Source organism: Ursus americanus, chromosome 36 (assembly GCF_024610735.1).
Source record: "Ursus americanus isolate L20-20 chromosome 36, mUrsAme1.1.p, whole genome shotgun sequence".
Lineage (NCBI taxonomy): Eukaryota > Metazoa > Chordata > Mammalia > Carnivora > Ursidae > Ursus > Ursus americanus.
This window is the reverse complement of record NC_142162.1, coordinates 12,725,424-12,869,602: the sequence shown is the minus strand read 5'-3', so window position 1 is coordinate 12,869,602 and position 144,179 is coordinate 12,725,424. Positions and strand designations below refer to the sequence as shown.

The 144,179-nt window shown below is 42.8% G+C and overlaps 1 protein-coding gene across 1 annotated transcript; it reads left to right on the top strand.

The window, feature by feature from the left end:
* The first annotated feature begins 30,884 nt into the window (after window positions 1-30,884).
* ALDH1A2 (aldehyde dehydrogenase 1 family member A2) lies at window positions 30,885-127,028 on the top strand. The gene is made up of 13 exons (XM_045787543.2): window positions 30,885-31,700; window positions 70,928-71,032; window positions 71,211-71,351; window positions 74,178-74,307; window positions 86,389-86,450; window positions 88,463-88,591; window positions 88,718-88,831; window positions 113,341-113,443; window positions 115,134-115,318; window positions 116,702-116,866; window positions 117,557-117,714; window positions 118,036-118,110; window positions 125,208-127,028. Exons 1-13 carry the CDS (start codon window positions 31,584-31,586, stop codon window positions 125,278-125,280), a joined length of 1,557 nt encoding a protein of 518 aa, XP_045643499.1. The 5' UTR covers window positions 30,885-31,583; the 3' UTR covers window positions 125,281-127,028.
* The last annotated feature ends 17,151 nt before the right edge of the window (window positions 127,029-144,179 follow it).

The window sequence follows — 144,179 nt, the reverse complement described above, 5'->3', positions numbered from 1 at the left end:
TAATATACTTTCTGAGCCCAGCATTCAAGGCTATTAGCCAATGGGCCCCAATTGATCTTTCTAATCTCATTCCCAAAGTTCTGCAATGTGAGACACTCGAAATCATTCCCCTAAGAAGGCATTATTATTCCCAGCTCTGCCCCTGTTCACACTGTTCGCCTGCCACACATAACCTCCTGACTCAGTCCTCTCCATCACTGTAATTTCTTTCCTTTTTATCAAAGACTTTCCTTCGTGTCATTTAGCATCTATAATGTTTTCCTTTATGAAGCCTTAGAGTCATTGCTGACCAAAACTATAATGATGTATTATCTCTAGCTGAGGATGACCAAATATTCTAAGGGCAGAAGTTTCTTTTACATTCCTCAAAACACTAAGAGGAGCTTATGAATGAAGAGCTCCTTCTAGCTCTTCTAGCTCTCCCCAGAAAACAAGTCTATACTCCACAAACACACTGTGTCCTTCTTTCTGGTCCTTCCTCCACTATCCAACAATAACGATTTTGAAATATGGTCCATGATGTGACTTACACAAAGAAAAAAGTTTGATGGACAAGAATTTTAAAAGAATTTTATTCAACTAATGAAGCTATTTTTATTTCGACCTCTGATATTTAAAAGCCCAAGAGAAGTTTTGCAGGCTTTCCCCCCTATAAGGGATGGAGAAAGGGCACAGTTTGGATAAGTTTGAAGAGGGGGATTATTTTAATTTTAGTACAAAATAATGTGTTGTTTATTTATAGTGAGTCGAAAACACGCTGAGTCTATCTTTTCCTCTTTCCATCAATTGGGGATAGGGATGGTTAAAGTGCCTGGACAAATTCTTGTAAAATTCTCTTTAGAACTCTGGGCAAATCCCCTGGTTGATAACAGGACCCTTCCACCTTCACTTTCTCCATTTGCTTCTCTTCTTGGCTCTAACTGCAAATTGTCTTTCCTCTAAGAACCCAGTTTCCTTTGTGACTCTAATCCAATGACTCATTCCTCTACATCCCCTCACCTGCCTGCATCTCCAAGACAAGGGAAAGAGACCAGCTCTTCTGAATCCTCATTATTTCCTCTACCCTCTTTCCTTTGAGTTCCAAATTCATTGGCCACATTATGCCTCAAGAGCATGCAAATTCTCCATGCCCCAAACTGAGTTGACTCTCTTCCCTGTAAAGCTTCTTCTCTCTTCTGTGTCCCCATCTCCACAAATGGTATCACCATCCGCCTAGTCGCTTCATCCAGAAACATCCTTAAACTCACTCTCCTGTAAACGCTGTTTGCAATCCATCATCATGCTGTCTCAACCCTATCTCCTTTATGCTTCTAGAATTTGTTCTTTTTTTCTCCCATCGCCACAGATTTAATCCAAGCTGATATACTTTGTGTGGATGACAAGAGTTTTCTAATGGAACTAGCTTTCCCTCTGGTCTTGTTCTGCTCCAGTTCACCCTCCACACTGCCGTAAGAGTGACTCTCTAAAATGCAGACTAGAACATATAATTCTCCTACTGTCAACCCTCCACTGGTTCAGTCAGGCTGTGTCTCAGTTGAAGGATCAGGCCAAGTGGGATGGGGTGGATTGCATGGGTGACTTTTCTAGGAAATGTTTCCTGGCTCTTTCCAGGTAGAATGCACCACTTCCTCCTTTGTACCTTCTCTCACACATACCCTGTATATTCTTCTACCACAACACCCATAACACTACAACACACAGTTGTTCGTACGTTTGTCTTTTCCTATGCAAAGAAACCCTCTTGAAAGCAAAGACTATGCAGCTGGTGCCTTGCCCTATGACCCTTTTGCTGACTCTGAGCTTCCCTGCAGCTACAGCTGACAGCTACCGTGCGCACTGACAGCTTCCTGGCTCAAGTGTTACGTTGATCTGCTTGGCTGCCTGAGGGCTTTCTCCTGTGCCATAGGAATTTGCTCTACTCTGCAGAGCAGAAATGCCAAGGATGTATTGTTTCCAGGAGAGAAAGCTCAACCAGTGAGTGACAGAAATCTATGGATAAATGCCCCAGCTTTCTGGCCCTTGATAGAACAATTCTGCGGCATGTTCTACATAGTTTCAAAGAGGATTCGCAGAGAGATTCAGCCTCAGTTGTCCACACTGATTACCCACTCAGTAATGTACCATTTACTGGCTTTTATCCTTTCCCTGTCATGCTTTCCCTGATCTTCCCCTTATATTCCCTGGGATCGTCCCCCAAGTAAACCAACTGCACCCTAATTCTCATCTCAGTATCTGCATTTGGAGGGATTTCAAACTAAGACCGAGAATTTCTTATTCATCTCATTGGCACATTTCAAGAGCTTGATAAGTTTAATAGATGAGCAAAAGAATAAATTAATGAGGGCTATAATGACTCCAGGAGCCAGGAAGTTGTCCTAGAGTCAGAGCTGATGAGTGGGGATGGGATGCTAGGGAGTGAACAGAGTTGTCCCCAATGGGAACCAGTGATCATAAAGAGGCTGCAGCCAGAGAATGTGTAGAAGCTGGGGCAAAATCTGAAAAGTGAGCCCCCAAACAAACTAGCTGAATGGCCCAAGTTAGTAGGGACCACAGGGGCTTGTTTTTTTAGACCTAGAGGGGTCAGGTAGGGGTCAGAGGTGGAGGTCAGAGTTGGAGTGATTTCTCTGAGCAACAGGCAGAGCAGGGCATCCTGTGAGACAGCTACACACAGCTCTCTTCTATCTGCAAGCAATGCCTGCCCAGTTTATTCCTTTCCCGCAGCTTACAACCTCAGTCTTCCTGAACTAGCTCATGAACTCACTTACTGTTCTAGGCTCATATAGCATCCCTTCCCTTAGGAATCCTGCTCAGGCCTCCTACACAGCCGTAGTTTAAATATGTGGTACCCAGCTATGCCATGTCACCTCCAACTTCCACGCCTTTGCAGTTTCCTTGGTGCAGGAAAGCTTCCCAAAGTCCATCATTCTATTTAACTTCCAATCATCCGTCAACACTAGGCTCTAATGTTACCTCTTCCAGAAGATTGTCCCTGATCGCCTCCCTACTGTTTTATAAAGTCAGGTGACTCTCTTTTTGCACACATAATACATGTACCCAGAGCTATCAGCACCACCCATCCTAACTGGCTTCTCTGTCTCCTTTATTAAGCTGTGAGCTCTTTGACAGTAGAAGCTACAACTTATTTCTCCTGATAGCCAACTTTTTCTTAGAGCCCTGGCACAAAATTTACCACTTTTAAAGTAGCTGCAGCAACATAATTTTATCTTCCCAATTCACCACATAAAAAGAGAGAGAATGACTGTAGAGCAAAATCAAAAGTCCATAATCAATAATTATAGCAAAAAAAACATGAGCTCTAGTGACTTCTTCTGCAGAGCGGGGAAATCACATGAGACTTTCAGACAACAAAAAAAAGTGTCTAAACTTATTATTGGGCTCAACCTTTCAGGCTTATGAGTTTTGAAATTTTCAACTAGCATTCTAATGAGCTTCTTAAAAAGAAGGCTTTAAAAAAACACTTTATTTCCATACAAATCAAATGAGATACCACATCACACCAGTCAGAATAGCTAAAATTAACAAGACAGGAAAAAGCAAATGTTGGCAAGGATGCTGAGAAAGGGGAATCCTCTTACAACATATTACTGTCATTTACAACTTTGAAAAATGCCCACTGTTACATAAAGAACTTGTCAGCACATGTTTTGAGTCTCTCATATCATACTTTTAAATTATCTTAAAGAATGTAAACTGTTCACATTTCTAGCCCTCACTTTTATTCTGGTTCCTTCTTTAATTCCTGAAACTGAATGAGTGAGTATGCCAGGGCACAGAGAGTTAAGAGGATTAGAAGAAACACAATGGTCCTGATAAAGAACAAAACAACAACAAAACCCATTTCAAATTCCAAATCAAGAAGAGAAAGCCCTTGCCAATTTAATGTATGCACATCCAAATTCTTATTTTTGGCCAAGACCCAGGTTCATACACCTGGCAGGAAATTCCACCTCTGACCCAAGAAACTTCAGTTCCAGAAACTGTTTATATTGGTCTCCCTTAGGTTACTAACTACCCAAATATCATCAACAGAGAGTGAGACAACTAATTGAATTGAGTAGAACCGAGGTCAAGGTCCCGAAACACTTAGATTTATAGCACAAACAAATAATGAAACAAATAGGCAAACCCTTAAATTGGAGCCATGTTTGGAGACTAAACCAAAGGCTGGCAACTTCTCTCCAGCATGAACTGGAAGAAGAGGAACTGAACTAGGAACTGACAAAATTAAAATGTCTGCAGAGGAAGGTGACCTGAAAATTGTGGACAGAGTCCAAGGAACTGCCCAGGTGTTTTCTGGGAAAAGAAGAATAGAGTGGGGCATGATAGTTGTCTTTGAATGTATAAAGGGCTTCGATGTGGAAGACAAAGCAGATGGCTCCAGGGGCAGGACTAGGATCAAGGGGTGAAATTAATCAGGAGGCATATTTGAGTTCCCTGGTAGGGATGGAATATCGATTTGTTCATACCATGCCTGTCTTGGGCTTAATGGCAAAGAAATGTGACTCGACCCGCTTAGGAGTCACAGAAGGGTTTGTGGCCCTTCCTCCTGGTGGGTTTGGAGGCAGCTTGCTCTTGTTACCCTCATCACCACTTCCCCCAGTAGCACTACGAGTGCCCCAAAGCCCTGTCTCCTTCTGCTGTCACTGATGTCAATAGAAGCACTTCTTTGCCATCACTTCCTTGGGGCCTCTGCTTCTCACAACCTCGGGTAAAATTCTCCCCCCAAGTGATTACAACTCTTTTGACCAATTTTAGACTGTTAAGCCTTTGAATGCCCTGAGGGCTGACTGCTGGTTTCTACACAAGAAGAGCCAAAGGTTGGCCCTTGCTTAATCTAGTCCTGTATAAACTATAATTAGCAAAAATTCTTCTATAATGTCTAATATTTGAATCCCTTTTTAAGTTTCTGGTGCTGACTTATTTTATAATATTTATATCCCGTTGACCATCAAGGATCCAATCACTATCTTACCAGAAGTTCATGTTACTTATCTTTGAGTTCTCTTTGCTCAACATATAACCAGGCTCTTAGGCCTATAAATACTGAGTGAATGAATAAAGTCTACAGGCAAATCTGACGTGCTAATGGGAAAAGAAGAAAGGAAAAGTAATGAAAGGTCATGTGAGTACTCACTTTCCACTGTTTCTCATTGTTTCGTGGTCCTGTTTTTATAAAAATTCCACTCACCCTTAGAGATGCAAGGTTTTTGTGGTTTTTTGTTTTGTTTTGTTTTTGTTTTTTTAATGACAGGGAACTTCTAAATTTTTTTTGGAACAGATAAGTGACTAGACTGAAAAGGACATTTTATGGGAAATCCATAAAATACTCACTCAGTGGTGAGGACCGGAGGTGAATGTATATGCCATGGGTCAGCTCAGGGAACGCAAAGATAGTCTAGCTTCTGCTTAGAGGAGCACCCGGAGGGAGTAGGTGGCAGCACTTCTATGAACTTACCTTCCAAACAGAGGCCCTGGCCTGCTTAATTCTTGGCTGCCATAGCAAAGCTTTCTTCTGAAATGCAATGGGCACCAGCTCTCTTCCTACCTTCCCTAGGCTGCTGTATATTTAGAATAATAAAGAAAAAAGAAGAAAATTTAAAATTCTTTCTTCTTCCTTTATCTCTGTCCAACATAGCTCATCTTCAAAGTTTGGACAAATATAGCCATCTTTAAGGATACGTTAATAGAAAACAAAATACAATCACCAGGCACATGAAAAGATTCTGCTCTTAAAAAAAATAAAAATCACTTCATGTAATAGGAGCAAATGTCTTCTTTTAAAAATATTAGCTTCTTGGAAAAACATAGCTTTGGATAATTTCTAATTCATGATTTCAAGATGACATAAGAGCAAAAGAAGGAATTTCTGAGATCAAGAAATAAATGCATGGAGATGAAAACTTAAAACCATAGTGGAAGACTTCCAGGTGAACGTGGTAAACTGGAGTAAGATCACTGATTTATCCTCCCCCAGTTCCTTAGGAAATTAACTAAAAATAAAGGGTCAAAGATTCATGAGCAGCAACCAGTCAGGAAAGGAGGACAACACTCAACAAATCGTACTGAAGAAAACATGGAGAATATGGGTCTGAGGCAGTGTGGCCGTAACCTGGCCCCAACCTCTCGGAGGCCTAATGAAGGGAGAAGGTGAGTGAACTCAACCCCGAGGATCCTCACGAATATTCTTCAGTTTGTAAGGAGGATGCGATAGCAACAAGTCAGTAGCCTTTGTAAAAGCGAAGCAAAAGCCCTACTATGTCACTGTGGAGCCCTAGCCAAGGTTGGAGGGACTGCAGGACTTGCCTTCATCCGGGGCGTGCTGCTGGGTTTGGGGGAATCAGCTGGCACCCACAGAAGTGGTACTCCCCCCTGCCCAGGAGGATGGGCCCTGGTGGATGATGTGTGCGTTCATTTCCCATAGTTGCTGCAGCAAATTATCACAGACTTCATGGCTTGAAACAACGTGAATTTATTATATTACAATTCTGGAGATCGGATGTCTTGAGCTATTCAGAGTGAACCAAAAAGAAACCAACAAGCCAAAAAGAAAAAAAAAATGAGGGAAAGAGATTAAAGCAGTTAGAGAGAAGGAAGCAAAGGAGACAATCCAACACAAGGGTAATTGCTACCTCTATTATAGAAAGCCCCAAAAATGAGACAGAGAAAAAAAGAGTTACAGGGAACATTTTAAATATCTCTAAAGTAAATGAGAAACTGAATCTTCAAATTGAAAAGACAAACCATACGTACCAGTAAATATAATACAGAATGATAAATAAGGGCATTTTTAGTTGATGAGGAGAGAATTCTTCAAGCAAACAGGCAGCAAATAAGACCTGTATTTATATACACAACACACATATCCAATTAATTGTTTATATAAAGTATAAGGACTGATACTATGAAATCTAAAATATCACATAGTGGTTGAGGCTTCTGAGGGCAATTATATAAGGAAATAGAAGACTTTCGGCGTTGGAGTCACATGGTGTTTACCTTTGACAGTTTGAAGGAATTTGTAGGTTGGCAAGTTTTTATAACTATGTAGTTATTTATACCTGGAGAGGGACAGCACGGCCTTAAGAAGTGCACGTAGTATGTGAAACTTCATATGACCTAGATAGGCATGACTTTGGCCTACACAGATTCAGTTTAGTTTCAGCCTGGTTGGAACAAGGATTTGGTTATGGGGAACCTCATCATAAAACTCCAGGAAAATTTCACCTCAGAATAGACAAAGCTTCAAGGTACAGGTGTTTTACGCATTGATTTATGGAACAATTTTCATTGCTTTTATTTAGTTTATCAGCAAAGTTAGCGACCATGACTTTAGGCTGTAAAGATAGGCCCATTCCACCTGGGCTACAAAGCACTAACATGTGAGTTTCTTGCCAGGCCCAGTTAGGAAGAACCAGATAAGCCCCTTTGTGTTTGAGCGGTTGCTAGGGCCAAGAGAAGTAGTGGTGAATGAATTAGCCTTCTAGAATTACATAGTTTCTTCAGAGGCTCAGGTGCTCTCAAGATGGCCCTGGTTTTGTTTGTTTTATCAGCTATGACCATGATTTGAGATCTGGTTTCTTCCACAAAATTGTCCATCTTTTAATTGTATTCATGAACCAATCAAAAAGAACAGAAGCTTTTATTATAAAGAGACTATGGTATCCTTCTGGGGTTCCAGAAGAGACATTTCTTAATGGAATTATTACAAACATGAAAGTGAAGGAGAAAATAGAAAAGGCCTGTATCTAGAATATTGTCTTTGGGAATAAAGTATGCTTGGGAAATGAAGAAGATATTGCTGGAAAGGACTAGATGTGGATGCAGGTTTTGTGGGGAGTGAAGATACATAATTTGGGTGCCTTCTTTAAGAAAAAGAATACAACATTTTAAATGTAAAATTAATGACTCAATGTTCTTAATTTTAAATGGAATCCAACTTATCAGTTTTTTCTTGTGTGGTTTTTTTATAGCTTGTTTAAAAAATTTTTTTCCCAAATCCTAAGGTCATGAAGATGCTCTTCTATATAATCTTCTTAAAGAACTCTAATTTTGCCTTTTACATTAGATTTTTGAACGTCTAGTACTGATTTTTCTGTATGGTGTCAGGTAGAAATCTAGCTTCATTTTTCCTCATTTGGATAGGTAACTGTTTCAGCCCCATTTGTTTAAAAAGTCTTTCTTTTTCCCCACTGCCCTGTAGTGCCCCTCTGTCAGTACTCATATAGATCTTTTTCTGGGCTCCATATTCATTCCAGGGGTCTATTTCTTTATCCCTGGACAAATGTCACACTAACTTAATTACTATAGCTTTATTACAAATCTTGATACATGGTAGAGCAAGTTCTCCTATCTTGTTCATTTTTAAGAGTATCTTTGATCTCCTGGGTATTTTGTATTTCCACATACCTTTTAGACCCAGTCTGTTAAGCTCCATAAAAATTTCTATTGGGATTTTTATTGGAATTGCATTGAAAGTGTAATTACGTGGGCCAAATTGGCATATTTACAATATTAAGTCTTCTAACCTGTGAACATTAAATATCTCTCGTTTATATAAGTGTGGTGCTAATATTAGATAAAGACCAGTTTCTCTTTGGTATTTGCCAGATGATTTTTGGTAATTTTTTTTTGACAACTGCTGATTGTTTTTCAACTATTCTGGGAAAATTCTCAACCTCATAGCTCTTCAGATATTTACTCTTCCCAATTCTATTATTTCTCTCTGAAATTCCAATCACATATTCATTAGTCCTTCACAATCTAGCCTCTGTGGCTCTTTTCTTCATATTTTCCATCCTTTTATCTCCTTGAACTATACTCTGGAAGTTTTCTTTGACACTATCTTTAAGTTCACTAGCTCTCTCTTGAACTATGTCTAATCTTTTCTTTAATATCAAATTTAAAATTTTTACTTTAAAATAAATTTTCTTTTCCAGAATTTCTATTTGGATCTTTTTTTTTATCAAGTCTTCTTGGTTGTTTTTATAGTCTCCTGCATATATTCAAATCTTCTTTTACCTCTTAAAGCATGTTAAACATATTTTTAATACATATTTAAAAAGTTATATTTTTTGCTAATTCCAAAATCTGAAGTCTTTATGGCTCAAATTATGCTATGCATTATTTCTGCTGGCTTTTCCTCATAACTTATTTTCTTGCATTCTACGATTTTAACTATGACTTCATAAGTGAGAGTTCTTTGAGACCCAGGCTAAACTTCCTTCAGGAAGGATTTGGGCTTACTTATGCAGGTTGCTGGGAGGATTATCTTTCCAGGCTCACTTTATTTTTACTTCACGATGATACTTGAATTTATATTTTTGAAATAATCACAAATTTACAGAGAGTTGCAAGAATTATACAAAGAACTGCATCCGTGAACTATTTGAAATTAAGTTGCCAAGTGATGTTCCATCGCTTCCATTTACCTTAGTGTTGCCTACACACAAGGACATTCTCCCATGTAGACGTGATACAACCATCAAAATGAGGAGGTTAACATTGATATATTACTATTACCTAATCCTCAGACCCCATTCGTGTCTCAGCAATTGTCCCAGTAATGTTTTTTATAACCGAAGAAGCCAGTCTAGAATCATGTGTTACACCTTGTTATCACATTAATTCTTCAGTCTCCTGAATTAGGATTGCTCCTAATTGTTTTTCTGGACTGTGTTGATCTTGACATTTTTAATCACGACAGACCAATTTCCTTTGTAGAATGCCCCACGACTTGCATTTTTATGATGCTTCTTTATGATTAAATTGAGTTAGAACACGATAAGCCAGGCAAGATTTGGGAACTGGGAGTAGAAAATAAGTTCAAGAACTAAGGTAAAAGGTAAGCCTCAGCCCAAAAGAATGGTGTTTTCTTTAGAAATAACCACTATTAATGAGATGATGAGGCTGAGTAGGGGGAAGTTGAAGCAGTCATGTCCTATGGCTTCACCCCGTATGGCCAAATATCTTAAAAGGCAAGTCTGCTTCCACTTCCTCTTCACCCACTCACTTCAACTCCCACCATTTCAGGGAAGAAATTCCCCTTTAAAGGTCACCAATGAACTTCTAATCATCAAATTCTAGGGTCACCAATGAACTTTTAATCATCAAATTATATAGCCTTACTCAGGATTCATTCTCCTTGACCTTCTTGCAAAAAGTGATACAATGGACCACTCTCTTCATTATTTTTCTTCTTAAACAGCTAGACTGAGATATAATTCACATACCATAAAATTCATTCAAACAAAGTATACAACCCAATGGCTCTTAATATGTTCACAGAATTGTGCATTGATCAACACAATCCATTTAGAACACTTCATTACCCCCAAAGAAACACCACTCTCTGTAGTTGTCACCCTCCAATCCTTCCACCTGCCCCCCAGGCCTAGGCAACCACTAATGTGTTTTCTGCCTCTATGCATTTGTCTATTTTAGACAGTTTATATAAATAAAATTTCATATGTAGTCCTTTCTGACTGGCTTCTTCACTGGCTAAGTGAAAACACTTAGCATGTTTTCAAGGTTCATTCACATCGTAATGTGTAACAGTCCTTCATTCCTTTTTATGGTTAAAACAATATGCCATTGCACGGATATACCACATGTGTTTATCCAGTCATTAGATGATGAACATTTGAGTTGTTTCCATTTTTGGCTATGGTGAATAATGATGCTTCTTTTCATCTTAAAACTCTTCCTTCTTTTGGCTTTGACACCACTGTATGTCATCGTACTTTAATGGTTTTTCTGTTACCTTCTGAAGAAGGAAGGAAGGGAGAGGGAGAGGAGGGGAGAGAGAGAGAGAGAGAGCGAGAGAAAGAAAGAGAGAAAGAAAGAGATAAAGAAAGAAAGAGAAACGAAGGAAGGTATGGATTTATTTTTTTGTCTCAATCTCTGCTCGTCTCTCTTTTTTTAAAGATTTATGTGTTTATTGTTAGAGAGAGAGAGAGCACAAGTAGGGGGCAGGGCAGAGGGAGAGGGAGGAGGAGAGAAGCAGACTCCCCACTGAGCACAGAGCCTGACGAGGGGCTCAATCTCAGGACCCATGAGATCATGACCTGAGCCAAAATCAAGAGTTGAGCACTTAACGGACTGAGCCACCCAGGCATCCCTCTGCTTATCTTTTTAACTGGAGGCAAACCATATCCAGTGATTTCAAGCCTGGATTTTTATTTTATTTTCATTTTTAAAAATATTTAATTTATTTATTTGTCAGAAAGAGAGAGCACAAGCAGGGGGAGTGGGAGGCAGAGAGAGAAGCAGGCTCCCTGCCGAGCAAGGAGACTGATACCGGACTTGATCCCAGGACCCTGGGATCATGACCTGAGCTGAAGGCAGACAGCCAAACAACTGAGCCAACCAGGTGTCCCTAAGCCTGGATTTTTAGATGCTTTTTCATATATTCCATTCCTGCCAAAGTCACAATTTTCCATCTTTCAAGGACCAAACAAAACCTTCCAGATCTTCACTGTTCATCTCAAATGCCACCAAAAACTTTCCCATAACCTTTCTAAACTAAATTTATGCATGCCTTGTTTTTGCCTCTCTTACAACACATACTTTACATTATAAATATGTGTGTACTCACTACCTTCCCTACCAGACTTAGTCCTTGAGGGCAGAAACTAAGTCTTATCTTGTAGCACCTTGCAAACTTGACTTACTCAAAGTAGGGCTGGATAAATTTTAATTTGTGAAACTACTTGAGGGAAATCATGTGAATTGACTCAATATTTCAAAAGAATATCTAGACAATGGGGGAAGAGCTATTTTGGGATTCTAAATTATCCAGAATCCAGAACTCCAGTTATTTTTAATTTGATGCATGACCATAGAGAAGATAATTATTGTCTTCTGACCAATTCTTATCATATATTTTTTAGAGGTTTTACTTATTTATGTATTTGAGAGAGAGACAGAAAGCATGAGTGGGGGGAGGAGAAGAGGGAGAGGGACAAGCAGACTCCACGCTGAGTGTGGGACCCATCATGGGACTCGATCCCAGGATCCTGAAATCATGACCTCAGCTGAAATCAAGAGTTGGATGCTCAAAAGACAGCCATGCAGGTGCCCCTTCCTATCATATTCAATTTGAGACAATTACTTTTTTAAAATATACTCTAACTCAACACTACCTCGAACTAAATATCTACATATGTGAAGTGAATGGTGAGTGACTTACAAAAGCAGTTGATTAACTAGAGTTAGGGACATCATAGTTTCCAAAACAGTACTAGATCACACCCTTTAATAAAAAAAAAACACAACAACAACAAACAACAACAAAACAATACAGCCACATTCGATGGCAAAGTAAGCTGACGGAGATCTGTGGTCAAATGAATGGAACTGCCATCATGGTCACTATATCCCTGGGTTTGTGGCAGAGGAAGGCTTTTGAGGTTGATGGTGAAATAGTGAAAAAAACATCATTAATCATTCTCAAAAGACTGCTAACTCTGCATCCTTTATGAAGCATTCTGGTCCATAAAATTTGGACATGAACATAATCAAGCCTCTAGATCCAACCATCAGTTTACAGGAAAAGCAGGAGATAGGGGAACAAGTTAAATAACACCACGAATCCAGAACAACAATTGAATCCAGAATGCAGATATTCTATAACACAAATTAACATGTTTGTTTTTAGAAGTCAGTGGCATAAAGTAAAAAAAAATACAAGAAATTGGGGACTATTTTTTTAAAAAGAAACTTCAGAGATATAATAAATGCAGTATGGGGTCTTGTCCTTATTCCAATAAGTTGACTAAAAATAGTCACTTTAAGATAATCGAGAACATTTACATATCAACCAGGTTATAGATGGTATTAGGGAATCACTCTTAATTCTAGGTATAATAGTGATATGGGGGTAAGTTAGAGATGTGTACTAAAGTATTTACATGTAACAGAACAGAAAGTATTGATAGATAGGTAAAACAAATTTGACAAACTGTTGGTATGTGTTGAACAGTGGGTAATGGGTACATTGGGTTTGTTTTCCTTCTTGTGTATGCTTGAAAATTTCCATAATGTAAAGATTTTTTAAAAATTCTTAATACAACAGATTTGGATTTAATGAAGATATGCCAGGTACTTTCTATAGGTAAGGCCCCGTGCTAGGTGTAGCACTTCGATAAGCTATGCCCTATGTAATCCTCAGTATAATCCTGAGAGAGGTCTTCCTCTCCCCATTTTATATATGAGGAAGGAAGCAATGATTCGGCTTCACAGGGTTGGTAAATAGCAGAATCAGGATGCAAAACAAGATCCTATGACTCCAAATCCAAAACTCTCACAGCTGCATCACCATTATTTCATAATCTTTTCGATAATTTCAACATGATTTTTAGGCGCATACATTAAACCGATCATTCTTTTATTTATTTATTCTTAAGATTTTATTTATTTGAGAGAGAACAGGAGAGGAGGGGAGGGGCAGAGGCAGAGGGAGAAGGAGACTCCCCACTAAGCAGGGAGCCGGGGCTCGATCCCGGGACCCTGATATCGTGACCTGAGCTGAAGGCAGACGCTTAATTGACTCAGCCACCCAGGTGCCCCTCTTTTATGTTATTTATGATGGGAAGACAGAGCACAAGAGAAGGCTATGAAAAAATTCAGAAGCTCGTTTCTTTTTTATAAGGGGATAAAGTTCTTTTTAGAAATTTTATTTTATTTTTTAAGATTTTATCTATTTGAGAGAGAGAGAGCGCGCACACACGAGCAGGAGGAAGGGCAGAGGCAGAGGGAGAAGCATACTCTCCACTGAGCAGTGAGCCCTACCCGGCTCAGGGCTCTATCCAGGACCCTGGGATCATGACCTGAGCCCAGGGCAGACATTTAATGTACTGAGCCACCCAGGTGCCCCTAAGGGGATAAAATTTTAGAAAGAAGGTGAAGAAGATTTGAGTATTACTGATCAAAGGGGAAATCTACTTTAGGAGAAGGAAAACAAGAACGAGTGACGGCAATGCATTCTGGGAAAACGGGAACTCAGACAAGATAGTTTTGAAGATCGCTGATGCTGAACTGCACCGACTCCACTCCCCATGGCCCTGGTTGCACCTCCCTCTCCTTATGTTAATGATATTTTATTGAGAAAAACCATTTGCAAATGAACACCAGGAGGATTAGAGCTATTTGATTACGCCTATCCGTGCACAAGCACGTCCCACGACGTCAACCACCCGATGCCTCCAGGGCTGACTGATCTAAGAGATGTGAACCTCAAGTTTTCTTGCCCTGAGGGCACATGATTAATTGCTCCCTCCAACCTCCCGCTTTTCTTTCTGCTCCAGTCTTCTACCGACTGCCTCCTTGAAAAAGCCAAGTTACAGCTATTTTCAAGTTCAATGGTCAAAAACTTTCAAAGTAAACCCAGGGAAAATACTCTGATCAATCTTGGCATTTTCCAGCAGATCCACTTTCTGGGTCCCACCTGGCTCTATGTCACTTAAGCATAGCAGCACCTGGCAGGTCAATGACAAGTCGCAGAGGGGACTCTCAGGGGTGGCTTTACTTCTCACTTACCTTCCTTCCCAGCAATCCAGCTGAATGCCCAAGAGTATTTTACAAGCTATCATACTTCAACCAGCAGTCTATGCAGGTCTCCAACTGCCAGGGACAATATCCTTGGGAAATTCTGGGGATTTACATAATACTAGTAAGAGACCACAGCTCCCACCCAGTAGACACGTTAACATAAAATAATCCAAATAGTCACGCGATGCCTCCCCCCATCCCTGCCCCATTCCTATGTTGAAGTCCTAGCCACCCACCTCAGAATGTAACCACATTTGGAGATAAGGCCTTTTAAGAGGTGATAAAGCTAAAAATGAGAAACTAATCCAATCCGACTGGTGTCCTTATATGAAGAGGAAATTTGGACGCACAAAGACATACCGGGGATGTGCTCACACAGAGAGAAAACCATATGAAGAGGCAGCCAAAGGGCAGCAACCCTCAAGCCAGGGAGAGAGACCTCAGAAAAAATCAAACCTCCTGGCACCTCGATCTTGGACTTCCAGGCTCCAGCACTGTGAGGAAAATACATTTCTATGTGTAAGCCAACCAGTTGATGGCATTTTGTTATGATAGCCCTAGCAAACCGATACAAGTCATCGCTTTGTCTAGATACCATGATGACTGGAGAGAGAGAGATTTTTCAAGTTCCAGACAACAGGATTCCTAAATTTTGGTTGGAAAATTAGACTGTGAAGGAAAAAAAAACCCAGGTATATACATATCCACACATAACCACACATAATGTGTGCTACTAAATTGCTATACTGATTTCTGCAGGTTCCTGGAATTGTAATAATAATAATAATAATAATAATAATAATAATGCTTAAATAGCATTTACTATGTTCCAGGCAATGTTCTAAGAACTTTATCTACATTAACTTATTTAACCCTAAACACAAACTCACAGGATACACATTGTTGTTATCTACATTTCAAAGGTGAAGTAACTAAGGCACAGGGAGGTTAAATAATTCCTTAAGGTCACAGAACTAACAAGAGGCAGAGTTAGGATCTGAAGCTAAACAGCTGGCTCAGGAGAATGAGTTTTTTAGTGCCGGAAATGTGCACAAATTCTCCTAATGGAATGGAAAGCGATCGAGGGCTGGGACAGATGCTCACACAGGGCTTGTAAAACTGACCACATATTGAAAGGCTTAGCAGCACAGATCTGAACATCTAACCAACGATTTGGGTACTACCTGTCAGTTTGTCACTGTGTGGATAAAAACAAATTAAGTGATCATAACCAATAAAAGCAGTTTGCCTTCGATGACAGCCGGTGTAAAGTTATGGCCTCAGTTCATCATATACTTTCTGGTACAGTGAAAAGAATTCTGAATCTGAAAGCTCAAATACTTAGCATCAGGGCCCTGCTTTATTGCTGAGAGCCATTTAACCTTGAGCATGTCTCTTAACTTAAAATCAGGAAAGTTTTCTTAACTGTAAAATAGAAATAAAATACTACTTTGTATGAACTTAATGCGAGGATTGGGTAAGGTTGTGAATATGAAAGATCCCGGCAGAAAGAAATTGCTCAATAGGGGAATTCTGAAAAAGTTGAAACAGAAATGTTAACAAAATGAATAAAATTGCATGACAGCTCATGTAAGATATTATTGCCAACTACTTCTAGATAAATTTAGAGATGAGTCTAATATTTAACAGGAAGAATGAAGCATAAATGAAGTGCAGGAAAAATTTTAATTCATTTTATTGTTGGCTTGTATTGCTTTTCTAAATATCTCTTAGATTTCACATTCTACAATATATACTTGACAATTGGCAATGGTTAAAGAGTCTTTCTTTAAGTGGTGAATGATATCATACAGTGAACACTATATGACCAAATATATATTAAGAAACACATCGTTACTTCTTCGGTATTTACAGTCATCTTTGGTGTCAAAATAGCACTCAATAGTATAAATCATGTAAGTCTCAGGATTACCAATATTTCACTTATCTATATTGAAAAAGCCAGGCTCTCCCTCTGCTACAGTTGAGATCCTCTTTCCCCTAAACACGTCCTTCCATGCCCCCTACAGACCTCCAGGACTAGGTTTCCTCTGAACCCAGATGCCCATGAGCTAGAGGCAACAGAAACTCTAGATTATAAGACCGGCATCATGACCTTCAGTAGGCAAGGAGAAGACACCAGCTAGGAGAAGTGTGCTCTTGGCCATGAGACATCATTAGGAAGAAGTGAGGGCACCATGAAAATAGACTCTAAAATTCTAGGATTTGGATATAAGAAAGGAGATAAAAAGGCAGGGCTCAGGGAGAGTGAAAAAGAATCAGGTCAAACATTTTGCTGTCTTTACTGACTGTCGCCATTTGGGTACATAAAAGTAACAGAGTTCCTAAACCAAACTAAAATTTAGAAAGAAAATTTGCTTAAAAAATAAAAAATGCTTTCCTGCCCTACCATTCCCTCTGGTCTGGATAACTGTAATAGTCTCCTGTTTTCTCAGCCTCTAAACCACCCCTCCCCCACCAACCTATTTCCATATGGCACCAGGGCTATCTTTCTAATTTGCAATTCTTACACCACCTCCTTGATGAAAACACCTTCACTGGCTTAAAACCCAAGTGGCTTAAAATGATAATAATCATTTATTGTCCCTCAGGGTCACTGTGGGTAGAAATTCAGGCAGAATATAGCAGGGGTGGTTTGTTACTGCTTTGCAATGTCTCGGTCCCTGCCAGAAGACTCACTGGCCGGAGTCATCTGAAGGCCTGTCCATCTCACGTCTGGGGCCTAGCTGGGGTCATGGCCAGAACACCCACACTTGGCTTCTGCATTTCACCCAGCCATCCTCACAACGTGCTGACTTCCAAAGACAAGGGTCCAGAAAGAGAGAGAGGGAGGCAGGAAGAGAGAGAAAGAAGGAGGGAGAGAAGGTGGGCAGGGCGGAAGCCATATTGTCTTCCATGAATTAGCCTTAGAAGAAGCCTTGGAAGTCATGCAGCATCACTCCTGCCACATCCTATTGGTCAAGGAGGTTATAAAGATAGCCCAGGTTCAAGGAGAGGGAACCAAGACCTCATCTCTGGATGGAGGATTGTAGGTCCTGTGGGATGGGATATATACTAGTGAAGTCACTTTGAAAAATGGTATCACTTGAAAACCACAGTCTGTGACATGGTAGACCTTTCACCTCCCACCTACCATTTCAGCACTATTTCCTTCTATTCCTTGCCACTCTCTCTACACTTCTCAAACTGACTGTTTTGTTTAGTTTTTTTTTCTTTGAACATGTCAAATTTTCCATGCGTCCGCACCCTTGTATATGCCATTCCTTATACTTGGAATGTCCTTCCTTCTCCATGTTAACTCTCTAGTAAAAATCTTCCCACACTTCAAGTCCAAATTCAAGTGTAGCATCTCCGTAAAGCCTTCTTGTCTCAGCCCAAGGAAGGTGAACTCTTCTGTTCCCTAGGATCCTATGTATGTTACACATATCTCTGTCTTAACAGTGTTATCTGGTTGACTTTTCACCCTCACCAGACTGTGAGCAAGCCAAAGAAAAAGACCAAGCCCTATTATTTATTATTATTATTATTTCCATATTTCCGTGTTCTCTTCTGGTTGCCAAATATTCAACACAGTGCTTACTTAACACAAGGTCTCAACCCATTAAATGTGAGTTGAATGGCTGAAGAAAACTTTAAGGCAACCTTTGGAAAATTATCATTTCAAGGGCAAGGTGGCTTCCTTGACCTTCCAGTGCAATTATTTTTTTCTATTTCTACTGCAGTCTGAAATAATTTACTTTTTTAAGCCTTAGAGAGATGAAGAGAGAGAAAGCTGGGTAGTACAAATGCCCGGTGAGAGCTAATCACTGCCTCCGTCAGAGTATGGCTGATGACAACAAAGCCATTTCTATGTATCTAGAGAAGAAAGGGTTGAGAACAAGGACTCACCGAGGGGATGAGGAGGCGAGGACACTAATAAGCCGGGAAAGAAAGCAAAAAGGGAAGGCTATAAACGCCAGCAACAAAGTCTGAGGCACTCACAGTTTTGCCTTCAGCCAAATCTTGCTCACTTTCTGAGCAACTAGAAGCTGGGGGCAAAAGTATCATGTGTTCCACCTGATCTCGGTAAGTCAGTGGGAATGCAGCCTAGGAATTTCCTCCTTCTCCTGCTCTTCTACTACCTTCTACAGCCACTGCTGCTCAAGAGTGGCTGCTGTTGTAGCCCCACAGGGCTGATGGGAGTGGGAGAACGGCCCCTACCTATCAGGATCACACACTCCCAGAAGCCCCAAGGTGGACCTTAGATTAGGCTCTGGCATGGACACTTCGGTGACATAATCATGAGGTCTGAGTCTCATTCACAGCTCTCCTGCTTTTGGGTCCCTCCATTCTGGAATATGGCTTATCCTCATCTGTTGTAAAAGGTGGTGGGCTCTCTCACTGTTTCCCCAAACCACCTGAAGAAAAGAATACTCTGGGAGATCTCCAGTTGTTAAACACAGACTCCTGGGCCCTTCCTTGGGTAACCGATCCAGTGGGCCTGGAAGGACCCTGGGATTCTGTTATATTCATGAGTGATGAGGGGAGTTTAGGAAAGCCCAGACTAGATGACCTCAAGTTCTCTTGCTGGGTTTGAATGAATGGTCTACTTCTCTCACATTTGGTTATATAATTAACCCTCCAAAGTCACAGCTCTGATCAGCTAAGGCCACATCAAGGAGTTTGGGCTTCATCCTGTAGGCACTGAAGCCACATGGAGAAGAGTAGCATGATGATAAAGGAGATGTGGAAAGGCCACTCTGTTAGCCGTGTGAAGGGCGGTACAAGGCCAGAAGCAGTAAGAACAAAATTATTATAATAGTCCAAACATCTTCTTCTCCTATCAGTGGCTCAGAGCATTCCCACTTCCCACACCCCACAGGAACTGACCTGGTATCACTTAACTTTAACTGAAATTCATTCTTGTCGGTGTAGGACTTTGCAGAGCTACCTATGCTATTCAAGAGATGGGGAAGAGCAGGACCAAAGCAGTAGCATAGAGGTGAGAGAAAGGGCGGGACAGGGAGAATGGTAGTGAGCTAGAAGATACAGAACTGGGGGAGGAGAGGGTTAACGCAGAGACCAGCCTGTACCTTGCAAGGAATTACAGCCATGAGGTGGAAGTGACTTTTACCCCCTTCTTAGCAATACCTCCAGGCATCTCACAGCCATTTCTTTTTCATCACCTTGCTTCCCCCTCCTATGACCCTAGGAATTTCCCTCATATCTGGGAATCTTTTGACTTGTGCATTGATCTTTTGAACCTTTTTCTGCTTTTGCCTGGCTATTTACAATGTTGAAGGGCAATAACTTACACATCACACTTCTCTAGGATTTGCTACCATCTATGTAACCCAGGTAATATCCTCATGTAAAGAGGTGTGTGTGTGTGAAAGAGAGAGAGACAAAGACAGAGACAAAGAAAGAGGTACTTTATTCTAGCTCACTGTTCTATTAAATAGATTTCTGAGCTTATCATCTAGGCTATGTCCTTACCATTTATCTACAAGTATGTTACACTTTTCCAAAATTTGCTCCAGTCTTCCTGCCACCATACTAGTCTTGCCTGTGTGCCCTACCATGTACGTACAGCTCAAATGCCATCTTCTGGTTCCCATGGAGACATAACAACTTTCTCTTCTGATCTCTGTAGCGCTGCACACCTGTCAGAGCACCACTACGCTCCCTGCTGGCTTGAACACAGAGTTTTCATCTGAGGCAACGGTTTATGCATCTTTATAGCCCTGAGTTCCTAACTGTGCTGTAGTTATTTTTGTTGGATTATGAAGGTGTAATGTAATAATCATATTTCACTTATACCATAACTTGTTTAGCTCAACCATATCCTAATTCTCTATTCCACAGTTTTGAGAATGGCTTTGTAACATAGAAAATTGACATTGTTTTCCTTGTGGTTTAAAAAAAATGCAGATTTCCTAATACAAACTTTGGCATTTTCTCATGAGGATATACTCACATTATGAGCATGAACATTTTTCTATTGGGGGAAGTGGGGTACAGTTCAATGGTTAAAGCATAGTGAGTAAGGGAATATTCAGGATAGAATTTAGGCTTCCTGAATCCTGATCCAGTGCCCTTTCTATATTGAAATAAACAACCAAAAAATTATCATGAAAATAAATACCAAAATCAAAAGCTTGTGCACAGCGAAAGAAACCACCAATGAAACAACAATGCAACCTAAGGAGTGGGAGAAGATATTTGCAAATGATATACCCAAAAGGGTTACTATCCAGAATACACAAAGAATTTATAAAACTCAACATCAAAAAAACCCCAAATAATCTGATTTTAGAATGGGCAGAGAACTTGAACAGACATTTTTCCAAAGAGGACATACAGATGGCCAACAGACACATCAAAAGATGCTCAACATCACTCATCATCAGGTAAATGCAAATCAAAACCACAATGACATATCACCGCACACCTGTCAGAATGGTTACTATTAAAAAGACAAGAAATAATAAATGCTGACAAGGAAATGAAAATAGGGAACTCTGTGCACTGTTGGTGGGAATGTAAATTGATGCAACCACCATGGAAAACAGGATGGAGGCTCCTCAAAAATTAAAAATAGAAATATCATATGATCCAGTAATTCCACTACTGGGTATTTACCCAGAAAAAACAAACAAACAAAATAATTCAAAAAGATATGTGCACCCCTATGTTTATTGCGGTATCAATGATAATAGCCAAGATATGGAAACAACCCAAGTGCCTATCAATAGATGAATGGATAAAGAGTAGGTAGTATATAAACAACGGAATATTACTCAGCCATAAAAAAGAATGAGATCTTGCCATTTGTGACAATATGGATGGAACCACGGATGGATCTAGAGAGCTACTGATGGCCAACAGACACACGAAAAGATGCTCAACATCACTCATCATCAGGGAAATGCAAATCAAAACTACACGGAGCTATCACCTCACACCTATCAGAATGCCGAAGATCAAAAACACAGAGAAAAAGGGACTCTCTTGCACTGTTGGTGGGCTTGCAAACTGGTACAGTCACTGTGGAAAACAGAATGGAGATTCCTCAAAAAGTTAAAAATAGAACTACCCTATGATTCAGTAATCACGCTACTGGATATTTACCCCAAAAATACAAAAACACTAATTTAAAGGGATACATACACCTCTATGTCTATAACAGCATTACTTACAATAGCCAAATCATGGAAGCAGCCCAAGTGTCTACTGATAGATGAATGGATAAAGAAGATGTTGTATGTACATACAATTGAATAGTATTCAGCCATAAAAAAGAATGAAATCTTGCCATTTGCAATGACATAGATGGAGTTAGAGAGTATAACACTAAGTGAAATAAGTCAGTCGGAGAAAGACAAATACCATATGATTGCACTCCAATGTGGAATTTAAGAAACGAAACAAATGAACAAAGGGGGGAAAAAGAGAAAGAGAGACAAACCAAGAAACGGACTCTTAACTACAGAGAACAAACTGATGGTTACCAGAGGGGAGAGAAGGGGGGGATGGGTGAAACAGATGATGGGGATGAAGGAGGGCACGTGTTGTATGGAAGTGCTGAATCACTATATTGTGCACCTGAAACTAGTATGACACTCTGTGTTAACTATACTGGAATTACAAATTAAAAAACATAAAACTATTAGAAATTCTAGAGTTTAATATCCATCTAGTTGCCAAGATAAAGAATCAATATCACACTTACTGGGGCGCCTGGGTGGCACAGCGGTTAAGCGTCTGCCTTCGGCTCAGGGCGTGATCCCGGCGTTCTGGGATCGAGCCCCACATCAGGCTCCTCTGCTATGAGCCTGCTTCTTCCTCTCCCACTCCCCCTGCTTGTGTTCCCTCTCTCGCTGGCTGTCTCTATCTCTGTCGAATAAATAAATAAAATCTTTAAAAAAAAAATCACACTTACTGCAGGCTATGTCTAGACGTACATACATACATGTTTTAAAGTATTATAAATTGTTTAATATTGCAAAATATTCCTCAGTGAATGCATACAACTGATAAGAGCACCATGTTAATTTGTGACTACCACGAAAGCCATCTACTGGAATATGAAGAGAAGCAAGAAAATGGACGCTTGGCACTCTCGGGCAGCAACGCTTCCACGTTGGAAGCCTGTTGCACTCACGCTGTCGGAGACAAAGGACTTGGTAAGTTAGCTCATTTGTCCTTTTCGTCACCTCCACGCTTGCGCTGCTCAGACCCTCCCTGTGCGCTCACGAAGACCATGCTTCACGTGCCAGTCTTCCAGCGCGCACGCTGCCTTTTGTTTTCAGGACACAGGACAAGAGATGAGGAGGAGCAGTTCCTCGGGGCCTGAACTGTGTTAGTGGTGACAGTGGATATTTAGGGCTTAGTAGCACTGAAAGGCAGATCTTTTTTTTTTTTTTTAAAGATTTTATTTATTTATTCGACAGAGATAGAGACAGCCAGCGAGAGAGGGAACACAAGCAGGGGGAGTGGGAGAGGAAGAAGCAGGCTCATAGCGGAGGAGCCTGATGTGGGGCTCGATCCCAGAACGCCGGGATCACGCCCTGAGCCGAAGGCAGACGCTTAACCACTGTGCCACCCAGGTGCCCTTGAAAGGCAGATCTTGAATGACCAAGGTGCCTGGGTATTTTTATTAAATTGGTTCTTTTTGTATTTGTAACTTCAGGGCCCTGTATAGCAGGGGTACCCCTCTGACATCCCTCTGACTCAGGTATTGCTTATGTGTTCTCCTTCCAGGCCCCCTGAGCAGACCAGGGGCCTTTTTTTTTGGTTTTTCTTTTTCTTTTTTCCTCTGCTGCTTCTACTGGGAGAAGCATGGGGAACATTTACTCACCCAGGCACTTTTTTTTTTTTTTCAGATACCGAAGAGGATAAATCACCTTTGAAATGCAGTAAATCTTATTCGCCTGGGTATATGTGTTGTCACTTATAGAGATTTTTCTTATGAGGATCTAATTATTAATTCCTTGAGGTATGACCAGACCTTATAATTTTCTTTGTCATATCCCCAGGGAGCCTGGCCAGTGCTAGGCATGTAGGAGGCCATCAGTAGTACTCATAAGGAATAGCACAGTAATTCATTTTAAAAATATTTGACAAATGTGCAGTTGATACGATAGCAAGGATTATTGGGACTGTGCACTTCTATCATTGAAAGTAAGAAATATGGTCTTCTCATATTCCAGGTGTCGGCTTGAATGTAAGGAGTCTAAAATGAAAAAAGAAAAAAAGATTTATAATGCCCCGGTATGGTAGCATGCACATGTCCTGAAATACCCTTACTGTCACATCGCAGACACGAGTCCAAAGTCACTCGTTTAATTCTTGCTCTGACGTGGGACCTAACACGTGCTTGGGAAGGGATTCCTGATTATTTTCCCCACAATCTTGCCATCTCTAAAAAGAGTCTTTCACATGAATTCTAGCTCTCAGCCACCTTTCCTGAAACTCATGGCTTTTTCATGATTACTAAAAATGTCTAGTTTCCTCATAGCCAGAGAAATAAAAAACCAGAATTTCAATAATTGAAAATATTGTGGAAATTCATTTTAGGTCTCTGAATTATCTAGATTCCAAATATAACTGATAACCGAAATGTCCAGTTCCCAAGGTATGTCTGGCCATATCTTCAAATCTATGAAGTCACACGAGTTTGGAACGATCCTAAAGTATATTACAGGAGGTTAAAGATTTTGTTTCATTTGTGATGTTTGTTTTTCCGTTGAGTTTATTTTCTTTCTTTTTTTTTTAAAAGATTTTATTTTATTTATTCGACAGAGATAGAGACAGCCAGTGAGAGAGGGAACGCAAGCAGGGGGAGTGGGAGAGGAAGAAGCAGGCTCATAGCGGAAGAGCCTGATGTGGGGCTCGATCCCATAACGCCGGGATCACGCCCTGAGCAGAAGGCAGACGCTTAACCACTGTGCCACCCAGGCGCCCCTCATTGAGTTTATTTTCTTAAGCATTTTTCATGAAAAATACAGGTTAGAAAAACCTCAATAATTTGAGGTGAAAATCTAGACCTGTATGGGTTTTATATCGAAAAGGGTCTGCGGAGGTGTATTTCTTTTGCAATTCTGATTCTCATATTTCTCTGGAACGGCAGTTATCTCTGGACAATATATTGTCTTTCCTGTGTTAGCAGGCCCCTAAAACTCCTTATGGGCATTCCAGTATGCAGAAAGGTGAAAACCGAAAGTTCAAGCTGTTTTAGTTATAGGACAGATTATTCTTTTTTCATGGCAGAAAGTTTGAGTCCTTTCAACTGGCAAGCAGATGTTGCCCTCGTGCTGCCTCCATATTCATTAGCCCATAATGAATCTATTAATTGAATATGTAAGTTTGGCTAATTAGATGTAAGACATTTCTTCAGATTTAAAGGGTAATAATAAAAAATTTAAACTGCAACACCAGATCGAGCATTTAAGAGCTGATAAATGTGAACTGGAAAGTGCACAATTGCAATATAAATTAGTTAATTGCCTCTGCTAATTTAGGTGAAATACATTAGCAGAAAGGTCAATCCATTTGAGGCTTGATGTGTTTTTCAAATAGTAAATTTAAAAATAGCAAATCAAAGAGCACTACAGAGTAGGAAGCATGGAATCCACTTTCCCAACCCAGAGGTTGCCAAGTGGATTCAAGTAACTCCACAGATTTAACCTTCTGTGGGTTAACCAGTGGTTCTCAAAATTGGCTGTGTCTTACCGACACCGGGAAGTTTTGTTAAAAATAGCAGTGCCTTGGGCCCTACCTTAGACTAACTGAAATCTTCGGAGGTGGAACCAGGCCTCCATTAAGGCTCCCGACATGATTATAATTGGAAGCTGGGTTGAAAACCACTGGACCATTCCATGAAATGTCTGATCATCCCAACTAAGCAGGAGTGAGGTGGCAATATCAATCCATAGCAGAGATGTAACCATTAGAATCATGACCTAATGTCATACGTAATGCCTTCTTTTCTTCCTAAGTGAGGAAAAAATTCAGCTGCCCTTGGTCCCTCTACCTTCTCTTCTGGATAGGTCTGTACCAAAAGGTCTTATACTTGAGAACATTTGACTTGGATTTGGGAAGTAGAAGGAATCTCGGCTCTGAGTATTTGCTTTTGGGAATTGCAATTTTACAAATAGCCAACCTCTCTAATCACATTAGCTGGCTTCACACTAAAAGATTTCGAAGGAGTTCTTTTTTGGCCCATGTTTTGGGAGATGTTATCTTTACCACTTGTGTCGTATGCCTCCTCCCCCCCCCCTCCCCCGTAGCTCCTAGAGGCCCATGGAAAGGTCGACAAAGGGATTTGCCAACAGGTTGTGCCATGTCTGCCACAGCCTTTCACTCATTCACCGCAGCTTCCGCTTCTTTCTTGTCTCATCCGGCCCTTGGAGAGCTTCATGTCCACAGCCACTGTCATCCCATACGCTTCTTTTTTGTTCTTCGGAGACTCCATGTCAGTGCTTGGCTCTTAATGTACTGTCAGGGAATAGTTGTTCAGTAGGACCTCTGTGACCGGTAGAGAGAGGACAGAGTCTACGTTTAGCACCAGTAGTCAGGGAGTCACAGACGCCCTAGAAGGGGGAATATGTATGCCTGAAGCAGGACACCCGTTCTCTGCAGTTTGGGGTGGGACGTCCCACCTTGGGTGTCAGTGTCCCGGCTCTGAATGCCTCCCAGTTTTGCCCTGTGTCCTTCACAGCTTGAATTGTGTGGTTGAGAAGAAAGAAGCGGCACTTCCCCTCTGTTTTCAAGACATCTAAAGTGAAAAGAGTTTCAGTGGCTCATTCTAGCATGTAAAAGAGGGAGATGATGACTGTTCAACGAGCCTCGTCTTCTTGTGAACATGGATATCAAATATCACCAAAGTTCACGCGACCATTCCACATGAAGAAAGACCCTCTGGATGACTGACCGCCTAAGGGCAGAAGGACTTGGGGAAGGAGCTTATGTTTAAGAATGCGAGAGCCCTCAGTTTGTTTCTTCAGAGGGGAGGAGGGTGGGGGAATGGGATAGGCCGGTGATGGGTAGGAAGGAGGGCACGTATTGCATGGTGCACTGGGTGTTATACGCAACTAATGAATCATCGAACTTTACATCAAAAACCAGGGTTGTACTGTATGGTGACTAACATAATATAATAAAAAAATATTATTAAAAAAAAAAAGAATGGGCGAGCCCTAAAGTAAGCAGCAGCAGTTAAGAGTTACATGTAGATGTGAAGAATTTTAAAAGTGAAAGGAAAACTGCAAATTAAGGAACATGGAAGGAAAACAAAGAAGCAAACTTAACTTAGTTACATGCCAAAGGGGTTCTTTTTTTTAGTAACCCTTCCTCACCAACCATGATTAAAAATAGTTGCTCCCCATCTGAGACACGCCCGTGTGACTGGCTCGGGGACACCGCAAGCTCTAGACTACTGTACGAGCAGGACTGTCGGCTAATGAACGCAATCATTCTGTTCCTAAAACTCAAAAGCTTTTCTAATGAAAGTCCCTCTCCTAAATTAACTGTAGTTTGAAATTTGTCTGCATTCTGAGATTTCTTTTCCCCCTCCAGCCTAATTCAAATGAAAACTGTAACAACTCCAAACATTTCTCACCAGAAGCAGATAAAATACACTAAATCCAAACTTTTGCCATTCGACATTTCGCGTTCGTTTGCACATACATGCCATCAACTGCAGGGGGAGCTAATGCCTTTTTCCTCAGGCCCCGCAGAGAAGGCGGCAGAGCTGGGATTTTAATTTCTCCCTGTGCCCGTTAAGTGTGACTATCGATAAAGTGCTGAGCTCATCCCTCCCCTAGATTGAAGCTTCTAAAACATATATGAGGTGGAACTGGGCTTTACAACAAAGCCAAATCTAGTTTCCACTTTTAAAATAGTCTCTCGAGGCTCCCAAAAGGGAGAGGATATATTTTAAAAGGAAAGAACTGTGTTTTGTAACAAAACATTATTTTTGGAGTCATAACCAATTAGGAATCTAATCCCTGCCATAAATACCCCCTTTTCATAGAATACAGTGACCAGAGGCCACACTGGGGTATGCGGGACTTAATATGTAGAGAATTTTTATGGTTAATAAATGCCACAATCTCAGCCTCTTTCCTTCTAGATGTTGGAAGGAACAGGATAATTAAATGAGTGTTTAGATCCCAAATAAAAAGTTAATATTCACGTTAAATAAAAATATAAGTGAATTTGTTTTATAGAAGCTTTCAGAAGGGGTCCAAAATACTTCATTAAGCATTCCGGATAAAAACATGTAATGCTCTGTATAAGCTTTGGTTAATAAATTAAATACCATCTCTCTATAAATATACTTTGTATTAAGCTTTCCTGTTAGAGTTTTCAGGAAACATTTTAAATGAAGTAGCTGAGCATATCCCGTTTGAGATGAATGAGATCATTAGGAAACACTTATATCTGAAATAAGCTCTGAGATCATTCCGCATACAACCCAAGGGCCCTAATTTTTTAAATATTTCAAACAATGTGCTCCTTTTAAATCATTAGACTTAGAGACATTTAAGGAACTGATTCAATTAACCCGGAAGAGAGAAATGCTATAATGTGTGATTTATTTGTGCAGATAAATTAAAATGCAAGTGTATCTGTTAGAAAAGGTAGGCTGTCAGCATGGTTAGTAATGGCAACAGGAAGGCAATTAAGCGGGGCCACCTGAGGCTGAAATAGCCCCTGAACATGGAAGCTTGAAGTTCAAGCTGGACATTGTTGTTGTCAAAACCAAAAGTGTTCCTTGGCTGGGAGGAGGAATCTTTGTGCTCCATTCGGTTTCCTTCATTGATTTTCTAAAGCATGTTTCTCAATTTGTTCCTCCATAACTACAAGCTAAAAATAAGCCCCTGCTATGGTTTCATACCTTAAAAAAAAAAAAACAAAAACCAAAAACTAACTTCACATAAAGTGGGTGCCTTAAAATTACAACTTTGCATTCTATTATTTAGGTGAGGAAATATGAGGCAAGAATTTATTTTTCGCCGCTACAACTCCAGGATATTGGTTCCACCAGGCCTAATAAATTGTTTTCACAAGGAAACAGAGCACGCTGCAGCTTGTGTTCCCTTGTGCAAGGGGTTTTATAAACAAGATGTATCCTAAACAATAAATAATTACAGATGGGAGAGGGTGGAAGAAGGAAACATTATAAGGGTGGGAAAAAAATGTTTCTTCACCAAATCATGGAAAAGAGTGAATTTCGAAATGCTAGAAATCTGAAGGTAGTTGTGGGGAAGATGGCAGCTTTAACTATGGTGAACTCTCTAGAGGAAATGAGAAAATAATAGGACAAGAGAGTAAAAGAAAGAGAATCGAAGGAAAGACTAAGAATGTGAGAAAAGAGGTTCTGGCAGTAAGTAGCTGCAGAATAAGTCCTACAAACAGAAATGAAGAAAACGTACACTGAAGACGTCATTATCATTCACTGTTCTTTTCTGCTCAATCTTGTACCCCATCTTGAATTGGACAAAAAAAGAATGCACTAGACCTTTTGGAGCTATTTATGAGGAAAAGCTAAGAGATCCTCCTTTTCCTGCCTGGAGAAGATGGAATCTCTTTATTTGCTCTACGTCACTGTGTAACAAATGCTAATGATTCCATCATACTGCTTCTTCCCTGGGAGACATTTTTCCAGCCATGGTGCTAGAACTAGAGTTAGCAAGCAAGAGGTGGGTCAAAGGGGAACACCCCTGTCCTATGCGTGGAGAAGAATAGAGCTCAATGGTTTCTAGTTTGTGAGAGACTTTCCTGACAATATTCATTTATCAGTGTAATTTATACAGATCTCCCTTTTTTTCATGCTCAGAATCTTTCGATGGCTTCTCAGTGTCTCAAGAATTAAGGTCCTTACAACCTGTGTCAACTGCCTTGCCAGGCTCATCCGCCGCTCCACCAGCCACATCGATGCCCCCTCCCTCGCATTTCTATGCCTTTGCTCTTATGGACTCTACTACCTACTCTGTCCTCTCCTGGCCTGTGGACGCCTCACCTCTCCTTTTATGGCCCAGCTCAAAGGCCAGCGTTCCCAGAGAGCCGACCTCTTCCTTAGCGGACCCCCGGATCATCTGGCTGGTGCTCTGTTGTAACTTTTCCCCACCCCCCCTCAGTGACCTACCTCCCTGCGGGGAGGGGATTCCAGCTCACTGAGGGTATCGGCTACTCACTTCGTTTGTAATCTAGCCTCCAGTATGGTGCCTTGCAAAACATGTTGGCAGAATTGTTCCCCGAGCACCATTGATTCCCCCTTGCTACTATCTTCTCCCTCTTTTACCAGCTAATTCTGGGACTTTATTTTTTTGATTCCTCAGTTGTATCTCCAACTCTCCAAGGCTTACAAAAAAAAAAAAAAAACCAAAAAACCTGTATCTAATGAACCTTGACTGTTACTAGAACACAATTTTTGGCCATTCTGAGATCCCATTGTGAATTGATCTTTCTATTGCCTAAACTGAGGTAATTCACTCTGGTAATCTTGGGTAGTTACTTTGGGTGCTGAGAGGCTGGAATTTATTTCTAGAGACCTAATACTGAAATGCAATATTTTTGTCTATTTCTACTATTGGTTAGTAGCCAGGCACTGAGTGTTAGGCATTTTTAGTTAGGGAAAGTATCTAAGGCAAGATCTCTTCGGGCTGACCCTTAACATAAGAAGAAATAAGGTTGTAGCGGCTCTGAATATGGCGTTTAAAAGAAGAATCAGGCGCCTGTCAATCTTACACTGGGAGTGAGGAGGAGATGTGACCTATAGAGGTCTTTTTTATCTGAAGCCCAGATTTGGCCCACCCAGCCCAAAACCCGTTCTGGGATGGGATCTCTGGGTTCTGGACGTACACCTATATGCTAACCTCTAGGCTCCCACAAACTACAAGAAGGCCTGTTGGAACAACATAAACACCTAAATTGGCGGGGGAGGGGGGAATGTAGATATGGAAGCTCAACCCCAAATGGGTAGTTAAGTGAGGAAACCCATGTCTGGCGGGATGATTGCTGTTGGCGTGAAAAACAACAGAAAAGCAAAGCAAATATATCATTGTGTTATTTGGGGGCGAGGAGTTAAGGGCTAAAAGGGGGGATCCAAGAAAAAGAGAGGCCAATGAAACATGCAACTCCCAAGAGCCTATAAGGACCAGCGCCCGGCATCCTGGGGAGCAGCCCGGACCGCCCGGGGCGGTCCCAGCCGGCAGAGGGCAGCACCTGGGCGGCAGAAGCCCGGCGAGGGCCGCCTTGCGGGGATCCTTAATTTTGAGTGTGGGGCGAAGGACTCGCACTCATTACTACCCGTCCCGGACCCTGCGGCCGCGGCGCACCTCGGGCTCCATTGTGGGGAGTGGGTGTGTGCCGGGCCGCCTGCCCGAGGAAGGAGAGCGGAGGGCGCCCCCCGGGTCTCCGGGAGAGAAGGCGAACGCGTGTTCGGCGTGCCCCGGGACGTGGGTGGGAGGCGCCCCTGACGCTCCCCATCAGCAGCCGGGCTCGCTTGGCGCCCCAAGAGCCGCCTTCCGCGCCCTGGGAGCTTCCTCCGCTGAGACCGCGTCAGCCCCCGCCCGCTCTGCTTCTGGGGCCACGACCCGTGCCCGACATCCGCCAAGGTGCGCCCCCCGCCGCCGCCGCCCGAGCCCGAACGAGGCCGGTCCGGGTCTCCGAGCCCCGCGCGGCCGCGGCGCGGGTTCCCGCTCTGGCCGTCGAGGCCGGCGGCGGCAGCGGGGTGGGCGTGGGCCTGTGTCGCCGGCCGCACTTGACCGTGGGCGCCGAGGGAACGGACCGCGCGGCGCGGGCGGCGGGCTTTATGTAAATCGGGGCTGCGCCCGGGCGTCCTAGGTAGGATGGACCAGCCCCCCGCGCTTCGGCCCTCACGTCCAATAAGAAGAGCCCCAGCTTGACACCTGCCTATATACAGGCGAGCGCGCCCCCGGCCCGCGGACCGCGCGCACAGCCCGCACAGCCCACGCCGCGGGCGAGCGAGACCTCGGCCCGCCACCATGACTTCCAGTAAGATCGAGATGCCCGGCGAGGTGAAGGCCGACCCCGCCGCCCTCATGGCGTCCCTGCACCTCTTGCCATCGCCCACGCCCAACCTCGAAATCAAGTACACCAAGGTAAGCGGCCGGCGAGGACCTGCCGTCCGCCAAGGCTTTCTAGAACCTTCCTTACTGCCCATGATCTGTTAGGGGGCGAGGGCGGCGTGACGGGGTCAGGGGCCGGGGTGGCCGGACCAGCCTGTCATCCCCGCGCGGCGGAGAGAAGCCCCGTCCTCGGGGTTGGGGCATCCGAAGGCCTGCCGGGGTCTCGGGACACCTCAGGGCTCGCCCCAACCTGAAGCGCGGCGCCGGGGGTCGCGGTCAACGGCTCCTTACCCATGCCGCGTCTGCCGCTGCCTTCCAGTCCGATTCTCGGGGTCCGGGCTGCCGCGGGCAAGGCGTCGGCACCGCTTCGACTCCTCAAGTGGGGAGGAAGGGTTCCCGCCAGGTGGGTCATGCGGCCCGGCCGTTCTTCCCGGCGGCCCTGCGCCTTCAGGGGCCGCGGGGCTGCGCGTCCCGCTCGGTCCTCAGAAGCCCGCGCGTGCGGAGCGGCTTTCCGGGAGGAATGACCAGGCGCGCGGCGCTCCGGCCGCCCTTGCAGATTGCGCGGAAACCTGGCTGCTGGCGACCGGCAGCTCCGGGATCGGCATTTCGTTCGAATTTTAGGCAGTGGCAGTTCTCCTGGAAAACTCGAAAACTCTCTAAATGGACGCAAATTAACGGGCTCGCTTTCGGACCGAAAAGAAATCTTTTATAACGAACTCTGACATCTTGGGTTTGCCAAGCAGGATTTTTTGTTGCTGTTGCACCACGTAAAAAAGAATATGCATTCGCTACTTTAATGTAAATTGAATTTACTTACTACGAATTCCACATAGAAAAAATATATTAATTAGACACACGGGGGTGATTATAACGTTATAGCATGGGAAGAGGGGAGATAGATGGGATTTAAAGTCATGTTCCTTGGAGTTCATTTTACAGTTCTCTTGTTTGATTTTCTATCCTTTCAGTTGATTTCCACCCTAAATTTCTCCCGGTTAACTTAAACACACAAGGCGCGCACACAATAGGGTTAAAGTTGTTTCCCATCATGCTTATTACAAGATAAACTAAATTTGTTGAGAAGTAAATTGTTTGGTTCAGGCTTAATGGTTGAAAGATAAATTTTTTAAAAATCCGAATATTACATTTTTACTTGCGTTAGTTTTAGGATACAAATCAAGGTGATTCGTGTTCTGAATGCCCGATTTATGATGGCTCTGATGTACCTGTTAGCTTTTTTAGATGGTGTGACAAATTTTTGAAAGCCATTTTAATGGGAGGTCGTTAATGGTTACAGCCATTTAGACACTGTTTGCATAACAATAGTGCCAATGCGGGGCACATATCTGGGTTTGGGAACAACCAGGAAAAGTATACAGCATAAACGTATTGTTTTATGAGGGTCCCCAACCTCTTCAGCCTCTCTTTAAAGGTCTTAAGATCCAAGATCTCCCTGTGAGACAGGAGTGAACTCTCCTATTCGGGAGGGTTCGATTTTAGTCTTAACTTTTGTTTGGATTTTCCTCCCAGCCCCGGAAAGGAGTTTTAGGTATGCAGTAGGTATCCCGGAATTTAATTTGGAAGCTCTTCCAGTTTTCTTTTTCTCCGACTACCCCTGCTCTCTTTTTCTCTTGTTCTCCCCCGGTAGGAAAGACAACTGATTTATAGCTAATTGAAGCCTTTAATGTAGAGTCTTTTAGCTCGGGAGAGACTTTTATCCAGTATCCACTTTCCCACTTATTACAAAGAAAAACAATCAGAAATGAAATAATGGATTGTAACTTGACTCTTTAATTTGTGGGGAGGAGGCACCTTATTTTTGGCTTGACAAACAACCCTCGTAAACACTGAGTAATGCTAATCTAAAGGCAAGCTCTTTTCACAGAACCTTGTTAAATCAGATATCTGTGAACATTCCCAGCAGCTTTCTTCCTCAGCTTTTTAGCGAGGCTTCTAAATTTTCTGAGACAAGCGTCATGGGCGAGCAGCTTTTTTAACGTGAAGAGCAGAAGCTGCTCTGTTGGTAGCTGAGGGTAATGGGTAATGATTTTTTACTTAAAAGGAAAATAAGATTAGTGGAAAGGTTTATAAAAATTCACTTGTGATCAGAAGTGAGGGGTATTGGTAATTTGAAACAGAAGAATGAAAAAGGTAGAATGGACAGTTCGTCCTTTGGAACAGTAGTACCACATTCATCAGGAATTTTTAAAAGAGTAATGGCTTAGAAATTTCTGTGCTGGAGGGCTTGTTGAATAAACACATAAGAAACAAATATGGTATTTGTGTCACAAAGTGGTACAAGATAAACAAGACGGATCCTTCATCATATTTGTCTTCTTAAACGAATACATCTTTAGAGAAGGATATTACAACAGGATTTTTAAATGTGTTTTGGGGACCAACATGAAGTCACTACCTACTTGTAAATGGTCAGATTATGAGAATTTCAAGCAGCATGCGTTCAGAAAACTTTGCATTTGTGATCTTGTATTTTCCTGTATTTTTCACCGTTCTTCCTGTTCTAAAAGTATTTTGCATTTTTTATCAATGGGGGAATGGGAGAGATCATCAGAAATAAAAGTTACACCTTTGTCAAAGTTCCAGTGAAAATACTCCAGAATTACAGTTTGATCTCCATGAATGCTGAAAGGGCTAAAGCTGTCTTCCTATATTGACTTTCATGCAGTTATATTGAGTTTTAAAAATAAGCCTACCTCTCCGAAGTTCTAATACCCATTTTAGACTAAGGATCAATGGCAGTACCATCATTGGTATATGTCTGATTTTATTTCCTTAATGCAGTGAGCTAAATCCCAAGTTTTAAAAAAGATTCCTTACTAAGGAACATGGTGTTGTTGTTGTTTTCCAAAGACTGCCTTAGTCAAGAAAGAGTGCTAAGTCCGCCAACAAGAAGTAGCAAGGGGACCACTCTGAGGCCAAGAGAATGTGTACTCTTGCTTGTATCCTGAGAAGACTGCTTATCAGCTATCGCAGGAATCTGATTGCTTTTAGCTGTGTTTTTATGAATTAAAGCTTTTCGGAATTGTTTCTCTTTCATCAGTCTGGTTTTTAAAACTTCGTACGGCTGAATATATTATAGGAGTTCACACATTGTAAAATCAAGGCTAGCACTTTACTGACTGCCCCTAACTGCAGGGCAGATTTCTTCCAGATTCCCAGAAGGTCTTTAGAATCTCTCAGTCTTTATCCCACCCCTACCTTCTCTTTTGTCTCTGTCATCTCTTCTGGCTCCAGTAGTTCCTCCGTACAGCCACATCACTGTTACACACACACACACACACACACACATCACTGTTACACACACACACGCGCGCGCGCGCATTGTGCTGTCTCTGTGTTGAGCGTTTTTTTTCAGTGACAGTTTATGCCTATAACTAACAGTAACATAAGGGGTTGTGTTTTCTTCCAGCATCTGATGCTGTGGGGAGCAAGAACTCAGGGAGGAAGGGAACATTTATGGAGTACTGACTAGTCTACTAAACTAGAAAAAATAAAAGACAATCAACTGAAAATCAGAGCTACTGTGCACTGGGTAACTGCTATTTATTTATTTGTTTGTTTGTTCATTTAAAAACTTTTTATTGAACATCTGCTGTTTTCTGGGGTCAATTTCAATTCGGTCCAAAGGCTGTTTGAGTGACCATTGAGTGTTGTTAGTATCCCTAACGACAGTGCTCTCCATTATGCTAGTCGGGCATTTGCCTTCCAGGAGCTTAGTTAGGGTCTTATTAGAAAGACTGAGTGCCAAAAATTAATTGTCAGCATGGCAATAGTTCAGTCGATCAATGTAATAACAATAATGATAATAAAATGTGTAGTGCCACTTACATTGTTTATGGGGCCTAATGGTTTACTTAGCACTTCCACGTGTATCTTATTTGATCCTTGTAAAACCTTTTGAAGGAGAGGGAAAGGGAAGAAGTAGAAATAATTGATAAGGAAGACCTTGGCCTTGACTTTTTAAAAAACTGCTAGAACTTGCTTCACCATACACTTTGTTTTTTTTAACAGTCACATAGTTGTTTTTGTTTTTGGATTTTTGTTTTGTTTTGACTTGGTTTTCTGAGAGAAAGAGTTTAAATCTTTATTCTTTGTGTTGCTTCTCTTGCAAACATGGGGCGAACGTGTACTGGTCCACTCCTCTTAAGAAGCAGCTGTGTCTTTAAATTACTATTTAGGGGCGCCTGGGTGGCACAGCGGTTAAGCGTCTGCCTTCGGCTCAGGGCGTGATCCCTGCGTTATGGGATCGAGCCCCACATCAGGCTCCTCCGCTGTGAGCCTGCTTCTTCCTCTCCCACTCCCCCTGCTTGTGTTCCCTCTCTCGCTGGCTGTCTCTATCTCTGTCGAATAAATAAAAATCTTAAAAAAAAATAAAAAAATAAATTACTATTTAAATTACTGACTTTAAATTACTATTTTTGATGTGCCTTTTGAGTTGTTGTTGTTGTTGTTGTTGTTGTTAGGTCTAGGACAAGATTCTTGCCTATCCCAGGGATTATTTCTTAAAAGATGGTGTGGGTCTAGTTGTTTCCAAACCTCTAATCGAGATTGTCTTGATCATAAATCGTGAAGCACACTTCCTTGTTTATAGAAATCTCAGATTTTCAAAAGACTGCTTTTTCACAATTGTACAGCTTTTGATGTTTGTGACATCTTCATTTAAACTAGAGAAGCTAACATCTTCATTGTAGGGCTCGAGTTAGATAACTCTCCTAGGGTCCTGATGCCTTCTGCTCTGCGGGCTTACGCTACCATATGGAATCATCATTTGCTGAGACAATTCTGTCTTCCACTTCTATAAAATGAGGAATGACAGTTTTTCTATTTGAGGGTAGAAGATTCTCTGAGGTGCCTCTTCTGTGAGATCTGATTTCCTTGTAGCCAGGCTGAAGAGAGGCGAGGTCTGCGTAATACGTTCTCTGTTGCATTACCCAAGCCCGGTGATGAAACCGTGACCAGACCAAAAACATCTCAAGTACCAATGTACGCAGTTCTGTCTCAAGTCTTTCTCAGCTGGATGATGAACTAGAAATACTGATGTATATTTTCGTCTTTTTTAGTTATCTTAGTGACAGCTTGCAGTGGTCAGCAAACTACAGATGATCTGCCTGATTTTGTACATAAAGTTTTATTGGCACACAGCCACACCCATTCGGCTGCATATTAGCTGGAGCTACTTTTGGACTACGGTGGTAGAGTCAATTAGTTGCAACAGAGATCACATGGCCTACATTTGAGAAAAAGTTTATAAGCCCTTGATTTAGAAAAAGAAAGGCTCGGAGTTAAACTAGGACTTTGTTCAAACCTTGGTCAGACGTGTACTTATTAGCTGTGTGGGCAGTCAACGTGTAGTCAGCACACAGCGCCCGCTGTGCCTCCAGGCTCCGGAGATGCACCGGTAAACAAGGTATGGATGTTGTCTCCTGTTGAGGGGTTTCTTCACTGAAGTGTCAATTTCTACATCAGCCAAATGTGAGATCATAGTAGCTACCACAGGGTTGCTGTCAGGACTAAATGAACAACTGGGTGAAAGTACATAGAATGGTCATCAGCCAAGGGCTAATTTCATTTCATTTTTATGTTTGGAGCTATGGATGAACCGAGGCCCATTTTAAGAAAGATCAGAATTGTATGGTCAATAGAATTTTATAAAGCAGGACATTGTGTACTATTTTAATTAGTCATAGAGTTTAGCATTCTGGGTAGCTATGGGTCCCTTCTGTGTTTACACTGGATTTTCATCAAACGAGATCCCTTGGAGGTTTCCCTACTCAGGTCTTCTCTTTACTAAGAAGTCACTAAATCCAACAATTTCCCAGCCAGTCTTTTAATAATCAAATTAGACATCTGACACTTGTGCCAAAATTTGGCATTAATATGCCTCAGTACACCCAAGTGGCTGGCCCTAAGTGTGTCAGATGGCAAACGGCCATTTCTGGCATTTTAAGCAGTTTGGGCAAAGATGTTGCCAAGTCTTTGGCACATAAATCTCGGAGGTATACCAGCACGTGAGGACATTCTCAGAAGGTATATATACCTTTTAGAAGGTTTTTTAGTTTTTTAGGGAAGGTTTTGTAGTTCATATAATTTAAAACTAAAGAGACTTTCACTGGTCCTGACTGCCCAGTTTGGGGCACTTCACCTTCCAGAAAGTAAAACCCCCATGCAGTGACTATTTTGAATGCCCTTCTAGCATTTCACTGATTTCTTTATTCGCTGTGACAGATCATTTCAAAGCCACCCATTTCCCCTCAAACACCAAATCTGATGCATGTAAAAGTGATTGCCATAATGTCACTTTGGATAATTTATTTTAAAGATTTTATTTATTTATTTTGAGAGCGAGAAAGAGAACAGGGGGCGAGAGGCAGAGGGAAAGAGAGAATCTCAAGCACATTTCAGTCTGAGCGCGGAGCCGGATGACCCAGGGCTCAATCGCAGGACCCTGAGATCAGGACCTGAGCTAAAATCAAGACTGAGCCACCCAGGCGCCCCACTTCGGATAATTATTAATTGCCTTTTCAGATATGTCTTTGAGCTCCGTTCCATTTTACCTTTCAGATATATGAGACTATCCAAATTGAGAATTTCTTACCCCTGGCATTTCTCCATTGCTTGTTTTTTGGCCTTTAAGATGAAATAATGTTTAAAATGTTTCCCTTCAGAATCTTAACTCTTAAAGGGTTTATTTACAGCATGTCTCTGTTGTGTCACATGATTTGGAAATACTTCCAACCTTTGAAAATTCCAGTTGGAATAATAATTGGGTGCTTTCACCACCTAGACTTTTGCCGGGCTCTCAACAAAATTTCCCTGGGGCTAAACACGGGGATTTATTGACCTCTGTAGAATGTGGTTAAAAATTAGAATGTCTGTGAGTGAACATTCTAATTTTTATTATAGAAGGAAGCTTTCCTCTTACTTCAGTTCAGCTCTGTTACCTCCAGAAGTAGTTAGCTGCTCTGTTTCCTTTCCTCCTCACAAGCTGACCTTTGCAGGGCCAGAGTAGCAGTTGCTTTTAGCCCTAGATCTTTGAAAAGATTAAGTCTATTGTCCAGCTAAAACTAGACACACCTGTCTCTTATTTACAAAGAATTTAGGATACCAGGGGTACCCACACACTTTCCGGTCTTGATTATAAAATATATGGGGAAAATTTCAAAATAATTAAAGATTATATTTTTATACATTTTCTCATACATTCTTTTCATTCCTCTAGCCTCCGTCTTCTGATTTTAAGTGCAATGACTCTTCAGGTTTTTGGTCCCAGGTCATTTCTGGGGATTTCTTAAAGATGAAACTTAGTCAAAAAATGGCATAAATTGGGTGGCTCTTCCCACAGAGATGATGGAACCTACCTCCAGGTAAGTGGATCTTACAAAATATTGTGGATTTAAGTAAACCAAGGAACAGGCAAAAATAACCTCATTCTTTACCCAGTCCGCACAACCGATACATACCCCCAGTCTATGGGCTGATATGTGTGTAATGATGGAGTGTTTATGGTGGGAAGGGAAAGGGAACATAAGAAGACCTTGCCTGATAAGACAAAATTATGAAGTGTCAATAGAAATCTATAGAGGATAACTTAAAGTCGTATTTCCCTAGGTGTGAATATTGGACTTTTGCCTAGAATCCTTTTCTGGGAGAAGATCAGAAATCAGAATGACTGGTTAAATTCCCGAGCAAACCCGAAACCAGTGAATTCTGGTTTCTCATCTATGTTTTAGAGTCTGATACCCAACATACCAATATAACTTGATTTTCACAGGGCAGGCCATCTCACTGTTGTATCTTGAGGTCATTTTTATTTTTAACTCCAGCCAGAGCTACCCTTTTGTTTCCCTGAATTTATTAATTTGTTTATTCATTTGACATTTATTTGGGCCACTTATGTACAAAACATTGTTAGTCACTGTCTGGCATGAAAAGACCCACAGATGTGGGCCCTGCCCCGAAGGGGCTGGGGAGGATTCCCACTTGGATGTGGGGTGAGGACATGCGCACAAATAACGATGGTGCATAATAGAAGATGCAGATGCTTGAGACGAATGCACTTAAAGCAGAACGAGCATTCAGAAGGGGAAGAGATGCTTCAGGCTCCGCAAACCAACAGCACACTGTATTGTTAGACCTACTTGACGAGAAACGAAATGTTTCAATCGTACAGAAGATTATAGAGAATAATACTACAAACGTTGTGTAGCTGTACCCAGATTTGTTAGTTCTTATCATTTGGCAATATTTGCTGCTATTTTTTTTTAAAGAAATACATTGAAACTCCACCTGTGATCTTCTTCCATTCCTCTCTTTTCTTCCCCCTTCCTTCCTCAGAGACAGTTATCTTTCCTATAGGTTTATGTGTCTGTATATCTATATGTATCCATAAACAATATACACTCTTCTTTTGCATGCTAATATTTTATACGAATGGTACTGTGCTGCAATTTGCCTTGTTTGATAGCATAATATTTTCAAGATTCCTCCATGTTATTGGATGCATTTGCAATTCATTCATCGTCATTCATTCATTTATTCATTCGTTGTCAGAGCCCATTCTTTGAATATATTACAGTTTTTCATTCATTCTGCTAGCGACATGTAAGGTTCCTCCAGCATTTTGCTATTACAGTAATGCCATATTCAATATTCCTAAGCATATCTCCTTACGTGCCTGGGTGAGAGGCTCTTCTAGGATGTATACTGAGAAGTGATATTGCTGGCTTTTGGGGCATGTGGATTCACGTCTTCATTAGGGCTTGCAAATTTGTGTCCAGCACTGTTAATGTTAATTTCCACTGCCACAGGCAGTCTATCAAAGTCCCAGCTACTCTCTGTCCTTACCTATACTCGGAGTTCTCATACTTCTTAAATGTGGTTGATCTGTGTGAAATGGTATCTCATTGCATTGTTTTATTATCTTTCCATGTGTTTATCATCTTTCCGTATGTTTATGGGCCATTTGGCTATCCTCCTATGTGAGTTGGCTAGTATATCATTTGCTCATTTCTGTGTGCATGTGTGTATTTTTACTGACTTGTAGCAATTTTTATGTACTTGGGATTATAATTTTTTGACAGTTGTATACCATGTGAAAATTTTCTGCCCCCTTGTGTTGTTTCTTCCTCCTCCTCCCAGTGTAGTGTCATACGGTTTTACATAGAGAGGAATATTTCTATCTTTTCTTTTTTAAAGAAGATTTTATTTATTTATTTATTTGACAGAGATAGAGCCAGAGAGCACAAGCGGGGGGAATGGCAGAGGGAGAAGGAGAAACAGGCTCCCCCTCCACCCGAGCAGGGAGCCTGATGTGGGGCTCAGTCCCAGGACCCTGGGATCATGACCTGAGCCAAAGGCAGAAGCTTAAGCAATTGAGCCCTCAGGAGCCCCTATCTTTTCTTTTATGTTTAGTGCTTCTGGTGTCTTTTTAAAGAAATCCATCCGTATGCCGAGTTTTTCAAGATATTCTTTTATATAGTCTTCTGAAAGTTTATTTTTATTATTAAAAAACTTATCTTTCTCTTTGTGTCTTAATCCACCTGTAATTGGTATTCGTATGTGTGTAAGAACACAGGTATACCTTAAGGACAAATGATGTAACAACATATAGGAAAAATCAGATGATATTAATGTGTAAAGAATTCTTCAAAATTGTATTCCATGCAATTTGGGAACGAGATTAGGAGATTCAGAATGTGTGGTTTTCTCTAAGCCTGGTCTTCTCCGTAATGGGAAAATATCAGAAACTAGTCCCACTTCAGTGGATGATTTTAAGTACATGTTGGTTTCCCTAAACTAAGAACAGTAGTGCATCTATAAACCTACCTTTAAGAAGTCATTGTATAAAACTTTAGGGTAATATGATCATGATCATTTTTTCATTCAGGACTTATTTCCCTACCTTTCTTGTATTACTTAGAACAGAATAAGTGCACAAACGTTAGCCACTGTTGTTCTCTCTCTTCTCTCTCTCTCTCTCTCTCTCTCTCTCTCTCACACACACACACACACACACACACACCGCTCATTTTTTGAAGGAGCTTTACCAGGTAAATAAGTGAAATCTTCACTGTGTGTTATTTGTTTATAGGACTGGAGAAAAACTAGATGGATGACAACTGACACAATGTGAAAAAGAATTTCTGATATACCTTTCTCTTGAATAACTGATTCAATACGGTGCTTCATCCCCTTCGTTTAGAGAATTTAAATTATTCGTTAGCGCCAGGCTTGAAAGTAACATTACTTTGTATTTCGCTATATCTTAACTCATTGTGTTTTGCACTCAGAGCGGGTGTTACAATTCACTTTTGTGTTTGGATTTTGTAAGTTATCGATCTGTGGATGTGTACCTCTAGCTCTAAAAAAGCTACTGAGGAAGAGTGAAGTTCTCCAACCTTCAAACTGAATCTGGCCCTTTTGTGCATATTGCTTATGTAATACCTAACGGAGTTGGCCCCACACTTGTTTTTTTTAGGATGAATCTATGTTCTCTGAATGCCTATATTACTTGTTTGCACTAGTCCTAAGTGGTACAATTTTTGCCTTGTATGATTACATTAGTCTGTGTAACTCCCTACTCCTAAACTGTGCTAGATTATACACTCACTCATCTTAGTATTTCTGAAGCATCTAGTTCAGTGCCTTACAGTGACATGAATACTTGTTATATTTTATTGCCATTACTGGCTACTAATAGTTCTTTTTTATATCATTACGAAAATTTTCAAAGTGATTTCACAAATGATTGCATTTAATAATTGCAGCAGTCATATGATGTGGATGTTATATTAACCTTCTCACTTTATAAGTGAGAAAATCAAGCATATTGAAGTTAAATACATTCTCCAGGCTTGGTAGCTAGTAGGTGGCGATTTCAGGACTCGGTCTTCCTCCTTTCCTGCTCATAACAACAGGAACAAGCACACGAACCAAACAAAGACAGTAAAATTCGAACTGTGAGCCTAAAGCTCTGCTGAGTATCAACTAGGACAATCCCAAGCCCAGTTCTTTGACTACAAATCCCAAACTTAATTATAGTACGTATTGTAGCAACAATTTCAACTTCACACAAAGATGAAGGTGTTCATTAAAACACACACACACACACACATACACAGTGAAGGATTGATACGATCAACACACGGGTAGGTGTGACTCTTTAGGCTATGGTAAAGAACTGTGTTTTTGGATTCCCACTGGTTGGTTAGCCGCGTACTGCCCTTAATAAATCCTGCTTGTTTGTATTTTTATTTTCATTCAACAAGTGCTTTTCTTTGCTATGGTTCTTCAGATTTACTTGGGAGTATGTCTGGGACCATTGAAAGTGAATATATTTCGCCTTCTTTCTTGTGCTTCCTGTCTCTCCATAGGCCATCATGTTGTGTAACTTGACTATAACCTACGTGGGAGAGACACTTGCCGGAAAGAGCCGGGTGGGTATGTTCCACCTCGCCTCTTATGAGCCATCATGCCTCACAAGGCTTAGCCACGTTAGCTCCGTCTGTTGCATGCAGCCTCAGTGGGGATGCAGAACAGAGAAAAAGAGAGGGGGCCCCAGACATTCGTGCAATATCTATACTTTAACAGCGCTTCCGTGCCAGGAGGGGGGTAGTTGGGATGCGTGATGAATGTTTTATTGTGAATGGCTCAAAAATCCTACCTAAGGAGTCTGCTGACAGGCTGTCTCCTTGAAGCTAGATCTGATAGTCCTCAGATTTCTCTGTCTTCACTTTCAGAGAGAACACATTTCTTTTTCTCCTCTCCTTTGCAGTCAGAGGTCCTCCTTCTTCTCACGTTTTCCATCTTTTTCTCTTCTCTTCCCTGAGTATTTCTTCTGCTTCTGCCTCCTTCAGTATTTCTGTCAGGCAGGCCTTTGATGACGCTCATTCCTTGGTCAGATTCATTTACCTGTTTTCTTAAAATGTCTAGTTCTGCCTGGGAGCCTTCGTAGTCAGCTCTCCCAGCTGTTGGCCTGCACGGTCCTTTGGGAGACCAGAAGCAATGAAGCTGGAATAACCACATTTGACTTCTGTGAGCCCTCCTGAGAATTTAGTAATTACTTAATGGATTGAATTGGTGACACACACTATTCCAGATAACAGCCTGGGTTGCATTAAATTAACCTTCACAAATGGGTATTTATTGGTGTACTCTTAAAAGACTACATGTGTTGGCTGTAATTGTTCTTCCATGTTTCTCCATGCTGATAGGTATTTGTACTGAGTGAAAAATTTCTCAGATTAGAGCCTGGGTGGTAGTTCTAGCCATTTAGTGATGTGTGTCATTGTGTTCAGCACATTGAGCATAAATCCTGTCTTGTAAACAGCAGGGAGACTAATGAGGTTTGCCCACATTCTGGTATCATTACCAGGAATTCCAACAGAGAAAAAGAGAAGGCTTGGAAAAGAAGTACACAAATCAGTGATTTCTGGAACTCTCGATCTGAATTAAAGAGAGAGATTATTGCTCGACATATGGTGTAGACGTGTATGTACAAACACGGGAGCATAAACTACATTTACCTAAAAGAAAAGGAAAGAAAGAAAGAAAGAAAGAAAGAAAGAAAGAAAAAAAAAAAAAAAAAGAAACCGAACGTTTTGCTTTTAATGAACATTTGCAAAGTGACTAACTTAGTGGTATAGAGAGCTAATGAGGGGCTTATTTACGAGTGTCTCTAATTGTGAGTGGTATCAAGGGGGCGGCTATTGAAATCATGCAGCTGTTAAAATGATAGCCCACTCTTTGCTTTCTCAGGACTCGTCATCATTTCAGCCAACACAATTTCTTACTACTTTGAGTTTCACAATTCTTGGAATGACTTGGTTGTTATCTTTATAATAAATAGCTTCTGAACTGGTTGCAAGAAGCCTTTCAAATGTGGGGTTTTTTTAGGTTGGTTTCAGATCTTTATTTTTATTATCACTGTTGAATAACTTGTGTGTTTGATAACACCAAGTCAAGGGATCCAGTTACTGTTTAATGCCTAGACTAGTTTTCTTTCTTGAATCTTCAGAAAAGCTGGTTATCATGATGGTCTTGACACAAAGTGTGGTCCACACATCTTTGCGCTTGAATGAATGAGTAAAAGAATGAGGCCTAGAAAACAAAATTGTCTGATTTCACTTGCATAGTTACTGATAGACAAAAATGCCAGGACCAGAAAGTGAATTCCAGGTAAAGTGTTTTGAAATGAATACCTCTCTCCTGAGAGCGAGAGCGACACACACACACACACACACACACACACACTCTCTCTTTAGGATGAAAAACTCCCTTCCTTCAGCCCCCTTCCCTACCCCTTTCTTTGAAATAGAAAATCTGGAGGGTGTATTATAGAGTAGTGAACGAGGCAGCAGACTGGCCCCAGCTCTGCCACTGATGTATGCTTTTTAACATCCATGTACCTTGTACGTGTATGCACACAATGCGAATTCATGGAACTGATGAATGAACAGGTTATTTGATAACTTATTGAGTACTTTCTTCTGTATTGGCTCTGGGGATATAACAATGTTTTGTGATACTGAGTGAGTTACTTAAATTCCCTGGACATCAGTTTTATTACTTATAAAATGATAGGGCAGAATGAGATGCTTATTTATTAACCCATCTACTTATAAAAAGAACTGGATTGGAAGAGCTGTAACGTTTCTTTACCTCCCCCGCCCACCCTGACTCTTCAGAGCTCTTTCACTTCCTGGGCCCAAACCTGGGATTATGAGGATCAGAAGGAAAATACTGAACTTGTTCGTACATCTTCCTTGCAGTCTTTCCGGGACCCCAAATTTTTGGTCAAACAGTGTTTCAAATATTTTCCCTAGGATGTCCTTATAAACCCCAGAGAGCAGTCCGCAGAAATCTGTTAATGACTCTCCTTACGTGAATGAGTGATTTAGCAATGTCGTAAAGACCCACCAGAAATAAAAAATGTTGTGTTTGTTAAAGACTTACAGTACTAGAAATTGGAGCGGTGACTCCCAAGAAAATTCATTCTTTAAATCTTAGGGGAAATGGATGTTAGTACCCGGTCGTGGTGGTAGAAAGAAAAGATTTGTTGGCATTTTTCTTCCAACCCATCTCAGGAGCTTTTCTGTCAGCCTGAGCTCATGAAAACCACGGTGGGTCGGGTAAACTCCGTGGCGAGGACGCTTGTCAGGAGCCTTCGGCTTTTCGCTTGAGTCTAAGAGAGACTTAGCACTTTGCAGGTCAGTGCCACTGCTATTTGTCTCTGACCTAAGAGATCTGGAGTTCTTCACATCAAAACCACATCTTGCTGAGCAGAGATCAAACGTAGGAAGGTAAGGATTCTGCCAGTGATTTATCATGCCAGGGAGAGCGATCAGGCCATATGGGGCCACTGCAGATGAAGTTGACATTCCAGCAGTTTCTCATATAAGGTCTCACATGCAGTTATGGCTAGTTTTTCTTGTAGAGGAATTCCGGGTCAAGTGGCAGCTTTCGGTGGCATTTCTTAGCCAGACTTACCTCGAGCATGAGGTTATTTCAAAATCAAGTCCTCGCAAGATTTTTCTAATATTTTGTTTAAATGGCCAATAGGGATTTCTTGCTCAGGTATTTGAAGATTAATTTGAGCTTTTCATCTGATGTCTCCTTTCCTCTTCCCTTTGTGGAGAAGGTGCCTATTTTAAAAAGAAAGAAAGAAAAAAGAAACGAAAAATTAAGATGATTTGAGGTCTGCAAAAAAACCTTTCTTCCTAAGTATTAGATGTGACTTTAGGGTAATGAAATTGGCTGTGTAGGGTATGCACAATTAGATTTATTAGTTCACCATCACATTTTATTAACTCAGAGGTTTTAGGAATGAATTGTTGCAAATATTACAATCTAATTCCTGGGGTAGAAGAAAGCATCACCCAGGCCTTTTTGCCTATTTGTAATGGCGGCGAGAAAGGAAGAAGACTTTATCATTCACAACACAGATAGAATTATATTTGAAAGCATTTGCTAAGATTTGAGTCAAGGGCAATAATTTAAATTTTAATTGAAAGGAAAACTTCCAATAATCCCTCCTTTTATTTAACTATATCAACAGATACATGAAAATGATTGTGCTATATAAAATCCAGCTTGGTTTTTGTTTACTGTCACAAGCAAATGTTTAGTCTCCTGTGGCGAAATCACTCATTTATTTTTCCAAAGGCCTCTTCAGCCTTCGGATATGCACTGGGGTGTTTCAGCCTCTCCGCACAGGATGTTTGCTTTGTAACATAAATGAAAGATGATATTGGCCTTTAAACGTAGTAGTTCATGCCATGAAGTTCTAATTCAACCGAAGATACCAGTTGTCCCCTTTGTGTTGTATTTTTTCATAATGAGAAAAATTACCATAAATGAATGGGCTTTCGTGGTTAGAAGTAGGTCTCATCCTGTAGTCTAAATTCACTTGATTGCCTGAGGTATCTGTTTATCTGTTCATAAACTGGGGAGTATTATTCCAATTGGTGGAGTGCTTCAACTCTGCAAGGAGCAAGTTTAAGTATAATAATGAAATAACGAAATGGAATTTCTCCCAGTTTCCACTTGGCACTCTTGGAGCGTGTACAACATCCATGAAAACCTGGTAGGGCTGCCAGACAAAATATACAGCGTCTAGTTAAATTTGAATTTTAGGTAAATAACAAATACTTTTTATGTATGAGAACGCCCCATGATTTGCCAGTGATTTGGGACATACTTATACTGAAATTTAGTTAATTGTTTTTCTGAGATTCATATTTTACTGGGCATCTTGTATTTTCATTTGCTAAAGCTGGCAAACCTAAACTGTTCTGCACATGGTTTGTGATTTTTGTCTGTGAGCAGCAAATAAACATCACTTGAAAGTAAAATTAATTGGCAATAAGAATCAAAGACTCAAGGAATCTTTAAAAATTCTTGCACTAGAATAATGAAGAGCGTAGTAGAAAGACTTTTTTTTTTTTTAAACCCTAGGAATACTAGTGAATAAATAGGGCAACTAGGCTCATTGTAAAGACAGCTTAATCTCCTAAATGAATTGCTCCAACCTTTTAATTCAAAATCATACAAACAAAAACATTGAGATAAGCTGGGTGCTTTTTCAAATGGGGACCCCTGTGGCTTTGAAAATAAACACTTCAGCCTCCTTCCCCCCCAACACCTACACCCAGTCACTAGCCTTTCTGATGTCTGCCATTTGCAAATGAACGGGCTGAATTCTGAGAAAGACAGAAGACTAATTAAACCTAGGGAAGATAGGCAAAGGAACATTTGTTTCCAAGCAGAAGACAAAAGAAATCATGTTACATTCCGCTTTCTCAAGACTGACAGGAGGGCATTAAAGCCCTTTGCTGAATTTCCTCTTCTCAGAGCAAGTTTCCCACACCACTGCTCAGACCCTCTCAGGGCCCCGCAACCCTGGTGTGTGAACCAGTCTGCATTGGCCTATCTTCGTGGGAGAGTCCGAAGAGGGGAGCAATCGGAAAGTCCCAGAGACCAGTTCCTATGTTGGATGGCCTTCACCATCTTTACCTTCTTCCCCCATCCTTTTGCCCTGTTCGTCTCTGATGGTTTGTCAAAGGGGTCTCAGTTACTAGCAATGGGGAGAAGAATAAATGAATGAGTAAAAAAACACAGAGCAAGCAGTGACTAGCTTTTTAAGAGCGCTAATAAATTGCCTTCAATTGGTTGTTTACATTCAGAATCTGAATCAGTTAAAAGTTTGAGTGGGTACTATTCCAGACTCTTCGGTAGTCCAATCAATTCTTACGTCCACTGGATGAGGCGGTTTTATTATCTTATTTTACAGATGAGAAAATTGAGCCACAGAAGGTTTAAATGGCATACTCAAGTCACACCATCTAGTAATCTTTCTATATATGGTATGAGAACAGTGCGAGGCAGAACTTGATTTTAGGACACCTTTGTCCATTTTTGTGGTTAAAGAAGACCAAAAGGACATCCATGAGATTCAACCTAGGTGCTAGTCAAACCAGTCATACGATAAAGGACTGGGAAAATTAGACCATTTTGGTCTGTGGTAGAAATATCCTCCATGCTCCCTGGAATCCTGAGTCAAATGGAACACTAGGTCTTCCCTCATCTGGATCACAGGTCCCTGGAATTACCCAGAGCCCTTTAATCTGAACAATCCAGGCAGCCTCCTTAGGGGAAAGAGGCCAGCTTCCCCCACCCCTTACCTCACCTCCCAGTTCATTCAGATCTAGTCTTGTCCCCTGAAGGCTGCCCAAACTGAACAGTCCTCTGGGAACATGACGAATGAATGACCTTTTGTCTCTGGACTCTCATCAGTGTCCTTTCACTTTCAGAAACAGACCTTGAGGTTAGATGGATACGGGAAAAGCCGGGTGGATCTTTGCTACCCAGAAGTGCTAAGGTCATAACTTATTTCTGTTTACAACACTAACACAAGTCATGTAATCGTTGCACATTAGTGTAATGTGTTGGGCATGCAACCTTTATTTTTAAATGACTCAATCACTTTGGATTAATATTTTAAAGCTGTTTTAAAATGTTGCCCCTCATTTCTCCGTTCTTTTGACCTTGTGCTATCTGCATACTTTGAAAGTCTAGTGTGCAATCTTTTCTAGTGAAGGCTTTTCCCTTTTCCTGCCGTTCAGCCTAAGACTCAAGATAAGTGGTGTTCAGAGCATACAATATGGGGTCCATTATTTACAACAGTTAATTGATTTAAAATTTGAATTGGTAAGTTAGCCCTTGTCAAAGCAAGCTTTGTAAAACCATGCTTTCGTCCATAAGGGATTACACCTATTGAACCAAGGCCATGTCTCTATGATATCAAAACACTGACTTTAAAGTGAAAAATGCAATCAGTCATCTAGGTGTTTTCCTATACAATGCCATTTGGGTGTTTTTTTCACTTTTTAGCCAGATGTCTTGGCGTGAAGCAAAGCAAAGAATAAAAGTCAACAGAATCACTTTTGCTCTAACTACCTAGTTAGTTCAACAAGAGGCTTCTCTCCCATAAATGATCTGAGCATTTGCTTCATTCTTTTCCTTTATATAGGTAGCCTCTTAAATAGAAGTAAAATGAGACGGGGATATTTTTCATCAAACTTAAAAATAGTCTTTTTACCTTTGATCACAGTATTCAAAGGCTATCAGCTTTGCAGAGTAGCACACTGAGGTGATCATCAGTACAGTTCTTTACTACGGTAGAAATTTAATTTGGGGCAGTTAAGTGATAGCGCTGTGTCCTCTGTCATCCGCAGAGCTCTTTAAGGTACAGGACATCAGTAGAAACAAGAGAGCAGTCTTGTCAAAGGAGATAAGGAACACATGACAAGTCCTTAAACTACTTCTTTGTATTGCTTAATTAAAAGTAATTGAACTTTTTTCTGTAGATAGATCCGTCTGGTTATTGATTTGCTATCTGGTCCTCTCCTCTGATGAGCCAAAAGCAGTGTAAGTGGCAAGCTGAGTAAAATTCAACTCTCCGAGGCACGATCTACTGCAGGGTTTAATACAAATCATTTGAAGCATTTACTATTAAAAAAACAAAACATTTTATTACGGAAATAAAACATGGCAGCTTTATGTCAAAGATGCATTGAGGATAGGAAATTATTTACACCTAACTCCTATTAATGCCTGCTGCTTTGGAATTCCATGGGGGTTTCGATTCCCCAGTTCGAAAATTCATGGCAGCCTCTCTCTATTGTCACAGCCACTTTGCTGTGGGCTGAAAAGTGTGGCAAGCCTGATTTGTCCTCGATTATCTTCCTGCTGCAAAAGTGGCCAAGCAATGTGGCTTGGCCTGCGTGGCTAAATTCACTGTTCTGAATCTCTATCCAAGTCCCTGCTGAGATTTATAAAACTACGTAAAGCCACTTTTCGGTGAATCAGATCCCTGTGGACAGCCAGCCTGATTCCCTAGCCCATCTTCATTTCTTTCCCCCGTAGTAGGCTTTATTACACCTTTTGAACACTGACTGCTTGTTAAGTGCTATGTTAGAGTATGGGGGAACCAAATGAAGCCAAGAGAGCTTTTTTCAAGGAACTCAGAAAAGGAAGACACTTCCATCTTAGCCAGCTAGGCCTTTGGCACATTCACATTTTATCTCACTTAAATCGTACAACAGCTCTGCAAGGTAGATGGCACTTCTTTCTGTTCTTCCATAGAAGGGAACAAAGCTCACAGAGTTTGAGAGTTTATTTTTTTTTATTTTTATTTTTTAAAGATTTTATTTATTTATTTGACAGAGATAGAGACAGCCAGCGACAGAGGGAACACAAGCAGGGGGAGTGGGAGAGGAAGAAGCAGGCTCCTAGCGAAGGAGCCTGATGTGGGGCTTGATCCCAGGACCCCGGGATCACGCCCTGAGCCGAAGGCAGACGCTTAACCGCTGTGCCACCCAAGCGCCCCTGAGAGTTTATTTAAGATGGCTCAGGATTGCGTAAGTGGTGAAAGGCAGACTGCTATTTATTTACATGGGGATCTTTCAGCTCTGGTACCTCCACTCTGGTTGGTTCTACAAGGGAGATAAAGAAATACGTGCAAGACTAATCGCGTCAGTCCTCAGTGGATTTCCTTATTTTTCTGCTCTGTTTTACATATGAACACAGCCCTCATAACACTTTGCCTTCGTGATTGAATACATTAAACCATGTCAGTCTCTATACTTGTCTTGGGGAGAACAGACTTGCATGTGGCTTTGTTATCCTGATGGTCTCTTTTGAAAAAAAAAAAAAAAAAAGTATAAACCAGCCCAGTCACCTTGAGTTGGCTTTCAAAAACCTGTCTTTATGGTCCTTACTGTTTTAATCCAGAGACACAATTGTATACTCCATTTATATTTCAGACCACCCCTCTTGGACCCTGAGATGCCTGTTCCTTTCAGATTTGGGAAAGGACACTTCTGTTCGGCAGAAGCCTTTCTTGCCTAGAGTATTGTACTTGTTAGAGTTCTTAAACACATTCCATCAGGAGGGGAATAACATTTCTGAGATGGGGAAATATATGACGTTTCCTGCCCAGAATCTAGGATACCATGAAATATTTACAGGAGGAAATTATACTTAACAGATTTTCCCCCCAAATGCCTGTGTAGAGTGTCCCTCACAAAGTGCCATTATGAATTTTTACTCTAATTCCCTTAGCTGGGAGAAGGAACCGTGAGCCAAACAGCTGTGACCATTTTATAAAGACTTTGGCATTTGATGCCCTTTTCTTATTCAACCTTGGATACCTAGATTCTACAGAGAAAGGAACATATGAAAAAGGAATCACTTTGATGCAGTGAAATTGTTGCCAGCTCCTAAATCAGTCAAGGTTGGTCATTCTCTTTCTCCTCTGCTCATCCAAGACCAGCTGTCCTGTGGGAAGTCATTAGGATAGTTTTAAAGACCCATCCTGGGCCCTCAAATATAGCCCTGGGGTTGTAAGAGCACAAAACTGTTCTTTAATAAACCCAAGAAATAATTTCCAACCTGCAGATCACAGTAGTCCGGCTGCTGCCCGTCCTCTGGCAGAAATTCATGGTTCTGCACCTGGGAGGGACTGCAGAAAATATCCCAGGACCTCATCTCTAAGCAGAATCACATTAGGAATGGAAATCACCACTGCACCCTGAACACATTTTCTTTCAAGAAAGGAAATGAAAAATTATTTTGCTGTCACTTGCTTTGATTGTGTTGAAGGAAAAAGGGACTCAAGCAAAATTCCTTGTGCTGAGTAATTGTTAAGAGACGCTGTGAACGCAATGCTGTGAGGATTGCTCCTATGACCCAGGCAGCCATCACATCTGCTTTCCAAAGGATCGCCAGCGAAGATTAAATTTAGAGAAGGCACTAGGATGGGAATCAGAAAAGGGGGTTCCAGGGGCGCCTGGGTGGCACAGCGGTTAAGTGTCTGCCTTCGGCTCAGGGCGTGATCCCAGCGTTATGGGATCGAGCCCCACATCAGGCTCCTTCGCTATGAGCCTGCTTCTTCCTCTCCCACTCCCCCTGCTTGTGTTCCCTCTGTCGCTGGCTGTCTCTATCTCTGTCAAATAAATAAATAAAATCTTAAAAAAAAAAAAAAAGAATATGGGGGTTCCAGTCCCTGTTCTGCCACTAGTCGGGTGTGTGACCTTGGGCAAGTCATTGGACTCCTTTTAAGAATTTTACTTAGTAACATTTCTCACTTGCGTGGATTAGATCTAAGACCCCTTCCAGCTTTGTGGATCTATCTCTTCCTAACCTGAGCAGCTCCACTCACTATATTTAGACCAAGAAGAAGATATTCATTCATTAGCACCTTTTAAAATAGCGCTTTAATAAGATTTGGCTGGTAAAGGCCGATCGTGGCATACCACATAGTTTCGCAACAAGACGCTAAACCCAGTGCTTTGGGGGAGGTGAGCAGTTTCCAGTTGTGTTCAGTGTTGATTTTGCATGAGTTTTCAAATGTCTGTTGTAGGACTCTCTTCCACCTAAATTTCACTTTTTCAGAATGCTGTCTTTCTAGTACGTCAGTTACATGTTCAAGGACTAGACGTAATTGGAACAGCCGTTTCTGAACCCAGAGGATGGACTCTGCCATGGGCACAGAGATACATTGCTGGAACGGTTAGAGACATCAGCATGCCCTTGGAGAAGGAGCAAGACAAGGCTATGGTGTCACCCAACTTCCGATAAACTCCTCTTGAGCGCCCACTGGTGGCCATGCGTGTCGGATTCCCAGTGCCTCAGATGAACTTGTAAGCCATTAGGGAAGACCTCTTCCATTCAGGTGGCACTAGCTTTCTAACGTGCCATGCGGACAAGTATTCAGAAGTTCAACTGGAAGATATTGTGATCAATTATCAGTATCTGTCAAGGGGCTGGACAGACGACCTTATCACGAGTGCCCTAGGTTAGCCTGTGTTCAGTGACCAGGAGTGATACTGTCATAGACCCAGAAACCGAGGGCTGGGGGAGCTGGGACACTTGCCAAACAGGTAGTGTGAAACCGAGAGCAGAACACTAGCACTGTACCTTCCCCTCCTCCTTTTGCTGCAGAAGAAAATAAGGCCATTAAAGTGATGTCCCTTAGAAAGAAACCCCTCAGTGTGGTCAGTTTGAATAACCAACCACGCCACACAATCGATAGTGGGTCAGACGAGGACGCCGCAGCTCCAGTGTGACCTTCCGGGTTGCAGACCACTCAAGAGAGCTCAGGTGTCATTACCCAGGGCCCCAGATGAAAGGGGTTCCTTCTGAACCACCTTTTTATCCTAAAGAGGTTTCGCGAGGTACTGTGACTCTGTAGTCTTTTTAGGTAAGTAAATAACTCCATTATCTCGGCGTCACAGTGTCCATCCAGAACCATGTGCTAGATGAAAACTAACTGACATAACCTCAATCCAGACAAGAAGAGGTAAGAAGCATCCAGTGTTAGTGGGATAGTATTCTGTGTCAAGTGGGGGCCTTCTTCTCTGGATGGATGAAAATGGTTCTAGGAGTCCAAGGATCTGGCTTCTGGAATTAAAACACACATGGTTTTGGTTTTCGTTGAGAGAAAGCATTCGCTTCTTAAGTAATACAAATACATCTAAACATTTATTGAGCAATAAACGTTTATTTATTTCACTGTTCCCTTTCAAGTTACCGAAGATACAAAAACAAAGATGACCAGTGACATGGTATTTGTCCTTAAGGAGCAAACAGTCTAGGGGGGCCCATAGGTAAGGTATGACAGGGCAATACCATACACAGGCCGGAGTCCGAGAACCCCGCAGTATTAGCTCTGAAGGGATTTGGGAAGGTTTCCTCAAGTATTTGAACTGAGTTCTGAAGGATGACCACAGTCCTAATGTTGTGTCAGGTAAAGAAGGGAGGGAAGAACAGCAGGCTCAAAGATCCTTACTCATTACAATTTATAGCATGTTTGGTGTGATTTCAGGAGAGGGGAGCACGGGGAGGAACTTCGATCCAGTTTCTGTACCATTGTGCTCCTCGGTTTACGGCACACTACACGCAAGGTCAGGCACCCACTCCACTCGGTATCTAGATACAGACATATCCTTGATGGGAAGCACGGTGTTACTTTGTCACGAGCTGTTTTTCGCTTACAGGAATGGTATCCTGCTGTAGATGTCATCCCAGCTTGGATACTTGGTGAGGGATGGCCAGAGGTGAGACCAGAAAGGCGGGCTGGGACCAGATTATGAAGGAACCAGCCCTTGGGAAGGAACATGCGTATTTACTTTGGAACAGTCCACGTGTCCCCTGGAAAGTCATGCAGGAAACTGCACCAGGGCACTTGTCAGGGTCCAGGGCTGAGGGGTGACGGTGCCAGACTGTGTAGGTTTCGAGTCCCAGTTCCACCACATGCCTAGCTCTGGGCGGGCTCCTTTGTATCTCTGAGCTTCAAATTCCTCTCTAGAAAACAGGGATAATGATAATGCCTACTGCATGCGATCATTCTGAGGATTAAATGAGTTAATACATGGGAAGTGTCTAGAACAGTGTCTGGAACATAGTAAGCACTTACATGTTAACTTTTATTATTATTCTCTTGATCGGTTGGGTTTTCGATTCAGACTTTACGGGCAATGTTCTAATTATATTCTTTCTGTTGCTTTTGGCCTAACTGAACATAGATCTTTAACTTAAAGTTATAGTTTAGCAGGGTTGGGGGATGGTGTTGGGGAGGGGACCTGTAATGTCAAGAGGAATGGAAAAGCTCTGTAGTTAGCATTTAGAGACCCACGTTGAAGTTTTTGCCCTGTAAATTATTTGCAGTATAAACTTGCACTTGTAACCTGAGCCTTCATTTACACATCTGGAAGGAAAATACCTACATCACAGGTTTGTGACATAGATTAAATGAAATAGTGAAAATGCTCAGTTTACCGTGGGCATCTTGTAATGTTAATAATCTGAATTATTCATTGACTGTGGGTTACACGCGTACTTTGGGTTAAAACAAATTCCTCTCCCAGGTTCTCTCTCTGCAGGCTTTTTTCTTCTTCACAGTGTAGTGAGGCAAGTGCAGATGGGCTCTGTTAGCACAGCTCTTGAAGAAGGACTTACTCATCAGACAATCCCATCTTTTCAGCCATGGCTTCACAGAGCCGGTGCTTTTTCTGATGAAGCCCGAGTCCTGTCCTCACCAGGATGTTCTCCTGGCTTCTGTCAGGCACGTGTGGCTCTTCGGTTGGGTTTCTCTGAGTCACACAAATGACCGGTCTAGTGTTTGCTAGAATTGGAATATGAAGTACATTATCTTTGAAGCATATTCTTAGTGGTGTTCCACGAATACCTGTGAACGTTGTCCCATCATGTTCTTAGAGCTGTTACTGGGACGGTCTTCCCCTCTACAGTGCTGGACACTTACTCCAGGGCAGGCCTGATTCTTACTTCTTTCTGTCTCCCCCCATGCCTAGCACAGAGCCTAACATGTGGTAGGTGTGGAGTGAATGACCGCGGTGAGAGGAAGAGTTAAGGACTTGAAGGAAGACAGAGAGAAGATGCCAGCTGCTTTCCCTTCTCAGGCAGCTCTTCACTCTCCTTCTCTTCCCTCTCTCTTTCCAGCTCCTCCCTCCCGGTAACCAGTTCTGTGACTCACTTCCTAGCCTTAATTCCCCTTTCTAGAAGATAATAAGTATTTCTTTCGTGTCCTCTCTTCACAAAAATGAAAGGTGACACATCTTCGTTATTAAGAAATGGCCCCAGACACTTCTGGAAAAAGTCTAGTGGTTAATCAGTTACTTTTAATTTAAATATATATGCTTAATGCTGAATTACATTGTAAAACTCCCAGGCTGATTTATGGTCTCAGTCCGCCTTAATTAACATCGATTCTAGGGGAATAGTAAATGGGAATGGCCTTCACAATTGAGGTTGAACAATGAACTCTCTGGGTGTTGTCCAATTTGTAACATGATTTACATGGAAGCAAGCCCTTCCTTTCCCAGGGTTATCCCTTTTTCATCTGATGTGGGGGACAGGTTATATATAATCCATAGACAGGAACATTTGCTGTCAAATACTTTTGCTGATTTAGAGTCAGGCCACAAAATGGTCACTATTAATAAAGAAGGAGAAAAAACCTAATCTGAGGCTTTGCAGGGATTCCAGGTTCTTGCTATGTGTCATCGCTTGTCCAGGCTGTGGCGTTTTTACGAAGTGGCCATAATGAAAGTCAGATTAAATGCACAGGATACATACATTTAATCAACAGCCATTGGAGTCAGTGGTGCTGGAAGAGTTATAAGAGCCCTGTGAATGCAAATTTATTGCAAAAGAATCCAAGGCGTGGGGGGATGAACGTCTGCTGAATGGTACTACCTGACACGGGACACCAAAAAACCTTCCAGAGTGAGTGATTTAAGTGTAAGGTTTGCCTTGTAAAGCTGCCAGCTGCTCGGTTTCAAAACTTGAAACATTTCCAAAACATTGGATGAGGCACTTTATATGTGCACTAGAGTAAATACTCTGGTTTTACTGCCAATTTAAATGTGCTCAGTTTACAGTAATGAGCTTGTATAGGCATTACCTTGTTTATAGAAAGTGGAACAGGAAGAAATGAACATTAACCATTACCAGTAGCAATTCCCATTGCCCTCTACCACAGCACTGACGGCAGGAATAGTTGCTTCTAATTTGGGAATATGTCACAACTAACATTGGTGTGTACTTGGCCTTACTGCCATGTTGCTTCAACAGAGTAACAAATGCTGTAATGCAACGTGACTCTGATAAGGCTGCTCAGACCAGTTGGCTGTTTCCTACTATTTTTCCTAAAACAGATGTCAAGAGCCTTCTCAGATATGAGAATCACGAGGCAGTAGGGTAGGTAGGATTGATTATATATAATTGAGTTTGTTTTAACCAAGTCTGTTCTCTATGAGTGAATCAGTCATGGGAGTGATTTTTCTTTTTTCTCTTTTAAAAATTATTTGGGTGTGTTTTGATGCACTCCGTGGAAGCAGTGACCTTTGTCTTTTGGGATGACTGGCACCGGAACCCCTTTCGGCATCTTGTACTCTTGGGATCCTGGACTGGAGACAGGCAGACATATTTAGCCTGAAAGACATAATTTGCTCAGCCTGGAAAAGAAAGAAAATCTAGAAATCTAAGGAGACACTAGCAGGCACAATGCCTAGAAGAGAGTAGGTGCTTTGTAAAAATTGTTGAGGGAGATAAGGGACGGGAAGAAGGGATGGGAGAGTGTTAATAGGAAGAGAGCCTGGAAACCCATATCTTAAGAGACTTATCCTTATGAGTTTAGCTGTGTTTAGACTAGACTTTTTTTTTTTTTAAGATTTTTAATTTATTTATTTGACAGAGATAGAGACAGCCAGCGAGAGAGGGAACACAAGCAGGGGGAGTGGGAGAGGAAGAAGCAGGCTCATAGCGGAAGAGCCTGATGTGGGGCTCGATCCCATAACGCCGGGATCACGCCCTGAGCCGAAGGCAGACGCCTAATCGCTGTGCCACGCAGGCGCCCCTAGACTAGACTTTTTATAATAAAATTGTCCCTACTGATTGCCTGGGACTCCTTGTCTTTTTTTCTGCGTTTGTGTGGCTTCTGAGAACCTTTTGGCCCAAGTACACATACTTAGGATAGCAGGATTATGCTACCCCAGAAGAACACACTTCCCCTACAGTATAATCCCTTCTCCATTGTGTGGGCTACTAGCAAAATGCAGATGTTGACCGAAACCACGAACATGATCCATGTCTGCAGAGAGCACGATTCTGATGGCACAAGTCTGTGGCTATCACATTGTTCTCCTGCCACAGGCTGTGTGTTTTCTGGCTGGCCTGGCTTTAACGCTTTTTCTAACTGTATTTTCATGGCAAAAAAAGGAAAGAAAGTTAGTTATCCAGTATTGGATAGTTCAAAATATCAAATACTGGAACATTCGTAGAAGAGCTCTAGCTCTTTCTATTTTCCCTCTCGGACTCTTGGAGGGAAGGAGGGAGCAGCTCAACGTCGATTTCTTCCTTCTCTCTCACCCTCCTTAAACTAGGGTATCAGATCATCTTCAAAGACAAACTGAAGTCAAGGAGGAGGGGCAGATCATGCCAACTGAATCGTTTTATTAGGGATAGAGTTTCTTTCTTCTGCTTTATCCGTTCCTTACCCCGGGTCATTCTCCCTCATTATTTCTTGTTTTCCTGAAGTGTTCTTCTAACATGTCCACCCACACTGATATCTCCCTTCTCTCAGGGGAACTCCTGCCATGGTTATCTCTACCATTCATCTTGGCACTAAATCATGGAGTACCTTACATTATTTAACTTTTCTGAAAGTAATCTTGTCTTTGAAACGTGATTATAAGCTCCAGGACAGCGGAGAGCAGAGTACATGTCTTCTGTGGGTTTTTCAGGAGTACCTACAAACAACTCAGTGTTTAGAATAGGCTAATTTTTTTTTTAAGATTTAATTTTAGGCAATCTCCACACCCAGCATGGGGCTCGAACCCACAGTGCCGGGATCAAGAGTTGCATGCTCCATTGACTGAGCCAGGCAGGCTCCCTTAGAATAGGCTTTTAATAAACATTTGGCATTTTTTTCTATAAACTCAAACTTCTGCTCAGCTGTTCCTTTCTTTCCCAGTTCCAACTCACACTAATGTTTTTTTTTTTTCCCTATCAAACCTATTTCTACAGAGGAGCATTGGGAGGGAGAGAGTTTTGCAGGTCCCTCAATTTTGTGAAGTGGTTACATTGCACCTAAGAGGCATAACTCTTCCTTAGAATCGTTCTTAGATTATTATTATTTTTATTTATTGTTATTATTATTTTTTAAAGATTTTATTTATTTATTTGACAGAGATAGAGACAGCCAGCGAGAGAGGGAACACAAGCAGGGGGAGTGGGAGAGGAAGAAGCAGGCTCATAGCGGAAGAGCCTGATGTGGGGCTCGATCCCATAACACCGGGATCACGCCCTGAGCCGAAGGCAGACGCTTAACCGCTGTGCCACCCAGGCGCCCCTAGATTATTATTTTTTAATTCACATAATTAAAAGGGTTAATAGTTGCTGCCCAGTATTTCCACTTCTAGTGTTAAAGTAAACTATATACTCTAAAGGGACCTTCTGTCACAATGCAACTAGATCTTGCATGAACTAATGTGTGTGTATATAAATATATACATTTAAATCTCATTTTCTAATGATTTGTTGATAATATATTGATCTTGTAGCCTGGGACTTTGCCAAATTATACCTTCAGTATTTTTTTTTTTTGTAGCTTTCTTAGGAATTTCTATATAGACAATCATGTCTGAAAAACAAGACGATATTACTTTTTCAACCTTTTTTGCCTTTCATTTCTTTTTCTTGCTTTATTACATGGTATAACATGAAATATTACTACAATATGAAATCTAAACAGTTCTCCGTGCATACATTAATTTTGATGCATTGATTAATTGAAAGAATATTGATCTTAAAAGGACTTGAGGGCAGAAGGAAAATGCAAAAGCTGGCTTTTCTATAAAAGCAAATGCTAGTATCAGCTCTAAGAATAGTAAAGTAAACCTCCATCAAACAGCAGAAGAATACACATTCTTCTCAAGTTCACATGAAGCATTCACTAAGATAGACCACGTTCTGGACCATAAAACATATTTTAACAAACTTAAAAGAGTAGAAATCATATAAAAAATACTCTCAGACCACAATAGAATTAAACCATAAATTAATAACAGAAAGATAGCTGGTAAATCCCCAAATATTGGGAGATTAAATAACACATTTCTAAATAACACATGGATCAAAGAATAAGTCTCAAGAGAAATTAAAAATATTTTAAGTTAAATGGAAATAAAACATCAAAATTTGTGGGATGCAGGGGCGCCTGGGTGGTGCAGTTGTTAAGCATCTGCCTTCGGCTCAGGGCGTGATTCCGGCGTTCTGGGATCGAGCCCCACATCAGGCTCCTCCGCTGGGGGCCTGCTTCTTCCTCTCCCACTCCCCCTGCTTGTGTTCCCTCTCTCGCTGGCTGTCTCTGTCAAATAAGTAAATAAAATTTTTTTAAAAAAAAATTTTGATGCAGTGAAAACACTATTTAGAGGAAAATTTATAGCATTGATTTACATATATTAGAAAATATGAAATAGTCTAAGCTTCTACCTTAGGAAACTAGAAAAAGAAAAGTAATATAAATCTAAATCAAGTGGAAGAAAAATAATAAAAAATTATAGCTGAGATCAGCGAAATTGAAAACAGGAAAACAATAGGGAAAATCAATGAAACCATGGGCTGGTTCTTTGAAAAGGTCAATAAAGTTGATAAATATCTAGCCCGTCTAAGAAAGAGAAAAAGAGAGAAGACATAAATTACTAATATCTGAAATGAAAGAGGGACCATCGTAGACATTAAAAGGATAATAAAGAAATATTGTGACTAACTCCATGCCCACAAATTTAATAACTAATGGGCCAATTTCTTGAAAGACACATTCTACCAAAATTCACACAAGGAGAGATAGATAACTTCAATAGCCCTATATTTATTAAAGAAATTGAATTTATAGCTAAAAAAAACCAAAAAACCTTCTCACAAAGAAAACTCCAAGCCCAGATACCTTTACTGTTGAATTCTTCCAAATATTTAAGGACAAAATAATGCTACTTCTACACAGACTCTTCCAGAAAATTGAAGAGAATACTTTCCATTTTACTCTTTGAGACCAGCATTACTCAGATACCAATACCAAAGACATTTTAAAGATGCAGAAATTCTTAAAATCTCAACACCTGTTAAATTGGCACCCACTCCTGAGATAGTCATCACTTGTTGTCTGCCGCTCCACAGTCCTTTTGAAAAGAAATTATCCTGACCAAGGACTTGGCCCTTTAATGGCCTCAAACCATACTACCTTCTTCCTGGTTTCATGTATTTGGAACCAGGGACAGTCATTTAATTTATATCTGGAGGCACTTGGAAAAAAAGTGTGCTGGAACCAATCAGATGCTCTTCTCAGGAGGTTGACCTAAGAGACACACCAAAAAGAAATAGTTGATGGTGGGAGCTGAAGATGAAAACTCATATGGGCTAACCCTAGATGGGCACATATAAATTTAAGAAATGGAATTAGTAATTAATAACCTTCCAAAAAAAAAAAAGAGCACTGGTCCAGATGGCTTCATTGGTGACTTCTGCCAAATATACCAATTACCAGCAATTTTTTTCCAGAAAATAGAAGCAAAAGGAAAAGTTCCTAACTCATTTTATATGGTCAACATTATTCTAATACCAAAACCAGATAAAGACATTTACAGGAAAGGAAAACTACAGACCAATACCTGTTATCAACATAAATGTAAGAACCCTAAAGAATATTAGCACATAAATCCAACAATATATTATACACCACAACAGTGTAGATTTATTCCAGGTATAATCAAAAATTGTTCATTTTTGAATGAAAATTGATCAAATTCAAAAATTGTTTATTACAATTTGTCACATCAACAGGTTAATGAAAAAAATCATTTAGAATTAGCTTTTGATAAAATCTAACACCCATTCATGGTAAAAACTCTCAACAAATTAAAAATAAAGAGGAATTTCCTCAACTCAGTGATAAACATCTACATAAAACCTATAGCTAACATCATGCCTAATGATAAGAAATTAGATGCTCTCTGTGACTGGGAACAGGAAACTCCCTTTTGCCACTCTTGTTCAATATTGTGCTGGAAGTCCTAGCTAATACAATTAGACCAGAAAAGGAAGTAAATTGGGAAGGAAGAAATAAAACTGTCTTTCTTCATAGATGACATGATTGTGTAGGTAGAAAATCCCCTAAGAATTCACCAAAAACAAAACCCAGAAAAATAAAAAAACCCTTCTGGAACTAATAAATGATTGCAAGATAATAAGGTTAACGTACAAAAGTCATTTGCTTTTCTATATCCTAGCAATGAACAGTTGGAATTTGAAATAAAAAACACGATACCTTTACATTACCACAAAGAAGAGAAAAACTTAGGTATAAGTCTAACAAAATATGTGTAAGATTTTTATAAGGAAAACTCTGATGAAATTAATCAAAGGAGATCTAGATAAATGGAAAGATATTCCATGGATTGGAAGAGTCAATATTTTTAAGATGTCAGTTCTTTCCAATTTGATTTGTAGATTCATGCAGTCCCAATCAAAATCCTGGTAAGTCATTTTGTTGATATCAGCAAACTAATTCTAAGGTTTATATAGAGAGGCGAAAGACTCAGCAATATTTACGGAGAAGAAAAAAGTTTTAGGACCTAAAGTACCCAACTTCAGGACTTACTGTGACACTGTAGTAATGAAGACAGTGTGCTGTTGGCAAAAGAATAGACAAATAGAATAGAGACAAATGGAATAGAGAGCAATAAATATAGTCAACTGATCTTTGACAAAGGAGCAGAGGCAATAATGGACAAAGAACAGTCTTTTTGACCAATGATACTGGAAAAACTAGACATTCACGTGCAAAAAATGAATCTGGACACTGACTTTACACCTTTCACAAAAATTAACTCAAAACTAATCATAGACCTAAATGTAAAATGTAAAACTATAAAACTCCTTAAAGATAACATAGGAGAAAATATAGATGGCCTTGAGTTTGGCAATGAGTTTTTAGATACAACACCAAAAGCATGATCCATGAAAGGAAAAACTGATATATTCAGCTTCCTTAAAAATAAAGAACTTTATCTGCTAAGACACTGTGAAAAGAAAATGAAGACAAGCCACAAACTGGGAGAAAATATTTGCAAAACACATATCTGATTAAGGACTTGTATCCAAAATATACAAACAACTCTTAAAATTCAACACCAAGAAAACAACTCAATTAAACAATGGGCTAAAGATCTGAGACACCTCACCAGAGAAGATATACAGACAGCAAATGAGCATGTGAAACAATTTTCGGCATCATATGTCGTTAGGGAATTTCAAACTAGAACAACAAGATGCCACTACACGCACATCAGAATGGCTAAATCCAAAAAAGGGACAATACCAAATGTTGATGAGGATGTGAGGCAACAAGAGCTCTCACTCATTGCAGGTGGGAATGCAGAATGACACACTCACTTTTGGAGGACAGTTTGGCAGTTTCTTACAGATCTAAGAATAATCTTATTATGTGGTCCAGCAATCACACTCTTTTTTTTTTCTAATTATTTATTTGACAGAGAGAGACAGCCAGTGAGAGAGGGAACACAAGCAGGGGGAGTGGAAGAGGAAGAAGCAGGCTCCTAGCGGAGGAGCCTGATGTGGGGCTCGATCCCATAACGCCGGGATCATGCCCTGAGCCGAAGGCAGATTCTTAACCACTGCGCTACCCAGGCACCCCCAGCAATCACACTCTTAGGCATTTACTTAAATCAGTTGAAAATTTATGTTCAGACAAAAACCTGCACGTAATAGCAACTTTATTCATCATTTCACCACACTGGAAGCAATCGAGATATCCTTTAAAAGATGAATAGATAAACTGTTTATGTGAACATCCATACAATGGAATATTATTCAACTTAAAAAAAATCTAACAAGCCATGAAAAAAATATGAAGGAAACTTAAATGCAGACTAAGTGAAAAAAGCCAGTTTGAAGAGGCTACCTGCTATATGAGTCCACTTATGTGGCATTCTGGAAAAGGTAAATTGATGGAAACAGTTTAAAAAAAAAAGATGAGTGTTTATCAGAGGTTTTTTGGAAGAGGATGAGGTGAATTGATGGAGCACAGGACATTTAGGGCCGTCAAGAAACTAATCTGTATTATACTGCAATGGGGGATACATGGTATTATGCTTTTCAAAACCCATAGAAGTATACAACACCAAGAGTAAAGCCTAATGTAAACTATAGACTTTAGTTAATGTATCAATAGTCCATAAATTGTGAAAAATGTACCACTCTAACGCACGATATTAAAAAAAGAAGAAACTGACGAGGGGAATAGGGGCATATGGGACATGTCTATACTATCTCCTCAGTTTTCTACAAACTCAAAACTGTTCTAAAAATTAAAATATTCATTTTTAAAACCAAAATAACATGACCAGACAGATTTGAAAAAAACAAAGCAAACCTTTTAGAAATAAAAATATAAACATTGAAATTAGCAGATTAGACCCAGCTAAAGAGAACTGGATAACAGAACTGGAAAAACAGCCCAACTGCAACACAAAGACAAAAGGAGATGAATAGAAATAATGGAGCATTCTTCAGTAGAAGATAGAGTGAGTGAACAAATTAAATTAAATTACGTGCACACATGCAGCCTGCACAGTCACCTGTCTATAGACATGTAAACATACACATTGGAATACAAAGAAACCATTAAAAATGTCTGTAGAACATTGTTAAGTTTTTAAAAACCAGTTGTAAAGCTCATACAGATGTGAGCTTATTTTATAAAATTATGTGTATATATGTATTAGGCCTAGAGATATGAATATGTGAACTTTTGTTATCTGTGGATGATAAAATTTGAGGTGATTTTTTAGTTTCTTTTCTGTGTGTGGGTTTTTTTTTATAGTTTTAATTGTTTAGAAGAATATATCCCACATTGACAAAAATATATTTTAAAAGAGGGGGGATAGAAAATATGAGTTAATGGACATTGAGGGTGGACTACAAAGGTGTAACACTTGGAGTTCCAGAAGGAGACAGTAGAGAGAATGATATTCAAGGAAATGATGATAATGGTTAAGAATATTCCAGAACTTATGAGGCAGAATTTCACAGACACTACGAGCACAATGCTTGACTTTTGAGGTAAAGAAATTGATACTTGAACTTATTGTGATGAAACTTAAGAACACCAAGGCAAAGACAAGATCTGAAAAGCAACCAGACAGAAAAGGCAAATCATAAACAAGAAGTTAGAGACTTTCAGCAGATTTCTTATGAACATCATTGCAAGATAGAAAATACTGGAATAATAAATATACTCAAAGTATTGTGAGAAAATATTTGTCTATTTAGACTTGTGTAACCTTCTTGGGATATCTCTTGAGAATGAGAGTGCAATAAATATATGTTCAGAATGGAGACTATTCCCACTGAATCTTGATTAAATGAAATTCTAAGGAATCACGAGAAGGAAAATTTTTTAAAATCTTAAATATAGAAATTGTTTGTTGTATAAAATAATAATTTTATAACAAATAAACCCCTGGAGGGGAGCAATTAGACTTCATGTTCCAAGGCTATTATAATTGGGAGAATGTTAAGATGTATATTAGCGTTAAACTTCAAGTCGTTAAATGTGCATGATAAAATATCATGGATGACCAATGAAAGAATAGAAATATAGTGTACAACAAACCAATAAAGTGAGGAAATTTAGTAGTAAAGCCAACAACACCAGTTAAGTCAACTAAAAAAAGGAGGCAAGAGAAAATAGGAAGTAAAATAAAGCAAGACAAATCGAAAGCATCAAGTCCAAATATCACATAGTATATAACACAAGATATAATTACAATAAATACAAATGTATTAAACTTGCCAGTTAAAAGACAAGAGATTATTATATTGACTAAAATAAAATTTAGCCGTATCTCATTTAAAGAGACACAGCAAAATAATAAAGACATAGTTGAAAGTAAAAGGATAGGGAAAGGCCTATCAGGGAAATACTACAGAAATACAGAAAAGCTTAGGTAGCTTCACTAATACTAAACAAAAAAGGCTATAAGACACAAAGCTTTATTGGTAATGAAAAGGACCACTTCAAATTGATAAATGGTTATGTTTTACCTGAGAATTTAATAGTTAGGCACTTATATTCACTAATAAAATAACCTAAAGTTTATAAAGATAAAAATGACGACTCTAAGGAATATATTGACAAATCCACCACCAAAGGAAGAGATTTTGACACAGCTTTTTAATTATTGTTCGAACAAGCAATAAAATGTCAATAATAATTTGTCCTGTTACTGGTGATGTTAACATTGATCGCTTGATTAAGGTGCCATCTGCCAAGTTTCTCCAGCGTAAAGTTCCTGTTTTTCCCTTTGTAATTAATAAGTGTCTCGAGGGAAGATACTTTGAGACTACAAAAACATCCAGTCTTTCATTATACTTTACCTGCTGATTTTACCATCCATTAATGACTTTTGCCACCAGCAATTACTACTGTGGTATTTGACAAATGGTGATTATCTAATTCCATCATTGCTTCACAGCTGTTAGTTGGAATTCTATGAACAGAGATTTACTTTATCCCCCACTTACATAGTCGTTAAAAAATTTGTATCATTATGGGCTCTTGGGTGCCTTTTTCATTCTATGGGTGATAATCCCATAGATACCATTATTTACTTGGTTGCTTAAATTATCCCAGTATTGGTCATTGGGAATCCCTTCACATTGGCTCCTGTGTCTTTTTGTTATGTCTCCAACAGTTTTTGAGTATGTACTTGATTTCCAGCATCACGATATTCCAGGATTATATTGTGTTTTCCCTGAAATAAATGATTTCTCCAGTGATCCCTGGTCAGGGAAGAACACTTTAGAGAACACTTTAGATAGTACTCAAAGAAAACTTCTGAAATTGCCTAGAGAAGGTGGAAACCTTCCAAGTTTCAGAGGTATTTGCCAGCCTGTGTACCAACACAGTTATCAGTACAAGTTTTTTAAATGTCATATTATAAGGCTAGGTCTACAAAAAGAATAACTAGTAAAAATGCCAAATATTTTAACATTCAGCATACCAGGAAAAATAGTCATCCATTTTACCATCTAGGTCCAATGGACTCTTCATGTTTTTTAAATTTTAAGTTATTTTATGAAAAATTAACAGAAGTAAGAATAGATAGTGAAACCAAAGAATTTAAACATAGCAAATCATTTTTTTCTCCATATTTTACTGGGTGTTTGGAGGTATTGTCCTGAAATGGGCAAGGGCCTTTGAATGTAACCATCCGCTCATCAGCCATTGTGTATGAAATAGGAAATATTCACGTCATAAATACTGATTCCAGATTTTAAACACATCTCTAATAGGTTATGGCTTACCATTACTTCTGGTACATTTTACATATGCATTTTCACCATGTAATAGTATTGAAAACTTTGAGTGCTCATAATTTTGCATGAAAGACGATGGCTATCTTTTTGCTCCATAATTACAAAATGTTTCCATTTTTAGTTTTATAAACAAATTGATTGATCAAGACAACGACATTTTTTATTTCTACATAACATCTGTTCTTCCAGTCATCTTTATAATATACACCTACCATCAGCATTTGTCCATTTATGAGTCATATCGAGTAAATTTTACCTACAAATATCCTAAAAGTTAAAACAATTGTCACACTTGCTTTTGGCCAAACAGGACGGTCCATGTTCTTGTTGCAAAATAGTAAATAATTGACGATCTTATTGAATGACTGATTTAGAATATCATATTTTCTTTGTATATTTATAAATATCTTGTTTGCTCTTTGATTCTTGAGTTTGAGAAAATTTACTTTTTATCCTAAAGACTCGTAGTCCAAGATTTTGCTTAGATGACCAACTTCACCCTCATCAGTAGCGTCTCCAGCCTGTGTGTCTGTCTCTTTGCCTCCATCTGCTGGCTCACCTGCAATTGTGAAATACCTTCCTTTCTTAATCTTCTCTTTCCCGACATGGGCTGAGATGAAATATTCTGAATTCCCAGCTTTTCCATAAAAGAATATGACAAAGATGGTATCTCCAGACTTCTTGTTTGTGGTTTCGAAAGATGCTGCGTTCGTTTGGACAGCACAATAAGAAAGCTGAAGAATGATGAGATAGTTTTGATGTACTTATTTATTCGTTTCTGGGCAGTTCTATAATTTTTTGTTCTGTTCTTTCTTAGCATGGTTGGAAATAAATGATGAGTGATAATGGGATAATTCCTAGAATGATGAAATAGCAAAATGTTTCAAGATACAGGGAAAGATCCCTAAGGTCCTGTAATGTATCTTAAATTCATAAGATGATCCATGTACCTAAATGAAAGCAGTAAGAGAATGAATGAATTTTATCCTGTTAAAATTAAGTAATTAAGTAATTTTTCTCTTTGATCTTTGGAAGACCTCTAAGAATCGATCAAAGTCATGAAATATCAGTTCTTACATTTAGTTAAAACTGCTCAGTACTGAAGTTAAAAACTAGAATTGGATTAAAACGATTAAGAAGTTTCATTCAAATCGTGAATAAAGAGAATAAGAAATACTGGCAAGACCCATCTTCCTTAAACCTGACGATGCTCTGGAAGCGAAGCTGATCTCTTAATTTTTTCCCTTTGTTTCCTCAGAGATCATAGTGTGTTTCAAAGGAGTATGCAGAGCTGAGGAGCTGGGAGCTGTCCGGAAGTTTGTTAAGCAGAGTGGAAAGGGAACTAGACCAGGAGTCCAAGAACTATGGATCTGATTCAGGCTTGGACACTAACTAGTTGTGTTTCTTTGGGCTGAGCAATCCTGCAAACTCAGACGTAGTGGAGAGAGCTGTGGACGGACTCAGAGCCACGAGACCTGCTTTGTCAGACTCTTAACCTCCCATCCTCTCAACTTTCCCACCTTCAGTAGAGATAATAAAATCCTGCCATTAGTGTTGTTGCTAATATTTAATGAACTACTAGGGACTGGAAGACCCTGGAGGGCTGGAACTGCCAGTCATCTTTGCCTGTGCTGCTTCTAGAAGTAGCTGAGTATTTATGGAATAAGTGAATCCATTACATTAAACGTGTTTATAAATTGTACATTTAAAATGTTATGCAATTACAGGGTCATTGTGTTTGTGCTTTTTACATATGAATTAAGTACTTATGGAGATTAAGGTTTCTTCCCCCTTTATCTTAAAAAGCCTTCAGGGGGCTCCTGGGTGGCTGAGGCAGGTGAGGATCCGACTCTTTGATTTCCCGCTCAGGTCGTGATCCCAGGGTCCTGGAATTGAGTCCTACATCCTATGCAGGGCTCCTTGCCCAGCGGGGAGCCTCCTTCTCCCTCTGCCTGCCTCTCCCCCTGCTTGTGAGCACGTGTTCTTGCTCTCTCTCTCTCTCTCTCTCTCTGACAAATAAAATCTTAGGGAAAAAAAAAGATTGTCCCCCTCCCTTTGCACCTTCCCCCGCTCTTGCTCTAAATAAATAAATTAATTAATTAATTTTAAAAATCTTTAAAAAAACCTTCGGGAAAAGAAGGCTCCTTCAACACAGGCTCATTGTTTTATCAAATCAAGGAAAAATAAAGCTTTGGAATAATCTAGAACTTGGTATTTAAAATAATAGATCTAGCCTCATTAGCCTCACCTGTGACCATTAAAATGGCAGACAATAACAAATCAGTTTATCACTGTGTTTATTTTAAACTGACTGATGGCTCATAAGTTCAGAAATTTTCATTATCAGGCTATAAATTTTATAGAGTAAAATATCTTTGTGTATTCTTTGAGCTTTCATAGTCCAAGAAAATTTGTTTGGGTTTTTCTCTTTAATATCAATAAAAATTTTTACATTTCTCTTCCTGTATTTTCTCTCTTTCTTCAACTCATTTCTTACAAATCTTCTGAGATATTAACTTGAATAATTTTTTAAACTGTTAGTCTCTTCGCCATTTTAGTAGAATCTCCATTTCCTTTACAAGGAAACCAACAGTCTTAAGAAATCCTTGAGAGACCAGTTTGAAAGCCAGGCCTTTTCCCTTTGCCGAGCTGTGTAACCTGCCCAGCAAAGGGAAAGAAACCTAACTTGGATTTACACATCTAACTGGTTTAACTCACTGATGAGTTTGCTCAGAGTCATTGCTCAGTTCAGGATCTGACTATAAATTAGGTGAATGCTTACTTATTCCAGCACCCTGCAAGTTCCCTTGTGACGTTACTTATACCTCTGACAGAGGAACCAGGATGTAAAGCTTGATGACTACTAGTTCGTTCACTCCTTTTGGATATCGGCCAGAGTTTGGACAATCAGTAATTCTTTTCTCAGCCTTACTGTATTGTTTGTATGTACATGACCCTCTGTCCTTCCATCTTTGTTTGACTCGCTCACTGGTTGGAGGTTCACCAGAGGTAAGCAGTACGTTTCATCTTTGGATAAGCTTGAGGTAAAAATATCATAGAGGAAATTCCTGAATTCCGGGAGAGGCTGGACTGCATACTCTTCGAAGGTCTCTTGTAATGCTTCAAACTCTACACTTCACTTATAGGCCAGCAAACACAGAGAACAAATATTACTCTCACGGTACTTCCGTAATACTTGGCCATTGGTTGGCTTCCTATCACCCATCTCACCGGTCCCCTTCTGTTGTCTGCTCCCTTAGATTTTTATTAACAACGAGTGGCAGAACTCAGAGAGCGGGAGAGCCTTCCCTGTCTATAATCCAGCCACAGGAGAGCAGGTGTGTGAAGTCCAGGAAGCAGACAAGGTATGTCCTTAGCAGAAGTTCCCTGTGCCATAACTGCCTTCGCACAACAGAGCACTAAGCTAGTGCTCTGCAGACACCAGCACTGACGTTCGTTCATCCCCTTTTTCCTGAAAGCAGGTGGTTCTTCCTTTATTTGGAGGGTGACCTCTCCTCAGTTGTGCCTCTTCCTCTCTCACAGGCAGACATAGACAAAGCGGTGCAGGCAGCCCGCCTGGCTTTCTCTCTTGGTTCAGTGTGGAGAAGGATGGATGCTTCAGAAAGAGGCCGTCTGTTGGACAAGCTTGCAGACTTGGTGGAACGAGACAGGGCAGTTCTTGCAGTAAGTAGCCTAAAAAAACATTGAGTCTTTACCCTGAATTTACCATTCCACTGAAACGCAGACTCCTCAGTCTTTCCGAAAGTGTGATGTGAAGCCGGACCTGGGGAACCGGCTGAGAAGTACCTAAAACACAGGAAAAACGAGAGGGCTGCGGCTTTGGGGATCAGCCAGGGGAGTGCAGACCAGCTGAGAGTCTCCCGCTTCTGAGGAATAAAACATTAGCTCCCCAAGACTGGTCAGGACCTCCCTGCCTTCCTTTCGAACCGAACCGTATCTCACCCTTGACAAACAACACAAAACAAAACCTGTTCAGCAACAGGGGAGTCACCATGAAGCCTGCGGAGAACCAATCCCAAATGATTCATTTGAGAATCAAATAGGACTGTTTTTGTTTCGCTCTCCAGAGTTAACCTCTCCTGACTAAAGAGAGTCCTTCGGAAGCAGAGGGCCTCGCATAACAGGTCTGCTCCCTTTGTTCTCCTGCCACTTTCTAGAACCAGTGAAAAGGAGAGATAGCCAGGGACAGCAACGTTCTTTCCCCTCAAGCATTTTCTCACCTAAGGAACTTCCTCTCTCTTACTGGTGTCTGTGTTTGTTTGTTTTTGCTCTTTTTAAATAAAAGTCAATTTCTTAGAAAATATAAACTGCCAGGAAACTGGAACCATTTGGGAATGTCTGTGTCTGATGCCAGGGATCGCCACCTCAGTAAGCCGCAGGTGATCGATCCATTAATGTCGAGGACGTCCTTGTTCAGTCAGTGTCCTCCCTTCTGCGCTGGAAAGCAGGGCACGATTGGCTTGCTCACTGTCACTTCCGCCATGCCTCTTCCTTCCAGCCGTCCCCTTCAGGGATCTGTGCATAGGATGGGAACAAAAATGAATTCATTTGCAGAGATGATTTGGAACTCTGTATGTAACATTTACTTTTCTATAAAAACACTTTCTAACCTGGCACTTCAAGGAAATGCATTTTGTGAACAAGGTGTTCCGCAGTAAAGTAGCTCCTTCTCAGATATTCACAAGACACCGAGCACGTGAGAGACCCTGGAAAGTCTGCTCACTGCTTCTCACGCTTAAACCTAAGCCTCAACACTGCTTCTCTGGCTAATCAGTCAATCCTGTGCAGAACTGAATACTTTGGAACACCTGGGGGCAATGCTGTTCTCTATGCTTTTCACTGGATTATAATTTCTTTGCGACTGAAAACTCTATTTTACTTCTTTTTTTGTAATCCCAGCACAGTTCCTCGCACATAAACAGTTGGGGGGGGGAGGGGAGCACATGGATGGTCTTTAAGTGTCTGCTTAATTGAGTGAAATCTACACAATATTTACAACATCCCACTAACAATACGTACTAGATAATGATGTCGTTGATTTCTGCGATTATATTTTCACATCATAAAATTCAAATGCCATGCTTTTTCTGACATTCTGTCTCACTGTGATCATTCTCTTTTGCCATTACACCTAAATGGTATTTCTCCTTTTAAACACTCCGAGCCATGGGAGGAGTAAGTTTTAATAAGCAATAGCCTCTGGAATATAGGGGAGCTCCTGACCAGAGAGCGAAGTTAATACCTCATCCAAGTACACATAATTAATTGAAAATAAACACAGGTGAATTTGGCTGGTGTCAACAGCTCATCGGGACTGTTTAGGTGGCCCAGATCCTGGTCGTTGACTCTGCTTCCCTCAGCGCTGCGTAGAACTGGGCTGTGTGCTGGCTGCATGGAGAATGTAATGCCCATCTCACGAGTATATAAATGTCCTAAAAAGACTGGGAGATAATTTGATTCCCTTTAATAAAGATGAGCCAATATACAGTGGTAAGCAATGTGATCTTTTAAAACGAGTCCCATCTTCTACACATCGTAAGTGGGTAAATTGCAATGTAAGTAATTGTATCTTCATGGCCTCAAATGGAGAACATTTCCATTTTAGTTTTGTCAGCACTCGAGTCATTCTCACACCAGTATGTTATCAAATGTGCTTACAGAGAAGGACGTGAGATTATAAACATATGTATTTGCTTATTTAATTTGTTAAACTTGTAGCACCTTTGATATTTCTCAAGTTGAAATACTCTTTTCTCATTTCAGTGTGTTCAGTTGGAGTTTTTAGTTGTTGCTACAGATTTAAGCAGTTTAGGAATATGTCATTCAAACAGTAACATTTATAATCCAGAACTGCTCAATATGTCTATTTTTATTAAATGCACCAGATACTTCCCTATTAATAGGTAATGGTTGTTAACATAAATATTTACAAAAAACCAGCCCTGGAGTTGTTAAAGTGTGAGCTTCCCTAGAGGAGATCTTGTTTATTTGATGGTAATAAATAAACTCGCTGTGCACTGTGGATATTCCATTTCTCAGCAGGAGTCTTGGCAGCGGTGGAAAACGTTTTACATTCTCGTCAGTCGCATAAAAGCCCATGTCCCCGCTTCTCTTTATGGATTCAGATTACTGGCGTAGACTCCAAAAAATCCCCACGCAGCTCTGATCATTAATATAACAGAAGCTGGTTTGACAGGCAGAACATTTCTTTATCATCAGTTGAAGAAATGTCATGTTTATGTATTATTGGGGTAGTGGTTCCTGGAGACACCCAGGCACAAGACCATGCACGTGTGTATTCATTGTGGTCTTTACTAGGAGCTAAACTAAGCTGTTAGTGCTAAAAATCTGTTTATTTGGGAAGTCAGAGTTGACCAGGTATGCATCATTATTCATATTCATTCATATCCTCTCTCTTCCTTTTTTTCTTCTGCTCCAGAAATTATTTAATATATCACTAGAAAGCTCTCTCCATTTCTTTTCCTACAGACCATGGAATCCCTAAATGGTGGCAAACCGTTCCTGCAAGCTTTTTACGTGGATTTGCAGGGGGTCATCAAAACCCTTCGGTATTACGCAGGCTGGGCTGATAAAATTCACGGGATGACCATTCCTGTAGGTATGTGATATCTGAGTACATTGAAAGGGAAATGTGAGGCTCCACCAGAAACACGCTTTCACCATCAAAACACAAACAGCCGTCCCATAGCAGACAGGAGCACACTCACAGCAGCTTGAACGGAAGAACCGAACAGACCACATCACCAACTCTGACAGCATCCGTGTTTCTGTATGTGGACAGTCCACACATGAGTGCAGTGGCAAGCCACTTCCACCCATACAGCAATCAGCTAAGGCGCAGGTGGGCTTGTCAGCCGCTAAGCTCTCAGCCCTGCGCTCCGTCAGGCACTGGGGGTGCGGAGAGGTGTCAGACGTGGGGAAGTCAGGGAAAATTCCACCAACATTAAGACTTGGTCCTTCCCCTCCTGAAACTTGAGATCTATGTGTTTGGAAGAAAGTACTCTAAAATGTTAACAATTGTCTCTTAGTGGTGAGATGGTAGATAATTTATTTCTCTTTTTTATACTTGTCTGTATTTTCTGTAATGACCACGGATTACCTTCACAATCTGTAAAAACAACAACCATCCTTTCTCTCAAGTCCAGGTTAGGGGATAAAACCCACAGCAGAAACAAAGACCTCTGTGGGAGAGTTACAATTAGCTGCTGAGTCGTGTGGCTTGGCCTTCAGTGCTGTGGTCCTGTAAAGGGGAGGGGAGGTGTCCAAACTGAGCTCGTCCACGGACAGGGCCCGACCTGCTCAGCAAGTGCTAGCCATAGCTGCTACCAGACCGAGGTTTCACAGCAACCCCCAGGGGAAGGCAGTATTATTAGCATCCTCACTGACAGAGGAAGAAACTGAGGCCCTAGTGATGCTAAGTAATTTTCCTAATTGGCCGGCAAAGTAAGTTGTAGAGCCGAAATTCTTATGTTAGAGTCTGGTGAGTCACTTCACTAGCTCCTGCATTTTAGATTCTGGGGGGAAGACATACCACGAGAGGAAAGGGAGAGGCTGAAGGAGATGGGAGGATGTCGGTAGCAGAGAACAGACGTAAGGAAAGGAAACACATGTTCCTTGAGTGGCTGCTAAGTGCTGTGCCAGGTACTCTCTACCTTCGTGTTCTGGAACAGCCTGCTTTCCGCGTGTACACTAGGAGGAGTGGAAGGTAGGGCTGGGCCTTCCTAAGTCAAGTGTTGCTTTACCGGAAAAGGGGGTGGCTGGCTGGCAGTGCGGATGGACGGCTTGGAGCGGTGCTGCTCAGACTTTGACGCCTGTCTGTATCACTTGGGATCTTCCTCAAGTGCATCTTCTGCCGGAAGATATCGGGGGTGGGGCCCGAGCTTCTGCATTCCTGCCCAGCTGCCGGCTGCCGCCTGTGCAAGGGCTTCTCTGCCTCGAGCAGCGAGGACAGGATCCAGAGACCGGTACCAGCCAAGCTGGCTCTAGTGACGCTTCACTCAGGTATGGGCCAAGTAGAGCAGTCGCAGTGAGAGTGGAGAAGAGACTTCAGAGGTCTGTTTCAGTCTATTTTAAAATTACCTCCATGAATGATGGCAGCATGCAGACAGTTAGTCTTTAGAAAATGGGTTTGCAGCCGTAGGCACTCCTCTGTGCCGTCCAGAGGTTTTCCTTGTTTAGCAGATTGAGGATGGAGAAGACTGCTCCGCGGGAATGTCAGACTCAGTGCAGTCCTGGCTCTGAGGATTTTACAGAGCTCCTCTGTCTAGCATCACTGGCAGGATTTAGGAACGGCCGGAGTGGAGCAGGGTTACTATGTGGTATGAGCATACCTGTTGCAGGGCCTGGGAATTAAAATGTTTGTTCAAAACAGAACATGGGTCAGCTTTTTTAGGTTGGCTTCCCCTATGACAATGCAGGAAGGTAAATAAGACCGAGACCAAAGGCCCTGAGTTATTTGCCCCTCCTCCTCCGCCATTTCACTATTAAAACAAATATGTTTGGGGCATTTAAATATCTTTTCTTATGATTTACAAACATCTTAAGAAGTAAGATGAAACAGAAGGCTGGACACGTACATCTCTGTTTGGCCTAAAAATGTCTTAGTGTTCTTTTGCTTTCTTGGGAGAGAAGACCCTGATTAGATCAAGATTTCCTGAAGTCTCTGATGTTTGATGCTTTATTTTACTTCATCTGACAAGAGGTGGTTGGTGCATAGGCCTTACTGTTTCCATCTGATGCTCTTTGGAGATCCTGAGGACGTTGACGTAGGAGTTAGAAACACAGGGTTTCGAAAAGGCTGCCATGATCATGTCTCTCACCTTTAAGCACAAACTGGTGTTCAGCCCGTGAAGGAGAAAAGTGAGGAATTCTCTTAAGTCCTAAGGAATATTTAGTTTCCCTAATTTTTCTCAAAGTACATTTAGAGGGATACAAGGTGAGGGACGCTTCAGGTGGCCAGGCAGTGCTCCTCGGAGGCTGGGCATTTGAGGTGGAAGAGCTCTCACTGTGGTGCCTCCCGCAGAACAGGGAAGGCTGGAGGCAAGGTGAACTTGGCAGCTTTCCTCTCTGTTCCAGGTTTAGGTACAGTTGCCTAAAGCCTATACTTGCCTGTAGGCTCCTGAGAATTCAGCTCCTTGGCCCCTCTGGCTAGTTCAGTGCTTAAGGAATCTGTACTGAACCGGGTGAGGGGATAGAGGAAGGTCAGGGAAAGGGGAGGGGTCATTACTATCCACTTACTTGTTCTCAGATGTGTTCAGTCAATCCATTTGTGTTTGTCATTTGTAACTCCATAATTTAACATCAGCTTCATTTTGTCCCTGTATTCTTGGCTTTTTCCACTGAAATCTGGAATATAAGAAGTTTATTAGTCTTTAACCATGTGGTCTTTATTGTGTTACGTACATTTCTTTGTGAAATACCTTAATTTTACATTTGGAATTATAATATAAAGGAATAACGTAGTTTTTATTTACATAGTACTTGATTGTGTAAAGTGTTCTTTCACCCACAGGACCCGTGTGATTCTGTGTGTGTGCCTGTGAGGCAGATTGGGTTTTAAAAGGTATTGTACCCATTTTACAGATAAGAAAATGAGACAGCAAGGGTTTAGCGTCTTGAACAAGGTGACATGGCTAGTAAGTAGCAGGCCAGAGATTCAAACCCGAGTCTCTCTCTGCCTAAGCCATTATGGTCCCTCTTCTTATGGAGACCGGCTCAGTAGGACAGGAAGATGAAGAGGCCAGTCACCTGGTGAAGCCTTTAATCCTCTGCAGATGGTTAGGTTAACAGACTTTCGCTTCCTGTTGCTCATGGTAGTTGTGTTCTGTAAAGTTGGCTTGGACACTGAATCAGCAAATACCAAACCGTTGCTTCTGGAGGAAAGACAGAGATGAAAAGTACCGTTCTGTCTGGTCACCCATTAAAAGTAAACCTTTGGAAAAATTTTTTTTATTTTAAAATACAGATCACTTTGTTTTCATTGAAGGACATCGTATGGTTCATCCAGCTTAGTATCTCTGACTCTAAAGGATAAGACCCAAAGAGAGTAGGGGGAATTATGCTCTTGTCTCTTTCACTCCTTCCCATGTAGGGAGGCAGGGCGATCTGCCCTGTAACGGGGAGAGAGCTATTCCTCCATCTCCTCTCCCAGGCATCAGCTTCAGCTTCTCAGTCATTCAGTCTTTCCTTCATGCATTCATTCATTCGATAGATTTTTTGTTTTGTTGTGTTTTATTTGTTTGTTTTTGAGCACCTGCTGTGTTTCCTGTCTTGGGGAAAGCACTGGAGATACAAAGGTGAGTAAGTAAGATGGTTAAAGAACAGTAAAAAAATAACAAGGTAGACAAGTGATTGCAATACAGTGTGGCTTATTCGGCTGTGGCATCATGCAGTTCAATGGGACGCCGTAGGAGAGGCACCTCACTGGGTATTAAGGCTTCCTGGAGAAGGCGGTGGGATGTACAGGATGGTCCTTGAGGGTAGTTCAGTGAGATGGAGGTAGGGTCATCATGGGTGGTGACAGTAGCCTGTGCAGAGCATGGAGGGTGGACAGGATGGTGTGGCGGTGGGTCTGACGGCATAGCCAGGTGGGGAAGATGGTGGGGCTCAGAGGCCTGGTAAAGCATGGTACAAGCTGTATTTCAAAGCTGTGGCAAGTCACTGAAGTCTTTTAAATGACAAACGCCTTGATCAAAATTGCAGTTTACAGAGAGTACTTTGATTATATAATCGATACCTAGAGCAAGGACCTGCTTTTTTCCCCTCCCCCTGAACCGTAACCCTCCTTCAGAATATTTGAGAAGAGGAGAACAGGTCATGGCATGAGCACTTTGAACCTTCTGCTGGGCAGCTGTTTCTCCCTCTGAATTGAGGGCTTCTCCCAGCCCTCCCCATCCCCCCTCACGCAAAGCCCACAGTCGGACACTATCACGGAGTCCTGCAATATCAGTGTGATTCACAAGGGTCTCGGTGTTGTTCACTTGACAACACTGGTTTTTATTTCCTGCCGTGGTATTCAATGGAACTGTTCTTTCGGACCATAAATCCTAAGCTTTGACCCTTTTACTATGGCACCATCTAATTATGCTGATAAATAAAAATCATTACTGTGATTTATTGATCACTTTGTGCCATTATATTATCTCTAATCTCACAGCAGCCCTGCAGGGGGAATATTATTTTCCCCATTTTGATTATTTTTAACCTATATCACAATCTTCTGCTTCCGTTCATGTCCACAGACTCCTTGTGATGGAGGAAGCACCCAAGCTTGTTTTCAGTTTACCGAGGGAGAAATGGAGGTTAATCGATTTACATGACTGAAGATTTTTCTCTGTAACAAGTGTTGATTTCCTTGATTTTGTGATATGTAAGCAGGGAAAACATCCGTGCTTTAAGCTGAATTCTGACATGAAAATGGCCTTATGATACATTAGACTATAGCAAAGGCTAAAAAATCTACCCAGATCATATGTAATTATTTATCCACTACACCCCCTTTCAGTTTTACCTTTTAAACTGAAGAATAGGCTAAAAAGGTGCAGACATTGACTCAAATCATAAGGCGCTGCCTTCAGCAGCTCAGTCTAGTTTAGTGTTGTTGACCGAGACTGTGCGTGGTGAGGTCCCTCGTTCACTCAGACCGAGAGCGAGGAGCTGTTTCCTTGGCCCACCTACAGAGAACCCAGGGTCCTTCCTAGGACCTGAAATGCTGGTGACAGGAGGTTGTGACGTCTGCTTCATATGTGATCTCTTTGAGAGTTTAGGGTTAAAAAAGCCCTGAGGGGTCCCAAGGCCAGTCTACTCATTTGTCAGACAAAGAAACGGAGGCCGAGAAGTCTCTTTCTTCCCAGAGCACGTGAAGGAGCAGTGTGGAGCTAAGCGATCTTCCTGACTCAGGAACATGTGATCTAACCTCTGAGAAGCTGCTAGCAGACTCTTGGGAAGGACAGTGTTAGACCATCACACGCTAACATCGAGTCTCAGTGTTTGTATAGGCCTTTATAGGGTTTATCATTATAGCTGCAAATGTTCAGTGAGGTCTGTTCAGTGTCAGAATACATAGGTATTGAATCGGGGACATAATGGAATAACTCAGTGTAGCTGGTCTAATTGTTGAATACTGGGGTCATCACGAGGGCTACTAACTCCTCGAAACAGACTAGAGATTCCATTCACTGAATCGTGTTATAGCATTTTATGCTATTAAATAAACTCACTTTTAGTGAGTATATAAAATTTGCTGTAGTTCTTGAAATACTCTTAGTATTGTAACTGGAAGCTATTTCTTGAAGTTCATGTTAGATACATTCCTCCTCAATTTCTGGCACATTTCAGATTTTTCTGATTTTATTGACATACTGTCTAAACATACTCAAGTTCATGCAGAGACTGTGCCAGTGGCCGGTATTCCTATGAGAATAAAAATTTTGTAGAAAAATTCTTTCAATCAATGATAAGCTCTGCCTTAAGAAGTAAGGATAACTCTGGAGGAATAATTCAAATAATGAAGTTGTTCTAACGAACTAAATAATTGCTGTCTGTCCTGTGTAGTTTGACAAGTTCCCATCAAGAACATAGAACAGTGGCTTGACATTTCCCAAGTACAGAAGAGGCTTGCTCTATTATTCATTTCTAGGGGTCAAACGCTTTTCTTAATATAATTCTAGAAATGGCTCAATTTACGCAGTCAATAAAATTTGATCCATAGGTCAACCAGATTCATGGTATAATAACATATTTAATTGTAAGATTTTTTATATTCTTCATGAGTTGTAAAAATTCAAATACAAAAACACGTCAGAGAAGTTGTCTCTGGGTGAACTTGAACTCCTTTCAAGAGTGGTATTGATTACCCTGTATTTTTTACTTTTTTGAGTGAAAGAGAAAAGAGGCTGAGAGAGAGAATTCCTACATGTGTGATTTTGTATTTCTGGTTTGGTATCTCATCTCTTCTTTAATTTTCTCCACCACAGTTATGATCTAACTTGTTGGCTCTGAATTTGGAATCCAGAACATTTTTCTGGTATTCTCATCAAATATAGTCCTTTCTTGCTGAGTCTGAACTCTCCCTGTAATATCTCATATTTGGTAAGAAGACCTAAGATCATCATAGCCTTAAAACAGTATCTGTTTGGGTGGAGATCTTTTTCTTTTTCTTTTTCTTTCTTTTTTTCTTTTTAGAGGTGGTGGTGCAGAGGGAGAGGGAGAGAGAGAATCTTAAGCAGGCTTCATGCCCAGTGTGGAGCCCGACACAGGGCTCAGTCTCACAACCTTCAGATCGTGACCTGAACTGAAATCAGGAGTCGGACGCTTTGACCAACTGAGATGCCCAGGGGCCCTAAGATTTTTTTCTATATTCAGCTGAAGCACTCTATCGCACAAAGCAAGAGAAATGAAGGGAATACCCTATAAGTCATCTGGCCATATTTAGAGCACATTATTAGCATAAAAGGTGGGGAAATGGGCTGTAATTTTCTCTTAGGCAGAGAAGAGTACTCTTTATGTAGCATCTGAGGTATATGAGAGAGAGAGAAAGAAGTAACACTCTGTTACCTTGGAGTTGGCTCTGTTTCCATGAAGAGGAGAGAGGCACTTAGTCCCAGGCTGCCCCATCTGAGGGGAGGAGGTGTCGATCTGCAGTGTTCCCTTTCTTTCTTACATACTGGAATTTATGTGAGTTCTCTGTGTCCACATAAAAAGTCCTCAAAGAATCATCTTGACTCTTCACAAAAGGGTGATCCTTTTTTCCCTCCTTGGCACTCCTAGATGTCATACTGCTGTTCTGTGGTTTGTGATATCCACCTAAATCCAACCCTCTATTCACAGAAGAGTCTTTAATCTATTTTAAAGGGCAATGAACTTGAAATCTGATGACCCAGATTCAAGTCTTGATTAAACTTGGTTTAATCAAGTTAAGTCACTTTAGATCTAACCTCTCTGTGCCATTTTTTTCTCTACTTACAAAATACTGATAATAACTGTTACCCTATGTTTTTTTCATAGAGTTGTTTTGAGCACGAAATGAGATAATGTCAAAATAGTTTGCTAAGGGGCGCCTGGGTAGCACAGTTGTTAAGTGTCTGCCTTCGGCTCAGGGCGTGATCCCGGCGTTCCAGGATCGAGCCCCACATCGGGCTCCTCTGCTGGGAGCCTGCTTCTTCCTCTCCCACTCCCCCCTGCTTGTGTTCCCTCTCTCGCTGGCTGTCTCTCTGTCAAATAAATAAATAAAACCTTAAAAAAAATAGTTTGCTAAGCTCTATAGAAAGACATGTTTTTGTTCTTAATTTAGTATTTTTAAAATATTTAAAAGGTTGATCAGATTCTCCTCCGCTTAATCTTCTTTCAGGCAAATCAGTAGAGTCATCAGAGAGGCAAACAGTAAAATAAACAGACATGAAGTCAGCAGCTGTAAAGCAGCTGTGGGTCCTCACGATCCTCGTGGACCCTCTTTGCTCTTTTGGTTCCTCTGAAGCTCGCTAGCTGGAGCATGGTCCGTAGATCAGAAGCACCATAATCGTCTGGAAGCTTGGAGAAATGCAGACTCTCAGGTCCTACCCCAGACTCACTGATTCAAAAACCATTTTAACAAGCTGTCCAGGTGCTTCATATGCACAGTTCAGTTTGAGAAGCCCAGTAGCATACCACATGGCACTGGAGCGTGCAGGATCATTCTACACAGTAAAGTAGTGAGCATTCTTCATTTTAATTACTAGGTTTGAAGAAAATATTGCTAGCTCATGAAACCTGTTGTTTCATAGGTTTTTCTAAGGTGAGGCTAACAAGTAGCTTTTTACATATTTTTTAAAAGATAATGTAACAAATTATTAAGTAACAGAGTAAGTGATGTACTTGGATGTGATGAAAATTATGAAGGTGGCCTTGGGGTAACGTTAGCGGAGAAGCCTGGTGGGATTCAGGGCAGGGTTAGAGTAGCTTGGAGGACCTCTGTGGTGCCGTTAGCCCTAGCCAAAGGTATGCCTAGAAGGCATAGTTCTCATGTTTGCCCGGCACCCCTGGTCAGACTCGGGGTGTCCAGAATCATCTTCACTAACCAGATGAGAATACAGACTGAGCTCAAGGTCAGGGCCCCTTTATCTCTTTCACACAGGATTCTTTGGGGAAGAGTTCAAGCACCAAAGTACCCTTTATTTCTTTATTCCCTGCTTAGAGGAGCTGTAGAGATGGAAGATTCTTCAGTCCATTCTTTGTGTCAGCCTTGAGCTAAGTGTCAAATCTGTGGACAGTTTATCCAAGGAAGTGTTCATTCCCCATGTTTCTCTTGGGACACAATTATGGAGTCAAGTTCAATTCCTTATGAGGTCAGCCTTGTAAGATTTCGCCCACATTTTGTTTCTCTTTCATTTCTTCAGGAACTTTGGAAATTATATAAGTAATACAACTAAATTCTTCAGCCATCAGACTGTAGAGGGGGGACATGCTTCCTCCGAACCACTCCAGCCTCCCACATGTGCTGCTGCAGTAAACGCCTGTGGGGTTCTTCAGCCCAGATCCCCATCTTTTCTCAGCCCGTTTGTATCCCCTCTTGACATGATACTCTGATTCTGTCATCTGTGCTGAGCCACCCGGGGCCGTCACCTTAGCCAAGTTACACTTGAGTTGGGATGATTTCTGTGCAAATGAAACCGTCTAGCCTCTTGATCAGGGTTATTGCTCCTTATGAAACACCTTCCGGGTAGAAGAGACTGACATCACATTTATATCTTACACACACACACACACACACACAAAGAGAAGCAGTAAAAGGTATTGATATTAAAAAATTTTTTTTCAGAGATTGTAAGTTGAAAAAGGACAGTAACTTGTACTTTTGTAAAGAATGGTATCTGAAAATTCTTGAGCTGTCTGCATACAAAGCTAAGAGCGTTGATTTGATTTTTAAAGTATTACCCAGACTTCTTATTGTCATCCTATGGACAGTTTCCACATCTGGGCTACTTTTGCTTTAGTGGGGATATACACTAAAATAATTTCCTTCTTACAGTTGTTGAATGCTATTTCCTAATTTCTTCCATTTAAAGCATTGTCATTAAACAAAATTTGGAGATGGGCAGCACATATTGGGGAAAATTTTTGCATATGCACACGACAAAAATCTAATTTCCTTAATGTACGTATGTAGAGTTCTTCAACTGACTAAAAAGTTGAATAACCCAATAGGAAAAGGGCAAAAGATATAAATTTGAAGAAAACAATTGCAAATGGCCAGTAAACATGAGAAGATATTCATGCCATGTATCTATCATGAAACACAAATCAAAACAAGTTGTCATTTTCCACCTGTCAAGTTAACTGAAATTATAAAATGTTTGAAAAGCCCCAGTGTTAAAGAGAAACATAGGAAACATGGGAAAAAATACCATGTATTTGTTGGAATCATAAATTGTGTAACTTTTCTGAAGGATGATTTGGCAGTATTTATCAAAATGGGAAATGCACATACACTTTGACCATGAAATTCCACAGATATGCAAAGATAATGTGAAATGATCATGTTTAAAGCATTATTTATAATAGTCTAAACTGAAAGCAATCTCTATGTCCCTCAGGACAGTTTATAGCAGTTATAAGTATTTACTGAGCCAGTGGAATAGCATTCAGCAGTTTAAAAAATGTGTAAGCTATATATGGAAGAAGAGTGAGAAAAAATGTAGACGACTGTGAATAATATGGCCATATTTATATTTTTTAAAAAGCCGGAGGAAGGAATAAAAGGATGCTACATATACTTGTATGTGAAAAAAAAAGTTCTTTGAAAAAATACACCAGCAACAGATAGCTGTAAATTCTGGGAAGAGGTCCAGGAAGGGGAGAGACCTTTAATTGTTTTAAAATGCCTAATTTCGAATTTAATTAAAACAGTTCTGTGTGACAAAGAGGAGTGGTTTAGTTGTGTTGAGAGACAATAATAAACAATCACATCCTTTCTCTTCTCCCAACCCGCACACTCCTCCTGTCCCCACTTCATCCTCATCCTTAAGATTAATGCTCTTCAGGAGAAGTAACTGAGGGTCTTCACTTTCCCCAGGGGACAGGTTTTGAGATAGGAAACAAATATGAGTGAAGTGGCCAAAGTGTTGGCAGTTGAGGGAAAAACAAAGACTTTGTCCAGTACTGGCATTGTAGTGCCATGTGCTAAGAACAAGCCATTCTTTGGTTATTCCAATTAGTCATTTCAAATAATTCAGACAAAACCTGATCTATATATCAAATCCTATATAGGAATATTACTCAGCCATCAAAAAGAATGACATATTGCCATTTTCAGTGATGGAGCTAGAGTGTATTATGCTAAGTGAAATACGTCAGTCAGAGAAAGACAAATACCATATCATCTCACTCATATGTGGAATTTAAGAAAGAAAACATGAACATATGGGAAGGGGGGAAAGAAAAAAAGGAGACAGGGAAATAAGCCCTGAGGGACTCTTAATGACAGAGAACAAACTCAGGGTTGCCGGAGGGAGGTGGGTGGGGGTAGGCTCGATGGGTGATGGGTATTCAAGAGGGCACTTGTGATGAGCACCGGGGTTATGTAAGTGATGGGTCACTGACTTCTACTCCAGAAACGGATAATGCACTATATGTTAACTGACAAAATCTAAATATATAAAAAAAATAGTGTATTGACACAGAATCTATCACACATTGTTGATGGCTGTTCAAGTTGATACAATATCTAGGGAGGTCAGGTCCAAAAGATTTATTACTACTTAATATGAATATATGCTTTCATTCAGCAATTCTACCTCAAGGAATTGATCAAAAATATATGTGTACACATACATAAAGATGAAATAATTCATTGCAACATTGTTCGTACTAGCAAAAGACTGGAAACAATCTAAATATTCATTAACAGACTATTTCAGTAAATAGTGCATCTATAAAAAATTTAAAAATAAAATAATTCGGGTAAACATAATGGCATTTTCCTAAAGAAAAATTTGTTTTGGATTTCCTGGGTAATTATTCCAATTGCTTATTGCTCCTATAGGAAAAATAAGATTATTAAATCATCATCCTTATTTCCATGGCTAATTTGAGGTCAGAGTCTTTGGGGTTTTTGATGGAATCTATTTTGACGTAGGCTTTTGCCTTCTTGAAAGAGGGCCGGACGTGTCTCTGTCCCCCCAGTACACAGAAAGTGTGTTTTGACGCCTGGATTCACTTATAAAAAAGATCTTACTGTACTACTCACCTTTTCTAGTTGCCTCTACCATTTAAAATTTACCCAGTAGCGTTTTACTTAGGTTTTTTTTTTTAATACTTCAGAAAGTTATTTAAAATGTTGAGGTACATTGAAGTATCGTTTAAGCACTTAACATAAAATTGAGTGTTTATGATTTTCCAGTTCCCAGCCCCCCTCCTCCCATCACCTGTCCCCTGCCCCCACCTCCCCAGAAGACTGCTTCTAGTGTCATAAACTTGTCCTTCATTTCACCTTCGAGGCCCCCTCATCAGTACTCTGGCTGTCTGGGCGCCATATCCGGAGACACCCTGTGCCGAGTGATAAGCTCTTCTACCAGCTTTCCTACATGGTTGAGAAGGATGTTTTCTCAACTTTATTTCTGGTTTTTTCATGGCCACCCAAATTCTCCCTCTCTGTTTTTTCTTCTAATCCGAATTCTCTGGTAGTGACCGTGTGCATTTCTTTCAGATGGAGATTACTTTACCTTTACCAGACACGAACCCATTGGAGTGTGTGGACAGATCATCCCGGTGAGTGAATCTCCTCACGCCTCCTATTTATTTTCATTGGAACCAGTTCTCTTAAAGGTACTTAAAACATGAACCTCAGCGAGGTATGCTTTCCATTACTTGGGGGGGCGGATTGAGCTCATGTTGTTGACATATCTTTAACAGCCTCCCCGCAAATGCTTATTTGAACAGGTTAATAGGGTTTCGGCTCCGTTACCAGGAGTTGAGTTCTCAAGCCATGGAATTCTCATGATTAAAATAAGCAAAGCCCAGTGTATTAATAACCTGCCCCTGCTTATGGATGTCCGTTCCGCTTATGGAAAATTAATGCTTTGTTATATTTGCTTGTTTATTTTTTAGAACTATGACTCACCATCTTTCCAGGCATATTGTTTTATATGGTCTTTTAATCCATTCTTTCCCACTGTTTCTTTTCACAAGAATCTAGATAGAAGAGTCTACAGAAGACACAGCAGTACAACTAACGTCATGGTCATAATTGAAACCATGCCGGGCTGTTGTATGTCTTGTAAAGGGAAATAGATGTAGTGCTTAGTGTTTGGATTGGAACATTAAACATTGTCTTTTTTTTCCCCCTCTCTCATACACAGCCTTGGCACTGTCTAAAACATCATCGAATCTTCCAGCAGTACTAGCTAATCACTCTGGCAGGGATTTCAGGGGCGGCTCAAATTAAACTCTTACGGTAGAGGCAAGAAGTGCGCTCTTTCCAAAATATAGGAGAAAGTCATCTTTGGCTTTGGGAAGGGGCAAAGAATTTTGACAGGTATTAGTATTTTCTTAAGTGATTGGCAAGCTGTGGGTTTCTGTGAAATTTACTAGAGAATGAAACAGAAAATGAGAGGTTGGGTTATGTTCTCCTGCTCCTAACCCACCTAGGGAGGTCCCACTTGGACCAGGCCAGGGGTGAGGCCCGTCACCTTCATCGCAGGAACTCAGACCTGCTCTTCTCGCCCTTCCCCAGAGGCAAGCTCGGAGCTCCAGCTTTCACTGACAGCACAAGAGCCACTTGTCAGGCAACTCCGGCTCAATTACCGCACTCCAAGATTTATATACTGTAGATGGAATTAAAACATCACTGTGGACTCCCAAGTTTATAAACAACTAAGGGGAAAAGAAATTGGGTGTTTGGTGAAGGCAAGACACTTGTATATTTTTGCAAGCTTGCCAGGGTCAGTGAGAATCTTTCAAGGGTGGCAGCTGAGATGCTTCAGGCAGAAACACATTGTGGTCAAGGGCTGAAGCCAGGGGACCAGGATTTCTGTTTTCTTTCTTAATGAAATTATCAATGACACCTGATAGGACTGAGGTTCATCCCTGTGCTTATGTGACAACACAAGCTCAATATCGTTTTTAGAATCAGCTTAACTTAGGCCCCGAATTCAGACACTCCTCTACATTTCTCAGCTTCCCATTAGTTTATTTTGCAATGGAAAGGAAGCAAATGAAAATGTTTGCGTCCTCATCAGTCGATGCAGTTTCTCTTTCGTCTTCGTGTGCTTTGTGACAATACGTGTACGTAAAGAAAAGGCACTCCCTTGAAGTACACGTTGACTTAACAGCCAGAGTTTTCTTTTCCAGCTCTTCCACGCTGAAGAGCTCTCTCAAACCCGTCTGAAACTCCTGGTGCAAAATCACGAAGGCAAGAACAAGTTTTCATACACAACAACTTACTGGAACCAAAGTCTAATTTCAAAAACCTATAAAATGTCAACAGTGAAAAACCAAACCAAAACAAAGAAAAAACAGAGACTCCCTTTTCACCCTGAGATCTCCTTTGGTGGGTGGTTGCGATATAGTAATTTGCTGAACCGAGAGAAAAGGAGAGATTTTCAAGGCCAGTCCTCTCTTCTCTTGTTAATGAAGTAATTAAAATATCCAAACATCCCTACTCTGTGGCGGACAAGATTTATGTTGAGGACTCGTCTGAGAAATCTGAGCAGGCACAGCTTGAAAACAAAGTCGTAGAGGAATATTTTTTCATTTATCAACCTTGAGTTTTTTCCTTTCAGTGGAACTTCCCCCTGCTGATGTTTGCTTGGAAAATTGCTCCAGCTCTTTGCTGCGGCAATACGGTAGTTATTAAACCGGCCGAACAAACACCGCTCAGCGCGCTCCACATGGGAGCCCTCATCAAGGAGGTAAGGGAAACTCACTTGAGGAGTGGCTCCCACTCGCCTAGTCGTTGGGGCCTACTGGAGCATATCCGCTTTACTGTGCTTCATCAGCTTTCACAAGCCACATTTCCTCCAATTCTGTTTTGTTAGGCTGGCTTTCCGCCGGGAGTCATCAATATTTTGCCAGGATACGGGCCAACGGCTGGGGCAGCAATAGCTTCTCACATTGGCATAGACAAGATTGCGTTCACAGGGTCAACTGAGGTAGGTACCCGAGAAGCCGTGGGTTGGGGAACAGTCCTGCAAAGGAGTAGAGGATTTGAAAGAAAACAGAATGTGTTATCTATAGGCGGGACGCCGAAAGAGCAGTGAGTACCCAAGCTCTCAAACGGTGGCAAAGGTGTCATATAGCTAGAACACTCGCGAATGTCAAAGTCAAGTTGTGCGTTGACCTTTCGATGGTGCAGATCTTGGAGTGTTTTTCGTGATGCCATCTGTGGAAAACCTGTCCCAGAAAACAAAACAAAACAAAACAACACCCTATTGTAGTTTGAAATAAAAGGAACACTTCCCAGAGGCAAAAAGAAACAAACAAACAAAATCTATCCCAGAAGCTGGGGTTCTAAACACTTTTCTGAGTCAAGGACTTTAATGGCAGAAGCAGGTTAAGAAGCTGGAAATCCAAACTAATCTCTAGTAGAGATTAAAATGGAAACACAGCTCTGTCTCCCCACGATTCCACCAGACCCTGTGGATGTAGTTGGCATCTAACTATGCCCATGGGCCACAAGGGATGAGAAAGAGCGGGGGCAGCAGACTTTTCCGGGAGAAGGCCGGCAAGTAAATCCTGGAGACCTTGCAGCTCCTACTGTTTCTGCAGCGACTACTGCACTCTGACCTTGTGGAGCAGGAAGCGGCAGCCGTAGGTAATGTGCGGGCTGAGCACGGCTGCAGGCCCATCAGACTTTGTTTATAAGACACTGAGATTCGAATTTCATATAATTTTTACACATCCCAAAATATTACTGGTCTTCCTCCACCCCAATCATTTAAAAACACAATAATGGTTTTTAGTTTGCAGGCCATACTAAAATAGACAGTAGGCCAAATTCGGCTCATGGGCCACAGTTTATTAACCCTTGATAAAGAGTCACAAGCCTGCCTAGAAAGATCTCTCCTGAAATGTTACTCTACATGTCTCGGATTCAGGTAACAGAGATGATTTTAAAAAAGAGTCTGATTCATAGTTTTAAGTAGAACTTGCCAGATGACCTCCCCTTTGAACGAAGGGTGTTTGCAGATCTAGAACAGTGCTGCCTCACAGAAAATCCGTGAGCAACACTTGTAATTTAAAATTTGCTATTAGCCACATTAAAAACGTTTTAAAACAAGTGACATTAATTTTAACAATACATTTTATTTAATCCAGTATTGCCAAAATAATATTTCAGCGCAGGGTCAAAATAACAAGTCATGGTCACAGTATTTTGCATTCTCTTCTCAACACGAAGTCTTTGAAATCCGGCGTGTAGTCTGCCTTTACAGCGCATGTCAACGCAGACCAGCCCCTGGTGAGTCTCTGCGGCCGCACATGCTAGACATGCCCACACCGGACGGCGCGGGCGGAAGGGCTTGACTGTATCAGCAGATGCAATTAATGATACTGGGTTAAATGGACTCATGTTAAAAAGTTTCAGAAGAGATTGGTTAATAAACCTGAGTGTTAATTTATAGTTAGAGATTCTAGAGTGTTAGGTTTATAAAGAGTTAATCTTGTTTCCAAACCTCTTATTCTAGTCGTACTTGTTATAATAATTTGCAGTTTTAATGAAATCTATAAACCAAAATGTGGGTGTGAAAGGAAATCATAGCTCCTATTTGAACTAAGTCTAGCACTTTGAAAAGATTTGCTAAGGACTAGATGCCTTAAAAACTGCAATCAACGAGGAGTGGGCAAGACAATTGTAAGAACTTGGGGCAAAACATAAACCTAGACACAATGTGCACCCGGCTCGCTTTATAAATATTTTTAAGTCTTCACTCCACTTTAAAGAAACTGCAACCAGAAATCTTAAACAGTATTTTAGGGGGTTTCATCAGAAAGGAAAGGTAAACCCATAATTAAAGAAAAGTCCTTGGTTCCATATCCAAAGACTAGAGAATGAATGTTCATATTTTTTAAATTAAAATGAAATCTCTAAAGCTATTTCCCTGCTTTAACCTTTTTTTAAATTAACCAGTCATGGGGAGCCTGGATGGTTCAGTCAGTTGAGTGTTCGACTCTTGATTTCTGCTCAGGCCATGATCTCAGGGTCGTGAGATTGAGCCCTGCGTCCGGCTCCACACTAGGCATGGAGCCTGCTTAAGATTTTCTCTCTCTCTCCCCCTCTGCCCTCCCCCAACTTGCGTGCATGCTCTCTTTCTTTCTCTCTCAAAAATAAGTAAATCCGTTAACTAACCAGTCAGTGGTCCAGATTGAGCCAGTTAGGGGCTTTCTACCGTGTAATATTTTTTTAAATAAAAATGAGATCGTAATATATAAAATGAGATATAGCACCTTACGTGTCAGTACTTACAGATCTCCTTCATTCATTTTCATAGCTGAATAGCATACTCTTGCATCAGTGTGTCATGGTTCAATTAAACCTTACTAATGTGTGCACCTGGGTGGCTCAGTCAGTTAAGCTTCTGCCTTCGGCTCAGGTTGTGATCCCAGGGTCCTAGGATCGAACCCCACATTGAGCCCCGCATTGGGGTCCCTGCTCTGTGGGGACTCTGCTTCTCCCTCTCTCTCTGCCTGCTGCTCCCCCTGCTTGTGCTCTCTCTGTCAAATAAATAAATAAACTCTTTAAAAAAAAATAAAAGATAAAACCTCACTAATGTACACTTCAGGGTTTGGGGAGGTTTTTTTTCACTTTTTCCCCCTATGACACAGACTACCGAAATGAAAATCTTCAGAGATCTAAGATAAATTTTGTTTATATACATATTAGACATTCTGCTAGATGCAGTTTAGAAGTGGAATTATAAAAAGGATGTTTATGTTTTAATTTGCTTATTACCAAGAATGCGTTAGAGTGATGATTTCATTCATAAAGTCTCTTTATGTATTAAGTATGTTAATCTTTTGTTCCTTGGAGGATTTGCAGATATTCTCCGTTCTTTGCTTTTTAACTTTTTAAAGAATAGAATTGTTTGCCATGCACAAGTTTTAAATTTGTATGTAGTCTTTTCTTTCATTCTTTTCATGGCCTCTGGGTTTCCCGTGATCTTTAAAGAAACCCCTCTAAGATGATGCAGATGGTCCTTAACATTGTCTTTCTGTACCTTCCTAGTTTTGTTCTTAAGTCTTTAATCTGGTTTGAATTTATGTGCATGTGTAATGAAAGGTGAGACCTAAGTTTATTTCTAATTTATTTTTAAGTTTTTATTTAAATTCCAGTTAGTTAGCATACACTGTAATATTAGTTTCTTGTTGTACAATGTAGTGATTCAGCACTTCCACACATCACCCTGTGCTCATGACAACAAGTGCCCTCCGTCATCCCCATCACCTTATGCCACCCAGCCCCCTACCCACCTCCCCTCTGGTGACCATCCGTTTGTTCTCTGCAGTTAAGAGTCTGTTTCTTGATTTTCCTCTCTCTCTCTTTCCCCCCTCCCCCGTTTGCTTGTTTGTTTTGTTTCTTAAATTCCATACAAGAGTGAAATCATATGGTATTTGTCTTTCTCTGACTCATTTCACTTAGCATAGTAAACTCTAGCTCCACCCACATCACTGCAAATGGCAAGATTTCATTCTTCTTATGGCTGAGTACTATTCCATTGTATATATGTATACACCACATCTTTTTTTATCCATTCATCTATTGATGGACACTTGGGCTGCTTCCAGAGTTTGGCTATTATAGATAATGTTGCTATAAACATCGGGGTGCATGTATCCCTTCAAATCAGTATTTTTGTATTCTGTGGGTAAATCCCTAGGAGTGAAATTGCTGGCTTGTCGTGTAGTTCTATTTTTAACATTTTGAGGAACCTCCATACTGTTTTCCAGAGTGGCTGCAACAGTTTGTATTTCCACCAACAGTGCAGGAGGGTTCCCCTTTCTCCACATCCTCACCAACACCTGTTGTTTTCTATGTTGTTGATTTTAGCCATTCTGACTGGTGTGAGGTGGTATCTCACTGTAGTTTTGATTTGTATTTCCCTGATGACCAGTGATGCTAAGTTTATTTTTTTTATAAGTGAGTGTTCAGTTACTCGAACACCATTTATTAAACTATCCTTTTGCAGCTAATTCGAATACATTAACTTTATATGATAAATTTCCATATATACATGTTTCTGTTTTAGGACTCTCAATTTTATTTGTCTGTTCTTTCACTAGTATCAGATTGCTTCAATTACTAAGTTTTATTTATTTATTTTTCTTTCCTTTTATTTTTAAGATTGTATTTATTTATTTATTTATTTATTTTTAATATTTTTTATTATACTATGTTAGTCACCATACAGTACATCCCTGGTTTCTGATGTAAAGTTCGATGACTCATTAGTTGCGTATAACACCCAGTGCACCATGCAATACGTGCCCTCCTTACTACCCATCACCAGCCTATCCCATTCCCCCACCCCCCTCCCCTCTGGAGCCCTCAGTTTGTTTCTCAGAGTCCATAGTCTCTCATGCTTCATTCCCCCTTCTGATTACCCCCCCCTTTCTTTATCCCTTTCTTCCCCTACCGATCTTCCTAGTTCTTATGTTCCATAGATGAGAGAAATCATATGATAATTGTCTTTCTCTGCTTGACTTATTTCACTTAGCATTATCTCCTCCAGTGCCGTCCATGTTGCAGCAAATGTTGAGAATTCGTTCTTTCTGATAGCTGAGTAATATTCCATTGTATATATGGACCACAACTTCTTAATCCAGTCATCTGTTGAAGGGCATCTTTAAAAGGTGTTGCAATAGGGGTCTCTGGGTGGCTCACTTGGTTTAGTGTCCGACTCTTGGTTTCAGCTCAGGTCATGATCTCAGGGTTGTGGGATCCAGCCCCACCTTGGGCTCCCCACTCAGTGGACAGTTCTGCTTCCCCTCTCTCTTTCCCCCTGCCATTCCCCCCATTCGTGTGCTCTCTCTCTCCAATAAATAAATCTTTAAAAAAAGATGTTGCAGTACGGCAGGCAAGACACCCTCTTATTTGGTTTTTCAAAACTTTTAAGCTATTCTTGCCCATTCTTTCAGATAAAATTTCAAATTGATTTTCTAAACACTTTGCCTTCCTCCCAAAAACTCGCATTGGAATTTTGATTGGTGTTACATTATCTCCCTGTACTAAATTGAGGGTGAGGGCTTTCTAGAAGTACAAGACTGACTTCTCATCTAGGAGCACCACACAGATCTCTTCGTTTACGTGTCAGTCACATAGGGTTTTGAAGTCACGATGTCATGTATTGGCAAGTTATATTGATGCATGACCAGTCTTTCAGGCTGGACAAGAAGTGGCGTAGCGAGGGGCACCTGGCTCGGTTACACATCTGCCTCTGGGTCAGGCCGTGACCCCAGGGTCCTGGGATGGAGTCCCACACTGAGCTTGAGCTCCCTGCTCAGCAGGGAGTCTGTTTCTCCCTCCCCCTGCCCCTCCCCACCCCCTGCTACGTGCGCGCGCGCTCTCTCTCAAATAAATAAATCAAATCTTAAAAAAAAATGAAGTGGCGTAGTGAATCGGTATAAGCACTTTTTTTCTGGGCTGCTTGGGTTCAAATCTCTGTCTTGCCATTTTTTTTCAACTTTTTAAAAGATTTCATTGAAGTATAATGCACATTCAATGAAATACCTAATACCAGATGTACACAAAATTACGTACATAGTCATTGCCCAGATAAGGACACAGAGCACTTCCAAACCCTAAGAAGATGTTTCATGTCTTTTGTGGGTAATACCCTTGACCCCAGGCAACCACTGATCCTTCTTCTATTTTTGCTTATGCTAGACTTTTATATAAATGGAGTAATGCAACATGTACTCTCTCGTGTTGGTTTTTTATTGTTGTTTTTGTTGTTATTTAATGTTAAAGAATTATTGATGTGATTGCGTGTAAATGTCCCATCCTGATTTTTGTTTTCTACTTGTCCCATCTGTTTTTTTGTTCCTTCCTCCCTTTTCTGCCTTCTTTTGGGCTGAAGTGAGTACTCCATTTTAACTTTTATTTTGGGTTATTAGCTCTTCCTCTTTTTAAAGTGGCAGCTTTAGTAATTACAATATGCATCTCAATCACAGTCTATCATTAAATAGTGTCGTTACTTCATATGTAATATAATGACGTACAACAGAATTCTTCCACTTTCCTTTCCATCCTTTATGCTGTTGCCTTGTCATTTACTCCTGTGTATATTATATATTCTTTTTGGTAAGTCAACTATCTATGTAAAAATTTTAATGTGAGAAAGCAATTATTTTGCATTTACTCACAAACTTGCCATTACTGGCCGTCTTCTTTTTTTGGTGTAGACCCAGGTGTCTTTCGGATACCGTTTTCCCTGTGTTACCGTCTTTCTTGAAACATTTCTTAGACTGCAGGTTGTTAGTGGCAAACTCTTTTGGCTTTTGTCTGCAAATGTCTTTATTTTGTTTTCTTTTTTTTTTATGACTTTCTTCTGAATACAGAATTCTGATTTGGCAGTTTTTATTTTGTTTTATTTTACTTTATAAAGACGTCATTCTGTTGTTTCCTGACTTGTACTGTTTCTGATGAGAACTTAGCAGTCATTATTTTTGTTTTACTGCATGTAATGTTTTTTCTCTGGACGCTTTGAAGATATTCTCTTTTCACTAATTTGATTCTTATGTGCTTTGGTATAGTGTTCTTTGCTTTGTTTTTTTCCTAATTGAGTTTCATTGAAAATTTTTGGATCTATGAATTTACAGCTGGATCTGTAAGTTTATAGTTTTCATCAAATTTTGAAAACTTCAACCATTATTTTTTCAAATATATATATATTTATTTATTTTCTTTAAATATATATATATATATACATACACACATATATAGTTGTTTGTTGTATAATTGTATGTATAGTTTGTTTGTTTGTTTGTTTTCATGTCCATTAATTTTGGAAAGGCTTGTTACCACGTGGATTTTGTTGTCTTCCTTTAAAGAGTGCTGGGTTGGTTTGTTTTTGACTCATGGTTAAGTCACTTGCAGGACAGCTTGACCCTTTTGACCTTGACTTTCAAGCTTTGTTGGGACTAGTTTATTTTTTACTAAATACTAAAATATACTAAGATTGCTAAGATCCTTCTGGAGCTTCCGCAGCACGCTCTCGGTGTTGAACCAGGTCTTTCCACTCTGGTTGGTCCAAACTCAAAGGTCTCCCCTCCCTGTATGAGCTCCGGGGATTAGCAGCATACAGATGACCCGGTCTTTGTTTTTTATCCAGGCTCGTGGAGTCTCACCCTATGTAGGCCCCGCTTAGCATTCAGCCAAAGACTCAGGGGGACCCCCATGCCAATTTCTGGACCTCATTCTCTCCCTCTGGTAGTAAGTCCCTCACCTTTTAGCCACCTCAGCCTCTGTAAACTCTAATCATTTTCATCAATTTAGTGAGACCACCCTGTTCTACTTTGGTCTCCCCATCCCATGCTGCAGTGGAGAAAGTCTTTTGGCAAAGAGGTCTTCCCTTATTCGTTTCTCTTACCTCTAGGATCACAGTCCCATACTGCCCGCTGGCCAGTTTGAAGGAAGCAGTTGCACATACTTTTCTGGTTGTTTACAGTGAGAAGACAAGTCCAGGGCCGTTACTCCATTATGACCTAGAAGCAGAAGCCTCTGTGGCCTCTTTTGATTAATTTTAATACTATTCTTTGATTTCTTTCTTAAGATTTCGGGTAGATCATAGTTTGTCCTCGTCCTCATTGCCTCAAGTTGCATAGATCGCTGTCAGTAGGGTTATAAATTTATTTACTTGCTGGTCATATATGCAGATTTTGGGGTGGCATTCTCTTTGGAGTCTATCTTAGGCATTCTTCTCACTACCTCAAGCAATATCTGATGTGTAGTCAACATGCATTATAAATATTTGTTAGCCCCATAAAGGAGGGAGGACTGCATCTGAGGGGAAAAAAGCCTAATCTCAGAGCTAGAAAGTGATGATTACGCAATGCTCAGCACAAGCGTAGCTACTTTCTGCCACCATACAACGCTATCACAATATCATTAAATATCAAGATATTTAAGTTGAAATGAAAACTACCTCATTCAAAGATGACAATATTTAAGAAAAAGATAATTCTCCATCTTAATCCCCCAGTTGCTCATATTCACACTGGGAGAAATGTAGGCCTATCTTCCTCTTCTCTTGGGGGAAAATGAAATGGTGTATGGGGACCAATGGGCATCAAGGCCCTGGAGGACAGTAACTCCAGCCACGGGGACCCTTGTGAGCAATATGTTGTACTGGCAGAGAATCAGCGAATGCTGGAATCCACTCGGTTCTCAGAATCATTTCCCAAGCCTGATGTAAAGGACCAGCATTTTCAAAGAGTTCAATGCGTGTTTTGCTGGGATGTAAAATGAGAGATTAGGTTTCACCGTTTGTCTCCAAAAGCAAAGGTAGTTTTCATTTCCTGTCATTTCAGACAGCTCTACTTTTAACTGGCATCGAAGCTGCAGAGCTTATAGATTTTATGCTAAATCAGTGTGTATCCTTAGTCTCTTCTGGAAGCGAAAAGCCTTATAGAGATGGGGGAAAAAACCAGCCCTAAGAACCTAAATCACGCCAGCTGAGACATACCGAGAAGTTGGTGTGTGTTTGATTTCCTAATGCCCAAAATACTTGGAGTGAACCAACACTGGACAGCAGATGTTCAGTGACTGCTAAACCAGGAATCCCAGCATTCTAGTGGAAGTATTTCATAGTCAAAGGACACAAAGATGTGCCAGAATTAGATAAAATATTAGGCTTTACCTTATACCTATTTCTCATAAATCATCTTTCTACTCCTTAGATTATATTACTCTCCCCTGTACTGAGGCTGGGTTAGTCTCTATCTGCAAAGCTATCCAGTGCCTTATAACCAGAGTTAATCAGTGAGCCAAACCGTTGGTAATGAATCCAGTCAGTCTCATGGTAACAAAGACGTCCTCATAGAATCTTAGGTTAGTTTAGGAATTTTAGAGCTTTAATGTCATTCAGCTTGAGTTACTTTCTTTCAATCCTTTACTGAGAGCCTCTTAAAGGAAAATAAGGTACTACTTTTTTCCTAAATGAAAGTTTGAAAGAACACTGCGTTACAACACCACACTTTGCTTCTTTAAAAAAAGGTGGGGGGGGGGCGCCTGGGGGGCACAGCGGTTAAGCGTCTGCCTTCGGCTCAGGCGTGATCCCGGCGTCATGGGATCGAGCCCCACATCAGGCTCCTCCGCTAGGAGCCTGCTTCTTCCTCTCCCACTCCCCCTGCTTGTGTTCCCTCTCTCGCTGGCTGTCTCTATCTCTGTCGAATAAATAAATAAAATCTTTAAAAAAAAAAAAAGGGGGGGGAGGTTAAAAAAAAAACTCACAGAGGAGATCACTTTTTCAGTAAGAAATTCCAAGCACAGTCTTCAAGTCACACTAAAGGCAATCAAGATTAAATAAGACATGTCAGGGGGCGCCTGGGTGGCACAGCGGTTAAGCGTCTGCCTTCGGCTCAGGGCGTGATCCCGGCGTTATGGGATCGAGCCCCACATCAGGCTCCTCCTCTAGGAGCCTGCTTCTTCCTCTCCCACTCCCCCTGCTTGTGTTCCCTCTCTCACTGGCTGTCTCTATCTCTGTCAAATAAATAAATAAAAAAAAAAAATTAAAAAAAAATAAAAAAATAAAAAAATAAATAAGACATGTCAGATCCATATCAGAAAAGTAGACATAATTTCAACTTCTATTATGGTGGTGGGGTGAATTTGTTCACAGTACATGTGATTATTTTATCCTTCTAGCCTTCGGATGCCTACCTGTCGATAAGGGACGAAGGTATCTAATTCATGGATCTGAAGATATAATAAGCTAATATATGTAATGTGTTTAGGACAGGGCCTGGTTCTTAGTAAAGTCCCAGTAAGTATTAGCTGTCATTGTTTCCTGTTTATTTCTTTTTTTTTTTTTTAAGATTTTATTTATTCATTCGGCAGAGATAGAGACAGCCAGCGAGAGAGGGAACACAAGCAGGGGGAGTGGGAGAGGAAGAAGCAGGCTCCTAGCGGAGGAGCCTGATGTGGGGCTCGATCCCATAACGCCGGGATCACGCCCTGAGCCGAAGGCAGACGCTTAACCGCTGTGCCACCCAGGCGCCCCTGTTTCCTATTTATTTCTAAATGAAATGTATAAAACAATTTATGCTTGGGAAAGTGGGGTAGAATAGAAAGGGGCTGGATTCAACCAACCTGGGATCAAATCCCAAATCTCCTGCTGTGTGACCTTTGGCAAATTAGTTAGTCTTTCTGACCTCTTGTTTCTTCATCTACTAAGACAGCCTGTGAATAACTCCTAATTCCTGCTGTCCTCTGGCAGTTTTACCTTCCATTTGTTTGTTTTAGGGCTTTTATAAATAGTTTACAAATATGTTTGTCTTCTAATGAATGTGGGGGTGTTTCTGTTTGTTTTTGCTACTCTGTTTTACTTTTTTTGAAAGATTGCCCAGGTACTTGCTTGAATAAACTGATTTTATTTTATTTTATTTTTTTATAATAATTTTTTATTATGTTATGTCAGTCACCATACATTGGATAAACGGATTTTAAATCCTTTTTTTTTTTCTTTGAGTGAGATAGGGTACTTGATTTAGAGAGCATGCTAGAAGAGGACACTTGGTGCCTGTTAAGGAACTTGCCTATGATTCCACTATGGCCTAGAGCGGGGCCCCTCCCACAGCCTGTGTTTGCCAGAACCGAATCCTAGAGAGGGAGAATTTCTTTGCAGCAACGTGTAATGTGGTTACCATGTTTTCCAGTAGTTCTTCAAGGACTCCTTCACCTGCAAGGATTGGGGGAGGGGGGCCGGAGGGGCTTGTTTAAATGCAGATTCCTGAGCACCACCCAGGAGCCTCTAAGAACAACTGGAAATGAGGTCCAGGAATTCTCATTTTAATGAGCTTTTCTAGTAATTCTTATGTTCACTAACTTTAATCACTAGTTTATATAGCATTTGACTGGTTGGGTCATACCCCAAAACATGTTCTTAGACCCTTCGAAGAAAACAACTACAGCTCTGAGTTCGCTAACCTGTCACTCACAGTGTCAGCTCTGTCTGTAAGTTCATTCCAGGGATTGTATCTCTTCCAAGCACCAGAAGGGGAAAAAGCGAATTCAAAATCAGTTTAGCACAGCAAGCACGTCCAAAGCATTCCCTTCATCCTTCATAATTTCTCCAAAGAGAAACAGCAAAAAGGGCTGTATTTATTTAGAAGTTTACAAACTTTCCCAAAACCTCACACATACTACCGAACTGTACTGTATTGGTAATCAGGGAGAACCCTGACGGACTACAGGGGAACTCATTGCCACAGGGCCAGAGTTCCTGGGTGATTATATTTCTCTGAAGAAACAGACACTCACACAGTGCACCTGTAAAGTGCTAAGACTTTTCTCATTTCCATAAGCTACGCCTCCGGAACAAGGACCATAGCAAGACCTCTGTCACTTCTCAGTCTGTGTGTAGCTAATGACATTTCTCTCCTTCCTGCTCCCCAGAACCTGGAGCAGCCCCAGAGCCCCGAAGGGCCCAGACGGGCTTGCCAGCTGCCCAAGAGAGAGGACTCGGATAATCTTAGAACACAGAGTCCCCTTTCATCTGGTAAACACTGGGACTCCCTACGGTGGGCCAGGCCCTGATAAAGATGCCCTTAAGTCACTTCTTGTTTTACAAACGACCTTGGGGTTCCCCAGCACACGGAGGCTAAGATCACCCGAGTTCTTCACAAGCTTCCTCCTCCCTCTCTTCGCCAGTTCTTCTGTGCTTCAGGCCTGGTCTCCAGAGGGTTCTCCGGGCTCAGCACAGCTGCAAGCTCATGGCATCATCGCGTGCCCCCTGCAGAGGCTGTTCAAGGGAGCCCAGAGAATCAGCTGATGAATTCATAGAAAATTTTACACTCCAGGCTTAGCTGGTCAGATTTTCTTCTTATGAGCAATTTTGTTGCCCTTCTCTGCATAAAAGCACTATCCCTAAGCGAAGAAGGTACAAGGTTCATTTCAGTCATTACTATTGGTTTCCGAACTTGGAAATTAACCACCATTTCCTGCTCCAACTCTTCGTCCTATAAGACCATCAGTGCAAAAGATATTTCACCTGGCCTAACTTAATTGTCCGTTTAATTTTTAATTTATCAGTATGAAATAATAAATGAGGGAATCAACACAGTAGGTCACTTAGAATATTTCCTTGAAATAGCTCGCTGTAATTATTGGCCTCTTTTCTGAGCTGTAGACTTCTGCTTTCTAACTGCAGAGTGGACACCTCTACCTGGATGTCCAGACTCCTCCAGGTCACAGACAGGTCGGTTCATGACCTGGCCCTGCGCCTTCCCCTTTCTCCAGCCTTCCCAGACCGCTCGCAAAGCCCCACCTGTGCCATGCCTTTCGGTTCCGTGACCTTGCCCATGCTGCTTCTGCTGTCGGAGCGCCCTGCTCTCCGTTCCCTGCCCGTGAGCCCTGAGCGCCGTGGTTCTGTTCTGCCGTCCACGCAGGTAGATGAGAACTGGGCTACTGCTCTACTGAGTGTGGTGCTTCATTCTTACGGAGACCGGTTATCTCACATGTTGCCCTTTTTCTAGTTCTAATCATAATTCCTTCTTTTGTCCTCTGATCTGTTCTTTCTTTTCACCACCTTTGGCTTTCCTGTAAAGTTTTTTTTTCTCTCGTCACTTCTCTGTCCCTGTCAAGCTCAAATTATCTTAAAATTTAATTGATTTATTACTAATGCATTTGGCTTTAATTAAAACCATCAAATCATATTTTAAATAGTCAAGTAGATTCAATATCATCTCCCCATCAACAGTCCACAAAGGACAACAAGCAGAGGTAAGGCATAATTGCTCTAATGAAGTAACACTTTCATTGTTTAATGGATCTTTCTTGACAGTTTTATTGGGGTGTAATTGATATACAATAAATTGCACATATATATATACAATTTGATATGTCTTGAGGTATGTATCTACCTGTGAATCCCTCACCACGTTCAGATAGCAAATACATCCATCGCCCTCGGAAGTTTCCTGCTGGCCCTTTGTGATCTCTCTCCTCTCTCCCTCCACTCCCTTCCCATTCCCAGGCACTGCTCTGCTTTTTGCCATTACAGACGGTTTGCGTTTTTTGGAATTCCATATAAATAGAAACACACTGTAGATACTCTTCTGTCTGGCTGTTCTTACTCACATAGTGGTTCTGAAATCCATCCTTGTTGTGTATCTCAGTAACTCATTGCTTTTTGATGCTGAGCCATATTCCAGTTTATGGATATGTCACATTTTGCTCATCCATTCACCTGTTGGTGGACGTTTAGGCTGTTCCTGGTTTGGAACTACTATCAATAAAAGTTCCTATAAACATTTCATGTGCAAGTCTTTGTCCTTCTGTGTTGTGTTTGTGTGTATTTCCTTTACGCCTAGAAATGGAATGGCTGAATCATATGGTAGGATTAGAAACTGCCAAACTATTTTCCAAAGTGGTTGTACCATCTTGCATTCCTCCCAGCAGTGTATAAGATTTCCTACTCCCCTACGTCTTCTCCAGCATTTGGTATGGTTGGTCTTTTTAACGTTAGCCATTCTAATAAAGGTATAGTGTTATCTCAACATAGTGGTTTTTTTTTTAAAAAAAAAATATATATATATATAAAATATATATATATTTTTTAAAATTTATATATATATATATATATAGAGAGAGAGAGAGAGCACACTTGGGAACTTTTTACTACACACATTACCTTAAAGCTTTTTAAAACTACAAAAGCCCATTTGAAAACATTTTGCTACGAATTTATTTCATAAATATATAATTAATGCCAAATTCCACCTGATTATTCATTCGCTTTCTGAGTCTGTTTTCTATGAAACGGAGAGAGTGACACCTACTTTACGAAGTGGTTGTGAGCATTAAACTAGACAACATCTGCGGGAGATCCTGTTAACACAGTTACCCGGTTACTGCCTTGCAAGTGATTCTTCTGGACTGTGAGTTGAAATCAGACATGGTACATATTAATTGTCCTTAACAGTGTTTGAAATTAGGTAATAATAAGTCCACACCTCATCATGAGATCAACGTAGCATACCCCGTGGCATGATTGAAAGTGAGTTCATTTTCTAGATTGTGGCGCATCCGTTGAGGGTCTTTCCCCCTATTCTTAGGATCCTGTCACCTGTGCATGTGTGTGCATTATATCTAGGTAGCTGATTCTGTGTGGTGTTTCCATTGCACATTTTGTACTTGTGGATTCTGGCCCTTCTCCCTGTAATGTTAGTTTCGGAAGCACAGGAGCCAGAACACTGAGTGCATGCGTATGGACAGCTGTGGTCCTGGAAGAGAGTAAGCACCTGCTTTGCAGATGGAGAACCTGAAAGACAGGCTGTTTCCCATACATCCTGTTTTTATGTTAGGCCCATTTTAAGACTTCAGTTTATTTAAACTAAAACAAAAACAATTCACCCTTTTCTCCCACTCTCCACCCCCTGTCTCTGGCAACCACCAGTTTGGTCTCTGTATCTATGAACTTGTTTAAAAAAAAAAAAAAAAAAAAAAATATATATATATATATATATATACACACACACATAATATATTTCATTTTGTAATTATACTTTTGTTATATAATATATAATTATAAATTATGTATATAATATATAATATAAATAATATAATAGCAATATAATAATATAATATAGTAATATAATAAAATAGTAATATAATATAGAATATAGAATATAAATATAGAAAATATAATTATATATTTTGTGTAAACTTGTTTTATATATGTAAATATATATAAATATCTGATATTTCTCTAGATAGGCATGCACATAGATATGTTTGTATGTATATATGTACATATATACATACACACATGTACAAAATATATTTACTTTAGATTCCACATATAAGAATACTCATACAGTATTTGTCTCTCTCTGATTTATTTCAGTTAAGATAATGCCCTTGAGGTTCATCCATGTTGTCACAGAGGGCAAGATTTAGTATTTTTTATGGCTGAATAATATTCCATTGTTTACTTATAGCCACAATTTCTTTATCCAGTCATCCATTGATGGACACATAGGGGTTTTTTTCCATATCTTGGCTATAGTAATAATGCTGTAGTGAACATTAGGGTGCAGATATATCTTTCCAAATTAATGTTTTTGTTTTCTTCAGGTAAGTGCCCAGAAGTGGGGTTGCTGGATCATATGGTAGTTCTATCTTTAATTTTTTTAGGAACCTCCATACTGTTTTTCATAATGGTTGCACCAATTTATATTCCCTCCAAGAGTGCCTAAGGGTTTCCTTTTCTCTGTGTCCTTGCCAACACTGGTTATTTCTAGTATTTTTGATTCTAGCCATTCTGACAGGTGTGAGGTGATATTTCATGGTGGCTTTGGTTTGCATTTCCCTGCTGATGAGTGATGTTAAGCATCTTTTCATCTGTGTGTTGGTCATCTGTGTGTCTTCTTTAATGAAGTGTGTTTTAATCTTTGTCCATTTTTTACTGTTTTATCAGTGTTTGTTTTATTTATTTTGTTGAATTTTAGAAATTTTTTGTGTATTGTGGATACAAGTCCATTGTGCTTTGCAAGTATTTTTCTCCTAGTCTGTGGCTTATCTTTTCATTCTCTTAACAGTGTCTTTTGCAGAGCAGAAGTTCTTAATTTTCATGACATCCAATTTGTTGATTCATTAATTTTTTAATTTTCTGGATCAGGCTTTCAGTGTCACACCAAAGGAATTTTTGCCCAACTTAACAACACAAAGATTTTCTCTTATGTTTCCTTCTAGAAATATATTAGTTGTCTAACATTTAGGTCTGTGATCTGTTTTTGTTTAGTTTTTGTGGGTGTTGTAAGGTGAGGAACTAAGTCCTTTTTTAAAAAAAAATGTTGATAATTAGAGTTCCAGCACTATTTCTTGAAAAGACAGGTTTTTTCCTTCTGAATTGACTTTGTGCCTTTCCCAGGCAGCAGTTGTCCATATTTGTATGGGTCTTTTTCTAGATACTGCTCTGTTCCACTGATCCGTGTGTCTCTCCCTTCCCCAATACCACACTATTTTTTTTATTACTGTAACTTTATATAATATAACATAAGAAATTCTTTATCTTAATGGGAGAACATTAAAAACTAAATACGTCATCTTCAAAGAGGCAGATTTTCAATGGAGGGACTTTAAAGAGAGAGAGAGAGAAAGAAGGGAGAATTTGAGAAAGAGAATGAGGTGGAAGATGGCCCTGTGAAGAGTTTTGCTCTTAGGAATACTCAAAACAGTGAGCTAGCTTATTGCACGTGCATAGAGCAAATTTCACTGACTTTTTCTGACCCAGTCTCTATTTAATATCTCTGTCTCTGGAGAGGCTTGCGTTCACTTGGAGAGGAACCACTCTTGTGGCCTCTGGAGTAGCTCTTAGTTTCTTCTCTGGACCGATATCATTGACAGACAATAGAAGACCTGAGGGAGAAGTATTTCTGGCATCTGAAGGCCAACTTATAATGACCCATATGAATGGTGGTGGGTGGAGAATTTTCACAGGCAAATCAAATGACCCCATAATTCCCAAACCTGCTTTCAGCTTGCTCTCATCAGTTTTTTTACTTCTATATCTATCCATTGTCATTTAACTTTGTAGGCTCCTTGGGAAATTGTATAGATTCTTCCAGAGGGAGCATGTCACTTAAATACAGATTTGAACACGGCCCCTGGTCTGATTACCCTAAGGAGAGGGGACTCACGGGGACACCACAGAATGTCTGCAGCAGTAACAAGAAGCTTATTTGACGTGGCTGCTTCACATTTTACTTTAACAAAAGGCCTTTGAAAAACAGTTGCTCAGATTAAAGATAGGATTAATTTCTCCTTCTACAGCTAAATACATAAGCAATGCATGTAAATATTTAATAAGTGAGTTTTAAAGGGCTCTTATAAACACAGAGTCAGTAAACATCCTCAACCAAGTACAGGAAAGCAGTTTGCACTTTGCTGGCGCTGTGTTTTCTTTACTCGGTTAGATGGACAAACCATGATTTCATCATTAGTCAACAAGATAGTAGAGAGACCATCAAAGCAAACTACAGGAGAGTCCAGACTGATCCGTGCCAAACAAATGTTTGTAGCGAACAGCTGTATTAGCACTGATTCCAATTCACGCAGCCGGGGTTCTCCTCTCACTTCCTAAGTGGGAGGAATGTCATGTCACTCGGGGCGGTCGCCCTCGCTGCTGCTGGAGGCAGGAATTGGGGCAGCTCTCTCTCTCTCTCGTAGCCTCCCCGCCTCTTTGTAGGTGGGGGAGGCAGCCTGCTAGAGTTTTAGCTTTTTTTATTTTTTTAAAGCTAATGGGCCTCTTCCTAAGGATGCATGAATCCACGAGTAAGCCATCCAGCACTTGAATACTGTTTGATGTACCAAAGCCACTGGATATACAGGTTTTAAATTCTCTTTTTTTCCTTTTTTTTTTTTTTTAACATTTTATTTATTTATTCGACAGGATAGAGACAGCCAGCTAGAGAGGGAACACAAGCAGGGGGAGTGGGAGAGGAAGAAGCAGGCTCATAGCGGAGGAGCCTGACGCGGGGCTCGATCCCATCACGCCGGGATCACGCCCTGAGCCAAAGGCAGACGCTTAACCGCTGTGCCACCCAGGCGCCCCTTCCTTTTCTTAACACTTAAATCAAAACTTGAGTACTGCAGAATAAGAAAAAGTCTACTGTGGCCTCTGGTTGCCAGCCGAGATTGTTTATTCATTCTGCAGTGGGTCCCTCTTGGAGCTCACGATGTTAATGAACAGGTCCCAAGATGCCCCGCCCGTTATTTAGTTTACCGGTGAGTGGGAAGGGAGGTGGGTCGTACCGTTGACTTGAGTACTCCAGGAGTCTTCCTATCAAAGCAGACCAAAACATCAAAATCTTGCCTTTTTTAGTTATCTGAAATAGCGAAGGAGGGTCCTATGTAGTTAACGAAAGGATGGCTAAGTGCACCAGACAGCCGATCTGGCTTACCTGTTAGCTGTGGATAGTGTGCTTGGCTGTCGGGATTCTTGGCCTAGCAGAGGGGACCTGATCCCCAGCAGGGCATCTGGAGCAGAGAAGCAGGAAGGGCAGAGAGGAGCTATAGTGGGGCAGGAAGACCCGGGGGCGTGGGACGGGCATTCGGAGTCCAGGCCTCACTCCGCCTCTCCACCGGTGCCCGGCAGCAAGTCATTTCTGGACCTCTCTGAGTCACATTTGTTTCTTCAACTATAAAACGGGGGTAATTCCACCTCACTGAAACAGCCTGAAGATGAAATAAAGTAATGTTTGTGAGAACAAACAGCGCAGAATACGTGTGCAGCAAACAGCAACACTGCACAACTAGAAAGGAGAAGAAATGAATGATTCAAGGGGAGATACAAGTGCAGGAGAAATGCCCTTAATGGTTCTTGAAATAACCCAGAGTAAAACAATCAGAATCTCTGGAGGGGGAGCCCAGACATAGAAAAAGGTTTTAAGCGCCCCAAGAACTGCGCAGCCAGTGGTAGGTGAAGTCATCCCCCTCATTAAAAAGAGGAAATTTAAGCCAAAGATAAGTACAGGGAAGCCCAAGATTATTCTGGCAGTTGTAGCAAAATACAACTACCTTGGACATAGGCGTCTTGTATTCCAGTCTCTCACTGGTTTCCCTGAAACCCTCATATCACAAGCAGGTGTCATGTTCTGGTGCAGTTGCCCAACAGATCTTCCATATGTATGTCAGACAGACAGACAGAGGGTCTCTCTGCTCACAAATTCGGTCTGGAAGATAGCTATTAAACAAGAACGGGTGACAGTTTTTTTTGAATCAGAAGATCAGACCTGTAGGGAGGGTGGGTCTGGAAAACCAGCTTCACAGAGGAAGTGGCAGAAGTAGGTCTAGAAAAACGAGTTTATCAGGAAGCAAGGGGGAAGAAAGGCATTTCAGGCAGTTGAAACAGCTTGTGCAAAGACAGAGAGGCATGTGCCAGGAGAGGCGAGTGGTTTCATGTGGCTGGAGGGACAGCTGTGCGATGGTGTGGCTGGTAGTTAGCGGCCATATTGGTTTTCGTAATCTAAAGTTGACAAAGTTTGGAAATTGCTGTTGCACTGAAATTAAGGGAACTGTTTAAATATCTTCTTGGTCCTTTTACTTTCTGGTGGAAATCGGAACAGATTGATTTGGGCTCTTATTTCTAGATATTTCAGAAAGACAAGAAATATCGAATTATGCATGTTTTCAGCATTCCTGTTTCCATCATAGTCAGCCAGTAAGCACAACAGTGAAAAATAAGAAAGGAGAGGAGGGAAAAAGCATAGAGTCCATCTGTTTGAGGTTTAAGAAATGAAAATATATTCCAAAAAGCAGGCATTTCAACTAGTTTACTGAGACGTTTGTTTGTTTGTTTTTAAATGTGTCATATCTCTGAGAAAGAATCCACCCTTATTAAAAGGTGTAATTAACTAATTAATAAAAAGAAATATTTCTGAGAAAGAACCTAAGCTAATATGGACAATTCAGTAATTAATAAAAAGAAAAAATTTACCTAACTTCAGAAGCTTTGTTCCTTAAATAAAGAGCAAAGAGCGCATGGGAAGGCCTTTCATGTGTTTTTTTGTTTTTTTGTTTTTGTCCTGTATAACAAATCCTTTCTCTTGCAAAGCACCAAATTGCCTCTCCTCCCCCTGCTACATTGCCGTGAACGTGGTCTGGTCCATTGTGGCTCTTCCAGGGTCACTCCTAATACCAATCTTGAAGCCTATTCAAAACGAGGATGGGAGTCAGAGTTGATCTGGGCCAACGTTCCTGCTGAGAACTAGCCCAGTTCCATTATGTGGGGGAGCCCCTACTTCGCGCCCTTGTGCCTGTCTGGGGTACAGAGTACAGATTCCCTGACTACAGGGAATGCAAAGTTCAGAAACCTCATGGCAGGAACACTACCACTAACTCTTTCATAATGAGCTCTGTGCAGGAAACTTAAAAAAAAAAAAAAATCAGGTTCTATCATTCGGTGCAGCTGGGCACTTTTATGAAAAGCTCCTTCTGCTCCATAAGCCAGAAGGATGCAAAAGAATTGTGGACAGACTCTCAGAATGAGCAGGGGCTCCAGGAGCCCTGTGTGCCTTTATAAACTCTTCCTACTAACTTGAGTACTGTTGACTTTAATAGCGTGGCTTGTGCCTTCTTTCCGCACGTGAAGAAACGGAGGTTCAAGGAGCCTGAGTGGCTTTCCCACACTGCAGTAGGAGTTGGGAGCCACGCCACACTCTGGAGCACCTCGGTTTCTGACTCCCGTGGGCCCACCTGCAGTCCCTAAACGTGAATATGCTTATAATTAGCTAGGTTGTCAGCAATAGGACAGGAGATGGTGCCTGTTTTATCTGAATAGGGCTTGGTTTTATGAATCCATCCCTACTGACTTGACTCTTAACCCCTCACAAGGCCTGTGCGTCTTGCAGCCGCATCGGTCTCTCCATGCTCTTCCACCTTCTGACCAAGCGGCACGTCTCCCCAAGGAACGCCGCTCACCGCTTTCCCGTCTTGGGAGGCCCAGTTAACCCCAGGCCTTGGTGTGGTGCCTGTATTTCATTCTTTCTGAAATGGTCTAACTCCACAGATTGTAATTCTGGAAACCTCTGTATGGGGTTCGTACAAGTAGTATTTTAGGTTAGTTTGCACAGGACCTGTCATATTTGGTAAGCAGATGCGGAGTCAGTTCGCACTTGAGCTCCTTGTTTCTAGACATTACTTTGCCCTATTAAGATCTCCTGCTCTGGAGTCGTACCCGTTCTCCTTTCCATCATCTCTTTCCCCTTCTTGGTAGTGATCATGAGGAGTGCCTGCCGTTTGAGGTCATTCAACCTCTGTCCATTCACAGAGACAATTCGTGAGCACTAGTATATTCTCCAAAGTCCAGTTCTGTGCGTAAGGACCAGCGTGCCCTGACTCCGGCTTACAACCAAGTACTGCAGACCCGAACTCCATCTGCTCAGCTCGAATATGAAATGTGACCTAGGTTTTTCTCCAGGTGGACCTCAGAGCTTCACTTACTGAGCACCTGCGAGGTTTATAAGGCAGTCCTCTCAGCTGCACGTGCCCTCCTGGTACAGGACGGCGGCCAGCCTTGCACCTGGCACAAAGTAGGAGAACCAGGAACATGTGTGGAATTGAAGGGGATCAGTGAACACTGGGCTTTCTCAGTGTCCTGTCCTGGGGCCGCTCCCGATGGGACTGGCTCTCCTGTGGCCTCACACATCCAGTTGTTTCTTGAGGCTGAGCTGCAACTTGACCTTCTTCCAAAGATGAAGAGGAAAGGCATTATTCATTTGAGATTTGCCTTGCAATGTTTAGCACAAATTTGGTTTCTAAGGAAAGGCTGGCAAAGCACTGACACAGGAAAAATTATTCTTCGGTATTCTCTGATGACCATAGACTGAGCGAGGTTTTTGTATAGTTACCGTAGCCATGAAAATAATCACTGGACAACATTCCTAGTGGCAGGGAGTGGGGCTAACAGAAATGTGATGCCAGCTGGGCCAGTACTCCCTTTACCAACCCCAAACAGTTATTTAGTGTCTTACTGTGTATGAAACCTGTGATTTCTCTGTGCTTTTGCTTGTTTCTTAATGTCAGTCTGAAGGCAGAAATGGTGTGTGACCGTCATTTCTATATACAAAAGGTGTGATATTCCTACTCCCTTTGAAATCAGTTTGGAGTTCAGGGACAAGGTTTTGGTGGTGTGTGGCACACTTCCGGGGCTCAGTAAATACAGAAAGGAAGGCAGAAAGGGCAGAAAGTGGAGAGGGAGGGAGGGGCATAGGGGAAGTGACCCACCCTTGTGCCCTGGTGTCCGTCTCCCTGGGGTCTGACAGGCTCTGCCAGCCACCTGCCCGGTAACCTGGTAACGTCCGTTGACTTCCAGCTCTTAAGTTTGGTCATCTTTAAAAAGAAATAGTATCTACTGTGAAGGACTTTTGAGAGACTTAGATGAGCTCATACATGCGAATGTCTGACACAGAACAAACCAGTTTTTTATTATAATTAATAATAAGGTTTTTTATTATAATTAATTATAAGTTCATGAATTCCAGTGATTGCCTCTTTTGAGAAAGCACTTGCCTATTTATCTTCCTGGACTTTAAGATGAGTCACCATCAGTTAATAAGAATTCCTCAGGGCAAAGAGCGCCAAGAACCCAAGAATTCCTTAGGAGAACAGAGGGGCGTGGGGGGATAGCCTGGTTGGGGACTCCCCACGACACTGCTGTGCCAGCTGCCCTTGCGTCAGGTTTCCCCTCTCGCTCGAGATCTCAGGCTTCAGTCATAACTTTCACGTGACTGCTGTTCTCTTGCCAGAACAGAGGGCCGGATTCTCCTTTCCGTCATATACATGTATTTTCTTCCTGAAGGAGAGGGAGCAAGTCTGCCTGAGAATAGGGCCTTTGTTAGCCTGTCTTCCCAGGGAGTTTACCTTGAGGTAGAAGACAGACAAGACAAGCTGGCAAGGCGGGAGAGGGGCCATCTGGCTGCTGGGCGGATGCCCTCCCAGTAATCTTTAGGGCCACGTGTTAGTATTTTTTAATGCCTTGGAAACTAATGTTGTCCTGCAAACTGAGAAACTTTAATTCTAGCTCTTTCAGAGACATCACTATCTTTCCCCTACAGGTTTCCTCAGAATGAAAGTATATTTTCTAGATTTTTTCTTTGCCATGAGGGAGAGTAATAACAAAAATATAGTGAATGAGTAATATTGAAGACCGAGGGAAGTCAGAGCATTTCCCCAGTATTTTCCTGAAGCAAATGATGTGCATAGGCAGTTTGGGGGATGTGGGGGAGACCTGCTTTGGAAAGTCTAGCTCCTTTTACAATCAGCTCCATTTCTCTGCATTGAATGAGGAAGAAGAGGGGCCCCGGCTTCCCCTGCCTGAGTGTAGTTACCGTGTTGGGTACTTTGTGTACCAGTCTGGGTTTTAAGGGCCAAGTACCTTCACTCAGGACAACTGGGTTCTGAGGTAGATAACTTTTTTTAGCCCCATTGACAGAGGAGGGAACTGAGGTGCAGACAAGTTAAATGAATTTCCCAAGGTCAAACAATTGGTAAGTGATAAAATCAGAAAACTTCCAGGCTGCAGAGCTTTTTCTCTCAACCATGACTACACGGCCTGAGGAGTTATTAATCCTCCTGAGGATCTCAGCAAGGGGCAGGAGGGGTTGAAATGTAGCATTTCTCTTCTCCAGGCTTTTAAAATATTTTATTTTTGGTAGGATTCCAGGCAAAAGTCTCATTTTTCCTCAACAAGAGCGAACTGCCCATATAGGCTCTATGGGGACTTGGCGTTTTCCATAACGTGACCTTTACCCCTTAGTAGAGTAGCACCCTGTTACAGGTCAGGTTCTCTGGAAGCAGGGGCTGAGCCGGAGTTTGCCATGCAGATGATTTATGGGGGATCCCTGCTGAAGGGGAGTGGGCAAAGGGGAAACCGAATTGCAGGGCAGCCTGGCAGCTTCCGCCAACAACAGGCAGCATGGCGGCGCATAGATGGTCCTTTGGAGCTGTCCTGTGGTGAGCTGAAAGTGATGGTCTTCATACCCCTGCCACCAGCAGATAGGCCATGGGGGGAGGGGTGTCCTCTTGGGCAAGGGAACACTCCTCATCTGAGGCCGACTCTGAAGGCGTTGGCTGCATTTCTACTCACTGAGGCAATCAGTGTGCTCTTCCTCGAAGGGGGGCTGTAGGTGGCACATCCCTGTGTCCATTTTGAAACTTTCAGTCTTATTAGAATCACGAGGTTACACAGGGGTAAATGCTATCTCCAGCCCAGCCTCTCGTTTGCGTGGCTTCTAAGTAAATAGGCATTGCACACGTATGGACAGATCCTCAGCTGTCTGGAATCGTCTTATGGAAGCAGACAGAGGCAAAGGTGTACCATCTATATTTTCTTTGAACCATGTGATTAAAGTCATACCTGGCAGTTTTGTAAAGCCATGAAGAGTTTTACATTCATCATGTCTTTTATGTGGAGCCACTTGGCTTTTTTTTTTTTTAAGATTTTATTTATTTATTTATTTTTATTTTAATGTTTTTTTATTACATTATGTTAGTCACCATACAGTACATCCCTGGTTTCTGATGCAAGGTTCGATGATTCATTAGTGTTTTTTTTTTTTTTTTTGAGACCAGAGTCCAAAGCTAAAACCCACAGTACAGTAGTGGAAAACCTCTAGTCACATTTTAATTGCCAGTTGCCTTTAGACAAATCTTTCAACGATTAAGATTCCAGATTAAACCCCTTTTCAGTGCCCTTTCCATCGTGAAATTAAAGCAGTCTTCCAGCTCCCTTCAGCACATTAAACTGCATCCCAGCAGACTTGTATCTTGCCCACCCAAGTTGGCCAAGTTGACCACAGGAGCTGTTCGTGCGTCGTCCACGGGGCTGGCTTGCCTTGCAGGAGCCATCCCTACTGCCTCCCACCGTTGCCCACAGTCGGCTTCGGCCACTGACCGTCTCAGCTGCAAGGTGTGCAAAACCTCCCTCTATTTCCTTTCTTTCAGGTTGGAAAGCTTATCCAAGAAGCAGCTGGAAGAAGCAACTTGAAGCGAGTAACTCTGGAACTTGGAGGGAAAAGTCCCAATATTATTTTCGCTGATGCTGATTGTAAGTCACCCACAGATCCCCCCATGTCCCGGTACACTGCCCCTCGGTGCTCTCTATTATATCTCCGCTTCTGACAGGACACTAAGAAAAAGATCTGTGAGGCTAAGAAGCAGCTTCAAGGGGAAGAACCTGGACCCTTCCTCCTAAGGGGCAGCTCGTTTAGTATTGGGGAAGAGTGCTTGCCGGTTGATAGCTGAACAGAGCTTGTTTTTTAGACGCTGGGCGCTGCAGAGCAGGGTGGAAGAGGTGAAGGCCTGCTTCGTGCTGTAGAATGGAAAGAGCAATGGCCTAAGCCTCTCAACACCGGAAGTATCCTCTCTCTGCCTAGATTCAAGAAATCTGAAACTTCTCAACTCTGGTAGCTTTACAGATCCTCAAAAAAAATTCTAGTGCGCTAGCCCTGCCAACATTTTCCCAAACCCACAACCCCTCCTCTGTTTAGTCCCCCCATCCTCTGCCCCTTCCGTGACTTTGAGCCAGAATGACGACGCACTTTGGGCAGTTCTGTATGAATGGACCTAGCTGGGAGGTGCTTCCGCCTTGCAGGTAGGACCCTACGGTGGGCAGGGTGTGGAGCAGTAACCTAGGAAACCCCTGTCTCCAGGCAGGGCGCCCTCTAGGCCATGCTGCATAGGTGTGGTCTTCTATTTTGAAAAGCTTTCCAGAGAATGAAAATTCAAAATCTCTTTCCATCACTCTTTCTCTTCCACCCCACCTGACAGAGCTGCTTTCCCTTCCACCGCTGGAGAGGTTAGGAAACAGAAAGCAGACTGCTCGCCTGTCAGCCCCAGCTTGGAGTCTGTGACGAGTTCAGCATCAGCTTCATGCTGGTTGTCAGACGGATCAGAGCTGTCAAACCTAAATTTCTCTTGGGGAGTAGGCCCTCCATTGACACGATTGATTGATTGATTGATTGATTGACGAGGGGCTGATTCAGTCAGTCATCTAGCAGCCAGCACACACCAGCTTTGCTAGTCCTATCTGAAGTACAAGCTCTGAGCTGAAAGTTACGTGCTGCTCTACGATTCCAGTAAATGTGGAGGAAACTTGGTGTCTTTCAAGAAGATCCATTTCTGTTACAGTTTAATTCACCATAGTACTAATTAAACACACAGCTCCAAGGTTGGCAGTCCCTAGACCCAGTGCAGGACGTACATACGTTTACCTGTCTAAACGTCACACAGCACTTCAAAAAATAAAAACTGCACATTAAAAATCCTGATTTCTGTTTTTTCTTAAAATCAGAAATCTGGTAATCAGGGGCTTACATTCACGCATAGCAACAGCCAAATGCAGTGGCTTTCCTCCTGAGTCTCCATCAGATTGTTTTCCCGGCCAGCAGACTCCTACCACTACATTATCTGCCTGGCTCCTTGGCATATTGGGGTTTGAGACTCCTGTCCTAGATGGTGTGTGGTCCAGGCCCCCTTTTTACAGAAGAAGGAGGAGACTCAAAGAAGTGAAGCTGTCCAAGTTCAAGGTCACGTAGCAAGTCCCGTCAGGATCTAGTTAGAACTTGAACTAGGCTGTGTTCTCAATCCAGTGCTTTCCCCTGTGCTGCCCGCTTGCCCACACGCGGTGCGCTGAGGGTGGCATTCTGCGGGGCTCTGGCAGAGGGCGGGGAGGTGGCTCCGCAGCCGGGCCCGCCACGGGGGAACCGAGCTGAGGCCGTGGCTGTCTCCCCCTGCAGTGGACTACGCTGTGGAGCAGGCCCACCAGGGAGTGTTCTTCAACCAAGGCCAGTGCTGCACCGCCGGCTCCCGCATCTTTGTGGAGGAGTCCATCTATGAGGAGTTCGTGAGGAGAAGCGTGGAGCGGGCCAAGAGGCGCATCGTGGGCAGTCCCTTTGATCCCACCACTGAGCAGGGACCCCAGGTAGAGAAATCAGAAACATTCCCTTGCTTTTTTTAATCCCTGGTGAGCACCGGACACTCTAGTGAGACCCCAGAGACAGCATCCTTTTCCCGCTCCCTCCTTCCTCTTCCTCCTCGTCCTCATGCCTAGAAATGCAGCTGGTGAGACATTGCTTATTCCTCACGGTTCCTTTTCCCTTTCTACATTTTTCTCTCTGAAACATTAAGGGATTAAGGTGGCCTCAAGGATACTCTGAACTCTGGGGGAAAGTGGGAGTATCTTAGCTCTAAAGAAAGAACTGTGCATGAGAAGATGGAGGTTGGCCCGAGAACCCAGGCCCAGTCCTAGCCACTGGCCTTCAAGACATCCCTACAAAGGCCACAGTCAAGGAGAGTGGGTGTCTCCCTTTCTCAGAAGCTCTTTATCCTTTCATCAGTGACTAAAGAATCTCTCTGCCAGCCTGACCTATGTCAGGGAGGACACTTGTGGCTTGTGTATGTGTAGGAAATAGAGGGCTGTCCACGTGCCCCTCTGCCGTACGGTCATCTCTGACTGCGTGCTTCATGCGGTGCGGTGGGGAGGCCATGCAAGTCCCTGCGGTCCACACTATTTGGCTCTGCGGGTTCTCCACAGTCATCAGGGCGTATTTCCAGGTAGAATTCTGGTTGAATCTTAAACTGTAGATAGAGTCTGGGAGCTTCTAAAGGCTGTTTGGATCAGATTGCATCCGGATCTCTGATGCATAGGTCTTCCCGATAAGAAACAGCATCTCCTAGGTGTGGGGACCATTTGAAAGATGACTGATGTTCTAGCCGAGTAATCCAAACTCAAGTGAATTTAGATTTTTGCATTTACCATCGTAACTGAGTGATGACTATAACTTGGGGGGAGGCAAGACTAACCATATTTTATGGCGTAGGAAGCTAGTCCTTGCTCTTCATGCTTAACCCTTTCCTCTAAAGGTGTAATAGGCGCTCCATTAAAAATACACCCCCGTAGGATTTGAAGCACCCTATTGTTTTCATCTTTTTAGTATCAGTACAACTTGCTGAACTCTTCGTTTGGTTATAGTGGTCAGTTCTTCCCCATTTAGAAACCTGAATAATCAATTAGGCGGTTTCTCATCGTTTAGAAACATTGCCTAAATCTGCATCCGGTGCTTCTGATTCGGCGCTGTCCTCATCAGTGCAGGGCGTCTATTGGAATTCTCGATATAATTGCCTGAACCATACAAAATCACCATTTTTTCCAGGGGAGAAGTGGCTAAATGGCAGCAGCTCCATATGTCATGACTTGATAAAATGGAGCTTTGGAAAAATCACAAGCGAGAGATCCTTGAGTACACGCTTCTTCCTCTTTCCCTAGAAGACTGTACACGGAGTCATTAGGAAATTTCTCTCGTAGATTGATAAGAAACAGTACAACAAGATCCTGGAGCTCATCCAGAGTGGCGTGGCCGAGGGTGCCAAGCTGGAATGTGGAGGCAAAGGGCTGGGCCGAAAGGGGTTTTTCATCGAGCCCACGGTGTTTTCCAACGTCACCGACGACATGCGCATTGCCAAGGAGGAGGTATCAAACACGGGGCTCTAACGGAAGCCACGCCTTCCTCGGGATGGTTTCCAGAGCATTTCTTGTACATGATGGTCTAGTTCCGGCTCTTTATATCTGATACACATTGCGTAACAGCAACACACATGGCTGTGAAAATCCCGCTTTCAAGGGAATGTTGAATCAGAAGGCAAGTAAGCCAGGTGGAGGCGGGAGACGCGCTCCTCGACCACAGTTGTGACCAGCCGAAAGGACAGTCGTGATAGCCGACCACTGGCCTTAGTAATACGGTAGCCACAGGCCAGTTCCTTCAAAGGCGGGTTACTAAGCTGTTCGCCAGGAAGGAGCAAGCATCCAAGCCACCCCACATTTGTGTGGGAGAGGGACCGGGAGCACATCGGCCACAGTCTGGAGCACCAGTCTGAGTTCTGGAGCAGTGGCTGGGGAATCATGGAGAAGGCAGCGTTGGTACAGACACTGGAATCCGGGGATGCCAGGGAGGGTGGAGGAGAGGGGGTGTTAAATGAACAACAAAGTTAGACTCATGTAATCCTGTTCTGGCAAAGTTTGGGATATTTTACAGTTCTGTGTTGCTAAACTTAAATGTCCCTTAAATGATGAAGGCGGAGCACACTTGCTTTGGAATGTGGAAAGCAGGTCAGGGGATGGCAGAGCAACGGCCCCGTGTTGGTTCAGACTGTTTTGTTGCAGATCTTTGGCCCTGTCCAGGAAATTCTGAGGTTTAAGACTATGGATGAAGTTATCGAAAGAGCCAATAACTCAGACTTCGGACTTGTAGCAGCCGTCTTCACTAATGACATCAACAAGGCCCTCACGGTGTCTTCTGCAATGCAAGCTGGGACCGTCTGGTAAGATGAGAGTCAGCCTCCTGGTTCTGGCCATAATGCACACCACTGGCGGTGTAGGGGCCTCATAATCTCTGGAAAGTGGGTGACATAAGCATATCCTCTGGGGGATGGGGAAGACAGAAGGCAACCAGCCTTCTCCTGAGAAGGGATGTACACTCCTTACTGGCTAGGTCAGGAGAGCAAAGTGAATTTTAACTTATAAATATTTCATATGCAAAAAAGGGAATCGAAAAATAAAACATTAAGAGAAATACTATGCCAATGGGACTACTTCTGTGCAAGAGGAATTCACACTAACGGTACTATGTTTTCTTCTCTTAGGATCAATTGTTACAATGCCTTAAATGCCCAGAGCCCCTTCGGGGGATTCAAGATGTCTGGAAATGGGAGAGAAATGTAAGTGTCCAAAGTTGCTGGTGCCCGCAGAGAAACAGGGATTGCAAATATGAGCCTAGAGGATTATGCCCACACTTGTTTAATTCTCTTTCTGTCCAGGCATTAAACAACCACTTTGTTGAGCCCTTACTTCTATAAACAAAACCCTGTACTCCCTGGCACAAAGATGAATCAAACACAACTCCCTTCCCTTACGTGGAAATGGATAAAAATTAATGTACCATCTATCTCATGAAATCAGAGCTGCTTTCTTGATAGAAGTGGGCCAAACATCTTCCGAGTCCAGAGGAAACAATCCGTTGATTTTGCCTGCTGGGGTCAGAGAAGACTTCACACAGCAAATAACGTTTCAGTTTTTCAGGGCTTCCACGTAGAGGGAATAGCAGGGACAAAGGCACGAAGGCACAACAAACATCAGGGAGTTTGGGGTGTTTAAGACAGACGTCACCAACTGTCACCCAAGGACAAAGCTGGCCTGTAGAAATGTTTTGCTTCGCCTCGCAACATTTTAAAATCCTTAACTGACGTTCCAAAATGAAGAGGCTTTGCGTAAAATCTTGATGTCTTGCTTATTTTCATTCCCCCGTAGCAAAATTGCTGCAGCTGTGAGCTCTAGAACTCGCCTTATTCCCCACTGTTCCCGTTGCTTCTGGGGCCAGAATGATGGTAGCCATTCGTTTTTACACACACCCAAGCCCCTCACCTCTGTCACCGGCTCAGCCCCTGTAGGTTCTCTGAGGCTGGGACCGCAGGGTTTGGACATAGGATGGCTGGAGGGGGCTTGCTGAAGACACAAGCGGAAAGGTTGTTTTAAGCCCAGTCTCAAAGGGCTTAGATGTTCTCTGGGAGCTGAGGAGACACCAGAGGTTTTAAGGCTGAGGTTTCTGGCAAGTAGAGGCTGTGCTGGCGAAGACTAGAGGAAGAAGAGCCGTCACGAGGATTTTACAGTAACAGCGATGGGCGTCATTCATCAGATGCCCCCTCTGTGTATGGCTTTATGTTAGCTGCTTTCCTAGCGTCGTCTCATTCGATTTTCATGATGATAAGGGATAGATACCCTTCTCATCACATCCCATGTGGTTCAGGTGGGGAGCTGGGGGCTTACGCTAGCTAAGCAGCTGGCCCAGGTCGCACAGCCAGTAAGGGACAGATGTGGGGTTTGAATATAGGTTTCGGTGACTCCCATTCTATCCAGCCAAAGAAGCAGGGAGGCCAGGCACAGGGACTCTTCAGGGACGGGATCGGAGCTGGGAAGAGTCCTCTTGAGAGGCAAAAGGCTGGAAAAATGGGACTGTAGCAGAGGAAAACTACACTCAAGGGGACGTTATTTCCTGCCTTCCTATATAAATGGATTTTTTGAGTGGCATTCAGAGTGAATGGTAGCCAGGCGTTCCTGATCTGACACCCCCCCACACCCCGTCGTCATAAAAAAACAAAAACAAACACCCCCCCCCCCCCGGGGCGCCTGGGTGGTTCAGTTGGTTAAGCATCCTACTCTTGATTTCAGTTCAGGTCATGATCTCAGGGTCGTGAGATCGAGCCCTGCATTGGGTTTCTCACCGAGCATGGAGTCTGCTTGAGATTTTTTCTCTCTCCCGCTCCCTTTGCTCTCCCTCCCGCCAGCCCCCACTCACACTCACTCAGTCTTAAAAAAAAACCTAAACAAACCGTTTTTCCTACTCTTGAAGGGAGCTGGTTCCATGTTTCTTAAATCCTGTGACTCTCAAGAGGAAACATCCTTATGTCCATTCCCTCTGCCATTACTGAATGTACCCTTCTGTGAGCCAGTGCCAGTTCGTGGTCTGCTAAACTATTGAGTGCTTGCCCTGTGGGGGAAGATGTGGCTCATCAGAGCACTTGAGATCTTGCTGGATAAATGAAATATACAACATTAAAAATTAGAAGAATTCCAGAGAAGATATGATGCCGTAGAGGAGTTCAGGGATGGGGGAGATCATTGTGAGCTGTAGTAAGCCTGGAAAACCTTTAGGGAAGATCAAATATAGGGATTTGAATTGGCCTTTAAAGGAGAGGAACATTTATTTGGGTAGATGGAGAGAGGGGAATAATTTGCAGGGTTGGTGGGCAAAGCAAGGTAGGAGTGGAGAAAGAGTGAGTAGAGGCATTGTGGGAGAAATAGGTATGGTGTTTGGGACAAGGTACAGCGAACCCATAAGACCAGTGCAGAGGATTTACATGTTTCAGATACTTTAGCTGGTAATTTCTAGCTCTTAGCCATTGAACGGTAAATTGAGCATAGCGGTGAGGCTAAGAGCAGAGTTTCTAGAATCACATGGCTTCTACCACTGGCCCTACCACTTAATACCTATGCAACCTTGGACAAATTAACTTAATGTCACTAAGCCTCTGTTTCCTCATCTCTAAAATGGGAATAATTATAGTACCTACCCTAAAAGGTTGCTGTGAGGATAACATGGTGGGATTCACTGTTCCAGATATCCAGCAGTGTCTGGCAAACCTCCAGAAGTGTTAGCTGCTATCGTCATGAGAGGTCAAGTAGATGAGTGTTCTGTAGGCGATCCTTCTTTGTCCTAATAAATGTCTTACTCTGGAAGTGGGGCAGAACGTTTCCTGAATTTCGGCTCGTACCATCAACCTCCGTTCTGTCCCCGGGAATGCCAGGGGGAGATCACTCTGGCTTGAGTCTTGCTTCTGGCCTTTAGTACTTCCCACTTGCTTCCCCGCCCGAACCCAAAACCAGTCTGGATCCTATTTGTTCAGGTATTAGTATTATTTTCAGCTTTTATAACGTCTTCATGTACTCCAGCTGTCTCGTCCTAACTTGCACACGGCCTTAACTCCCTGCTCCCACCTTTCAGGATGCATCTAACTTGGTATTCCGTGTCTTGCTTCTGTGTGCCGTCCTGGTCTCTGGTATGTTGGGACAATCACTGGCTCTGGGAACGCTGCTCACGCCGACTGTTTTGTTACAGGTCATTAAGAGGGTGAATCATGGGCATAAAATAGAATAAATAATTACTGGTTGATGGAGCTTGTCCCAGGCTCGCCCTGGACCCTCAGCGAGGACAGGATTCGGGCTTGTGACATTGTCCAGGTCCAGTCTGTTCCCATTAGAAACCTTCTCCTTGCCTGGAAAGATGGTCCAGGAGACAGTTTGGCTGTGTCAGAACCACACGGAGAACAGTGGCCCAAGAGACTGGAAAGCAGCCTTTCTCCGCTTGTCTCGTCGGTGCTATAGTGATTGGCCTTCGCAGTGCAGTTAAAAAATAATTAGGGAACAGTGCTCTTTGATGAGACTCACTTCATCTTGTCTAAATTATATGATTCTTTGTCCCTTCTTGCTCCGCAAACATGTTTTTTCTTCCTTAAATGAACTCAAGTGGTCTCAGAGGCTTCAAATACGAGAATCTGCCTTACCCTGGTCCCCCACTCTTCTCACTTACTGCAATCCCAGAAATTCCCCTTACCTTCCTCTAGACAGTATTATCTCCTGGCTTTGCAAACTCCATGTGGCTCTGGTCCCTGGTACCCCTTTGCCCACCTCTAAGAGGCACAGGGAAGAGAAGCAGCACTTTTTGGAAACAAGCTCCAAGGTGCGTTGTGAGAGCCCCGGAGGTCTCTCTCACAGAGCGCTGTGGAGGGCTGCCCTCTACAGGTTGCCCGACGGGCTGGCCTCTGATTCCCAGGGTCAGAGAGGGGGATGGCTCACCTCAGTCCTGCCCTGCAGCCAGTTCCCCCTGTTTCACTCCTCCCGTCCCCTCCCTTACTCCTTATTTAGTTTCCCTGAGACAAGCTATAAAATAAATGTCACAGACTGAGCACATGGAAAGAAAGCTGTGAACCTCACCATTTTAAAAACATTTTAAAAACACAGGCTTTGAAGATGAGAAGCATTATTAGAATATTCTAAATAAGGGCTTCCCAAGTTTGCACACACATGCATGCATGTGTGTTTATATGTGCATGCAGAGCATACGTGTGTGCCCATGTGTATGTGCATGAGTGCCTTTGTGCCCGTGCGTACGCGCAGAGAGTGCCTGTGTGCCCGTGCGTACTCGCAGAGCGTGCCTGTGTGCCCGTGTGTGTGTGCAGTGCGTGCCTGTGTTCCTGTGTGTATGCGCAGAGCGTGCCTGTGTGCCCGTGTGTACACGCGGAGCGTGCCTGTGTGCCGTGTGTGTGTGCAGCGCGTGCCTGTGCACAGAAAGTCACCTGCGGTCTGGCAGAAGGGCTTGCCAAGCATGCCTGTCTGGGCACCCACTCTCAGAGGTCTGGCTTTAGTAAATGTGGGCTAAGGCTGAGGATCTGCTTTGTTAACAGGCTTCTGGAATGACTCCGGCGCAGGTGCTCTGGAGACACCCTGCTCTGAGAAATGTTGCTGTAAGGCAAAGAAAAGAGGAGGGAAGTACACACCCTACACAGAAATCCCTCTGTTTTGAGTGATTTTCTACAATCACTGGCTGAGAGGCACCGAAATCTAACATCTCACTTGCCTGTAGATACACCGGGTTTGGTTCATGGTAGGGAACGTAACCAGTCTGGCTCAGAAGCAGGAACACAGACGTCTGAGTGTGCGTCTGCCCTGACTCCCTGTGGAGCTCTGCAGGCAACCGTACAGAGAGATCGGGGTGCAGCGGGAGCGGCGTGTCTGCTTTGCACCCTAGTGCGGTTCTCCCGTAATTGTGGGATTTAACTGGATTAAGTCAGGCTGGAGAGAAAGCCCCTGGAATGAGATGGTGAAATAGCAGAAGATCTAAATTTGGGGCCCTCAGAGACTTTCCAGCAGCGCTTCTCCAAGGGTGGCCCAAATAACCACCATCACAATCTCCTGGGCTTCTCTCCAGACCTACCGAGGCGGAGTCTTTGGTGGGGATGGTCAGGAATCCGCAACGAAAGCAAGCTCCAAGGACGATGCTACGTTTCCTGAGGCCTGAGAGATGACCGGGCACCAGGAGGATGGGGGTGGCTCGCCTGGAGTCCTACAGCCAGTTAATGGCAGAGCTTCGTGGGCCTGCCTGCTGACGCCCAGCCCCGGGGTGGTTTCTGTGGCAGATTTGAGGCCGCTCCTCATCCTCAGAGCAGGCTGTGTGTGGGCCATGGTGGCACATGGCTGCCGGGGATGCAGGGGAGGAAGTCCTCCCGCCCAGGGCGATTTTCCATCGCATGATGCACCCAAAGATCAGGGGACCCCAATAATCACACTCGAAAACAACCACATCACCACGCTTCTGACTCCGTCGGCTTCCTTCCACTTCTCACAAGCGACTTAGAGATCTGAGCGGGAGGAGACGGTTCAGGGTCTGCCCCATGTGCGTGCACAAGCCAGGAAACGAGAAGGGAGTAACCTCACTTCAAATAGGAGGCAGATGATGTCCGTGATGAAGAGACACTTTCAGAATTGCCCAAGGGCAGGAAAAATTCCAGGAAGAGCCAGAGCTGAGCTGGTAATAAAGACTCAGGGCCTGGAAGGAGCTAATGAGCGAATCTTCTGAGTGGGACAGTCCCAAATTTATTCTTGTTCCGGTAAGCAAGATGGCCAACACAGATAAGAGAACACACATGCCCTGGTCTCTCCTTGGCTACCTCTGATGTCCAGGCGGGGAGGGCGTGGGCATGACAACTCAGGTGACCTTGGCGCTCAAAGCTGCTGCTGGCGAAGTGATTGGAGCCTTGCGCAGGGCATGGGGTTCCTGGAAGGAAGCGGGATGTATCGCTTACAGCAGGTCTTGACCGTAAAGCCCAGTTACTGTAACATCATATCTTTTATACATGACTGTCCTGGGTCTTTTTTAAAGATTTATTTTTAGAGAGATTGAGCAGGGGAGGGGCAGAGGGAGAGAGATTCCCAAGCAGACTCCACACTGAGTGTAGAGCCCGACACGGGGCTCGAACTCATGACCCAGATCACGAGCGTACCCAAAACCAAGCGTTGTCTGGTTAACCGATGTGCCACCCAGGCGCCCCGTACAGGACTGTTTTTAAAAGGCTGCCTTTATAAATATTTACTTAATCCGATAAATCTCTAAGCATTCTTTTATTTTTTCCTGGCAGGGTGGTAGATCCCCTGGGTGGAACTGGGGAAGGGGATGGGAAAAAGCCCTCCCTCTCTCCCTTCCTTCCCCCAGCGCTGTTGGAGCCTGATGCTGGGGGCGCTACGCGGGTTCGCAGCTCCTCCTACTGAGAGAGCCAGGGAAAGCCTCAGGAGAGGGGAGGGAAAGGAGCCTGGCAGGAGCCAGGCTTGGCCGCACCCCGGCCCCCTGAGGGCAGCGGTTGGAGACCCGTCCTGTGTGTGCAGAGGGCGGAGAAGGGCGTGTCTCCTGGGCCTGCAGAGACAGGGGACCCAGCCCCCACCCCATAAATGTTTACCCCGAGTCTTGGGGGGCCAGCTTACTTGCCACTTCCTTTGTGGTCAGTTGCTTTGATCTCCTCCCCCTTTCCCCTGACTCTGGGCAGCATGCATCAGGATTGTTTTTAAGGCGTTGCTGGTAATCTGTGCTCTTCGCTGCCTAGGCGTTTGGGGACCCACCTGTGTTTGTTAAGTCTAAGGACCAGTTGAAAGGAATTTAGGACATCCAGGGGATCCCAGCCTGGAAATCTCAGGCTTTTCTTTCAGCTAAAGTAGACACGATGTCTAGAAGAGCGACTATAACACAGACACAACAGGGGGTGTCGGGTGGCAGGCGTGGGTTTTAGAGGAGGAAAGCACACCATTGTCTTCCAGAGCCATTGCTGCCTGTGTAGAGACGCAGGGGCCTGGGCCTGGGCCAGCGGCTGTCCGCGGTGCCCACCCAGGGGCATGGTTCAGGGTCTGTGTGACTGCTGGTCCAGGCTAGCACATGCCTGTTTCTCTGAGTCGGTGGGGATGCCGCCCCTTCCTGTGCCGTATTGTGAAGACAGATCAGCCTTTGCCTTTAAGAAACAGCCACTGCTCATGACATGACGGCTCTCTGTGCTCCTCAGAGGAGGGCTGGGCTGTCCACTCGGTAGACATTTCTACATGGAAACCCCAGGGCCTGCTGCTAGCAGGTGCTAAATGGCCCCTTCTCGGGACTCTTGCCGTCACTCAGCCAGGCTGCCTGGGCCTCTGGTGTCTGACTCTGCTTATTTCTGCCTTTCAGGGGGGAGTTCGGCTTGCGAGAGTACTCCGAGGTGAAGACGGTGACAGTAAAGATCCCTCAGAAGAACTCCTAAGAAGGCCAAGGAGGAAGGTGGAGGCCAGCCCACAGGACCCTCCCTGTCTGCTTTCCCTGGGGGGCCGGGCTCTCAGGAATCCAAAGTCCATACTCGGTCCTTATTTAAAGATTTAAATAATGACACTGTAGGCCGGGCCAGTCATAACGAAAGCAGACGGTGTGGGCATGGTTTCCTGGCACTCTGTGAAGGATCACCTTAATGATACCAAATATTGGGGGAAGTGGGATGAAGGCCAGAGGAGTCGCTGTCGGGTGCATCCAGTCTCTCTTTCTGGAGCGATGGGTTGATGCCTTTTGTCACAAGGAACTTTCCTCCTGAGGAAAGGTCATCCTTCCATTGTCTCCATTTTCCCCCTTCCAGGCTCTCTCCCTCCTCACCCCCCAACCCCTCCCACCCCTCCAGGGAGATCTCAGCTGAGCTCATTTGGGGCAGATGTTTGGGCCGGGAACAATTTTCCAAGGTTTTGCAGCCAAATTACCATTTCATGTTATCCACTTCTTCAAAGCAAAACATGAAATGGTTTTAGTTAGAGCCAGACCAGACCGAAACTGCCAGGAGCTGGTACACTACGGATGTACCGAGAGCTAGGAACTCGGGTGTTCCTGACCTAGTCTGGCTTTCTTACGTCTATAAAAGACACAAGTGAAAGATCAGGAAGATGCAAACCCAGAGATCATCACATGTAATTCACAGCTTCTGAGCTTGCTGTTTGGTTTTAGGGTGTGTGGGGGTGTGTGTGTCCTTCCTTCTGGGTAATTCTGGAATAAGGCTGGGGGGGGATTGTTTTTCATAGACTGATAAGATCTTTTTCCAAAGCTTCTCTTAACAACCCTAAAACAAATTGAGTCGGCTCAAGAATTTGGTACAAGGTAATGCTGGGGGCCTTGCAGAAATAAGTTCATTTCCAATACTGGCTGGCAGTTCTTACGAAGGGAATTATCTCTGCAGTTGGACTCCACAGTGGCTTCTGCCCCCCAGCCCCCACTGCACCAGCACCACTCCTCCCAGTACTCTGGATGTCACTTTGGCCTATCGTGCCCTAAATGCACTGGCAGTAACCTTGGAAAATCCGGCCAAACCTGGAGGTTCCGTTTCCTTTTACAGACTTGCAGGGTGCCACGATTGCCATGCTCCACCAGGGCCCCGCCGCAACGCCCAGTGGCTCGTCCACACGTGGTTTTCCCTCCCGGCCTCCCGACGGGCCTCCCCAGGGGGAGGCACAACACAGCCCCTCTCCCTCTCCTCCAGCCACACACTTATTCTGCTTTCCAGCGCATCCACCAGCTGACGGACAGTGTCGGCTTCCTTTCCTCCTTCCCTTTCTCCAGTTGCTGAATCCAATCCAGTCTAGATGAAGATCATTTATTTAAAAGTACCAGACGTAACCTAGAGTACATGGGATATGGCAACGCGTATATAGCCTTCTGTATGTAATGGTTTCCACTTTGTAACCACACCGGTTTTCTATTTATGAGTCTCGTCTATTCATGATGTTGAAAAGAAACCTCCGTTTGCTGTTATTTACGAACGACAGTGCATTCAGTGGCCCGATGCCTCGAGAGACGCCACGTTTCTGAGTTCTTCCGTGTCATGCTCTCCTCTTCTAGCGTGTGTCCAAGTGAACATATCCATTAACCAGCTAGTTACCTTTCAACTGCAATATAGAATGTGAAATGAAGATTTATTTCTTTTAATTTACTTAAAAAGAAACCTCTGTGCTAGCAATAAAGCATTTATATTGTGTACGCCTTGGGATTTTGCGGCTGTGTTTATAAATCTTCGAGTCCTACCGAGTACACGCGGGTCCTTCTGTCAGCTGCTGGGTTTCTCAGCTGTGTTGTTTTCTCTGGTTCCTGAGCAGAAGTACGGGAGAATATTTTTACAGAATGCAGTAAACAACCCCCTTGTTTTCTGACACTATTTAAAATTTGTGTACACATACAGTTTCACGTGGCAAACAAGTAGAGTCATGTATGAAATCTATGAAACGACTATTTTAATTCAAAATAGCCTCCATGAAAGCTAAAATGTGAAAGAGGGTTTGGGGCCTTGTCCTCCGAGTCGCGGGCTGCACGACGGAGCTCGCATTGCCGATGGCGCTTGGCAGGGGCTTTGTTTTATTTACCGTGGTGAGATGAAGTCAAAGCCGACAACCTGATGCACTATTTTCGCAGGTGCGAAAGGACGTTGTAAGTGGTGACTGTATTCCCGGCCAGAGCTCGTTTGCTCTCTCCACGGCCTCAGAGTTGAGCTTCTGGGGAGCGGTGTCCACCCTCCAGACCGGCACACCCCCTCCTTGCAATGCTTGGGTTCTCCTCCCAGGTCCTGATCCCAGTGAGACAAAACAAAACCTGATGAGTTGGCCACAAAGGGAATCAGACTCAGAGAGAGACACACAGCTCTCTGCCCGCTGACACGTCGTCCCTCGGAGGAACAAATTGAGCCTGGGGCGCGCGGTCCCCAGGGTGCTGGGGCGCACTCTGCAGCGGATGGGGGCTCCCTGCGATTCTACCCCTTGTCCGTTACCTTGCGCCACCAGGAAGAAAACGAGAATGAGATGGGCGTAATCATGGAAAAGTCCTCTGGCGGGTGGCTTGTGGAGCTTACAGATCACGGGAACCCCGCGTAAGATAGGCGCTCCTTCAAAGCAGAAAGGCCCTCACACCTCATCCCTTTATGGTACTGACATGAAGGCCAATGACGGCATTACAAATGTCACTCATGAAGCTAACACAGACGCTTGGTCATTTGCCATCAGCACGATGTATTTGTGGTCCTTTTTTTTTTTTTTTTTACTGTTAACCCCTAAGATTTCCACTCTACCTTTTCCTCCAAATCACCCTCAGTGCCTTCATACTGATGATCTCATGCTTTTCCATGACATTTTAGAAAATAAAGGGCAAGAATATTATCATGTAGGAACTAAGGAACAGAAAGAAACAGTGACTACACTGGACTATACTGTAAAACAGGGAGATGCCCAAGAAAAGAGGGCAGCCTGAGAAGCTAGCAGAGGAGGTGGGTTTTGAACCGGGCTTGAGGAGTGAATGTAATTCCAACAGGCGACGGAGCAGGAAGCAGGCCCTCCGGGGAAAGAGTAACCTGCAGAGGCCCGGAGGTGAGGGGGGGTGCGGGCACGTGATCATGAGATGGGACAGGCACCACTTGCAGGCAAGCGTTACAGTGCAGATGGCCCCAGGGGGTCAGCCACAGCTCCCTGGTACCGTAATAAAAAGTAGGGGGGGGGTCCCCAGGGGTTTGGGGACAGGAGAGTGACGAGGCAGCATTTAGAGCCTACTGTTGTTCGGAGGAGTGGATGGCAGGAGAAGCAGACTGATGACGGAAGGAGTTTGGTGCGATGCTGGCGTGGTCACAGGATGGAGAGCAGGGAGTCAAATCAGTGGGGACTCGGTGAGTGAGTATGAAAGAATGAAAAGTAAATGAGTACATCTTCAAGCCTGGCTGAGAAGGAAATGGCAGGGCCACGGCCACAGAAGTGGGACCAAGAAGCCGAAGACACGGAACAGAGTTTCAGGGCGAGATCTTGACGTGAGGCTTTGGACATGTAATTTTGGGGGTGATGAAGGGATATCGGGACAGACCCACAGGCAGCTGGAGATAAGAGATTGGAACCTGGCTCAGGTGACTGGACTGGGACAAGACCATAAGAGTGATGGCTGTCTATACGGAGAACACAGAATAAAAACAAAAGCCAGGCTCAGAAGGAGGAGCTGAGCCAAAGAAATGGAGGTGGTAGACAGAGAACTGGGAGGAAATCCTGTCAAGGGAACACCCGAGAATCCCAAGGCAGAGAGCTCAAGAAGGGCAGGCAACCGAGAGGCTGAGAGGACGGGGATGGCTTGAGGAGCCCTTCATTAGGGGATTTTGAATTTCCAGAGCCCTAGGGAAAGAGAGGACGTGAGCTCCCCGTCAAGACACACCGCCTTAAGTTAGAAGAAACTCGAGCTGGATTAGCTGTCGGAGGTCAGGAGGAGGAAGCCAGCCTCGGAGGAAGCGTCAAAATGTGGGTAGAATTGGGGAAGATGCAGAGAGGAGGGAGCACAGGACTGCTGGGGAAAATCTCCAGGCCCCTTTTCTGCCGCATTGGCTGCATTCTCTGCAGTGGGCAGAATGGAAATGCTCGTTGCCAGTGACATGTATTCATATAGTCACTTCTTAGTTTTTCTAGGTTGCTTTGTTATTGTTGCTGTTGACTAATATCCCCAAAATATTTAAAGTCAATCACAATGCTTAAACTATAACAGGAATAATAGAAACAACAACATCACATGAATTAAAAATGGGACGAAAAAATAAGAAAACAAAGGTAGGAAACTAATGCAGCCAGAACGAGGCTGGAAAATACACGTTCCACCAAGTCCTGTCACTGTTCACAGGGGTCACCGTTAGCCGGTCAGGGTAGAGGCAGCCCTGCCTACCCGTGACCCTAAGAAATACCGTCCTCCCCTCTGTCTCCTTCCCTTCCCTCCCTCCATAACGTTCCTTGTATTGGGATAGGCTGGCGATGGCTGGTAAGGAGGGCACGTATTGCATGGAGCCCTGGGTGTTATACGCAAACAATGAATCATGGAACATTGCATCAAAAACTAAGGATGTACTGTATGGTGACTCACATAACATAATAAAAATTTTTTTTAAAAATTCACAAAAAAATAAATAAAAGCACATTCACATTTAAAAAAAAAAAGAAAGAAAGAAAACGGATCAGCACTAATCACTTGGAGTGCCTTTGCAAGTTGTGTGTCTTTGGATAAATCACTTCACTCCGGGGGGCCTCCACTTCCTCTGTGGGATCAAGAATCCAGATGATCATTCCTGCCCCCCCCACCTCGCAATGCGGTGCCGGCACTAAAACCTCAGGGATGATCTATTTCTTCAGTTGCTCCAAGACGTCATGCCTCACACCCAGCTCTGAACTACAAAACGTCCTAACAGAGTGACTCTGTGGCCTTGCTGATCGGTTCCTAGGACCCCAGAATCTCATTTCCCTCCCAGCTTTGAGGCCATCATGGGGACTCTCTAGGCGAGGACTCCTGGCCTGGGGGTGGGCCACAGTTGCACCCCTCGAGCCGGCTGGGAGCAAGGGGGACGAACGCAGCTCCCACCGCTCCCCGATTTCGGTTCTGTGTATTCAACACATTGTTCAGACACTGCGTGGGGTGCTTCCGCGGCCCGCAGGCTCTGGCGGGGCTGCAGGTGCCGCAAGCGTCTTATACAACAAGTGCTCCTCGCCGGAGATGGCTGGGAATGAGAGCATGGGAAAGTCCGCTCCAGAACCGCACGAGCCCTCTTCCTAAACACGCACGTTGTCTCGTTCTCACTTGGTTATTGGCCAGATTAAACGGAGGACCAGCTTGCCATCCGTGTAGGCTTTGATGTGAAAGTGCTTAGATAATGTTTCCTTTGGCCATTTATCTATGTAGCAAGGGGGAACCTGAAACCAGCCTGGCCTGGGCCCCCTTCCTGCTGGAGCAGGAGCGCCTCTTAATGGTTTCAAGGTCCTCGAGCCTTGCTTTTTTGGTGTGTTCCTCGAGAGCAGGTTCCTGTCCTTCCTCTCCTTTTCATAAAATAGACGGTACTTACCAAGCGGGCTTGAGTTGTCTCATCTCTTTTCCAGAGTGTTTTCCCCAGTCGGTTTTCGGAGACGTGCAGTAGGCTACATATTTTATATTCTGAGCAGCATAAAAAATATTCCAACCCGAAACCCTCCCAAGCTGCAAAGGATAGAGACTCCTCCTGTCCCTACCCCATCTGGAGCGAAATGCAGTGATTCCAGGACCCTGGGGAGACCTCTCGCTTTCCAGTTGCAAGCAGATATGTCCAATTTATGTAGAACGTTTCCCAGTTCCTCTTGGTTGGTGACCTAGAGTGAGAACTCTCAAAGGTTCCCGTGAGGGAAGCCAAAGTAGCAATGGACAAAACCCATAGCTTGGCTACACCCCAGGGAAGGGGCTGTTTGTTGAACAGCTGAGATCCCAGGCTCCATTTCCCAAGCTAGGTTCATTCATAAACAACACAGGATGCAAGTAAAATTGGATAAATTCCAGATGCCCCTTGTCAGTACCATTAGCTCATGCTTCCTAGTGGCCTCGAGGGAGCTGGAATGCCCGCGAACACTCTCAGAGCCCGCGGCCATGTCCAGTCCCAGCCCTTACTTGTGTGCGCTAAAAGAAAGGCCGTGCCCTGCCTGCCAAGGGGAGGTGGGTCAGGAGCTTGTCAGACAAAGGCTGGGGGCCACGGGGGTATGTGTGTGTATGGGTGTCCAGGCGTCACGTGTCTACTCTTTTAAATTCAGCTCTGACACACACTAATTCCAGAAATTGGAGTTAGTAAGTGTTAGTAACAGTTATGTTAGTACCATGAAGAGCCTCTCCAACGGGCAGAGGAAGAGAAATCGAGAGTATTCTACTGCTCACTAGCTGTGCGCCCTTGGAAAATGAGTTAACCTCAGTTTTCTCACCTGGCAAATGGGGTAATAAAAATTACCTACCTCACACAGTTGTTGTGAGAGTGGAATAAGAAAATATGTGTAAAATGCTTAATGATGTCCATTGTAAGAGCTCAAAAAAAATTGTGGCAATTAATAAAAACGAATCAACAAATCAGTATTCAGGAGAGCTGTAGTCCCGTAGAGATGGTGAATCCCACAGTCCCTTGGGCTTGGTCCTGCATGTCCGTGGCTTTGGGCTCCTATGCAGAAGCCAGGCAGGACAGCCGTCCTATTTAGCTTTCAGTGGTGGGATTAGAACCAGGAGCTTTGGGGAATGCTGGGAGGTTGGCAGGATATAATCATTTAAACTCACGGTTCTGTGTCCAGTCAGTTCTGCTCCGCCTGCCCTGACACTGAGATCTAGAGATTTCCTAACACAGAAGATGTTGTCCTGGTTCCCATTTGTTTAAAACAACAGGTAGCAAGCTGGGACGGGTTGGTGAGGGAGGCGAACGCTAACTTAGAAGAGGCTTTGCCACCTGCTGCTGACTAAGTGTTTGCTCTGTTCAGTGTTCTATTACAATATTATTATTATTATTGTGGTTATCGGAACTACTGAGCTCAAGGAACCCGGTGGAGTCTTCGCCTAGGCGTGGGGGAGGGAATCACCTGTCTGTTTCAATTCTAGCCCAGGTTCTCAGGAAGGTGAGGGTAACACCCCTAGCAGAGGAACACCGTGGGAAGGCATCACCTCTCCGAACAGCTACACGGTGTGACCCGCAACGGGGCCCTTTCAGAGGACTAGGGGCTGCTCTGGCCCGGATGTTGAGAACAAGACCCTCCCCCGAGCAGGGACCTTGGTAAAAGCAGCTAAGCCTGGAGGACGGCAGAGAACAAAACTGAAAAATGCCCAGAACCCTTTCTTCTTCTGCCTGTTTGTTCTGTTTCATTCCCGTAAGAAACTGTTATTCTTACAAACTAGTTACAAGGCTTGCCCGCAAGAAGAATCGATAACCTTAAAAAACCTAGTGAAAATAAAACCACCCTGGAAACTCACTCAATCCCAAGGGCCGTGATGACCCAGGATTCGGATTTGGGGTGGTTTTTTTTTTTGTTTTTTTTTTTTCATTTCTCGCTCAAAGATAACAAAAAAACTAATGGGCAAAGCCACATACATATTGGAAACACTCGTCCTTTATTTTTTTCCACTTACCCTCAGCGATATCAAGGACTTTGTAACAAATTAGCTTGTCAGGAATTCTTTTCAGGAAACCAAACCACAATTTTAGTCTTGTCTATTCAACACATTGTTCAGAAATGTTTTGGTAACCTTTAAAGCCCTATTCTAGGAGAGAAGTTCCCATAGCCTCCAATTAAATTCTTTCCTATTTTGAAGGTCATTAAGACTTTGGAAGATGTGCTTGGTACATGAGTTTGAGTCACACCATGTTCTCAGCTGAGGAGTCAGGAAGGTCCCCACAGCCACCAAACTGTGTTGGGCCAGGCCGTCCGTGGTCAGGAAGGAGAGTCTGGGGATGTTGGAGAGAGCTCCCCACGAGGGAGCGTTTGCTGGTGGACGGACCTCCATCTGCTGGGGTGGATGCCATGGTGTGGACAGATCTGATGAGATGAGGGCAGAGGACTGACTCCATGGAAAGCTGGGAAAAACCCTGAAGTACAGAGCTGGTCTCAGTGCCCCAACATGCCAGATACAGTCTTCCCACTCTTATTTACAAATGTAGCCGTAGCAGGGACTTGAACAGATATTTGTACACCCGTGTTCACGGGTGTATATCCATCCAATGGTGTATCATCCAGCCTTAAAAAGGAAGGAAATGCTGACACATGTTCCAACATGGATGAAACTTAAGGACATTATGCGAAGTGACAGCAGCCCCCAAACAACAGTAATGCACGGTTCCACTTCTGTGAGATGTCTCGAATGGTGAAATCCATAGAGACAGAAAGCAGAGAGGGGGTGCCTGGGGCACGGGGAGGAGGAAACGGGGAGTTATTATTTATTGGGTTCAAAGTCTCAGTTGGAAAGGATGAAGTGTTCTGAAGATGGATGGTGGTGTTGTTAACACAACAAGGAATGTCCTTACTGCCCCGGAACGATTCACTCAGACATGGTTAACATGGCACATTGTGTGTCATCCTATCCTACCGCAATGAAGAAAAATCCTGCTCATGAAAAGATTTGATAAATCCATATGCACTCAGGGGTGGATGGCTAATGAGACTGTGAGTATTACCTCTCGGAACACTTGCATTGTAGCAGAAAACTTAGATCAAGGCCTCTTATCCCAGCTGTTGGAGGGGACCTGTACGGGAATGCAAAATAGGGCATCTCTTCTTGACCATCCCTGTCTCAGACACAGACCTGGCTCTCGTCCCTCGGTAGGAGCAGAAATCACTAGAGAACAGGCATGTTCGTGCTAAGAAACAGCTCCCGGTGCTGGGTCCTCTCCAACTCCAGCAGATTGTCTTCCATCTTTAATTTTTGTTGGCTTTCACTTTCTTTTCGTGAACCCGAGCTCTTCTTCTTTCTTGTGACCAAGATGGAATTTGTACTGAATGGTCCCCTTTGCCACCACACCTGATCCTGAAACGGCTAAAACCGTGCTCCTTGTGCTCACAGCTGCAAAATATTCTGGGTCACCGGGAACCATTCTCCAAAGGGACAATGGTATTTTCCAGTGCCTATTGTTGAAAACATGGATTTAGCCAGAGAAAGAAGATTTAGACAGGATTGGCATTTTAAGAGTTAAAAGGGGACCTTTGAGGTTATTCAGTCTAATACCTTCATTTCACAGATGTAGAAAATGAGCCAAAAATAAAGAGAGAGAGAGAGAGAGAGAGAGAGAAGTGACTTTCACACGATAAACCTTACAACCCAGATTTCAGGACTTCAGTCTGATGCTTTTTCTCCTCTGCCACCCGGGATAGGATTTTTGGAAACTTGTTATACTGAATCCCCCATATTACTTTACAGAAGTAAAACATAGCCATTAATTGCAAATGTTTCCAGAAGGGTTCAAGCAGCGTCTTTTAATAGAATGCATTAGCCCATTAGTACCCACTAAACACATCATCACTCAGTTTACCAGATTAGCTTAAAGAAAGCAGGGTTTGGAGGGCGAGGGATCTGAGACCAGGAAAATCTTTCTTGTGTAGAGGAGCGGAGTTGAGGGGGAAAGACACGGGGGCCCGCAGCGGGGTGAGGGTGAAGGTATCGGTGTTCGGAGACCTGGCTTTACTTGCTGTTCTGCTGCTAAGCAACAGTGTGGCTTGGCCCCATCCCTGCCCCTGTTGGAGCTTAGTTTTCTTATCTGTAAAATAGAGATCATGGGTGAGAAGAGAAGAGGCGGCCTTGGGGACAGGGAACCTTGAACCTGGCATCAGAGTCACTTTGGAGAATTGGCTAAGAGCACTGCCCCGTTGTTTCCTCTCTGGCTATTTTGATTCAGTTGGACTGAGGTTGGGCCTGGAAATCTGTACGTGTGTTTCATCTTGTTTTAAATGTGAATTGTTTTAGTTATTACTGAACAGCTGTTTGCATGTGTTAGGTTTAAAACTCAAAAGTTAAAAACAAAAAAAACAAAAAAGAAGAGTATTTATGTATAGGCAGATCTCCTTCCAAAGCCTTGTCCTGTCCCCAGCGCTCTTTCCAGAAGCAGACCCCTTATGGGTTTCTTGGTATCTTTTCAAAGATGCCACCGACATTGTTAACATGTAGCCCAAGTGCTTGCGGTGCTGCTGGTCTCAAGACAGACGTGGGGGCTCTGCTCTAGGGTCTCCTTGTCCTTGCACATGAGGGGACTGAGGCCTAGAGCTGGTAGAACAACATGCCTCATGGAGCAATGGGGCAATGACAGCAGCTCGGCTCCACCGTGCTTAGTTCTCTGCTCTGCATGTCTGAAGGCCCCAGCCTCTGTCTGCTGGTGTCCTTGTCTTGCTGGCGGCCACTGCCATTAGGGACTGGGCGGGGGGGGTGTGCTCTGGTGCTTCTCCTGTGGACGGGAGAGCTGAATTCTCCCCTGGCATGAAATCAGGCCAGGAAGGGCTTCTCCCTCGCTCAGGCCCAACACCCCACTGTGGCTTCAGGGGCGCTGGGAGCATGACTGTGGGGACCCAGGTGCTGCCCCAGAGGGAAACTTCACCAGTAAGGCCTGCCCCTTCTGAGCGCCCAGGAAGATGTGAGCCCCCCCCCATGGGCACTGTCTCTTTCCCTCCTCTCCCTGTCCTTTGTGGCACCCCAAATTTAAGCACAGGGATGGTTTCCAAAGTGGACGGATTTCATATCCCAAAACCCTTCCCAGAAAAGGAGCTGGAAATCCTAGAGACGAAAGTGCCTTCGTTCCTGACATTTGAGTCAGTAATGGCCCTAAAGATCTCCCAGAAATGGGCCCAGCAACCGTCATTTGCACAAACTCCTGCCCTTAGCTAATAAATAACACAGTGAAGCTTCACCAGGGGTCCATTTCTGGACAAATTATCTTTTCAACACTCAGATCAGTTTACTTCATGGCTTGCTTGTTTCCTGTTTCTCAGCATCCAGTTGGGTTGGTCTGCTGCGGAGCTGGCCGTGAGTAGGGCTTTGTGTGCGAGCGTCCAGAATTCTCCTCCCTCCCGGGGTCGTGGCTCCTGCGCTGGAGCCCGCGGGGCAGCCCCACGAGGCTCGAGGGCCCGGACTCGCAGGCCAGGACCCTGGGCCCCAGTCCCGCCTGGGTGCTGCCTCCCCACCCTCGGCCCACTTCCTTGGCCGCATGGCTCCCCTCCCATCCCAGCTCTAGCCGCTGTGAGAGGCCTGGCCAGTCCTGTCTGGTCGATGGCACTGGGATTGGAGGAGAAATCGCAAGTGTGGCAGGACAGGACCTGGAGTCCAGTCTCCTTCCAGGCATCGGGGCGGAGCGTCTCTAGGGCTAATGGGCCCTCACCCTCCAACCTCTGCCCGGCAGCCCATGTCCACCGGCCCGCCCGCCCTCTGCTGCTTCCTCCAGCACCCTCAACTAGCCCGGCGGCAGGTGCTCTGTCCCCCCCAGAACCCAGCCCCATTGCCCTCCCTTCCCTTTTCCCTCCGTCCTCCCTTCATGCTGTCAGCAGCACGAGCACTCCCTGCCGGTGTGCTGGGTGCTGGGAATACCTAGTGAGTGAGGGGAGCTGGCCCTCCTTAGCTTACCGTCTAAGGTGGGAGACAGAGAAGAATCCCTCACCCTAATGTCACAGGATAACAGCTGAATGCACCAGGAAAGGGAAAAGCTGCAGTGAGACGGCAGAGGAGGGAAGTGATCCGTTTTGATAGGTAAGCAGTGGCTAGGCTGAGTTTGGGGGAGATTTTGTAGGGAAGGTGACATTTGAATTTTTTTTAATACCTCCCTGCTTCCAAAGAGGGTTTTAGAAAGATGAATACAGGGCAGGGGGCAGAGAGATCATTATGATTTATCATGTAGCCTACCACGTATCTGGCATTTTTTGCTACATGGCACACTGCTAGAAGATTCCCAGGAAGGTCCCAAGCCCAGAATCTTACTTAAACTCATACAGACTCTCTCTAGCACAGGGGCTTCTGTGGGTGGGGGGGGGGGAGGTGCAGATATAAGCAAGAAGAGAAAACCCAGAGTGCCTGGAATCAGCCTCAAGGGGAGCACACCTGTCCGTCAAGCAAGGGTGGATCTTAAGTGTATACAAGCCAAGCAGAAGGTGGCTGCAGGGCCGTCAAGACTGATTTGGAAAGGCAGGGGAAGGTGACCAGGGATCCACGAGAGCCAATAAAAATGATGGCCGCACCACTCTCTGAAACGGGAAGGGACCTTGCAAGGAGGTGGGTGGGGCACGTTCTGGAAGAAGAGCTCTTGAAGAGAAACTCGGTAACACTGTCTACTTGCCCTTTGCTCTGTGACCTGAAGACACCGATTTTGATGAAGGCTTGCCAAGTGTGAAAGGCTGGCAAGTGGGCTGACAGCGGCTCCTCTGGAATTCGGAAGGAACAGTGAGCAGAAAGGAAGTGGGATTGCCTCCCACAGATCTCAGCCCAGGGTCCAGGGTGGGGATGCACCGGTGGAAACATGTCCCCATGACACTGACGAACACAAGTCTTCCCATGGCAGTGACACCAAGCAAGTCAGATTCTGCCTGCTACGGTCAGTACCTTTCACTTGGTCGAGCACCTCCATAAGCCAGGCACTGCGGCGGGCTCTGGCATAGCGCCACGAGTGAGACCTGGCTCCTGCCTTCAAGGCATTTGTGGTTGCATTTCTACTTCCGGGGTCTGCTTACATAATCATCACACCAAATAACAGTAATGGAAAATAGGGGAACTCACTGGCTGAATTCAAAAGTTTGTGTTTATTGTCTAAGAATGACCCGATATTTAAAAAATAATCCTTGCATTTGGTCACGTAGAGCTGTTTGAATAGACAAAGTCAAGAGTGGTAGGAAGACTGGGTCTGGACTTAGGCAAACTTCAAATCCTGGTGCTTCCATTTATGTGTGACTTGTGGCTAGACGCTAATCTTTTACATCTCATGTTGTTCTACTCTGAAACTGAGGGAGAGAATAACACTTAATTTGCAGTATTACAAGAATTAGTGGCAATGTATGTCAAAGCTAGGACATAGTAAGCATTCAATAGATAGGATGTTTTTAAAAATGCATCCAACTGACGAGGAGAAAGTATTTGCAATACATGTAACAGACAAATATCAGTATCCACGATATGTAAAGAGCTCCTAGAAATCAATAAGAAAAAAGACAAGCCAATCGAAAACTGGACAAATGATATGAATAAGTAGCTCACGGAAGAATAAATATAAAAGGTCACTTCAGTTGGTACATGAAAAGATCCTCATTCTCACTAGTAATCACGACTGTGCAGACTCACAATGACAGGATACCATCAATACTGGGTAAATATACTTTTGTGTAGCCCTACCATAGAATAAACTACACTGACTGACTCCCTTTATGGAGTTTTTAAACATATGTTTTTAAACATAATGTGAAGTGAAGAGAGCCGTGGAAGAACAATACACAAAGCCTGATGCACATAGATTAAGACACACGCACGAACACGCCATGTACGTCCACAGTGCACGTCAAGTTCACGCCAAATGTCTCTCAGTGGTTACCTCTGGGGAAGGGCTTGGCATAGGAATGGGGTGGTCACAGGGCACTTCAGCTTTATCAGGAAAAGTTTCCCTTTCTTTTAAGAATGCATTCATAGATTCGTTTAAATGGATAAGTGCAATGAGTACAAATTTAATCTATATCTAATTTATCTCAGCATAGGGTGTGGTTGAAGCTCCTGGCTCCGAACCCAGGCAGCTTGGGTGCATACCTCGGCCCCACCACTTTCACTGTGTCGATTTACCAAGTCACATAACCTCTCTTGCCTCCGTTTCCCTCATCCTCGATATAAACATAATAGTCATACTTGCCAAGGGCAGTTGTGAGGCTCGATGAGCCAACAGAGTTTACGTAAAGCGCTTAGAGCCTGGCATGGGGAAAGGGTCAGTCATGTACCTGTTCCTATCATGACCCTCGTCCCTACAACGGGTCAGCAAAAATCAAACCATAGGGGAGTTGGGAAGGTCCACATTTACCCTACGCTCATTCTACAGGTAAGGCAAGGAAGGCCAGACAAATTCAACAGCTTGTCCAAACAACGCAGTTAGTGAGTTTAACACTGGTTCCTAAGACTTAGTGCTCTAATAATAAATATCAAATTCTCCAAGGCATAAAAACACTCAGACTCAGCTTCATTTCTGTGCCGGTAGAACATGAACCCTCTTCCTTTACACACATACCACCAGACTTCCTTAGGAAAGGTACAGTTCCAGTAAAAGCCTAAGTCATGGCATGCGGATTTCGCTGGCGGGCAGAAGCACATGGTGATTATGGTGGTTTTCTTGTTCACAATTAACACTCCAAGGAAAGAAATCACTCCCAACTAACGTTTGCTCTTCGGAGCACTGTCGCATATTATCTTATGTCGTCCCCAAGAAACCGTGAGGCAGGTGTCATCATTACCCCGAATTACGGGGGGGGGGGGCGGGCGGAAGCTGAGACTCAGAGCTTAAGTAGAATGCCCAAGAATTTTCGAGAGGATTTAACTAGCTACTAAAATTAAATGGCAATTTTAAAATTAACTTAATAAAAATGAAGACGTTTGGAATACTGTTTTAGTTTTTGCGGAGTTGGGGTACAGTCAGGGTAAAACATTCGTTATGAGAACGTGTATTTTTGTAGTTGCTGTACACATCTTAGATATTCTCTAGCAGAACCGTCTTCCAATACCTTGACTCATTGACAGAGTGTGCTTCCTGATGTTTGTTTCAGAAAGTCTAGTTACCATTCCTATTGAAAAATGTTTCCACTCAAGCTGGAGTCAGGGTCAAAAGTATCATTACGGAACAGTGATCAAGTTTCTAACTGTTACACCTTTATACTAGTTTGGGGTGGCAAGTAAAAATAACTTGATACAGAGAGCCAAGTAACCTTTTAAGACAATTTCAAAAGCTCATCTAAACACGGGATGAACTATGCCTGGGGCTCCCCTTCCCAGGGTGCCATCCGTAGATAGGTCCAGAAGTATCCGGAGGTGACATAGAAATATTAAAGAAAAATACTCCTCTCCGTGGGAGTCAGTGCTCATTGCCTCCAGAAAGAAGCCTTTGGGAACAAAGATGTTCAGCTTTCAAATGCAGAGCTTGGATCTGCAGAGATGTGGCCAGACCCACTGTCCATCTGAAAGTTGATGTGAATAGACTCCAGCGTTTAGAATCAAGCGCTTAACTCTAATCCACACAGTTAATCAAAAGAGACTTATCGGAGTAGGAGAGGCATGTCCAAGGAGATATAAACGATTGATAGAAAGGAGAAGAAGGGGCTCCGAAAACAAAGGAGAAGCTTCTGAGTGGAAAGTTCCTTTGTCTTGAAGAGAAAGAGCTGCCTGGGCTTCCCTGACGTCAAGGTTGGGCCCGGGAGGAGAGTCCTGTGGGAAAAGGGAAACCCTATCTCCTGGAAAGGAGGACTGCTGGAGGATATTTTCATGAACTTCTACCTTTGAGCCCACAGGTGGTGACGTGCAAAATGCAAACAGTGCAACAAAGAAATGCAGATGGAATGCCTGTTTGCCCGGTGGAGCTCCCCCCCCCCCGCCCCCGCCCCGGGATGCACGCCTGCCCAGGACGCTTGCTCTGAAGGTGACGGATGGAGCCTGGCCTCCCCGGCCAGCCAGCTCTCAGACTCCCACTGCCTCCTGGAGTACTTGGGGTGACCAAACTCTCACAACAGCATCTGAGCGCTTTTGCTAACCATTTTTTAACTGCCGCAGGGAGAGCGTTAAGGGCATATCCTTATTTTGCAAGCATCTGAGCGTCACTAGTCGTGGTTGGCCACCCACATCCACACACAGGATTTTCTTCAACAGCTCTCCCCTAACCAGAGCTTGCTGGTGAGGCCGGTGGAGGTCAGGGCAATGGCTCTTGGTATGCCAAAAGATTTTTGGAACTCTCCACCATAAAAATTACATTTGTATTAATACTCAGATAAGTGTTTAATAATAATCTGTGAGTGCCACCAGCAAGAACTAATATTTTGAAAGCTTGTTTATAGAGTGAACTCTCTTTGGGGGCAGCGGAGAACCACACATTGTTGTCATGGCTTGGACCCCAATACCAGGGTAATGTCTGCCCATCAGAGCAACCCTCACAGATAAATCGCTGGGAAGGAAAAGGAAAGAATATTATACCATAGCCTAGAGGAGCATTGTGCTAATGCAGCTATGGGAAGAAACTTAAAAAAAAAAAAAAGAAAGAAAGAAATGCACGATCAGTGGAATGCTTACCGAAATAGCAATGAAAGGAAACCCAGATGGCAAGGTCTCCTGTTGGTGATTGGCTGTGCTGCCAATGTACCCAGTATGGGGTGAAGTGGAGGGAAGCCTCCAGCTACTAACATGTGGTGTGGGACTCATTCAGAACACCTTAGGCTTCCGATACCTGCGACTGGGGCAAACTGTCAGAAAGAAAGAGGAAAAGAGTAGGAAGAGAGAGGAAAACCAGAAAAAGACCGTGAGTGCCTACATTCCATGGCAGCTGCTCGGTACAGGAGTCCACAGGTGTCCTCAGAGTGGAAAGATAGACCTAGGGGGTGTTCTCTGAGCTGAAGGACAAGTGGAGAACCAGGTAGTGACCAGACCGAGGGAATGAATCCTCCTGGGCACTGTTCTTGGTATCTACCAAAGAGAAGGACGGACCCTGAGCTGGCCATCCAGATTCTTCCTTTGCCTTGAACGTGGTACAGGAAAGGTGCCTCTTTTAAATATTGCTGATTCTTGAGACTGGGGAGAAACTGGAGATTCTCAAGCAGGACTCTGCATGCCCGAGCTCATTGTCAGCATCGGGAAAACACATGCAAGCTGCACAATTGTTTCCTTGGGTCCAAGGGTCTTAATCTCTCATGCCAGGGTTAGCCATTCACAGCTGAAAATCAAGGGCCACGCAATGAGTGCATTCTCAGGATCCCAGTGTTCCAAGCCAGCATGGCCACTCACACGTGTGTGGCGTGAGCGGGACACAGCTGCTCGGGGCCTTGATGCCTCATCTGTAAACACAGGGCGGGATGAGGGCCGTGCTAAAGTTCATTTCACCTTGAAGAACAGTGCTTCTTGGATTTGTCTCCATAAAACTCTAGATATAATAAATGTCTGGGGGAAGGGTGAAACTTGTAAGATTTGTTGAGGTTTTGAAATGATCTCTACTCCTAGAGTAAATCTCCTGGACACTTGGATTCGTGCTTCTTAATATTCTGTCTATAATTGTCTTTCCTCTGGTGAAATTCCTTTTATAATAAGAAATCAAGGAACTATTAAAAAGCAGAAATACAAATCTCTGTCTACCCATTCCGACTTATAACTAAAAGAAAAATGACAATAAAGATTAAAGCTACCTTTTCCCAAAATGAACTTACTTTTTCTGCCCAGATGGGAATAGTACATTTAGCTGGAATGCTTTTTTTTTTTTTATATAGATTTTATTTATTTATTTGACAGAGAGACAGCCAGCGAGAGAGGGAACACAAGCCGGGAGAGTGGGAGAGGAAGAAGCAGGCTCCCAGCGGAGGAGCCTGATGTGGGGCTCGATCCCATAACGCCGGGATCACGCCCTGAGCTGAAGGCAGATGCTTAACCGCTGTGCCACCCAAGCGCCCCTGGAATGCTTTTTTAAAACCGTTTTTTCCCATTTTTGTGGATGAGATAATTTAAATGTTTAAAACGTTCATTAAAATCTGTTATACATGTCTGATGACAAAGAAGGACCTCTAAGATGCTTAAAGATTCAAATGGAAGGAAATGATTTGATGTCTGGTGGTCACACCTGCTGCCTTGGACACAGCCGCGCCCTGATAACTTGCTACGTTTCTGCTTGATCCAGCTTGCAAAATAAAAGGGTCCAGCCCTTACTTCTAAGGTAACTGCACCCCCATGCACCCTTGAGACGCTTCCCCAGTGAGTTTAACCATCAGTCAGGCTCTGATCTGCAGCTTGCCCAACAGGCTGAGGTCTCTGGTGTCTGCTAACCTGGTAGCTTAGGCCCTTGCATTTAGACGCGTGGGCCAGATCAGCACCAGATGAAGAGAAGATTCTAGCTTGAAAGACTCGATCCTTCCCACCCCGATCTGAGAAAAACTTCAGGATTCGTGAGAGCAGAGGCTGCTGAGGGGCGGTTTTACTTAGACCATTCCAGTTCTCTTGCACAATAGAGTAACTCGAGAGTTACTGTGACAAATCACTTACACGTGAACAGACTGTTGACTGAACCATGGACACCAAAGCCCAGCTCTCTAAGTGGCAAACACGTTTTCATGTAGCCTGTGGGTCTTGCCATGGAACGCCAGCATGCGGGCCATTGCCACACACCTTCTGGGTCCCTGGACAGGGTGGCCACTTCGAGAATGACGAACGACGAGGGTGTGACCTTAAGTTACATCTGGGCAAGCTGAGGAATGGGGTGGGAGTGGCCCCAGACCCAACTTTGCATCAAAATCAGTGGGGGCTTTGCAAAACTCTAGGTCTCCAGGCTCCCTTCAGACACATCGAATCAGGATGGATCTGGGTGGGCTCTGGGAAAATCTTTTGAAAATCTCCTTTTGAGATCCATGTGCCTCCTGCCCTCCACTAATTTGGGGCTTGGTGTCTGGGAATCGCTGAACCTGGTAACTGTTGCTAGCATAGTAACTTCCCAGAAAATAAATTGGTTTTATCTAGAACTCTGGCTAAGCCCAAGAAATATGTCTAAGGAGAAGCTTTCTGTGGAAGTTATTCATTTTAACTTGGCTGAAGTTGTTGCTATTGCTTTTAACCACACACGATTTAATTCCCATTAGTAATCAGCCTAGTAAAAATTAAAAGTTAAATCTGTTTCTATTTTTAGATTATTAT

Coding starts and splice junctions, on each gene's coding strand:
- ALDH1A2 (XM_045787543.2), top strand. CDS start 31,584: ATGACTTCCAGTAAGATCGAGATGCCCGGCGAGGTGAAGGCCGACCCC. Junction 115,319..116,701: donor CCACTGAGCAGGGACCCCAG/GTAGAGAAATCA, acceptor TTTCTCTCGTAG/ATTGATAAGAAACAGTACAA. Junction 118,111..125,207: donor TCTGGAAATGGGAGAGAAAT/GTAAGTGTCCAA, acceptor TCTGCCTTTCAG/GGGGGAGTTCGGCTTGCGAG.